The 132,480-nt window shown below is 38.2% G+C and overlaps 7 protein-coding genes and 1 long non-coding RNA gene across 9 annotated transcripts; 4 read left to right on the top strand and 4 right to left on the bottom strand.

Moving 5' to 3' along the window:
• The first annotated feature begins 11,000 nt into the window (after nt 1-11,000).
• LOC131536377 (phosphomannomutase 1) lies at nt 11,001-27,470 on the top strand. The gene is made up of 8 exons (XM_058769263.1): nt 11,001-11,310; nt 12,889-13,006; nt 19,015-19,091; nt 19,241-19,332; nt 19,433-19,532; nt 20,250-20,325; nt 23,377-23,492; nt 25,418-27,470. The coding sequence occupies exons 1-8, from the start codon at nt 11,200-11,202 to the stop codon at nt 25,538-25,540; spliced, it is 813 nt and encodes a 270-aa protein (XP_058625246.1). The 5' UTR covers nt 11,001-11,199; the 3' UTR covers nt 25,541-27,470.
• A 324-nt stretch (nt 27,471-27,794) lies between these two features.
• On the bottom strand, nt 27,795-34,716 carry csdc2b (cold shock domain containing C2, RNA binding b). Its single transcript, XM_058769270.1, is given in 5 exon segments — nt 27,795-29,350; nt 29,353-29,408; nt 30,437-30,559; nt 32,420-32,680; nt 34,483-34,716. Coding segments are annotated over 4 exon segments (468 nt in total). The 5' UTR covers nt 32,605-32,680; nt 34,483-34,716; the 3' UTR covers nt 27,795-29,246.
• Nucleotides 34,717-35,230: 514 nt separating this feature from the next.
• Nucleotides 35,231-39,035, bottom strand: polr3h (polymerase (RNA) III (DNA directed) polypeptide H). Of its 2 annotated transcripts, XM_058769265.1 has the most exons (7): nt 38,833-39,035; nt 38,500-38,667; nt 37,833-37,929; nt 37,673-37,759; nt 36,744-36,807; nt 36,378-36,630; nt 35,231-35,940 (listed from the first exon to the last, which is right to left on the bottom strand). In XM_058769265.1, exons 2-7 carry the CDS (start codon nt 38,608-38,610, stop codon nt 35,890-35,892), a joined length of 663 nt encoding a protein of 220 aa, XP_058625248.1. In that variant the 5' UTR covers nt 38,611-38,667; nt 38,833-39,035; the 3' UTR covers nt 35,231-35,889. The 2 variants fall into 2 exon arrangements, with proteins under 2 accessions (XP_058625248.1, XP_058625247.1); XM_058769264.1 differs by having other exon boundaries at nt 35,233-35,940; nt 38,500-39,035.
• On the top strand, nt 36,550-38,619 carry LOC131536389 (uncharacterized). The gene is made up of 3 exons (XR_009269938.1): nt 36,550-36,687; nt 37,716-37,962; nt 38,485-38,619. It is a non-coding gene; the product is annotated as an uncharacterized LOC131536389 (long non-coding RNA).
• A 3,560-nt stretch (nt 39,036-42,595) lies between the features above and the next one.
• Nucleotides 42,596-47,995, top strand: LOC131536372 (protein Tob2). The gene is made up of 2 exons (XM_058769258.1): nt 42,596-42,846; nt 44,808-47,995. Exon 2 carries the CDS (start codon nt 45,065-45,067, stop codon nt 46,232-46,234), a length of 1,170 nt encoding a protein of 389 aa, XP_058625241.1. The 5' UTR covers nt 42,596-42,846; nt 44,808-45,064; the 3' UTR covers nt 46,235-47,995.
• Nucleotides 47,996-50,620: 2,625 nt separating this feature from the next.
• On the bottom strand, nt 50,621-58,419 carry tefb (TEF transcription factor, PAR bZIP family member b). Its single transcript, XM_058769261.1, has 4 exons — nt 58,153-58,419; nt 56,470-56,835; nt 53,171-53,391; nt 50,621-52,967 (listed from the first exon to the last, which is right to left on the bottom strand). Exons 1-4 carry the CDS (start codon nt 58,268-58,270, stop codon nt 52,752-52,754), a joined length of 921 nt encoding a protein of 306 aa, XP_058625244.1. The 5' UTR covers nt 58,271-58,419; the 3' UTR covers nt 50,621-52,751.
• A 16,641-nt stretch (nt 58,420-75,060) lies between these two features.
• Nucleotides 75,061-112,010, bottom strand: LOC131536347 (interferon-induced very large GTPase 1-like). Its single transcript, XM_058769220.1, has 2 exons — nt 111,497-112,010; nt 75,061-80,175 (listed from the first exon to the last, which is right to left on the bottom strand). The coding sequence occupies exons 1-2, from the start codon at nt 111,566-111,568 to the stop codon at nt 75,403-75,405; spliced, it is 4,845 nt and encodes a 1,614-aa protein (XP_058625203.1). The 5' UTR covers nt 111,569-112,010; the 3' UTR covers nt 75,061-75,402.
• Nucleotides 112,011-113,094: 1,084 nt separating this feature from the next.
• On the top strand, nt 113,095-119,390 carry LOC131535792 (interferon-induced very large GTPase 1-like). Its single transcript, XM_058768297.1, has 4 exons — nt 113,095-113,179; nt 113,285-113,481; nt 114,424-117,436; nt 117,503-119,390. The coding sequence occupies exons 1-4, from the start codon at nt 113,095-113,097 to the stop codon at nt 119,281-119,283; spliced, it is 5,076 nt and encodes a 1,691-aa protein (XP_058624280.1). The 3' UTR covers nt 119,284-119,390.
• The last annotated feature ends 13,090 nt before the right edge of the window (nt 119,391-132,480 follow it).

The raw sequence follows: 132,480 nt of genomic DNA, 5'->3' as shown, positions 1-132,480 counted from the left end.
CGTGCTTCTGATGAGTTTGGGCTGACCATTAGCCTGAAGAAAACAAATGTCATGGGCCAGGATGTCAGTAGCACTCCTTGCATCTCCATCGGCAATCATACCCTCGAGGTAGTGGAGGACTTTATATATCTTGGCTCCACTATCTCCAGCAACCTCTCTTTGGACAATGAGTTGAACATCAGAATCGGCAAGGCATCAATAGCAATGGCCTGCCTGACCAAGAGAGTGTGGAACAACAGTATGCTCACCATCAACACCAAGATGAAAGTGTACCAGGCCAGTGTCCTTAGCACTCTTCTTTATGGCAGCGAGACGTGGACTATGTACATCTGGCAAGAACGCAGACTTAACTCTTTCCATCTGCGCTGCCTGAGGAGGATTCTGGGCATCACCTGGCAGGACCATGTTCCAAACACTGAAGTGCTGGCCCAGGCAAAAATATTCAGCATGCACGCACTTCTTTCACAAAGACGCCTACGCTGGCTCGGCCATGTCTGCCGAATGCAGGATGGCCGGATTCCTAAGGACATCATGTATGGTGAGCTTGCCTCTGGCACCAGACCAACAGGCAGACCAGTGCTCCGGTATAAAGACGTCTGCAAGCGTGATCTGAAAGCCGGCAGCCTGAATCCCGCAGACTTGGAAGCTGCCACCGCAGATCGTGTCAGCTGGTGGCTCACCGTAAGGACCAGCATAAAACTGAGCGAGAGAAAGAGAGAGTACCAGTGGGAGGAGAAGAGGCAGCGTAGACGGCAGAGAGCAGAGGCAGTGTCCACAGAATCAGAAGCAGTCTCAGGCTTCATCTGTGGTAACTGCAACAGACTCTGCCGCTCTCGTATCGGACTGTTCAGCCACAGCAGGCACTGCAATTCAACAACAGACTGACTTGGGCGCAGATACTCCATTGTCTCCCGAGACAGAAGGATGCCAGAGATAATGTCTAATGTCCTCATATATCTTTAGTTATAATTTTAGAGAGATGTAAAAACCCTCAACAGATGTTGGTGAGACTTGATTTCTGGAAATGCTTCAAATGTCACTCACATTCTAGTTAGCCACAAATGTAAACCTGATTTTAGATTTTAGTGTTTAAATGAGATCCGTAGCTCCAGCTACTTGTAGGCCTACAGTCCTGTATATTTCACACTAAATTGTGATGCAGCCTGAATCATAATCACACCATGTTCATTTGTTGGCCAGAGGAGAACTGATCCATAAACTAAACATACTTTCTCCCAAGGGTTTTTTTCTCCATTCTGTCACCTGATGGAGTTTGGGTTCCTTGCCGCTGTTGACTTTTGGCGTGCTTATTTGGGGACTAATAATATTCAGCAATATTATTGATCTGACTCCACTGACACTATTGATGAGGACTGAACTGAGCTAGATGATGACACCGCTGCTATCTAGATGCACTGAAATTATTTTATATTTGATGATTTTTATACAGTTAATCGAAATTAACTGAGTCAACACTGATTTCAACTGAACAATGACATGTTTTACTGTTTAGAGCTGCTTCACAGCAGATGTGAATTCTGTTTGCATCATTATTTTTCTTTCGATCACTGTAAAGCAGCTTTGAAACAATCTGTATTGTATAAAGCGCTATATAAATAATGGTGACTTAAATTGGTTCAAATCTTCAAAAAAAAGTGCATGAAACAGGCAACCTGAATAAACACAAACTACAGTTTATTAATGATAACTGTATTTGCCTTTGTTTTATGTTAATTTTCTTAGGAATATCTGATAATATTTAGTGCTGGATATACGCAAAAATAGAATAAATCAAGATTTTTTTTTCACAGCACTGTACACCAGCATTTATGTGCAGTAGTGTGACATTAATGTGTAGAAATGGACATTTTATCAGTGTGTGATTGCTATTTTCAGGAAAATGCGCTGGTAACAACTAAAAAAAGACGACCAAAAATATAATTCAACAGAGGATGATGGCTGTGGTGAAACAAGCACTCAAATAATGGTGAGCAGTAATCTACTTTATTTAATTTATCTTTTATTAACTATTATCTTTATAGTTTATAATACATAATAACTGCTATTGTATTTCAGAAACTAAGACCAGTGGGAGTGCTGGAGAAATCAAGTGTATAAGTCCTCTGTCGTTGTCAGCCATGTAAGAGATCTTCAGACATGAAGAGATTGAGGAGTTAAATGAAATCAAAGAGGGAATGGAAAGGTAATGAAATCTAGTTATAACAGCAGTTATTCTCAATGTTTAACATAAGCTCTCAACATTTTTTTTGTGGACTCTTTGATTCTCTCTGATTGACTGGTGTGCATTAAAACAATGAATGCAGATATTTACAATCATTTGCTATTTTAAAACAATGCGCTGCTTGTACTGTAGCACACACATACAGTCAGAACGCTAAATCTAATGACCTGTAACCAAACAAACTCATGAAAATATACTTAGTTTTACCCTTCCAGTCAAATTGTACTCCACAAACATTAAAGGGTTAGTTCACCCAAAAATGAAAATTCTGTCATTAATTACTTACCCTCATGTCGTTCCAAACCCGTAATACCTTTGTTCATCTTCAAAACACAAATTAAGTTATTTTTGATGAAATCCGAGAGCTTTCTGACCCCTCTCTATAGGCAGCAATGCAACTTACACATTTAAGTTCCAGAACAATAGGAAAGACATTGTGAAAGTAATCCATGTGACTCCAGTGGTTTAACCTGAGTTTTGTCTTCTGTCGCATGAACACAACACTCATCTGTTGTGATGCTCTTGTGAATGCACATTACAGATCAATATTTTTGTAAATAAGTGGTATTTAGTAGGCAAGTAGTTTTTTTTTTTTTTGGACGCAAACACTCGTGTCGCTTCATAAAATTGAATTAAAACAACTGGAGTTGATGAATTACTTTAACGATGTCTTTCCTACCATCCTGGAACTTGAATGTGTGAGTTGCATTGCTGTCTATGCAGGGTCAGAAACCTCTCTGATTTCTTTATAAATATCTTTGTTTGTGTTCCAACGAGGAATGAAGGTCTTACGAGTGTGAAACCACACAAGGGTGACTAATTAATGACAGAATTTTCATTTTTGGGTTAGCTATCTCTTTAAAGGCAGCTTTAACTTTAACTTTTTTAACTAGCTGTAACAGGTGTGTATTACACAATTTTAATCGAGTTCAATGGAGGCAACACGTTTCATGTCGGGTGGTTCTTTGCCTTCACCTCATGCATTAAAATCATGTAATGCACACCTAGCCATGGATTAGCCCGTATGTGTAGAGGGTTATAGGTTACACACAGTATTAAATGAAGGGGGCACAATAACTGTGGAACACATATATTCTATATACTGTATTCTAATGATATATTTAAATTATATACTTGTATATTTGTAAATTATGTTTTTTCTATTATTATTTTTTTTTATCAGTATTTAATTAATTTATTTAAGGTTAGAATTTTGAATGAAAAACCAAAATGATAAAGAGGGCAAATAATTTGAGTATTTAAACATGATTGTGTCTATGCTTTTTTCCAGAAATGCATGTTATTGTTCAAGGGGTACTTGCATGGACTATCAGTGGAGGAACAGAAAGCTCTGAGATTTCATTATAAAAAGATCTTCAGTTGTGTTCTGAAGATGAACGAAAGACTTGCGGGTTTGGAACATCATGAGGGTGAGTTATTGATGACAGAATTTTCATTTTTGGGTGAACCAACCTTTTAACTTCTGTTACCTGGAGTGTTCAAAGACATTGTTAATGCAGACCAATATGCCATAAGAAATTAACTGGGAGTAGAATGAATACTTTACACAAACACTTGGTGACATCACAATTCAAGATATATTTTAAGCATACTAAATATGCCTGTGGTGAAAAGTGTAACTGAAACTTGAGAATTTCTGATCGTTTTTGTTTGTTTGTTTTTCCAGACTACATCCAAAATAGTGTTTCCACATCTGAGATGAAGGCAGTCATAAGAACCGTGCGGAACGATGAGGATAAGCTCTTCAGAAAATGAAACCTGTCTGAATAATGAGGGAATAAATGTGTGTGATTGGGTGATTTGTAAATAAACACTAAGTACATTTAGTGTAACTCTCAGCCTGTTATTTTAAGTTTAAAGAAAAGTAAAATAATTTATTGTTGCATTGCTGTTTGAGACATTCACTGTTGTTTTGTACCTTAATTTATTATATTGCAGTTGTGTAAAATAAAACTTGTTATTCTGAATATTCTGGTTGCATTTCAGTGTTACTGTACAGCATTTTATTAGTATTGCACTTTGGTAGTACTGAATTGTACTTCAGTTGTATTATTGCAGTACTACTGCAGATTTATTGCAGTAATACTGCGGTTCTACTGCAGTTGTATTTCAATAGTACTTCAGATGTATTGCAGTAAAATTGCAATAATGCAGTTTTTTCGTGTCCAAAAAACTGCATTTTTCTACATGTAACAAAAACTGCAGTATTACTTTAAAAAAAAAACTGCAGTAATTTTTTGTAAGGGATACAATATTTCCTTTTATAAACATCACAGTAGGCTACTTTTCCTTCAACAGGCCTATATCCTTCGATATAGAATAAAGAGAAAATATTGCACATAATTGATTTATAATGTTTGTTCGTTAAAATTGTGTTTTGCAGAAAATTAAAGAGCGTCATGTTTGTGTCATTCATTCCGTGATTGGTGGATCTGTGTAAAGACCGAGTGTCGGTCACCAGGTGGCGCTGTAACACTGACAGAACAAAACACCTCACACTCACAGATAGCCTTCCGACAGCAGCCCGAGATCTGATGCTTTCACTATTGTAGTGAGCCTCTAACCTGAAAATGTTTAGAAATATGCGTGTGCGTACAGTGAAGCGAAACCAAAACCAAATTTATTTATTTTTATTTACTTTTCGTATTCATCCTTTTAAGTCCTACGTACCTTTACTTTAACTTTTTATTTACAGCTAAGACACTAAACCTCATTCTCTGAGCCAGATTCTCAATAGCCTAAACCAATTTGTCAAATAAATCACATTTTTCCAAGACCTTAAACAGGCAGTTTGCAGATATCATGCACTCTTTTTACAGAACTCTAAACATTCTCACTCACTAAGACATAATTTGCACTGTGATAACCTTGTGATGCAAAACCCTAAGAAACAAACAGCTACAAGAAACTTAGCCTATTTGAATTTTGATTATTTTCAAAATGAGGACAGAAAAGTTCCCCTAGCTGAAAAAGTCACCTAACTGAAGAAGAAGAAAAAACTGTAAAATGAATTATTTCGTTGTTATTTAGCGGGTAGTTTTCACCTTGGACGGAACTTCCACTTAAATCCCATCAAACAGTTTAACCTCTTGTGCCAAAGAAATAGGCTATAACAATGCTTTTATGATCAACTTCTCAGTGTCTTCTGGTTATAAATAAGAGTGTGATAACCTTGTGATGCAAAACCCTAAACACAAGAAAGCAAAAGTTAAGCACAACTGCAACACAACTGTCACCATTTACACACAATAATTCAAAAATGTTCACACTTGTTTCTAAATATGTGAATATACAAAATATAAGCCAGTACAAAGTGTACAGATGGCATGGGTACACCCATGAATCTGAGAGGTGGAGGAAGAGCAAGAACAAGAACAAGAACAGTTATTTCAGATGAAATCAGAGCTTCATGTTCTTGTGCATAGAACAACAGAGGCAGCACAAAGAGGTCAACATACAGTAATTTGAGCAGATTCTCTGTGACCACCATAATCAGTTGGAAAGTTCAAAAGAAGAGTGGAAGAGAACAAATGTTTGACAACATTTTATTTTTTATTTATATATATTTTTTTTAATTTAATTTATTTTACTGATTATATATATATATATTTTGATGTTGTATTTTATACAGTATTTTGGTCATTTCAAAATATTCTTGTGTAGAATTGCGACATAGATATGGTGATGGTTTTTGCCTGTTGCCTGGCAAGGGACTATATGTGTATATATATATATATATATATATATATATATATATATATATATATATGTGTGTGTGTGGTGTGGTGGATCCAGCCTTGACAAGACACTACATCTGTGTCGCAGTTATACAGTAGGCTACATTTTTTGTGTAACTACATGCACTGGGCACTGTGTTCTCCATGAATGATCTGTAGTGCGTATATTATTGACTAATGAGCTTTGTTTGATTCTGACTACAGGTGAAATGGTTTTGAAGCGATTGTTGGATTTTGCCAGAAGAGTCAGGGGTTCTGGGTTAGTTCACCCAAAAATTCTGTCATTAATTACTCACCCTCATGTTGTTCCAAACCTGCAAGACCTCCGTTCATCTTCGGAACACAAATTAAGATATTTTTTTGAGCTCTCAGACCGTCCATAGACAGCAAGGGTCTTTACACGATCAAGGTCCAGAAACGTAGCTATTAAAGAGATTGGTAAAATAATCCATGTGACATCAGGGGTTAATTTTACGAAGCTACAAGAATACTTTTTGTATGCAAAGAAAACTAAAATAATGACATTCAACAAGCCGTCTCCTCTACGTCAGCATAGTGCCATTTTGGAGAATATCTGCTGGATGGAAACTGCATACGCACTCCTGTGTCAGCCGCACCACGTGGATACATCTTATATTTATCATATATTTACGCTTTGATTTGAACGAAAACAGCGCATCCGGCTAACACAGAAGAGTGTAAGCAGTTTCCGTCCAGCGGATATTCTCCAAAATGGCGTTAGGGTGACGCGGAGGAGATGATAAAGTCTTTTTTTTTCTTCTTTTGCGCACAAAAAGTATTCTCGTAGCTTCGTAAAATTATGGTTGAACCCCTGATGTCACATGGATTATTTTACCGATCTCCTTGCTCTGTTTCTGAATCTTGATCGTGTAAAGCCCCTTGCTGTCTATGGAAGGTCTGAGAGCTCTCAGATTCCATAAAAAAATATCTTAATTTGTGTTCCGAAGATGAACGGAGGTCTTACCGGTTTGGAACAACATGAGGGTCTGTAATTAATGACAGAAATTTTGGGTGAACTATCCCTTTAAGGTTTTGAGAAAATGAGTGATGGTTTCAAGAAATGTGTTTTAGCAATTCAGAAAAACTGTATACTATATTTTAGTTATCTATTTAGTTATTTATGAGCTCTCTCTCTCTCTCTCTCTGTGTGTGTGTGTGTGTGTGTGTGTGTGTTTGTTATGGAGCGAATTTTGTGCCAATATTCAACAAACAAATCCAGCGTTTTGCAAATAAACACAATCTGCTTTGCAAAGAAAAACTCGACTTTCAAACAAACGCAAACTGATTTGCAAATACAAAACTCTATTTGAGAGAAAATGCAGAGGTATGGACAAATATGTATTGTGTGTTACAACTGTGAGACTCATTTGCCTTTTTATGACGAAATGTGACTTGAATTTCTCACAAATGCGTGCAGGCAGATATTCTCACATTTGTTCAAACAGATTTTCTCACAAATGTGTGCAGGCAGATTTTCTCACGTGTGCAAACTGATTTTCTCACAAATGCAATCCAAAAACAGCAGATTGCGCTGTTGATCAATTTACGCTAGTCTGTCGAGACCCGAAACACCTCTTTACCTTTTCAGGGAATACAGCAGACCAACATGAGTGGGGAACAGGCGAGTTTCTGTCTTACTATATCTATAATTAACCATTTAGCCTAGATGTTTTCACAAAGCGTCCCCACTACAATGTTAGTGAAATTCACAATTAGTGCTGTAAAGTTGTTAATATGATCGATTAGTTCAAAAATCAGTAGTGACATGGCTAACCATTTAACTAGGCAGTCTTTCTCTATAAAAACTGATCCATTCTGTGTATCTCTTATCCTCTGTTGGATCGCGGGATATAGAATATATTGGCTACATATGTTGATACAATTGTTTAACATTCAAAACATTGCAGGGGTATGACAATATATTGTGTCACAATATATAGTAATTTTAAAATGCAAATGTATTATGGATAGCGACAATACTGTGTACCAAAAATGAAAGCTTAGACAATTTAATTTAGTATCAGATATAGTAATATCACCCAAAGAGGTCATGAATTATTAACAAAAAAAATTGAAAACAAATCACATTATTTAGTGCAATATCTAAAACTTTTAAAATGTTATAACACTGTGCAATCATTTGTGTCTAAAATAATTATGTAATTTTTTAGCTAAGCAAAACGATGAATATTTATCTTCTGGTGTCACTCTTGTCCTGTGAATTGGGGAGAAGGATCAAGTTCACGCTGATATAATACTAAATTCAGTGTTTTAATAAACAGTGGTTTACCGGTAATGCAGAAGGATTTTAACAATGGAATGATTAGAAAATAATCTTTGGGGTCGAAGACCATGGGTTTTGTCACGTTTTCATGATGACCACGAAAATAACTAAAAATACAGATACGAGTATTGCATAGTTTTAAACTGCAAAGGTTCTACTTTTATTTATGTATAGTCTTAATAACAACAGAACAATGTTCTTTTCTAAAATAAAGAAAACACAGGATGCGTTCTCTGCTGTCACTGGGAATTTTCTTCACTGGCACATTAATAAAACAGCCTGAATCTCAGTGAATATGTGCCTCACATGCATGATACATATATGCATAGAAAGCTTGACATGTCTACTTTTAAATAAACCAAAATAGAACAAATATTCTCTGATTAGGCCTATATAATCTGTCTGAAAGATTGGAGAGGTACAGTTTCTCCTGTAATGTGATCCCGCCTCACACTGAGCACTCTGTTCACATGTTAATGATCTGAGATCAGCCAGGTAAACATGTAGATACCCCTGAAAAATAGCATCAAAATGTCAAGCTTCATCATAGAATTCAGCCTACTTTCTTTTTCTGCGTGTTGGACGATGGCACGCTACACAGGTGAAGACACACTTTGGACAGCGAGGACTCTTCTCGGAGTGACTCGGATGACGAACGTTTGTATTTTGAAGAGTCACTAATATAATTCCTGACAGTAGACTTTTATTCTTAACTTCATGAGTTAAAATGTTGCTCGACTATATATAAAAAGCTACATATTTTCAGTTGGACTTTTCCAAACAGTATTCAGAGTAAAATATTGGTTGAAATATGAAATATCTCCTTACAGGCCATTTTTAGTTTTAAATGGTAGTATATAGACGGTAAATAGTAAAAAGTATGTATATAAACTACTGTATGCTATATATAAACATAAATATGATAATAAACTATGATATCCCTTACGAAAATTAAAGTTGGTTTTACTATAGTAAAAGTGTGGTAACCATGTTTTTTTTGTTTTGTTTTTTTTGCAGGTTACCATTTCTGTAATGGCAGCTTTTCTGCAAATACCATGGTATTTATTTAGTAATACCATGGTTAATTTTCGAAAGGGGTATCGGCATTTATATAGCTGAATCACAATAAAGCTCATCTGAACTTAAACTAGTTTGATTATAGTAGCCTATTTGTAATTAGTTTAGCCTATTCCTTTCAGTAGGTTGTCTATGTATAGTTTTATACTTGTTTAAACTTTTACTGCAGAGGTAGCCTACAACATTTCTCTTCACTGTAGGCTATGTCTCAACATATATAGCAGAATGACAATAAATCTTACTTGACCTAACGTAAAAATAAAATAATTTTTTGGTACACAGTTGTCGCTATCCAAAATATATCTGCATTTAGTATTACAATATATTGTGACAATTTATTGTTATACCCCTGCATTTTTTTGAATGTTGAACAATTGTATCAACATATGTAGCCAATATATTTTATATTCTGCGATCCAACAGAGGAAAAGAGATACAGAGAATGGATCAGTTTTTATAGAGAAAGACTGCCTAGTTAAATGTTTAGCCATGTCACTACTGATTTTTGAACTAATCAATCATGTTAACAACTTTACAGCACTAATTGTGAATTTCAATAACATTGTAGTTGGGACGCTTTGTGAAAACACCTAGGCTAAATGGTTAATTATAGATATAGTAAGACAGAAACTCACCTGTTCCCCACTCATGTTGGTCTGCTGTATTCCCTGAAAAGGTAAAGAGGTGCTTCGGGTCTCGAGAGACTAGCGTAAATTGACCAATTGCATTTGTGAGAAAATCTGTTTGCACAAATGTGAGAAAATCTCCCTGCACGCATTTGTGAGAAAATCAAGTCACATTTCGTCATAAAAAGGCAAATGAGTCTCACAGTTGTAACACATAATACATATTTGTCCATACCTCTGCATTTTCGCTCAAATAGTTTTGTATTTACAAATCAGTTTGCATTTGTTTGAAAGACCAGTTTTCTTTGCAAAGCAGATTGTGTTTATTTGCAAAACACTGGATTTGTTTGATGAATATTGGCACAAAATTCGCTCCATAGTTTGTGTGTAAATGTATAGGTTAATGTTGACAGTTTCACTCTGCCCCCTAGAGGCGAAAAGCCCAACAACTACCCCAGCCAATATATTTCCTTTGTTCTTTTGCAGAATATATATACAGTATGTAATATATATGTATGTATATATATATATATATATATATATATATATATATATATACATATATACACACACACACACACACACACACATATATATATATATATATATATATATGTGTGTGTGTGTAAATGTGTCAGATTTGGAATTTCTCTTTATTCGAGCTCAGGTTTAATGCCGTTCATTACCATTCCCAAATTACAGTTAATTGAAAATAACTTTTTAAGTATGTTCTTATTTTGTTATTTTCCGGAATGCTGCCGCAGTTGTCGTTGTCATTGTTATGCTCAGGTGTAATAAAGTAGGTGAGAGGTAACTATCTCCGAATTTGACCGTGCTTGTTAAAGGCTACGTGACGCTTCCGAATTCCATGTACTCGTCTCACAGCGCGGTAACGCCCCCTTCACGCACGTGACCAGACTACGCGCATTTGATTGGCTGAGGCCGTCCCCTCCCCGGGGCGGACAATGCTGCAGAGAGAACCACATGTGAGGATTCATTCACACTCAGCAGTGATCATGTAGCCTGCAGTATACACTGTAATCCTAGTAAATAATACTCATCAGTATTGACTTCTTTATTTTTCGGTTTCAAGAAAGACGAGAGACTTTCTGATGCATTAACTCATCTTGAGTCATTTAGGGTCTGATTTGTAAATATTTAATTGTCTATTTTTATTTTTATTTTTATTTCATGTCTTCAATTGCTGGACAAGAAGAAATGGATATAAAGTCTCTTGTAGCCGGAGGTCGAAATGTGTTGTGCTTGTTTGATGTGGACGGAACGCTGACACCCCCGAGAGAGGTAAAAATCATATGCGAGCCTGTTTATATAGGAACCTCTTTTTTTATCCACAAGATAGCTATGAGATAACATTAAATGTAATAAGCTAATGCATAACAATTAAAGGGTTATAAAAGATGCGTCCTCTAGCTCTGCTCTTATGAGATTGACATCTTAATCCTTATGTAACAATGTTTCTATTTGCAGCGCTGATCTGAGTGTGTAGGTGAAGCATGTCTCGTGAGTGTGTGTTATTGGTGAACGAGTGTGTTTTTGTGTGTTTGTATAGTATGGTACACTCATTCTGCACGTAGCCTATACATCAGCCAGTGGTTCGCATACAACGCTCTTGGAATGTTTCATATGCAATGAAAAATTAAAATAATAATAAAGCATACTAAAACGTTAGTTCCTAAACATTACCAACAGGCGCTTATAGTATTACAGGGTGAACATTATGCGTTTCTCGAACAGTTTGTTGGAGGAACGTTGTGTCCCGGCGGTTCATTCTGTTGCATGAGCATTTCACAGTACTTAAATCTGTCGCTTAACATGCCGTTCTGGCCATGTAGTGTTTATTTACGTTCAGATGAGTTGGTATCAGTGTCCTCAGATGTTGCATCAACAATCTGTCCTCAGCTGTCCGTGTCTTTTCCTCCTCCAGAAAGCAGAACTTATGTGAACGTTCTATCAATGAAAAATGAATGTAAAAGCCTTTACAGCTTAAACAGAACGTGTCAAGAAAGACGCACCGTTTTACAACGTTAAAAGCCCATTCACACCAAGATGCGAAAGCGATAAAGTTTTAAAAACCATTCTTACTTCAACAGAATAGCGGAAACGCCGAACGTTTGTATCAGCGTATAAATATTGACAACCAATCAAAAATTCCGTCTTCTTTAAAGCGCTTAATTATTTCCTCACGATGACTGCAGCGCGCGTTTAGAATAAACGGAACATCAGTTTGTGTGGACGTTAACGGTAATTCATTATTATCGTTCTTGTGAACGGGGCTTTAGGGTAGCGTTCTGTTTTAACGCTTATTTGATTAATCGTGATGGAATTAATTGCTCATCTGCCGCACCTTCATGATACTCAAACTCCTCAAAACGCCTGGAGTTTTTTCTTATACGATCATTAAAACGTACCTATAATCATAGTTAACTCTAGCATACTGTAATGAATCACAGATGAATTGAATGACTTCATGTAGTGTGATAGCCTGAGTGTACTATGACAGTCTCTGACAGAAGAACACAGCGTTCCGTTACGCAACCCGTCAGTAAAGAACCCTGCCATAACCAGCTCACTGCCATTAACGTGACTAACGTGCACTTTAAACGTCTGCTGAAAACATAAACGTAAAGTATAACGCACAGAGCTGCAAACATGATGTTTTATGAGACAAGTGTTGCTCTGTAGCAATGTATTTAGACTAGGCTATGTGTTTGCTTGTGAAGTGGACACATGCAGGTCAAAAATACTCTGAAAACCAGCTGGATGTCACTGTTCAGTGGACTCATAAATCAGTTTCAGGGGCACTGAAGCCACAGGTCACATCAGAAACCCTTCAGTGATGTACTGTTTGTGTGTCTGCAGAAGATCGACCCTGAGCTGGACGATTTTTTCCAGGCCTTGAGAAAGAATGTGAAGATCGGCGTGGTGGGCGGTTCAGATTATTCCAAAATCGCAGAACAACTCGGAGAAGGAGATGAAGGTTAGAGAATGTTATGTAGGCCTATCATACATTCCATCATGGTCAGCCAGCAGACGGTCTCGAGTCTTTAGGACCATTTCAAACATGTGTTTAATGGGTTTTGGATATTGCATCAGATGTGGAATGTGGAGGAACTGGTTTGACTGGATCACTGAGTAAACTCAAACACTAACACAACAGCTGTTATCCCATACTTCCCTCAGTCTAGAACCCAACTGATGAAATTCGTTTGTGAACACTGGAATGAACGGTTACGAAATCAATACCAGTAGACATCACTACCACTGCTGACCAAAGTATTGCTTACAGGTTCCTTTTTATTATTAAAGTTCCGAAGGCTTAGTTCTCAGTTATGCTTCTCTAAATTGCTCCTTTTGTCTCAGATTAATGTGAAATTATGAGAAAGGTTTGATTTAATGTGGAGACTTTCGATTGCAAATGTCTGAGCACAGTTTGAGACACATGAGATTACTAGGGTCTTTTTCTTGTGAGAAACATCTGAGAAGCATTTGTTGCCCAACTATTATAATGACAAGATGGCGCCGCAGATGGCAGCCATGGTTTGTCGCTGCTTGGTACTTGTTCTTTTTTTGTTTGTTTGTCCTGTCTTAAGCAACTTTTTCCCGATCAGCTTTACCAGAAACGAACTCCTGGACATCAGAAACGGCACACCAAATAACTCTCTGCCAACATTTGAGCATTCAGACCTTTTACTGGACATTTTAATCGGAGGAGCTGCGTTCCTATACAAGCGCTCCAGCCGACGCAGGCGAGGGAAGCGCGCCGGCGCTCGTGAAACTCCGACAGCGGGGTTTAGGACTCCGCTGCCGAGCATTCATCTGGCGAATCTCCGCTCCCTGGCAAATAAATCAGGCGAACTACGACTCCTCACCCGCACAAACAAGGACTTTTAAACTCCGCTGCGCTTTGCTTCACGGAAACCTGGCTGAACGGAGCCATCCCGGACAGCGCGCTTCATCTAACGGGCTTCCAGCTGTTCAGAGCAGACCGCGTCACGAGTCCTCGGGAAAACGAGAGGCGGTGGATTATGTTTTATATCAACGAAGGCTGGTGTACAGGCGTGACAGTTTTAAAGAAGATGTGCTGCCCAAATTTGGAAGCTCTCTTTATTAACTGCAAGCCTTTTATTCACCGCGGAGTTTTCCTCGTTTATTCTGGTGAGTGTGTACATTCCTCCTGACGCGCGTGAGCGCGCGCTAGAACTGCTGGCCGATCAAATCACACACAGAGCAGCGTTATCCGGACTCTTTCATCATCATTCTCGGTGATTTTAATAAAGCTAATCTCACCCGTGAACTGCCTAAATATAGACAGCACATCACATGCCCCACCAGAGACAGAAATATACTGGACCACTGCTACACTGTCTTAAAGGATGCATATCACTCTGTCCCCGTGCAGCGCTGGGACTCTCTGATCACTGTTTGGTTCATCTCCTACCAGCCTACAGGCAGAAACTCAAATCTGCTAAGCCTGTAGTAAAACTGTAAAGAGATGGACTTCTGAAGCAGAGCAGGTTTTACAGGCCTGCTTGAACTTACTGATTGGAGTGTTTTTGAGGCTGCAGCTACTGATCTGGACGAGCTCACTGACACCGTGACGTCCTACATCAGTTTCTGTGAGGACATGTGTGTACCCACCAGGACTTATTTAACATTTAACAATGACAAACCTTGGTTCAGTGCAAAACTCAAACAGCTTCGCCAGGCCAAAGAGGACGCCTACAGGAGTGGGGACAAAGCCTTGTACAAACAGGCCAAATACACACTGAATAGGGAGATAAGAGTGGCAAAATTAAACTACTCTGGAAAGCTAAAAAAACAGCTTTCAAGCAATGACTCTACATCAGTGTGGAAAGGCCTGAAAGCCATCACCAGCTACAAGACCCCATCCCCCAGCACTGAGGCCAATCAACAACTGGCTGAAGACCTGAACGAGTTTTACTGCAGGTTTGAAAAGACTGGTCTGACACCTCACACCCGCTCCGACTGTCTCACAGCACAGCCATTCACACCCTCACCCTCCCTCCCCCCTACTGTTAATCAGCCTGTACTCAAGATCTGTGAAGATGATGTATGCAAAGTCTTCAGAAAGCAGAAGATAAGGAAAGCCAAAGGCCCAGGCGGTGTCTCTCCAGCCTGCCTCAAAGCCTGTGCTGTCCAGCTATCATCCATCTTCACATTGATCTTCAACAGATCACTGGAGCTGTGTGAAGTCCCCTCCTGCTTCAAAGGTTCCACCATCATCCCTGTACCCAAGAAACCAAAAATCACAGGACTTAATGACTACAGACCTGTTGCCTTAACGTCTGTGGTCATGAAGTCATTTGAGAGACTGGTGTTGGCCCACATGAAGGACATTACTGGACCCTTGCTGGACCCCCTACAGTTTGCTTACCGAGCAAACAGATCTGTGGATGATGCAGTTAATATGGGACTGCACTACATCCTGCAACATCTGGACAAACCAGGGACTTATGCAAGGATCTTGTTTGTGGACTTCAGCTCCGCTTTCAACACCATCATCCCAGACACCCTTCAGAACAAGCTGACTCAGCTCTCTGTGCCCACCTCCATCTGTCAGTGGATTACCAGCTTCCTGACAGACAGGCAGCAGCTAGTGAGGCTGGGAAAACACACATCCAGCACCCGCACCATCAGCACTGGAGCTCCTCAGGGCTGCGTTCTCTCCCCACTGCTCTTCTCCCTCTACACCAATGACTGCACTTCAAAGGACCCCTCTGTCAAGCTTCTGAAGTTTGCAGACGACACCACAGTCATCGGCCTCATCCAGGACGGCGATGAGTCTGCTTACAGACAAGAGGTTGAGCAGCTGGCTGTCTGGTGCAGTCACAACAACCTGGAGCTGAACACGCTCAAAACTGTGGAGATGATAGTGGACTTCAGGAGAAACCCCTCCTCTCCCCACTCACCATCATGAACAGCACTGTGGCTGCAGTGGAGTCATTCAGGTTCCTGGGCACCATCATCTCTCAGGACCTGAAGTGGGACAATCACATTGACTCCATCGTGAAAAAGGCCCAGCAGAGGTTGTACTTCCTTCGTCAGCTGAAAAAGTTCAACCTGCCACAGGAGCTGCTGAAACAGTTTTATTCAGCTGTTATTGAGTCGGTTCTGTGCTCCTCCATAACTGTCTGGTTTGGGTCAGCCAGCAAATCAGATTTAAGAAGACTTCAACGGACTGTTAGGACAGCAGAAAAGATCATTGGTGTGCACCTGCCCAGCCTTCAGGACTTGTACAACTCCAGAGTGAAGAAACGGGCAGGTAACATCATCAAAGACCCCTCTCACCCCGGACACAACTTGTTTGCACTTCTCCCTTCAGGCAGACGCTACAGATCTCTGTGCACTAGAACATCTAGGCATAAAACAGTTTTTTCCCCCATGCCATCTCCAGCTTAAATAGCTAACACGTGGATCATTACCTGTGTTCTGTAATTCATTCTGGAATTCATTCTCCATCTTTAATTATTGCCTCCCTCTCAAGTATAATGTAAATACACATACATATGTTTATCTATACAGCTGTATATAGAGTAAATAATGCACAAATCTGTACATAAATCTACTGTTCCAGATTCATACTTATTATTATTATGATTATCATCCATTGTTAAGTCTTACTATTTAAATGTTTTTTTTCTGTTCTCATGTCAGATGTGTATTTATGTATGTATGTATGTATGTATGTACCAGGAGCACCTTAAAACCACAACAAATTCCTCGTGTGTTTGCGCACACCTGGCGAATAAAGCTAATTCTGATTCTGATTCTGATTCTGAGTATGGCAATGGAAACTGATAAAAATGTATGGCTTAAATGGAATTTTAGTTGCTGTCTTAACTGTGGTTGTTAATTTCAGTCTCAACTCCATGTTTGGCTTTTCTCTTATCGTTTATCTAGATCAGTTTCTAGTGTCATCAGTGTTTGATGATTATCAGAATCAGAATTAGAATCAGAAAGAGCTTTGTTTTGCAGACTTTATTGCCAAGTATGCTTGCACATACAATGAATTTGTTTTAGTGACATAAGCTTCCAGTACACAGAGACAAGAACACACAGACAATAAAAATAAGACGAAAATAAAAAATACATATGTAAATATAAATAGACAAAAATCGAAAAGTAAATAAATTGTATGTACAGTTGTGCGATAGATGATAGAATGGAATAGAATAGAATGAGATGCAGGGATGTGCTAGGAAAGAGGTGGTAACAAACAAATATAAGGTTATTGCACATTTTTATTGCATAATGTGGGGAACATTTAACTGTTCATAAGGTAGATTGCCTGGGGGAAGAAACTGTTCTTGTGCCTAGCTGTCCTGGTATTTGGGGCTCTGTAGCGCCGGCAAGATGGTAAAAGTTCAAAAAGGGGATGACTTGGCTGTGAGGGATCCAGAGTGATTTTCTGAGCCCTGGATGTATACAGTTCTTGGAGGGAGGGCAGGGAAGCACCAATAATCCTTTCAACAGTCCGAACCATTCTCTGTAGTCTTCTAATGTCTGATTTTGTAGCTGAACCAAACCAGACAGTTATTGAGGTGCACCGAACAGACTCAATGACGGCTGAGTAGAACTGTTTCAGAAGCTCCTGTGGCAGGTTAAACTTCCTCAACTGGAGAAGGAAGTACAACCTTTGTTGGGCCTTTTTTACAGTGGAGTCAATGTGAATGTCCCACTTCAGGTCCTGAGAGATGATGGATCCCAGGAACTTGAATGTCTCCACTGCAGTCACAGTGCTGTCTATGATAGTAAGTAGGGAGAGTGCAGGGGGGTTTCTCCTGAAGTCCATGATCATCTCCACTGTTTTGAGCGTGTTCAGCTCCAGGTTGTTAAGACTGCACGAGACAGCCAGCTGCGCAACCTCCTGTCCATAAGCAGACTCATTGCCATCCTGGATGAGACCGTTGACTGTCGTGTCGTCTGCTAACTTCAGGAGCTTGACAGAGCGGTCTTTAGAGGTGCAGTCGTTGGTGTACAGGGAGAAGAGCAGTGGGAAGAGAACACATCCCTGAGGGGCACCAGTGTTGGTGGATCGGCTGTTTGACATAAATCTCACCAGTCTCACTAGCTGCTGCCTATCTGTCAGAAAGCTGGTGATCCACTGACAGATAGAGCTAGGGACAGAGAGTCGGGTTAGTTTGGTCTGGAGGAATGTTGGGATGATGGTGTTGAAGGCCGAACTAAAGTCCACAAACAGGATCCTCACACAAGTCCCTAATTATCAGTGTAGCATGTGGCATTTTAATTGTGCAGATCTGATTAGATATACCAAGAAATCATGATTGAATCAGACTGAGAACAGTACACGGTCACACTTTATATTAGGTGGCCTTAACTACTATGTACTTAAATAAAAAAAATAAGTACAATGTACTTATTGTGTTCATATTGTATTGCAAAACACTTTTGCTGCTATTGAGGTGGGATACAGGTAAGGTTAGGGACAGGTTTGGTGGTTTAGGTAGGTTTAAGGGTGGGTTAAGGTGTAATATGGGTCAACAGTGTAATTATAAATGTAATTACAGAAATTAATTACAGATGTAACTACGTATAAGTACAATGTAAAAACATGTATGCACACAATAAGTGCATTGTATCAAATAATTAATTTAAATTTAAATACATAGTAGTTAAGGCCACCTAATATAAAGTGGGACCCAGTACACTTTAAAACTGCATTCTCACTCGAACTAGAGCAGAATCCGGATCTGATGTGAGTTAATGCAACAATGACAGCTGGCCTTTAATGCTGGTTGGCATTATAAAGTTATCCACTCAGCAATAAAACAGGTGTGATCTTGAATGAATCAGAAAGAGCAGTGAAGCTCTCAGAATGTAAATGAGCTTGTTTACATCATTATGTGTGTGTTGTGTAATACAGGTAAAGGTCACCATGATGATAAGATGTGTTTAGCACTTTGATTGCGTCTCATTCTGTTGTTTTGTTTTTTCTTGCTGCAGTCATACACAAGTTTGACTACGTCTTCGCCGAAAATGGAACCGTGCAATACAAAGATGGCAAACTCATCTCTAAACAGGTGAATGATTTTGTGTGTCTGTAGATCCTGAAAATATTAAAATGTCTTACATGCTTCAAATGTCATGGAAGTACTTTAATAGTGATGTTACCGAATTCTTCGATTCTTTTTAGAACTTTCTTTGAATGTTTTTGAAATCTGTTTCTCAGGCCATTCAGAATCATCTGGGTGAAGAGTTACTGCAGGACCTCATCAACTTTTGTCTCAGCTACATGGGGCTCATCAAACTACCCAAGAAACGGTAACAAACACACACACTTCAGAGCTGGTCATCTATAATGTCATTACAATACAGCAAACCAAATTTAATAACTTAAATCAAACCTCTCTATCTCTCTCAGAGGGACATTCATTGAGTTTCGTAACGGCATGATCAACATCTCACCCATCGGACGCAGCTGCACGCTAGAAGAACGAATCGAGTTCTCTGAAATCGACAAGGTATTCTCAGTTTACAAGAACTGTTATTTTTCCAGAATGGACCTTTTTCACATTTCTAGGTTTCTCAGCAGCGGAAGTCTTCATAGTTGGGTTAACTTGAAGAGTATTGAATGGGAGAGTACCACAAATATATGTTTTGCATTCCCATTTGCTCAAAAAGCAAAAGAAAAACTCCACGATACTGTTTTCACAACTTAATCAAAGGAAAAAAAAAATTAGGAGAGACTCATATTGGCAGTCAGAAGAGAGAAAGATGTCAAATTTACCGTCCCTCCCATAGACGCTGCATTAGAAACGCCTTTGCATTAGCGTTAACTAGTATTTTTGTAATTTGATGCAAAGGAGATATAATACATAGCATAGTGTTATAAATGTAGATACATTTAAAAAAAAAAAAAAACTCAAAATATAAAAATAAAAAACATCAAGGATTTACGATGCTCATGACCGTTAAATGCATCATCACAGTCTTGTGAAAAGGGTTCATTGGCTAAAAGTTGAGGATTTGTTCACACAAAACCAAAAACGGGTTTCATTAAATGGTCTATTTATATCAAGAGCTATGAAACAGAAAATCAAGCAAATTGTCATTGGACGATCTGTGTTCCTGTGTGAACGGGTCCATATGAATTGATTGTTTTCATTTAAAGCACTAATGAACCTAAACACACATTAAAAACAACTCAAAACTTCAATCCAAATTCTCCTGTCCCGCAGAGAGAGAAGATACGAGAGAAGTTTGTGGCGGCTCTGCAGAAGGAGTTTGCTGGAAAAGGCCTGCGGTTCACCAGAGGTAAGCAGGAAATGACATCACTAGCTCTCTGATGATCTGAAGCAAATGATCCGTGCTGAAACAGAGCTGTTTGTACCTGTACAGCACATAAGACACATACACGCTATCAGTGTTAAAGGTGATAAGCGAACGCTAACGGATGCACTCGTGTGTGTTGACAGACCAATGACCCGTGAGAGAAAACGTGTATTTACTCAACAACCTGTTTGAGTTTGCTGTGCATGCACACACACACACACACACACACAGCCGTGCATTAGCTTTGATGTCTGGACTCCATTTTCAGCAGTTTTGCCTCTAAAGTCAAGCTCAGTTTCACACACACTGGCTTTGTGTTTTTCTTCTTCTGTTTGACTGACAGTCAGAGGGGGAGGGGCCAGGGGTGTGAGGTGATCAAGCCCTCTGATTTGCTGTTGCTCAAGCAACTGTTGAGTCAGTGCTGGAATGTTGCTGCCGTCCAGTGGAGGGACACTAATGAGTGTCTGTGTGAGCTGAGGGTGTGTGTGGGACGATAATTAATTTTTAACGACTGATTTCATTCCTGCAGAGTTTCTCAATCTCTCTGGGGACAAGCAGTCACGCAGTTCACGTCTCTGAAGACAGACCGTCTCACACACAAAAAGGGTCATTATTGTGAGAATGAGCCTCAGGGCTCGTAAACTCGTTAAACTCTCTGTTTCGCTGCTGAGCTACGGTTTAAAACCCCTGGAAGGGTTCTTTTTGGAGGAACACACTAAATGACAGATTAACCTTATAAAACCTCCTGTATCATGTGTGATACACACATTTCCAAGACCTCTAACACAAAACTTTGCTGAAAAACTTGTTGCACATTATCTACTACATGCCTTCTGATTGATAGTGTTGACTTTTCTAGCAAGAAAATGGTCTTTTAGTATTATTGTGCAAATGTCCACCTTCAGCTTGTGGTTCCTGTGTCTTTTTGCGGTCAGATGTTTACTGAATTTTATAAGGTAAACGTAAGAATAACTAGTAATATTTCCAGATGAACATTTACTAAACTAAAGTAACTTAGATTTATTTGATTATCCAGACATCATTTTTTAGTGTCAAATATGATCATTAGGCGTTAAGGAAGGTTTATTTTTTCATCTCTCGGTCATCATTGTATTGCATTGCATTTTAAGTTTTGATCACACAACTAAGCATTTAAATATTATCTTACTACAACATATTATTGGGAGTTAAAACTGAAAACCGATATTACTCACCGGGTTCCAGACAATTATATAGGCCTTCCTAAAGACATTATTTGACAGTTTTTGCCAGACCAGTGTATCTGCAGGATATTTAAGCTCATATTTAAGACTTTGAGACCTTTTTTAAGACCTGCACAAAATAAAATTAAAATGACTGTAAAAAGCATGATGTAGAGTTCAGGCCTACAGGTTTTCACAAAAACACAGTTTTATAAAATTATTAACTTCAGAATTTAAAATATATATATATTTTTAAGAAAATAGAAGCAAAAGTGTCAATTATATTAATTTAAACAATTATTATCAATCATTTGTTATTTTAATTCAATATTATCTTCTGGTCAATCCACTAGTTCACATTTACAACTCTGCATGGTTGCTGCATAAAATCATGGGTTAATTTTCACATTGGTCTGAACAAAAACAGTAGACGGGCTTATTAAAAATGCTAATTCATTCTCTGCCTGCAGGTGGCACTTTTGGAACGGTAGAAATATAGCGATTTCCCTGGTAACGGCAGCACAAAAAGCAGCCCAGCAGCAGACTTTGAAATGTGCAGCGTTCATATTCAGTGAAATCACAGCCTTTTGAAATTTAATCGTCACATTAAGCCGTATCGCAATTGTCTTACCGTCCCCAAATTTAATACCTCCTTAAATCATAATTAAGACTTTCTTGTACCATTTAAGACTTTTTATGACCTTGATACAACTAAATTTAAGACTTTTTAAGGACCTGTCAACTTTTCTCTTTTTTGAGAATGCCATTGTTTTTCACTCACTGAAAGTTTCATCTCTGCTCTCTTCATTGCACGCATGACTGCATGTCTGACTGTAGCAACAGTTAACTGTAGTAGCAACTCTTGGCGCCATAGGACCCAAACGCTACTGAGCTGACCTTGATGTGCTTGATATAAGTTTGATTCTGTTAGAAAATAGAGTTTGTCAAAAGGCTTCGCGGTCTGGATAGACACACCTCACGGTCTGTATTCGGACTGGAGTTCTCCAGTTGGTGACCCCTGTGCTATACTGTTATAAATATCTTATTGATTTACAGTACAAGCATCAGAATTTCATCTTAATTTTTGCATTATAAATACCAGCATCTGCACCAAATCGCACACTTTTGCTCATTTTGGGCCCTGTTTCTTTCCTCTATACTCTCACTATATTATTTATATTTACATTTAGTTATTTAAGAGATGCTTTTATCCAAAGCAACTTACAAATGAGGACAATGGAAGCAATCAAAATCCAACAAAAGAGCAATGGTATGCAAGTGCTGTAACAAGTCTCAATTATATATTTATATAATTATATTATATGTCAAGATATATTATAGTATTTGAGCCATAAAAGCTTGATGGATCAAATATGATATTTAACAAAAACATATGCAAACTTATTTTTTAGATTTTGTCTAAAGGTTAAAAAATGGTTCCATTTTAAAAAAATTTTTTTTTTTTACAATAAAATACAAACAATAAAACTGTCTCAGAGAAGCAACCTGCATTTATTTATTTAACCAATCAAAAGCACTGTGTACCTGTTATCCATTTACATGTTCAGGTTTGCTGGCATCAGATGGGCCGGTATTTGTTAGGATGGTGGGGTTTTGTTCTGATTTATGGGATGAGAGCAGGTTGAAGTTTCAAAGAGCTAAAATCTTTCACTACACCTTTACTGAACATTATCTCCAAACCATTAACTTGGAAAAACACTGCAGGCATCCTAGATAAACTTCTGATGCTCAAGGTTACACCAAAGTTAAATGAATCAGACTATCTTTTATTAAATGTCCTCTTAATTGTGGGTTTTGTCATTGTCTGCAGGGGGTTTGATCAGTTTCGACATCTTCCCGGAGGGCTGGGACAAACGCCTCTGTCTGGAAGTCCTGGAGCAGGATGGACTGGAAGCCATCTACTTTTTTGGCAATGAAACTTCATTGGTATGTGATTGAATGGCTGTGTGTGTGTATATATACGTATATATATATATATATATATATATATATATATATATATATATATATATATATATACACATTCAGGTGCATCTCAATAAATTAGAATGTCGTGGAAAATTTCATTTATTTCAGTAAATTCGAAATTTTATTTGAAATAAATTCAATGCACACAGACTGAAGTAGTTTAAGTTTTGGGTTCTTTTATTAATTGTGATGATTTTGGCTCACATTTAACAAAAACCCACCAATTCACTCACACCAAATCTCAACAAATTAGAATATGGTGACATGCCAATCAGCTAATCAACTCAAAACACCTGCAAAGGTTTCCTGAGCCTTCAAAATGGTCTCTCAGTTTGGTTCACTAGGCTACACAATCATGGGAAGACTGCTGATCTGACAGTTGTCCAGAAGACAATCATTGACACCCTTCACAAGGAGGGTAAGCCACAAACATTCATTGCCAAAGAAGCTGGCTGTTCACAGAGTGCTGTATCCAAGCATGTTAACAGAAAGTTGAGTGGAAGGAAAAAGTGTGGAAGAAAAAGATGCACAACCAACCGAGAGAACTGCAGCCTTATGAGGATTGTCAAGCAAAATCGATTCAAGAATTTGGGTGAACTTCACAAGGAATGGACTGAGGCTGGGGTCAAGGCATCAAGAGCCACCACACACAGACGTGTCAAGTAATTTGTCTACAGTTGTCGTATTCCTCTTGTTAAGCCACTCCTGAACCACAGACAACGTCAGAGGCGTCTTACCTGGGCTAAGGAGAAGAACTGGACTGTTGCCCAGTGGTCCAAAGTCCTCTTTTCAGATGAGAGCAAGTTTTGTATTTCATTTGGAAACCAAGGTCCTAGAGTCTGGAGGAAGGGTGGAGAAGCTCATAGCCCAAGTTGCTTGAAGTCCAGTGTTAAGTTTCCACAGTCTGTGATGATTTGGGGTGCAATTTCATCTGCTGGTGTTGGTCCATTGTGTTTTTTGAAAACCAAAGTCACTGCACCCGTTTACCAAGAAATTTTGGAGCACTTCATGCTTCCTTCTGCTGACCAGCTTTTTAAAGATGCTGATTTCATTTTCCAGCAGGATTTGGCACCTGCCCACACTGCCAAAAGCACCAAAAGTTGGTTAAATGACCATGGTGTTGGTGTGCTTGACTGGCCAGCAAACTGGTATTGTCAAGAGGAAAATGAGAAACAAGAGACCAAAAAATGAAGATGAGCTGAAGGCCACTGTCAAAGAAACCTGGGCTTCCATACCACCTCAGCAGTGCCACAAACTGATCACCTCCATGCCACGCCGAATTGAGGCAGTAATTAAAGCAAAAGGAGCCCCTACCAAGTATTGAGTACATATACAGTAAATGAACATACTTTCCAGAAGGCCAACAAATCACTAAAAATGTTTTTTTTTATTGGTCTTATGAAGTATTCTAATTTGTTGAGATAGTGAATTGGTGGGTTTTTGTTAAATGTGAGCCAAAATCATCACAATTAAAAGAACCAAAGACTTTACTTCAGTCTGTGTGCACTGAATTTATTTAACACACGAGTTTCACAATTTGAGTTGAATTACTGAAATAAACAAACTTTTCCACGACATTCTAATTTATTGCGATGCACCTGTATATGGGTAGTTGACGTATCAGTGTGACAGCAAAAATGTGAAAAAAAAAAAACCTCTAACATTAAAGATAAACCTCTCTCATGCTATTTGTAACTCTAAGAATGAAGATACATTTTTCTTGTGTTATTTGTATGTTAAGTTTTTTTTTTTCTACATTTTTGCTATGTCACACCTTAGGACACAGTCCACTTTTTATTTGTCGACTACCCATATATATGTATATATACATATATATTAATGTGTGTTTGTTTATTTATTTTTAATATTTGTTCACGGTTTAGGGTGGAAATGACTACGAGATCTTCGAAGACCCTCGTACCATTGGCTTCACCGTCCGCTCCCCTGAAGACACAGCGCGGCTCTGCAGGGAGATGTTCTTTAAGGCTCCACCCAATGAGGCGTGAAAGCATCTGCATGCACCTGCACGTACACCAGACTGCCTGTGTGCAGCGCTACTGCGCCCACTGCTGGTCACTGTGGGTAATGCAGTCTGCTGCACTGAGCCTGAGAACCAGCTGACATGGAAGCAAAACCAAACCACTGCTGATCCACAGACTAAATGGACAGTGTGTAAATATCACTGACGGAGCCTCATCAGCGTGTTCATAGTTTTTTACATTTAAATAGTTTCAAATGTAAATTTTAAATCTAAATATTTACCCTCTTTTTATAATAAAAGCTGTTTTACTGTGCCCACGTTCACACCGCAACATTTCCGGAGTGACACCTGTATGTAAAATACAATGAATCCACTGAATGATGCACAGGACACAGGACTCACTCCAGAAGACACAGTGCAGTGTTTGACATCTCATAGCTGTGAACTTAAAACATGGAAGCCAACCATTTTAACTCAACTTTTTCAAACCAAAGTAACATTAGCTATCAGTTATTAGTAAGAGGCATTTGTGTTTGTTTACCTAGTGTGCTCCATCACGTAACGGTGCTAATTTAGTTGAATTAAATAATTAAATTTTTCAAGGAACAAGGAATTGAGGGGAATAAAAAAAAAAAGAAATGTTGTATTTACAATTTATGGTAAAATAATGCATTTTAACTGTTGTACTTTAAAGTATTCGTACATCCACTCTTAATATGCCAAAAACTGCTCCTTTAATGTTTCTTGTCTCGCCACACTGACAATTACATAGCCGCAATGATATCTTTACAGTCCAAAACTGCGAAGTGTGACAAAAAGTTGAGTAGTTTGCATACCTGGATATTTGGTCATTTAGCTTTTCTGTCGTACAACAGTTGTCGGATATTAAATTTTCTTCTATCATTAAAATTTAAGCGTAGCGCTGGACTTCCCACTCGGCTTCTTTGAACGCTAAACCCTATCAGATGTCAAATAGATGTTTATTAGATGTCTTTAAGATGTTTATTATTCAGAATGTATGTAAAACTGACATCTTACAGACGTCTGTCAGATGTTTGTAAACAGCAGATGCTTTCCAGATCAAGCGATCTTTAACAGACATCTTACAGACATCTTTCAGACGTATGTGTGCTATCTGGGTCAGATGAGCCGTCGGTGTCCAAAACAGTTAAGCGTTTCATTTCAGTGGTGTATCAGATTTAATACAAATGCTTCTGGCACTGCATTAAGTGTTCAGGAGTTAATTTGTGTAAACGGACCCAATCAAGGAGTGACATTGGATCTGCGGTGTGAACGTGACCCCTGTTTCTGACCAATCGCAACGTGACTATAGGTCTGTTTCATGTTAAATTCAAGTTTGATCTTATTTACTGTCGCAGTTGATTTGAGATGTGAGATGTTTGTGCTTAGTTGAATGTGGATTGTTCATCGCTGTTCTGTGCTCTCGGACTGGACTCTGAGATATTTACAAGATTATGACAATTGTGCATATTTAATGGTCTGGAGCTACGTGTTTGTTTAGTGAGAGGATCTGAGATTGAAACAATACAATCTCATCAGATTTGACACTAAGTTAATTAATAGTTGATTGATTTGTCACATCGCTCTCTTTTAACATGGTAAAGAATCTGTTTAAATGTGATATTTACATTCCAGACAGAATCCGCGTCGTCGCTGAAACACTCCCATTGATCCCTGAAAACTTGGTGCTGATCCCATAGATTTCCAGGGCATTGTAAGACTTTTTTTTTTTTTTTTTAAACTGGACAGCAAGTATTTCTAATTCAGAATCCATTATTGATCTCATGCTATGAATATGGCTTCATATCTGATGGCATATGCACTTTAACTTGAGTTGATTCATATCAAAAATTACACTAATGATGTAAACAGTGCCGGATTAAAGAAATTATGTGAGCTTAATATTAAACAAACTCATTTATTGAGTATCTCTATCTGTATTTTTTTTTCTTTCTTTTTTAAGTTTTATCACTTCACTCAAAAACTGAAACAGTAATGTTATTTTCGTGGTTCAGAGTCTGAAAGAAAAAAATCAGCGTAAAATGCAAATGCTAATATGCCTTGTGATGAATCATGAACATGTCTGTTTATTTTAAATACATTTTTTTTTCTTTTCATAAACTGCTATAGAGTCTGATCGGTTTATGGATGCTTAAGGTGTATTTTGTGTATGTGCAGGTGTTGTAGCTAATGCAATATTGCCATGCAAACATTCACCTACTTTTATGATTAGTGCTTTGCAGTAAGCTACAAACGTGTAAATCATGAATTAATTTTATTAGTCCTGCAAAGTTCACACGGTAATGATGTTGACCACAGTGGTCTGAGCTCTAAAAAGTGCTGAAAATAAAAATGACGTTTAAAAACAAACATCAGTTAAATCCCAAATGAGTGTTCAGAAGCGTAGAAATCTGACGATCAAATCACTAGACAAACTGAAGAACATGCTACAGATCAGGTGACCAAACAAACAACGCAACAGTTCTTCACGTGACTGGATCCCTGATCACATAATGAACGTCACATACATATATACAGTAAAAACAACACAAGATCTTTAAAGTCGCTACTGCTGTTTAAATGGTTTTGCTAGCCGACTGTTATTCTTCAGCTGTCTACAAAATGCTGCACGTTTTACCCTGAAAAGCTCCCGAGAAAGAGTTCTGGGAGATGAAGTCAGTTTGGCAGTTTATATTTGGGGTTTCAAGTTTCAAGTGCAATATTAGTCCATGATGCTTCAGTTCCAGCATATATAACAGAGCTTAATGGACGAAACCCCACAAACCTGCCAAGATCATGTCTGATTCATACTTCACCCTGAAATCAAATTGAAAATGAAAATTTAGGTTAACTTTAGGACCATTACACTTTTTGTTTATTTGTTTATTTATTTAATTTTTGCATTGTGACTTTTATGAAAATACAGCATCTACCTCCTAAATTCTCAATGCTTTAAATAAAACATTGAATATTGTACTATTGGTTATCCACATTGTTTTTATTCTCAGTAATGATTCTCAAGATTTTTAAATTAAAATCTATAAAATGCATGAATATATTCCCTCTAAATGCATAAAGTCAGTACAACTACGTTTTACAATTTAAATAAGATATTTTTCTGCAGTGTTATGAATTTGAGGGTAGCTAAATGCGTTTAATTGTCCTGAAAATCTTTGTGCAGGACATAATTGCTTAATTTTTCGCTTTTTTTGGGGGGGGGGGGTGAATATAACTGTGAATACGATATGTTCTGGACAGGTTTTTGGGAGATCCACCCTATTACCTATTACCATCAATTTAACATTAAAATTAATGCATAAATAAAGAAAAATAAATATAAGAGCCAAAAACAGCCACAAGTGTAGCGTGTGCCTCCGAATCGATGCCTTAGATTCTTTCACAGTCCAGTTTGTGGATGTTCAACCATCATTTCACAGTGTCTCACACCTACAGACGAATCATTTAACCAGAAACAAGCTCTACGCAAACTTCTGCAATGTTGTCGCGAATGCTACGTGTATTCTGAGACTTTTTCGAACCACATGGACGTGTGAAATAAATACTTGCGTAGAGTCTGTTTCAGGTCTAATGTTCCCGTGATGCAGCTTGTTCTGCTGAACTCAACATTCTCTGCACCCTTCAACTTTCTAAAAAGCCTTCCCATGATGCTTTGCTCTCACTTCCGGGAAAACCCACCCTCCGACTGGATCCTAGGAGCTGATGATCTGGCCTGACCAGGTCTCGTGTTTGGTTCCTGGTTTGAGGTGCGTGATGATCACCTCCACAGCCTGGACCTTCATGTTCTTGGGAGGATCGCACAGACCTTGTATGTGACCTCGTCTCCCTCCACAGGAACGTACTCTCCTTCAATACTGCCAGAGAGAGACGGACGAGTGATTTACACGAGCACACGACAGCAGGAAAACCCCTAAAACACTGTGAGATTTGAGATATGAAGCTATTGTATCTGACAACATTTTACAGTTATTCTTCATCAGCAAACAAACATGACAATTTCTTCTACAGTAAACAGCACAACTATTTCTAATAAATATGAGGTTAGGTATGTAGAATTTTTTTTTCTTGATTAAATGTATCATTTGTATTAAAAAGAGAAAAAAAAGACAAATGTGCCATACAAAGTTTTATTTTTATTTCAACAGATTTAACAAAAACAAAACCAGCTTTTTTTTTTTTTAAGCTTTTCTTTTATTTTAAAAATTTGTTTTCTAAAACCACAGAAAAGAATTAAAGCCTTGGACAAAAATGTATTATTATTATTATTATTACTGTTGTTATTATTACTACTACTATTGTTATAGTTATTAATAATATACTTATTAAAAATGATATTGTTTTTGTTATACTTTATACAATTATTATATTTTTAAAAAATATTGTATTGTTTTAGCTTTGTTGTTGTTATTATTATTATTACTATATTTTATAAAAATTATTATTGTTTTATTTTTAAATGATAATTATTTTGTTATATTTTATAAATGATTGTTCTTATTATACTTCATGCTACTCCTACTACTACTACTAAAATTATAATATATTTAATATTATTAGATTGCATTGTTGATTTATCATTTTTATGATTATATTTTTAATGTTTAATCATTGTTCACAAAAAAAATAAAAATAAAAAATTTTCACTCAGAAATTGCCAGTGAATTTCACAAATTTCACAAGTGACATTAAATTAAATTTAAAAATTAAATTAAAATGTTTTTTTGTATCTAAAATTTTTGAAAATCATTTTTACAGGGTTGTTGTTATACTTTATTATTATCATTTTTTCTTGTATTTGTACTCTTGGTTTTGAGCTGTGATGTGAACCTGACTCTGATGACACTAAAAGCATCTGATGGCTTCAGTCTGAACTCTGACTCACTCGGAGATGTGTACGAAGATGTCCTCTCCACCGTGAGCTGGTCTGATGTAGCCATGACCCTGCGACCGAGAGAAGTTTTTACACACGCCCTTAAACACAGGACCCGCGTTTGCACGAACAGTCCTGCAGACACAGAGACGAGATTTACACAGATTCACTTTAACTGAACGCTCATGTGACAGAGTGTGTTGCGTTCAGAATATAGCTAGTTCCTGTAAGTCCCGCTAACGGGACACGCTCTTGAACTTCGGTAAGTTTCTCTCAGTTGCGAACAAATGTTTTCCAGTAACCTTAATAGAACGTCTGTTCAGAATGATCTGGGCTTTAATAACATTATCAAAAACGTTAAAAAAAACATAATTTATACAATGTTCATCTAACGTTTTATTTGATCATTTTAGTGTTTATTTTTTTATTATTATTTTTTTAATGTTTATTGTTTCAGATGGCTCAGAGAACATTCAAGTGTCAGTCATGTTGGCAAAATGCTAAAGTTGAACATTATGTTTAATCTGACATTCACATATTAAGGGGGAAAAAAACATTGTTTAAACCTTTAAAAACTTGATGTTTTGCTCTGAGAACATTCAGAAATGATATTATAACTTAATGAGAACGGTAGCAAAAAGATTCTCAAACATAGGCTTATATTTGCTGGAAATCAACTGGAAAGTGTGGCTACTCCAAGGTGGATTCGATCCCCAGATACTTTTGAAAGCATCAAATGCATGACTGTAAATGTGCAGTCATATTAGCGAAATTTCGTAGAAATTTTGCGGGCAAAAGAAATATGTTGTCTGTTAACCCATTGCGAAATCTGCGTGGGGTAGCCTAATCTTTCACCCTCACGCGAAATTCCCTTCCTCCCAGCCAGGGGCGAGGCCAGAAATGTTTAAGTGGGTGGGCCGACATAAAACCGGGTGGGCAAGGTGCGTGTAAGAAAACTGCATAATTGCCAACAGAAAATACAGCGCAAATGCACTTCTAAAGCATTAATTAACATTAATTTTAATTTCAACATTTTCTAATAATTATTAAAATTTAAATTTATCTGTTAACATTCGTAGGCTACCTAAGCTAACAAAAAGTTGTAGCCTATTTTTATTAACTAACCTTAAAAATTAATTAATACTGTAACAAATGTATTTCTAGTCTGAGACGACGGAGCTTCGCAGATTATCTTATAATCAGTCTCAGTCAGTTCGCGTTCAAAGGAGACTAAACGAATACCGCAGAAATGTGCAAAGCTGCAAATATGCAGTTTGTTGTGGAGAAGAGTATGTATCACAACGTTTATGTGTTTGTTTCTTTCTACAAAGGACGCATCTATTTAGCGATTTAAACACGTTGCTAATATGATGCTTTAAACACACTCATAAGTTTCCAACCTAAATCCATCACCCGGTGGTCTGGTTTCATTTGTAGGCGGTCTGAGTGCTAAGACTTCATTTTCATTTGGAATAACCAATATTTTTAAAGACTGATTGAGGTTTGTTTCACTATTTTCAAATTCAACATTATTTTAAAACATTATTTATTACGTCGTAAACATAAATGTGGGTGGGACTAACTGAATCGTCACTGACGAATCATCATTTTTGACAAGGGTATGCTATGCACCTGTAGGAAGAAAACTCACGTTAAATATATTTTAAAGTAAATATATGAAGTTATAGGAAAACTATACGTTTATTATTATCGTTTAATAAATATCATTCATTTGGAAAAGTACCAACTTCTCATCGGGTGGGCCACGGCTGAAAGTGGCGCCGCTGTCGCTTCGCCACTGCTCCCAGCAAACAATTTTTGGTTCCCAGAAGGTTCTGGTAATGTTAGTTTTTGGTTCCCAGAACATTCCCAAGAACATTTTTGGTTAGCCAGGAAAGCTGTCTTGATGAAAACAGAACGTTCCCTTTAGGTACCGTTAGGGGAACGTACCGAGAACCTATTCACGTTCCTAGAAGGTTCCCAGAACTTACTTACGCCGAGTACGTGCGCGTGCGTTTGGTGGGCAGAGGACTCGGTAACTCCCCGGGCTGCAGCGCGGCTCTTTCCCAAACGCGGCTGCCTTCTCTCAGGAACGGGAATGACAGCGACAGCGACAGCGGCGCCGAGCGCGGAGACCGCAGAGACGGGTCCGCCGCGGGCGACAGCTCCGGTTCCGCCATGGTCACGGGCACGGCTTGAGATGCGGAGGTTGCGTCGGTTTGCTCTCTGAACTCCGGATGCTTGCAGAAGGTCGAGCTGTGGGAGAAACACTAAACTCACATCACATCCAACGCGTTATTTCTGCCATCTGCAGCCTTTCCCTCTGACGCACGTTGTACAGTGTGTTTATTGACAAATGCTCCGTGCGCGCACTTTGCTCTGTTTTTTATTTGCAGTGGCACAATTTGTTCTGTGAGGAGCGACGTGCAGTAAAACAGCTTCTGCACTGATATTTATTCTGTGCACACAAAACCTTTGTTTGTGTGTGTGTTTGTTTGTGTGAGTTTACATTCAAGACGGTTTGCGCCCGGTTCCTCGTGCACAAAAGCCTGCATTGTCTTCAAAGAGGCCTTAAAGAACACAAGGAGCCGTTCTGGGATCAGACTGAACTGTACGTCTCTTGTACTGACCGTCAGATGTATATTTAATTAAAAGAATAGCGCACAACCCTACAATTTAGCCTACTATTCTGTGCTGTTTATGTGTATTGTGTGCAGTATCCTGCTGAAAAAAAAAAAAAAACTAAACAAAACAAAACAGAAACTATCAACGAATTTGTACTGGTTTTACTGGTTATAATGGGACTTGTATTGGTTTTACTGGAAACTGTAATGGACCCTGTGGTCTCTACTGGTGATTGGTCACCTTCTATTGGTGGCTTGTTAAAACCAATAAATCCTAGTGGAATAGGCCTATGGCCAAAAACACAGTACAGAAAACCATTTTTAATGGTTTTAATGACTAAAAAGTTGATGGTTTGTAATGTTATTTGTAGTGGAAACCAATATAATTTCTGTGGTGGCTTCTATTTTTTATTAATTATTATTATTTATTTATTTATACATCAATTTATTTTATTTATGTATTTATTGCAGCTGTGCCTATACGATATTGTATCCCACAATGCAATGCTTACATTTCTATATAGTTGACCTTATTTCCAGCCACAAACAAACCGAAATTAAATATCAATTTTTTTAAATAATCTCTGATTTTATAAAGTTGGATTGAAGTTGCGAAGAAAATGTTCATTCTGAACAAGATCAGACCTAACAGTAGGCTACACCAGGTGTCAGATGTATAGGCTATTTATAATTTCTAGGGTTCGCGCGCAAGTGACGCGAAATTTGGCCTCGTGACGTCAGAGCCGCTGCTGTTTCTTCCATTAATGGCAATAATATCATTATGCAACGATTTCAGCATCGCGGCTTACGGAATTAAATTCCTCATGTAATGACAGCACAAAAAATATAGTAGGCTGCGATATGATCTGCATTCAGTGTACGCGAACCAAATTCGCACTGACGGACAAGAACAAGAGACAGAAAAAGTCTTTACAATTTAACGCGATGATTTTGACTCAAAAGAAAAAAAAAAAGGCAAAATTACTAGAACTGGCGCCAAACTCGTTAACGTCACTTTTTTGTTGTTGTTGAGAAACGATGCTATTCCTTTCATCTTCCGCTCAGCATCACGCGCTTCCAGAATGTTCTTGAGGAAGGGCAGGGACTGTGCCTCGAAATCTCCTCAGCTGACTTACTATAGACAGCATTTCTGCCTGCGTTATCTATGCGTTTGTTTATATGCACACAATCAACGCCTATAAAGCCTATAATAACTGCTGTCTAGGAAGGGCGCGCTAAGTTTTGAAACACGAGCGGACATCAACAAAAGGTGGGCGATGGGATGGGATCACGCCTAATAAAACAAGCACTAACTTAAATCATTTTAATTCTGTTGTTAGATTACATATACGCTTATTTTTAGTACAGACATAATACAGGCAAAAATAAAGAAAGAAAAACGCCCAAATAAATGGACCAAATGCAGAAACTTACAGCCGCTGTCTGGAGTTGACAGATGCTTGCGTCCCGTCCTGTCGAGCGCCGTTATGTAAGATGAGCTATACGGTGCAGATCCGCAGTGAGGAGCTCGTGTGATGGAGGAGATCCCCGTTAGCACGCTTTTACCGGGAGAACCGACGCGTTTGTGCATGTATCACCGAATCCCGAAGATGACGCACTGAAGCCGTTCAAATGAGTCACTCCCATCACTAGACCGTCTCGTGTCATATGAGATTATGTAAACAGCAGTCACCTGACAATACATAAAGCCTTAGTGGAATCAAAAGTAAATGTATTGTGTATATATATATATATATATAACGATTAATCGCATCCAAAATAAAAGTTTTTATTTACATAATGTGTGTAGCCTACTGTGTATATAGAAATACACACACATACAATATATATTTTGAAAATATCTACATATATTTATATTAATATAATTTAAATTATATATAAATATATTTAATATATAAACATAACATATTTTTCTTAAATATATACATGCATGTATGTGTATTTATATATACATTATAAATATGCACAGTGCACACACATATATCATGTAAACAAAAACTTGTATTTTGGATGCGATTAATCGTTTTACAGCACACACACACACACACACACACACATATATATAATATTTATGATGCTGCAAATAATACTCTACTAAAAGTCTTAGTAGCATATATATATATATATATATATACACACACACACATAGATAGATAGATAGATATGGATATACATATATTTATGATGCTTATCATAATGTGGGGACAGGAATTCTGTTCTAAAACATGACAAATTTTTGCATATTAGTACCATATTATTTGGATGTTTAGGTGCAAAGCAAGTTTCCTTATTTGTTTACTATTATTGTTTTTATTTCCAAACTTATAATGGAGGGAAAGTCCAAAAGTCAACCTAAAATAGAGAAATTCTAAATAAAAAAGGTTTAGCAATCTTATACTGTATATAATTTAAATACAAAGTAAACTAAATATAAAATACAAAATACACTAAATAGATTATAACATTTTTCATTTACTCCATTTTTAATGTTGTAAAAAGCAGGAGAAAAAAAAAAAATCCAAAAACCATATATACATGATCACGCAAAAATATTCCATTCAGTGTCAGAAAAAGATTAAATGCTAAACATTTTTATAGATTTTTTTATAGAATTTATCTATAAAGTAAACTCAGTGGGACACAGCAATACAACAAAATAATCCCATTTAAATCATTATAAATGGCTCTTTTATCAAGCGTCTCCAATTGGTCGGCACCACCTGCTCACTGATTGGTCCACAGAGCTTCAGTTCATTGTGTAAACGAGTCTTACGAGAAGTTTCAGCTGATTTCTCACAGTTCATAACACAGATGAGACTGTTAACTGTTCCACCAGGACAGAAGACCCAGACCTGGTTCACTTACTGATCCCTGCAGAAGAAAACAAGAGACGTCTGTGGTATTACTGTGAGCAAATCATCAGTGTATGATATTACAAAGACAAATGGTGGATGGAACAGGTTATATATTCATTGTAGTTTTATTTAAAATGCCCCTATTATGGGTAACGAAAGGTTCATATTTTGGTTTTGGGAGTCCCCGACAACAGGTAGACATGCATGCATGGTCAAAAAACACTTTCATTGTCTTATAATATGCATTTATTTTGACCTTATTTGCTCAACGATTTGTTTAACGATTCATTTTTCCAAACCCCTCCTTTGCTAATCCAATGCTAATCTGCGGTGCACTTTCAGATTTAAAATTTTGCAGGATGTTTTCATTCACTTAGAGCTGTGTTACGCACTGCATGAAAGGTCATTTTCAAAGATCCATAATAGGGGCACTTTAAGGTCTAATATTCTCACTATGAGTGTGTACGGAGCCTCTTTCTGCTGTACGCTGTCCTCCACTCCTGCAGGTAGCGCTGTGGCTGCGGCTGCGCCCGCGCCTGCGCCCACGCCTGGCCCTTCCTTCTCTGCGCTGGGACCCGTGGGCGATGTGTCGATGAAGACCTCGTCCACCACCCGGAAGCGGATCTCCTCGCCCTGGTCCATGTAGAGGTCGTGAGCACCCTCGTCCGTCTCGTACTCCCACATCCACACCTGCTCCGCCTCATCGCTACGCCAACCGTGAAGGAACAGAGCATGCTGGGAAGATGATGCTACAAGTACACTGGTAGCTAACTAACAGTGTCATGCTAATGTGTTGGTAGAAGCCATGATTCAGGATACAATTTAGCCGGTTGCTGTAGCGACTCCGGCGGGATTATGATGTCATCGAAGAATCCGAGGCTCACTGCGGAATCGACACACGTGAACTCATCATTCATCTCATAGTGACTGTTTACATTTTACATTTCCAATTAACTTCCATATTCTAATCAAGCCATCATTCTGTAAACAAATGCTCTTAATCTACTGGAATAAAGGCTTGACAATGAATATGAGCCATAATAATCTGCATGTAAAATATGTTATTTCAGTATCAATTAGATACATATTAAAGTTATTATTAATATTTTGAATTTGTTTTCATTATAGTATTTTCCATTTTCATTTTAATTAAGTTTTTTGAAACTTAGATTAAATTTTTTTTCAGTTTTAGTACAAGTTAAACAAAATAGCTAAAATTTAAAGTTAACTAGCTAAAATACAAATTTTTTTACATTTTATTTATTCAGTTTTTTTTAAGTTTTAGTTTATTTTTAGTTATTTTAGTACATCAAGTTAAACTAAAATATTCAAGCTGAAATAAAAATAGTTTATTTTTTTACTTTTATTGTTTTAATTTTAGTTGTTTTAGTACTTTAACTTATACTAAATGCTGCCTTTTTATATTTTTATTTTATTTCAATTAACAATTCGTTTATTCCAAGTAACGATTTATTTATATATTTAGTAGTTAATTTTGAACAATTTTATTATTTCAACTAAAACTAAACAAAAATAAGAAATGGTGCCTTGGCAACTAGCTGAAAGCGTTTTTTTTTTGTGCGTGTGCGGTTTTAATTCATTTATTTTTTGTTATTTTAACTACATGAACTGAAAGAAACTAAATGAGAAGTGTTACAATATGTATTTATTTATGGCTTTCAGTTAACTTTTATTTCAAGTAAAGACGAACACTAGAAGAGAAAAGCATCAAAAGTGTCCCCTCTTACCATGAACACCTTCAGCACTGCATCCTTTAATCTTTCCCACCAGAATCTCGTCCAGGAACGGGTGGAAAACCACATATCGAAAGTGCACTGCAGGAGGAGAGAGAGAATGAGGATGTGCTGGACACAGAGTCTCTGTGTGAACGCAGTGAGGAACAGTCACCTTTAGTGTGAGACGCTCCGTCTCCGGGAAAGATGTAGGAGTCCTCCAGTTTAGTGATGTCATAAAGACAGATACACAAACCCACATTATACACCACCTGCAGACGGGCGGAGGAGTTCAGACGACACAAGTACTCTAAAACTATATGTGACCCTGGACCACAAAACCAGTCATAAGGGTCAGTTTTGTGAAATTGAGATTTACACGTCATCTAAAAGCTGAATAAATAAGCTTTCCATTGATGCATGTATGTTAGGACAATATTTAAAAATCTGGAATCTGAGGGTGCAGAAAAATCAAAACAATGAGGAAATCGCCTTTAAAGTTCTCCAAATGAAGTTCTTAGCTATATTTCAAGTTTTGATATATTTTCAGTAGGAAATTTACAAAAATATCCTCGTGGAACATGATCTTTACTTAATATCCTAATGACTTTTGGTATAAAATGAAAATCGATCATTTAGACCCATACAGTGTATGGTTGGCTATTGCTACAAATTTATACCCCTGCGACTTAAGACTGGTTTTGTGTTCCACATATTTTAAATCATAATAATATCAAATAAATGCAGCCCTGTTGAGCAGAAGAGTATTTTGAGAATGTCACTCTGGTATTGTATTCATAATTCTTATATATGGATTTTCGTGTCAGATTTCCTCAGCTCACCTTGTTGGCGAGTTTCTTGTTGAGCTCCTCGGCGATCGCGTCGTTCAGCTGTCGGTGGAAACTCCACGGCGGAATCCGGACCGTGTCCACCATCTCCACCAGCACAAACATCCTCGACCAGAACCCGGACCCGAACCAGAACAGAAGCGAGCACGAACTCTAAACGCTCTAGACCCGAGGAAACCGGACTACGAGATCTTACAGAGAGATCTTACCGAGATCTTTCAGACTGAGCTTATTTACTGTGAGAACTATGAACTTCCATTAGTTAACGTTACTGGTTTATGAATCTGTCACTCTTAAATTTGATGTTCTGCAGCTTTGTCATATTACCTCTCAGTTCTCCGGCAGCTTTAGCAGCCTGTGATTCTGTGCCGGCAGACGGTATCCAGCAGCTCCGGTTTATACATTTACACTATTAATAATAACCCAAAATCTTTCATGATAGCATATTTTGAGCGCACAGCATGACAACAGCCACACATGCGCCGATTCACGACAGCGGCTGGCGCTTTACGGCACTGACGTCACGCGACCGCAAAATAAAAGCATATCTTCCTTTTTTTATATATGTTGATATAGATTTGAAGACTTAAAAACTAAATTGCTTGTAAGACTATTTTATAGTGTAATACTTGTAATACTAACTAAAATATAATACACTTATATTTACAGTGTATAATCACAGTTAATTTCAGAATTTCATGTATTATTTATGTAACCTTTTTATTGTTGGCTCTTGTCTTTATGCTTGTAAATGTTGTTATTAGTTTGATATAAATTAAACACTTGCAAAACATATAAACTAATATCAGCAAATATTACATTGTATTTGATTAAAAACTATATATATATATATATATATATATAGTGTATATGTACAAAAATGTATATTTTGTGTTTCATAATGTGAAGCTGTCTTTTTACTGATGTCAGACTGATAATTCATCAGTTAATTATAATTTTGTTTTGTGTCTATCAAGGTCTCAATAATGTGAGAGAATAAGGAACGTAACTCTTGCAAAACTGTTATATTAATATTTGCATAGCTATAATATTGATATTTTACATATCGCATGTTCAGTTTCAGTGTGTATTTCTCTGTTCAAAAAATAGTTACTACAAAATATGCGCTTCTACATTTTAATTTAAAACTGTTTCTAAAAATTTTTTATATAACACCTGGGACATCCAATGAAATATATATATATATATATATATCATCTTAAAAGCACTTAATTTTTAAAAGCACTTTGTTTTATTGTTGGTGGTTTTAGCTCTACGGCGAGTTTAAAAACTTAAATGAGTTCATGATATTTAATGAGATTTCCACCCTAATATCTTAGACATCAGTCTGTCAGAATCAACACTTTGTTCAATCAGAAACTCATTTAGAAGAGATTCACATGCAGCTCAGCTCTGATGAAGACTTTTTAAGACATTGTGACTGTCGATTTAAAAAGCATTGTACTAAATGCCATCCATAGGCTCGTCTTTGTCTTTTGACTAATGCTTGTTTTCATATCTGATTTTCAGTTTTCAGCTATGAATATACAGCAGAGACGGTCATACAGTGACATCTGCTGTCCATTTATGCTCCTCAAACAATCTCCTCAAAGATCTGCAGTTAATCTAGCATGTAGTATATTATGCATGAGGGAACTGCTGAGAGTATGTTTAGCATTAACTTTAACTGTCAGAAATAAATCAGAAGCTATACCATATACAGCATATCACATTTCAGCAACCAATTTAGTATATCTTTTCAAGGGACAATTCTATAGAAATGAAACTTGGATATATTTTAGAGTAGTCAATGTGCAACTTATATAGCAGTAAAGATTTACTGTTGTCTAATAATAACTCAACATACAGCCATTATTGTCAAAAAAGCTGGCAACAAAAGTGAGTACACCACACGTCGTTTAACCATGCAAAGCCACATGTCCTATTCATCATGTTCATGTTTTTTTCTGCTTGACAGGACCATACAAATTTGTGTATCTTATATTACAGCAGTTAAAATTTGGTGCTTTGAGTACAATTCTCTCATACTGACCACTGGATGTTCAACATGGCACCTCATGGCAAAGAACTCTCTGAGGATTTGAGAATTAGAATTGTTGCTCTCCACAAAGATGGTCGAGGCTATAAGAAGTTCAGTAACACCCTGGAACTGAGTTACAGTACAGTGGCATACAGAGGTTTTCCAAGACGGGTTCCACTCGGAACAGGCCTCGCAAGGGTCGATCAAAGAAGTTGAGTCCTTGAGCTGTGCTACAGGTGCAGAAGCTGGCTTCGAAAAACAGATGCATGAGTGCTGCGAGCATTGCTTTAGAGGTTGCAGAAGCGGAAGGTCAGCTTGTCAGTGCTCAGACCATACGCCACACACTGCAACAAGTCAGTTTGCATGGCCGTCGTCCCAGAAGGAAGCCTCTTTTGAAGCTGGCTTACAAAAAGCCTGCAAACAGTTTGCTGAACACAACAAAAGCATGAATTACTGGAACCATGTCCTGTGGTCTGATGAGATTAAGATAGATGAGACTGATCTGATGAGGCTCAGATGGCATGTGTGGAGATGCCCTGGTGAGGAGTGCCGAGAAAATTGTGTCTTGCCTACAGTCAAGCATGGGTTCATTGCTGAGGTTCATTGAGGGAAACATGGATTCCAACATGTATTGTGACATTCTGAAGCAGAAGATGATGCCCTCCCTTCAGAAACTGGGCCGAACGGCAGTTTTCCAACATGATAACGACCCCAAACACACCGCCAAGATGACAACTGCCTTGCTGATGAAGCTGAAGGTGAAGGTGATGGAGTGGCCAAGTATGTCTCCAGACCTGAAGCCTATGGAGCACATGTGGGGCATTCACCATGTGTCTAACATCCAACAGCTCCGTGATGTCTTTGTGGAGGAGTGGAAGAGGATCCCAGCAACAACCTGTGCAGCTCTGGTGAACTCCATGCCCAGGAGGATTAAGGCAGTGCTAGATAACAATGGTGCCCCTACAAAATATTGACACATTGTACACAGTTTTGACATGTTCACTTAGGGTGTACTCATTTTTGTTGCCAGTTATTTAGACAATAATGGCTATATGCTGAGTTATATTTAGAGGACAGTAAATTTGCACCACTATACAAGCTGCACACTGACTGCTCTAAAATATATCCAAGTTTAATTTGTGTAGTATTGTCCCTTGAGAAGATATACTAAAATTGTTGCTGAAATGGGTGTACTAACTTTTGTGAGATACTGTATATCAAATATATATATATATATATATATATATATATATATATATATATATATGCATAATAGAGAAGAAAATGTGAAAGAGAACATTTCATAAATTAAACTTTTTTTTTTTTCCTAAAAACGAAAAACAACACCAAAATCGTCATTAAAGTAGGCCTATGTCAAATTTTAATTCTTAAAATCGAATCTAATTTCTGATGGGAAAATACTCCAAAAGCCAATAAAGAGCTCTGACCAAACATTACAAGATAATTTTCTTTTGCCCCTAATTATTTGTGTTTGGGGTTTATGTCACTTTCCATTTAATCTGCTTTTCATTTCACATATCTTTTAACTTAAAACTCATTGCTTCGTTATGTTGTTTAGAAACTCCAGTTCCCATCATGCACTTTGTTACTCGCTGAACCTACGTCACCACGCCCCCTGCTGAGTGGACGCTGCGCTGCGTTCTCAGCCAATGGCTGCATTGTTGCTATGACATCTTTTATTTTTAGCCTTCCATCTCACAGCCTCACATTTGAAAACATTATTTCGCCAAATTAAATAGAGACGGATTGAAACTAACAGCTGCCTCAGGAATATCTCTGAGACCAATAAAAATGTAAAATCAGCATGATTTTAACATTATGGATTATACAGTAGTTGAAACATACTATAGTATTAAAGGTAAACACTGCTTAAAATCGAGCATAATTCTTATAAAGTTTAAATGAGTTTTAACAAACTTTTGGCCGCTTATCCATCTGGGTGGGTTGAGTTATTGCGCAAGATCTAAATCAGTAAGTAGTTCCAGCAGAAAACACGTCGTAGCGCAGGGCGGAGCGCGCGCGTGCGCTGCGATATAAATGCGCGAGGTTGTCAAACAGTGAAGTTTCCACGGGCGCGTGCGGGAGCGTGGACACGTAACGCCATGAATTAAACAAAATTAAATTAAATTAAAATAGAAGTGCGTTTCAGTCAAACGCAACACTAGACAGCGCTTCTTTGTGAAGGATTTTTTTTCAACGCCACAAGCACGAATAATCATTGATACTTGTGTGATTAATGGATATGATAAGCACAGGACAAAAACACGAGCTTTGAATCAGTAAGTACTTGATTTATTTGTTTAAATTGCCAACTGCTTTCATCAAAATGGCAACAGAATTTATTGGCGCTGGATATTATGTTGAAAGGATAGATTCATAATATTTGTTTTTCTTTTGAATGAGTGATGAGTTGTCGTCCATTTTAGATTGTCAAAAACTAACAGATTTAAAGATACAATAATATGGCGCTAATTGATAATATTTGAGGCATTCGCATGCAACACTATTGAAACCCTGGATGAATGCGTGTTTGCACAGATGTCCTTGGCTTTAGTGGTGTGCTGAGATGACTAAAACAGGCCAAAGGTTTGCAAAAGCTGATTATTTCTCTGCTGTCAGTGTGTAACAGAGCCGCTGGGCATTTATAAGCTCATATCTGAAATATCACAAATAACTTTATGGAACATGTTGTTCTAATACTGTTTTTGTGAATTGGTAAAACAGTGCAACATGAATTATAATGTTAGGATTTGTGGTTTTGAATTACACCTCTCTGGTTACTCCTGGAGTTAGGTATGTTTTCTTAAAATAAATTAAGTTTCTTTGAGGGAACCCCCAACACACACACACACACACACACACACACACACACAGCCAGCAGCCCAACATGAACAGCAACTTCCAGCATCCCATCTGCTTTAGTTGTTTCTATTGTCATGCAACACCATTATCATTATAATTGAATGTGCTGTGTTGGATAATAGTGTTTGGTCTAATTGTTTAATTCAAGTTAAACATTAAAGTCAAGAGTGAGATGTTTGATTGGTGTTTTGATGAAGCTGATGTGGTTTAGTTTAGGGAGATAATGTGAATCTGCTGGATGTTTTGCAACAGATGGGGAGTGTAAACAATCAGGCTTGTGGATAATTGTTTAGCAACACAATAAACAATTTCTGTCTGTATCCTAAATATTTCATGTTATGGCATTTGATCAAACTCTGACATTGAGTGACATTGAATGCATGATATGACTTTAAGATGGGCTATACGACGCGTTTAGTTTCTTGTCTTTTTTTATCAATTAGCAATATCAACATTAAATTATCATGCAGGCTAATCATCATATAATCTCGAATAGAGATTATATTTAGATTTATTTGCAAAAATTACAATTGACATTATTCACGCGTTGAGAAGATAACCGCACAAGGAAAAAGTCAGATCACTTAACACGTGTCCGTGTATCTAAACCGCGTTTTAAATTTGTAAATTGCTGCATGATTAAATATCAGTGCCTGTATTAATGATTTATTGGCCCGTCTGCGTAGGAGCGCGCTATTTAATGCGTCTTTTTTTCTGAATAATCATAATCCGTTTTGTGACATTTACCGGCAGTGACCGTCTTCATATGTGCTGCAACTCACCACGGATCCGCCTCTATTAGAAATATAACAAGGGCGATGCATTTATAAAACGGGTTTTAACGGAGCTTATCAGTGTTTTGAAAATGCGGAGGCGTCACATCAACATTCACACGCGTGATGATGACGTCAAAGGCGGCGGCGTGGTGCATGCTGGGAGGTGTAGTTTTTAACCCCTGCCTTCAACAGCACCATTTTATCAGCAGTTTATAGGGTTTCCCCTCAGATGGTTTAAACTCGAAATGCACAAATATGATCCTTAGCTAATCTATGTAGAATATTACAGTAAGTGTACATGCCATTACATGGGTGACTTAAAGATGTTATTCACTGGGTTTAAAGTATAAATATGTCCTTGAGTATTCCCTTTTATTGTTGAGCTAGTGTGAGTGGACCGGGCGCATATGGTGGTAAATTTCCCTCTCTTAGCACGTGTAATCCTAAGTGCTTTAGCCAGAGGGACAGAAGAGGGATTTCATGAAGATAATCATGGATTGGTACCTTGGCCTCAGCATCTGCTGAAACAAACAAACATGCACACTGAGTCAATGTATTGAGTATTAGTATTCCGTTTAACTGGTCTGTCTTTGTCTTTCTAGAGGCTTTGAAGAAACTGGATCTTGGAGAGCTGCTGTCTTCATACATCAGTGCTTCGGGGTGAAGATTTTTAAAAATCAGCTGGTCTCTGACAATCACTTTTAAGCAATTTCTGAGCAACAATCCGAAATCAGAGGCCCTTGCTTTTAAATTGATGCTTAAAGCTAAGACTAAAGACTTTCACCTTGATGTTTGCAAGAGATGTTAGGACTGTTGTAAGTCTAACCGAAGGCGCTTTCAAGACCTAGTCAAATTCATCATGCATCTGGAGGTGAAGGTTGCGTTAAACTTCATCGTGTCCTACTTGTACAACAAGCTCCCGCGCCGTAGGGCGGATCTGTTTGGCGAGGAGTTGGAGCGTATCCTGGTTTCCCGCTTCGAAGGGCACTGGTACCCTGAGGCTCCTTTACGTGGTTCTGCCTTCCGCTGCCTCCATCTGGGAGCTCCCAGGGACCCTCTGGTGGAGCTGGCAGCCAGGAGGAGCGGTCTGGACACCGAAGAGGTCCGTGCCAACGTTCCCCCCGAGCTCAGCATTTGGATCGACCCTTATGAAGTGTCCTACCAGATTGGGGAGAAGGGTGCTGTGAAAGTCCTGTACACAGAGGATCCGCCAGGTTTAGGGGCTGATGCCGAAAGGTCCGATGTCGCTCTCAAAGGAGACGTGGAGTTCGAGGACGTCAAGAGTTTGGGCTTTAACCCAGAGGCTCAGGTCTTCATACCCATCGGTGGCCAGGTGTCGCCGGTCATGCTACCCTCACTCTCCAGTTCACCAACTCCTCTTTCTACCTCATCTTGCCCGGGACTCTTCGGTTACGCCACTCCCAGCACTCCCACCAATCCCACCAATCCCAGTGCTCATTCCTCCAATACATCCACCCCGTCGCCACCAACCACCGGTCTTTTGTACTCTACTCCCAACCCCAGGTCCGCACCTCAGCCAATCACCTTCACCACAGCCAGCTTTGCCGCCACCAAATTTGGCTCCACCAAGATGAAGAAGTGCGGGAACCCTGGAGTTGCTTCTGGTTCTGGCGTTGCCACGGCCCCGCAACAGAGGATGATCACGCGCTCCCCCAGCACCATCTCCCCACCGGGGCTGGTCAAGCACAAACCCCTTTCCCTCTCGATGCACTCTCTAGCTGGACCCATCCCAAGCCAACTGTCTCCTAATGCCAAAGAGTTTGTGTTTCCTGCTTCCCAGAGGCCCCTCTACTTTGACGGCGAAGGTCCGCCAATGACGCCATTCCAGGCTCCACACCCACACGCCTCCTTCGATCCGTTCTCTAGTCCACAACCAGGTCAGGCTGTGGGAATCATTGGAGGCAACACTGGAATTTCCTTCATGGATAAACCTCCATTCGCGGAAGGACTCGGATACAACCTGCAGTATTCCAGCCAGGCCTTCCAACCTGTGGTGTTGGCCAACTAAAGTCTCAGAGTTGAAGAGATCCCAATGCTGAAACACTTTCCTTGAGGACAATTTTTTTTTTTTTTTTTTTCCTCCTCGAATCACTGTTACTACCACCATGATAAATCAAGAGTATTATGACTACTAATTGAGTATTACTTGTGATTGTTATTTTTCCGTTCATTTGTTTCTCGTTTAATGATGTTGTTTATTTTTTAATGAATTGACTATCTCTTGGAGTAACCAGCCTCCTGTTGCACAGGTGTTTTTGTGTTTGTTGTTTTCAGTAATGAGTCACTTTATCGCCCAAATGTTTGTCTCTATGATCTTGGTTAATGCTACTTTTTAAAATTGATTCTGGGAAAAAAAGCTAATATTCTTAGAGAAGATTCTAGATGCCTAAAAGGGATTTTTGGGATGTTGTTTATGTTCAGAAACATGACTCTCTGGAGATTACAGCCACATTAACAGTTCGGTCATGCCTCAGCTGTTATAATTGAGGATTTATGGTAATTTTATGACATGTCCTCTGAACCTATGTGGGTCTGGTACTCTTGAGCTGATGATTAAGAGGCAGGTCATGTCTTGCATGTTGGGTTAGCTTTAGGATTCTCCTTTTCAGTTTGAACACATTGAGCCAAATCCTGATGAAACCAGCCAGAGTTTATACCTGTTTCTAGTGAGTCAGATTGGGAACTGATGTTGTATATTTTCATTCTGGCAGATCTGGTAAGTTCAGCCACTGAAGATGAACAGACTGAATGATTGATTGCTGGATTGTTGCGAGTCTGATTGGTTTCGCACTTTGGTTCCTGGTCAGAAGTGCGTGAAGGTACTGGTTTGAGGTTGATAAACTGCTGAGTGTCTTTGAAGGGATGGGACATGAGATTAAAGGTCATTGGTGCAGAGATGCACAGATTAGCTTTCCGTCGCAGAGACGCGTGTTGAATTTAATGCTTTATTTTTACGTTCCAGAGGTTATAAATGGTGATTTGCAAGAGATGCTACAGTGAAAAATTGCACTTTGTTTTTTCCGCTCCAGGACTCTGAATGTTACCTCATATATTCTGACTGCAGTGGCTGTGTTTTGTGAAGCGTTTTATTGTGCTAGGATGGAGGCTGGCGTTCTAGAATCTTCTTGAAGGTAGGAGCCAATGCTGGCTTCCTTTATGACATCACTTCCCCCTCAGCGTACCGCCCATCCAGCTGCGCTGCACTTTACGCACAGGGCCTATGGAAACTCCTGTAATGCCTCACAATAAACACTATATGCTAGATGCTAAAGGTCCTTTACTTGCCCTTTAATGGCCAATTATGACTGAACTATTGCTTGGTAATGTAGTTTAAAGATTGTATTAAAAAAAAATTAATAACTTTCTAAGATGTTTGGGTGAGACTGTACTTCTTGTGATGTCCTTCCACGACATTTGAAATGTGAACGTCAGCTTCATGAATATTCAATCGTTTCCATTGGTTTCATTTGGGGTGGGCGGGGTTTAGATTTCTCTATAAATGCTACGACTGGGTGTATTTTTACATTTGTTTGTAATTTATTTACAATTTTTCTATATTTTTTCGTGTGTTTTTTCAAAAGAATTCTCTACGGCATTTATAAAGCAAATTAAGAGATATATACGACGATGACACGAATATGTATATATTTCTTATGTTCAAGATCTTTTGTTTAGTTTCTTACGTGCTGAAGTTATTTTTTCAGAAATAACTATGAATATAAATATATATATGCAAGATGAAATGACTAATAAAATGTGTTTAACAAAGTGCTGAATGTGTATTGTACCTTCTACTGGAGTCATTTCAATTAGTAGTTTTTGGTTTGATGCTCTTGAAGTCCTTGATTTCCTAATATAGTTTATGACATGAAAACCTTATTCCAAAGCATGATGGTATATAAACCTCATATCATCCTTAATGTTCAAACTCAACATTTTTAGCTCCTTGGGCATAGCGGGTTTCTCCCATATTCACAGTATTATTGACCCTTAAATCCACAAAATGCAAAGATCCTTTAATCCTTGCCAATATATATCCTGAGAAATGGTCTAAAATTCTCATTTTGGAAATTGTGATGGTATTGCAATGTAATGCAAAACAAAAGAACCTAGTTTACAATAAGGTTAATAAAAGTCTTTCAGGTTTGTAACAACTCTAGCTCTGTTCCTTTGTATCGAATGTGATTTGAATTTGAATTGAAGCTATTAGATACAGGACAGATTTTTGATTATTAATAATATCCAAAAATAGTTTAAAAGAATCATGAAGACCTTGGTCAGTGTTTGTTGACACTACACTACAACTGCCAAAATAAAACATTTCAGCATGTCAAACTGCTTAGACGTGTTGTTGAGAACCTCACTGTTCTCATGCAGCTGAATAAACACCTGTGGCTGGGAATGAAGCTCTGGGTCACGACCTCTGATCACAGACTTCAGCCAATCAGAACACAGAACAGTCTATATGGGCCATTTCGTATTCCAGTCATGTAATAAACACATTGACTGTTTATTATATTGCTGTTGGAAACGAAGCCAGTTTAAATAGTACATAAGCTCCATTTATATTATCTTATTTGCACATTTTTTTTAAGGATGTTTAAAATGTCTATATTGGCTTTAATCGTCAGAACGCACCTGTCATGTCTACATGAGATTTATGTGGATAGGATCAAATTTCTTTCCCTTTAAACATGCCATTTGCATTATTAGTGCACACTTAGACCAGAATCAATTCTGTAGAGGAAATGCAAGTCTAATGTGATTGTGTATGTGATAAATATTTGAAGTGAATCTCAAGAACATGTCCATTTCTTTTTTTTTTTTTCAGGTATAATCTTGCTATATACATAATTTCTCTTCTGAGGTTTGTTTTCTGTTTATTCTGTGCAAAACACAATGACAGCTGATATTACTGGAGCATTTTTTTTTTTTTTTTTTTCAAAGCGGGTATGAGGAAGGAGCCAACACTTGTCATTTAATGTTGTTGTTTTTTTTAATATAAAGAGTGTGTTTGAGATGTAAATGTCTTGCAGCTCTTATAACATCAAACCTATAGAGCAGGGGTCACCAAACTTGATCCTGGAGGGCCGGTGTCCTGCAGAGTTTAGCTCCAACTTGCCTCAACACACCTCCCTGGAAGTTTCAAGTATACCTAGTAAGACATTGATTAGCTGCTTCAGGTGTGTTTGATTAGGGTTGGAGCTAAACTCTGCAGGACACCGGCCCTCCAGGACCATGTCTGGTGACCCCTGCTATAGAGTCTCGGCAGAAAAATATCAATGCCAGATTGCCAGCAAGTTAAATCAGATCATGCATCAATTATATGATGTCAAACACACTGGAGGTAATGATAATAATAATAATAATAATACTAGCACTAATGAAAAAGTTAAATCACTTGTCACAGTGAAACAATCCCAAAAAAACTGCAACACTTAAGACGTTTAGATGCCTCTCAGCATCACATGAACTAAACCTGATGATCATTGTTTTCCAGCATGATCTGAGATTTTGAAACAGGGTTATGATTATCTACAAAATAAATAAGTAAATTAAAATATACAAAAACTTGATTTTATTTTAGCTTGTTGCCAATATTTCAAATTTTAATATAACTAACAAAAATTGATATAACAATTAATAAATGGACATACAAATAAGCTTTATTTTTCTTTAAATATTTAGCATTTGGGGAAAAATACGACCCAGACACAATGATAAAATACACTTAAACCTCTCTCTGTAAAATATTTAGAAAATGAATGACATAGAAAAATAAACTGAATGATTTTATATTCACTTCATTTTTAAAAATTAATAAAAATGTTATTCAGTGTATATATGTAATAATATAAAATGTGTATGTAATAATAGACATTACACAAAAACGTATAAAAACAAAACTATATTAAAACACATTAAACTAAAAAGAGCAACTTGGAAAAAATCTTGTTTTCTAAAAGATACTGGCTATTTTCAGGTTTAAAAGAGAAAAAAAATAATGATGTTTGTGTCTCAAGCATACGAAGGTGACTTGATTTTCTCTTCAGACACATTCAGATCAGTGTGTGTCTCTGAAGCAGATGTTATGTAACGACACTCGAGTGTGAGGATGATTGTTACGTAACATCAGACTGAGAAAAATAACAATGATCCAACACAATGGAGGAAAACACACACACGCACCGAGAGGACGCTGTACAGACAAAAGTGCATTAAAAGCATGAGCAGATGTATTTATACAGTATTATTTGTGTGTTTCTGCACAGATGCTCATAAGGTCACTGATCATCTCTGAAGCGAGAGCCGTTGTACTGCAGATGCGTCTCACACGCGTGATGTCATCAGCAGCAGCAAATCACAGCGCAGATCCATCACAACCTCAGCAAGGTCAAATCACTGATATCCGACTTTATTAATATGCATGATACAGGATACAGTCATAACATACTGCATTACACCAGAGGAAAATGACTTTATAAAAACAACAAGACTCTTTAAAAAAGTTATTTTTTTTTAAAGTGTGTCCATATATTGAAAGTTACATGTTTTATTAAAAAATAAAAAAAAAAGGTCAAAATGCTACATTTCAGTTTCACAGAGTCCAACGTAGAACTCAATGTCTGGAGTTTATATGACAGATTAATAACAAAAACCAAAGGCCATCATCACAATTTAGATTAAAAATTAAAAACAAACACAAACAAACTTCATTCTTGTACATTTGAAACACAGTGATTGACGTGAAAGTTTTGTTTGGTTTGTAGAATGAAATCAAACAGGAGTAGAAAGAGTTTAAACAACAAATCTATCAAAAAAATTTTATATGGAAGAGGACACGCCCACTGCACAACGTCACCATGACAACAGCATGCACTAACGACTCGTCAATTTACAATAGATTCGCCTGTAAGTGCTAGAAACCCGTTTGGAAGAAACAATCCTGATTGACTTATGACATTTGTTTTTAAAATACAAAAAATAAAACCGTGTGTGTGTATATATATATATATATACATATATATATATATATACATACACACACACACACACACTCTGGTCCAATTTTTTTCCCTAGAGCATTTTTATTATATATATATATATACCTGTATATGTGTGTGTGTGTATATATATATTATATATTTCTTATTTTTGTATAAAAAAACTATAGAGAGAGAAAATGAGAAAAGTAAAATAAATGTAAAAAATGATCTGTTAAAAATACATTTAAAAACGTAAAACGTTGATCTGTTAAAAATTAAAATTGTAAGCACAGCATTAAAAACAAACCATGATTAGTGTAATCTATCCAAATCCATAAACACTGGAAGCACATTATTATTTTCCAGTATTTAAAAAAACAATAACTTCTTGGAAAAACAGCAATAAACGTGAAACTCTAGCGATGCTAATGTCACTGACTAAAACAAATCATGCTTACGCCACAATGGTTTTACCAATGCAAAGATTTTGCTAAAAATGCATTATTATTATTATTTTAATAATTCATTAAAAATACAATAATGAATGCGTCATTGGTAAGAATAAAAAAAAAAAACATTTTACATAGAAATCCGTTACGCTTGTGTTTTAACTGATGCTGAGCTGCCCGACTAAAAAATTCATTTTAAATAAATAAAAAAAAAATACACTCGTTAGAAATATCTAATCTGAGGTAAAGATGAATCGTACATTATTGCCCTGGATTAAACCCTGAAAACAAACCAGATCCAGTCGCTCACAGTTAAACTCCTGCGCATACGCTCGCATTAAAATAATCGTCCAGTTAACTGCCATGAATATGTGTTTGAACAAAGCACAGTCACTATAGTTTTAAAAATCTGCACGATAGAAATGTCGCTTTTTACATGGTAAGATCATTCTGGAAGAACAACGACACTAGTGGATGGATACAAGCGTATATTTACAGACTCTTTTTTTTTCTTTCAAATCTTCGCCTTCGCAAAATGCAATTCTCCAATCCGCACTTACCCTTGAAGTGCACTCGTTTTCGTAGAATAAAGAAAATAATTGCTTCATATCGAGGATCATGCGCTTGTTTTCTGCAAAAAAACCTCTTGTACACAAACATAGACGACGTGTCAAGTACAAAAAAAAGGAAGAAACAGGTTAAAAACTAGCCAAAAACAGTCGTAAAGTCACGTTTTCCATGACAAAACACTCTCAGGCTGAACGCCAACTTGTCGTCCGCCCTGTGCGACTTTTCCAGTCGGCCGCATTATCTCATCTTCATACCAAATAAACCTCTAAAAACTCACTGCTCGGGTCAGATGGGGGTCGTGGAGAGGGCAGAATGAGGTATGAGGAGGTCAGAGGTCAAAGGTTATGCTGTGTTATGTGTTTTGTGTCTTCAAGACCCTTAAAACGTCCTCTTAAAAACACGCGCTCGCGTCATTCTCATCCACTTCCCGCGCGGAGCCGCATTACCCACAATCCCCGGCTGTGTAACTGCGGTGTGAATTATAAGGGAGACTGATGCGTGTCGGGGTGAAGCGCGTCCCTCACAGCGAGCCGTATTTGGCTTCGTACAGCGACATGATCTTCTTGCAGCGGCCGCAGTCTTTGCGCAGCTCGGCCATTTCCTGTCGCAGCACGGCGTTTTCTCGCTCCAGGAAGGAGGCGCGGACGGCGATCTGGTTCTCTTTCAGACGCCGGGCGTCACGAGAGCGCTTCGCCGCCACGTTGTTCTTCTTCCTCCGTGACCAGTATTTATCATCCTGCGGAAAAACGCAAACATCTCACTACTGAGGAAGGTAAAAATTTTAGTTGTAACTATATGTTTTATGTTCTAACATTAACAAAAACATACTGTAAATGATTATTGTCATAGTCTGTATTGTATGTATGATGAGAAAACATACCATATCACGGTTTCCTGATTTTTCTGTTCATAAAAACATTTAATCGGGTTCAGTCTCACCTTCGCATCTTCAGGAACGAACACTTTCTTGGCTTTCTTGATCATGGGCTGTGGTTTGAGCTCGTCCTCGGAGAAGCGGTGTTTCCGTGGATTGAAGAGCTCTCCTCCGGGAACGCTGGACAGGACCAGATCCGTGGGGTCCGGCTGGAAGGTCACGCTCACCTCGATCTCCTCCGGGTCGATCGGAGTGGGCGTCACGCGGTCGGGGTTGCCTTTGGGTTCTGGCAGGTAAAAACAGAGCGATGTACAGCCGTTATAATAAAATCAACAGAATAAACCCATGACCAGAGAAAATTATGAACCTGATGAAGATTCATTCACCAGCAGAAAGCATCAGTCAGCCAACAGGTCAAACTAACTAGCAGCAGCTAGTTGAGTTTATATATGTAAGGAATAATTGACGACGGGCCGTTGTATTATTAGAAAAATAATCGCGTCGTGACCACATCACCACCTCGGGTGTGCATTATTTTTCTAATAATTCAACGGACCAAAGTCAATTATTCCGCTTATACTACGGTTGCCACACCTCAAGACATCGATCAGATGATATATTTCAAGGCATTCGTCTGGTATTTCTACTTAAATCGCTATTGTGAGTAGGATTATTTCTTCCGCATCTCATCCAAGGCCTCTGTTGCTAATTCCAAAACATTATTTTAAACCTAGTAACGGAGGCTTGAGCCGTTGATAACAGACTAATGCAGTTAATACAGTTAATAACTAAGTTATGAGAGAGAGAGAGATTACCTCTGTGCGTCTCTCAATAGTGTTCGGCAGCAATGTCTCTAGTTTTAGTGAAACTTAGTTCCTTTTGTTCACGAACAGCGCCGTTGTTGTTACCTCGCTTGTGAGAAATCATGTAGTTTTTAAGTCGTTTACTGATAAAATCGTCAGAGTAGAGCTAACAACATTAGCGCGATGTATGTTAGTGTGTGTGCAAACTGTAACTGTTATGTGTGTGCGGTCTGTGAGAGAGAGAGAGCGGGAGAGACAGAGTATGTGCTTTCCGTACATAATAAAGAGTAATTTTGTGGCAAAAACATGGACATGATCTGTCGTTTTTATCCTTTTGTTTACTATATTTATTTGTTTGGCCAGTGTCGTTGTGGCTTTTGGTTTGAAAGACCTTTGAAATAACAGAAATCATTTGGTGAAGTGATCTGGTCATGTAATGCGGTCAAGAGCTGCCTGGAACTACGTTCGCCGTGCGTTTCCCTGAAAATAATTGCACACCTTAGAACGTTCGTCAGCCAATCAGATTCAAGCATTCAACGGCCCATAGTATAAATTGACTATAACGAATTGACTCAAAGACATTTACCGCCACCTGCTGGTAGTTTTAGTTTCTTCTAGAGTATCATTTAATTTATTAAAAAAATAAGTAAATAAATAAAAAAACATTAAAGGGATAGTTCACCAAAAATAAATAAATAAATAATAATTCTGTCATCATTTATTCACCTTAATGTTTCATACCTGATTGATTGACTTTCTTTTGCACAACATAAAAGAAGGTATTTTGAAGACTGTTGGTATCAAAGCTGTTTTGGTTACCAGTGATTTTCATTGCATGAACAAAAAAATACTGAGATGTTTCTCAAATTTTCTTCTTGTTCCATATTTTATGTTTCATTGTAGCCTAAACATTTAACACAATAATAGATTTAAATTATCTTTTGGGGGTATTTTCACAGCCAAATTAGTTTGCGATTAATTAGATTATTTAATTGCAGCACCCTGTAATTGATCAGATTAAAATATTTTAATCAACTGGCAGCCCTAATATATATATATATATATATATATCAAAACCCTCAGAACTGCCAGTTTAAATCTTAAGTTTTTATCTCGATGTCTCATGTATTCAAACTTTTTTTTAATTCTGATTTTAATATCCTGCAATTCTGAGTTTTATTCTTTAAATTAAAAGTATGTAATCTTACAATTCTAACGTTTTTCTCTGAATTCTGAGTTAGCATCTTACAATGCAGTTTTTTTTGCACAACACAGAATTAATAAAAATATGGCAATCGCAACTTTTTATCTCACAATTCTCACTTCTGACAGAATTCAGATATAAGCTTCCATAGAAATATATTGATAAACTGGGTGACACTGGTTCAAACCTACGACACTCATCAGATGAGATCTATAATAGATTAATACAGTTGTTACATTTAAACAATTTGACATTACACAAACTCTACCTCATCTTGATCTGAGACGCATCCCTTTCTGTTCTTTTCCATTACTGCATTTTTGTTTCACATGTATTAAAAAAATGGTCATGCTTACGAAAAGCTCCACAATTATATTACCGTATTGACCCAAATATAAGACAGTGTTTTTTTCTTGGAAATACATCTGAAAAAACGCGATTGTCTTATATTCGGGGTCTAGACTTTGACATGTCAATAATACACCCACAACAATAGGTTGCGCCAAAAACGCATAAAACGAGTGTGCCATGAAATATGTAATGTAATGTGTGTTGTAAAGATCGCGAGTGAAAACAAAAGAAAAAGAAAATGCTTACAGCGGCATGAGCCGTGACAGTCATGTTAACCTGATGGGAACAAACTTTCTCTGTAAGTGATTTAAAAACATAAGACAGTACCCAGATTTGAAGACTACAATAAGATTTCACTTCTACTGTTAATAAAATTTTGGTAGGGTAAATGTTTTATAATTCAGATGGGTTTCCTGTTACATTTATGGTATCAAAAAGTGTATATTTTTAAATGTCATTGTTGGTACATTTTTACCAGCATTTACCATACTTTCAAAACAAAAATTAAAATAGGAAAAATATGCAATATGAAAATATTTTAAGAAAAAATGTGTTTTACAGAGAAAAACAAAACAAACAAGATTTGGTTTTCAAAAAGCCTTTTTCCAAAAGGTACATCTGGAAAAGGAGGGTCGTCTTATATTCGCGTCAATACGGTACTATAAGCCAGGACGTAGTGCATGTTATTGGCCTCCTAATGCGAACTAACCTGATTTTTATGATATTACATTTCTAACCTCGAGGTTGATTTCTACCATGTCTACAGTCTCACAATTTAAACCATCAGACCATCCATTCCAAACATGCTATCGAAAGGGAACCAGGATTTGTGAAGCTACTTTGAAAACCTAGTTAGTTAAGCTACTCTAAAGTCGTTCAACTACAGTCAAGCTACACTTCTGATACATTACATTATTGAAGCTATTTGGGGGGGGGCCAGTATGTTTCTGTCATATATAATATCAGTGGAACAAAAACAATGAAACGCGCTTGTTTGTCATCTCACCTGCTTTCGTCTCAATGCTCACAGCGAGCGAGTCGTCCTCAGACTCTTCCTCGTCCTTGTTCTCCTCCTCAGGCATCTGTGGGACGGCCGCCGGCTCATCAGAGGAATCCTGCGTGTCGCCGTCTTGCCACTCCGCCTCGGGACACTTGCTCAGCTCCTCCTCCTCTAGTGTGATGGGAATCTCGTTCTCCAGCAGGAACTCGTCCAGGTCCATGTACTCCAGGTGGAAGGTCTCGCCGTCGTACGGGATAGTTTTGTCCCAGATGGCGGGGGTGAGAGAGGCGGAGACGTTCCCCGTGCCTCCTGAACCGCCGCTGCCGCCGGACGTCCCATCGCCGATCGAACCCTGTTTCTCCTTCTCGATGTCTGTGCGAGAGAAACTACAGTTTAGTCAAATATCAAAGAAGCAGTAGAAATTTCAATGGCAGTTCATGGAAGTTTTATAAATACAATAAAATAAATCCAAACAAAATAAAACAGATCTATAGATTCTAAAATACAATAGAATAAAATCAAAACAAGATGCTTTAAATGTACATATTTACATAGTTTCTGGAAAGTAGCAATTAAAATTGATTTATAAAGCACGTTTAAACAGCTGATCAAAGTAAATTACAGCACAATAAAATGAATAGCATAAAAAAACAAAGGAATATAATACATTTAATTGAAAATGCTGTCACAATACAACAACAACAATGAAAATAGTTAATGGTCAAAAATTAAATATAATTTCTTGATTTCTTCTCTTGATTTTGATGTGAACATGTCCTTGGCAGGTTTTGTGAAATTCGGACCTTCGGACATCCAACTTCACTTTAGACACTTACTGTATATAACATCGACATGTATAACATCGACACGCCTAGATGCCCTAATATGGTTCTTTATCAAGCGAGATGATAAGAATAATTATTAATAACGTTCATAAAGGGCAGATCAGTCTTTACCACGGTAAAACCACAAGATAGACATATTATATCCACAAAACATGACCAATAACTTAAATACTCTCTTAAACGCCAGCATGCAGGAATACAACTGTCAAATCTACAGATCCTGAATGAGTTTCACATTAAAGAAAAGGAGAAAACATAACCATGTTTTTCCATGAGAGTGGAAACACTGATGGTGAAGTATCATATTGATGGTATGAATACACCATAATGGTGCTAAAATTCTTGTACTGGTGTTTTTAGGATATACAAAGGTTCTTCAAAGAATACCATGGTACTACTTTACAGTACATGCCCAAGTATCCAAATACACCACGGAAGAAACGACGACATGTAGTACCATGGTACTTTTGCATCATTTTATACACATTTTCACCATTGTTTTTAGCATGTTAGCTATTCAACATGTGTGTCATCACTAAACACAATTTATTAAATGTATAACGGTGTATAAATAAGGGTTTTCTGGACGTGTACCATTATATTTTTGAAGTAACTTGCAAAAACTACCATTTCAAAGCGAAACTATATTAAAAATACCGCGGTATTTCAGTCTGATGTGATGGATAAAGCAGCACTCTTCTGAGGGAACTTTCTGTTCTTTTGAGCGACCAATCAGCGCGCGGCTGTGGAGGTGAAGCCAAGTGCACGACTAACGTTACAAACACGCGTTCAACGGAACGGTTTGTATATGTGATTTGCATTTTGGCAGGTTTATGGTTCTCACCATCGTCTTGATCCTCCAGTATGTTTGGAGGAGGAATATTCATGATCTTCTTCAAAACAAAACCGGACGATTTCTGCGAACCGATGGCCACCGTCACTGACGCCTGTCCGGGCATCATTAGCGCGATATTATCCGACAAAATACACAAACGTCGATTGTATCCGTTAATCCTCCTGTTTCTGTTTGAGGAAATACAGCCAAAACAACACCGTAGCGATCCACTCCAGCGTACTGGGCTACACACTCACATATTCATGATGAACTCGAAGCGCTGATTGGTTATCTCGCCAAACAGCTCATGAATATTTAAACAGAAGGGCGTGTAGATACAGTTCTTAAAGAGCCCAAGGCGGATTCTCGCTCTATGATTGGTCAGCTGTTAATCCGCTTCATCCAGCTCTACAACAATGAGCGGAACGAGGCGAGCGACTCTCTTTGTTCTGAAAACAAACGAATGGAGTCCATATAAATACTGGAACACGGGAAATAAATACACTTAACATTTGGCTTAATTAACTGTGAATGCATCCGAAAATGGCAAATCATACTAAATTGTTTTCTATATTTACATACATTAACGGCGCCAATTCAGTATCCATATAGCACTTTTAAGTCAGCTTCTTATTGGCACTTTAAAACATCTTCATTAAAGACAAGACGAGACGTTTGTTAATTTACTAGTGCAGTTGTATTTTTCCACCCTAGTTGTGAGCTCATACCTTCACACGTGCCGCCAGCACGCGCGTACACTGAGTGGGCGGGGCTTCTGCACGTGCCGAATACAGCTGCCGGAGTGCGTGCACGGGAGCGCGCCCTCGCCTGGCAAGACATTGCACATATTTACCTATCATCACTGCAAAGGGGTTTACTGTCTGTCGCATTTGTTCTCAGGGATGTTCCCTGGATTAACCAGATGCTTAAAATAACAAAGACTGACTTTTTTATATTCCAAGTCCTTTGAATCCTTGGGAACATGAGTCAAATGGACAACTTTTGTGATACCCTTTTGTCATTTTGGAGCTACCCAGTCCCATTATCTGTAAGATATATCTATTTTTGTGTGTGTTTTGCAGAAGCAATAGTTTGGAAAGACATGAAGAAATGATGTAAATAATGACAGAATTTTCAGTTTTAGTGAACAAATAAAAAAAAAGACATGTTTATAATTAACATGACAATGTGCACAAAACGGTAACTAATCGCTCAAAAGTCGGAAATTCCTGTTTATTTTTACATATCTATCAGTCTGAGGCTTTGCTATGGGTTTCGTGCGTTCTGCTTGACCGACTGATATTCCACAGTCTGTTCGGAAACTGAGGCTCTCGAGGGTGAATTCGGGTAATCTGGGACATGTTTTGCAGTTTTGACTTCTGCGATTTATTTCGATACATTAGACTTTTCTGAAATCCCTAAGATGTTTTCTAACCACAACAGAAGAAATAATGTAGATATTATGCCCAGAGGAGACATGCCACACCTATTAAGTGTTTTTGTGTCAAAAATAAATAAATAAATTCTACCGGAATTTGATAATCTGGGACAGGTCACTTTGTAATCTGGGACATATGTATTAGGCCTAAAAAAGCCTATATTCACCATACTTTATGCATGCCAAACACAATATCACCTGTAGCTCCCTTCATTCTACTCTCATTCCATTGGTTTAGCTTCTTCGTATTTCTCTTATTTCCCTCTCTCTCTCTCTCTCTCTCTCTCTCTCTATCCCTCTCTCTCTCTTCCTCGCTCTTTCTATTGCCATCTCTTTTCCTGACGCTGTGGTGCCATTGCATTTTGTAATACATTTCATTGAGTTAATTAAAGGCCATGGATATTTTTGTATTTTATCTGACGAATGACTGTGTGTGTGTGTGTGTGTGTGTGTGTGGGGGGGTGATTACCCAAAGCATGCTGTCCCACATTCTCAATCATATTTGATAATGTGGGACAACAAAAAAACATTTGAAAGAAAAAAAAAATAAAACACATTTTCAACACTTTAATACATATTGTGTTGCTTGAATAGATCACAAACATAATTTGACAACAATTAGAAACATTGTCTTATTTATGACAGATTTATGTCCTTAACATGAATCTAGTCAGAATCCTATGTCACTAACCTTGTCATGCAATTCCCAGGGGAGCTTCTTGATTGACAAGTGCGCCGCCCCTTTCTGTGGAATCACCCCATGATTTCAGTCACATGACATCCATGCTAAAATTATAGTAAAAGTCCTGTTGACTAAATTTTATTAGAACAGGAAATAAACACACTGGAGTTTAGGTGTCCCAGATTACCTGAATTTATCCTTTCAGAGATCGACAGAAGGAAAACAATAAACCAAACAATATTTTAAACTTTTTTTCATCAATAATCAAAGTTAGTGTGTCGATTTAATTAAAAATCCATATAGAATATTACATAATTCATCAATGCCCGTTTGTCATGTATAGCCTAATACACCAACCAATCATGATCTGGCACATTTCATTGGACAATAATGTGAAGTGGAGCAATCATTTTCCGTTCTTATTCATAAATCGGTTGAAAATTACATGGGACAGACAAGCTTATTTGTGGAGCGATCTGGATCTGCAGCAGGGACGCACTGGCCCTGGATTTTCTCCCAAATAGGCCCACCACAACTACAAACAGCCACTACTACCTCACAATATTACAGCAATCAATGTATTGCATTTATGGCAAATAACTTTTTTTTTTTTTTAAACCCATGGTGACCCTGCTGAAAAAAACAATAGAAACCATCACAGAAATTCTAATGGTTTCCACTACAAATGCCATTACAAACATTACAAACCGTCAACTTTTAATCATTAAAACCATTAAATAATGGTTTCCTGTAGTGTGTTTTGGGACATGTTCCATGTGTTGCTTCATGTTATAAGAATAAATTATGATATACAATTTCATAATTAGTAATGCAGTGCTCATCCGAACACAGAGACTTCAATACTTGGTACACAATTCTTGGTAACATTCTGTGGTTAATTTTTGAGTATGAATGTATCATTTTGAGTAGAAAATGAACTCCAGATGTAACAAAATCGCAAATTACTAAACCTTACAACAAAAGCAATGATAAAAAATACAGGTGGAAAAGGAAAAAATCTACCTTAATAATTATGCCCCAGTGCATAACCACCACCAGAGTGCAGCATCGACCTGGATGATGCAACGGCAGCCACAGGACACCAGTGCGCTCACCACACACCAGCTACAGGTGGAGAGGAGAGAGAAATAGAGCCAATTCAATGAATGGGATTATTAGGAGGCCATGATTGATAAGGGCCAGTGGAGGGAATTTGGCCAGGACACCGGGTTACACCCCTACACTTTACAAAAAGTGCCATAGGATTTTTAATGACCACAGAGAGTCAGGACCTCGGTTTAACATCTCATCCAAAGGACGTGCTTGTTAACAGTATAGTGTCCCCGTCACTATACTGGGGCGTTAGGACCCACACAGACCACAGGGTGAACACCCCCTGCTGGCCTCACTAACACCTCTTCCAACAGCAACCTAGCTTTCCCAGGAGGTCTCCCATCCAGGTACTGACCAGGCTCAGCCCTGCTTAGTTTCAGCAGGCAACCAGGCTTGGGCTGCAGGGTGATATGGCTGTGGATATGATCTGTTTACAGGTTTTATACTAACCGGATATCTTTAAGCACAATACTGCTGCTTTTAATCAGTTATTAAACTGTGCTATTATTTCCCAGACTTTGTGGATCAGGAGGAAGAAGTGTCCCTATGAATTTAGATTACAGTGCAAATCATTATCTTTATACTAGTTAGACAAGTGGGAATCTCCAGGAAAGGTTTGAAAACTTGCTGGATGTCATTCAGTATGGAAATCACTCACATTAGACATATTAATGTCCAGCAATGAAGTCCAGTTTTTATTAGTTTTTGTCAATAAAAGCCCATTAACTGTGGGCTTTTAGAGCGTCAAAATTCGCCCTGGCCGCCCTGCCAGCAGTGCTGTAGAAAGATTAATGGACGCTCTGACGTAGATCGAATGCTCGTCTTGTATTTAAAGGGGCTGCAAAGCAAACAAGCTTGTTGATCTTGTGCAGACTGACTACAAGTAGGGTATAAGTTAACCTCATGAAATATTTTAAATGTGAAAGTGAGAAATTGATCGATGGAAAGAACTTAACAATTATAGTCACATGTTTGTTAACGAAATAAACCAATTAAAAGCCATGTGTGTGCTGTGGCTTTTGTGTTCATGGTTAATTTCAACATGCAGTTTATAGGAGACGTTTACTAGCCTTGGTCTTTAATTAACATTAATGTTCATTTGTGCGCAGCCTACATTACAAACTGTCCTGGTTGAAGTGTAGCCTTAATGTAATTGGTCAAATCGATGTTGTTTTGAGAAAATTAATTGCATTCCGGCTGAAAAACAAAGCGTTCAAAGCGTGAACGCACAGTAATACTCTGCATTTGAGTCTTCACAAACCCCAGACAATATCAGTTATAAATTAATTGTTCTTTGATAATTTACATTATATTACATTAATTACACTTAAAATGATGCTACAACAAGAAAGACAATCAGATTCATGTTTATTCATTTCATACAAATATGTTGAAAGGGTAATTCTTGTTTCAAGTAATCTAATTATTTCTGCATCTTTTTAAAACATTTAATTGCGTAGCAGTTCAAGGAAGTATTTCTGTGAAAGGCTGACTTAATAATAGCAAATGAGAAATATGATGTTGTGATAGTAGAAAACAAACTACTGCAATATGATTTTTTTCTTTAAAAATTGGGTTTAATATCTCTTAAATGCATTTATTATAAGGCATGTGGCCTCATTGTCTATGTTTTTAGTGAGTTTTTTTTCTTTTCTTATAATTTCTTTTACATAACACCAATGATCATGACATGCTATAATTTTACTGCTATCGTTTGCAATTGTTTTGCTCAGTTTCCATATGTTACAACAGCATGCCTGAAAAGTAAATAGAAGTTAAAAATGAAAGTAAATAGAAGTTTCATGATTATTTGTACAGCTGCTTTGAAACAATCTCTATCGTTCTAAACTTTCATTGTATAAAACATTCATTTAATTTATCTTAATCGCACATGAAAAACTGGTTTAAGATGTTTAGAGACTGCTCCCAGTTAAAATGTCAGTCCACCCACTCTTAATAAAGGCTGATGAGACTGTGAGAGTTTCAGTTCAGCATCACTGTATTCAGCTGCTGAAGAGAGAGAGAGAGAATCTGCAGCAGCATCTGACCTCAGGTACACTGTAAAAAAAATTCTGTAGTTTTTACAAAATAATTTTGGCAGCTGTGGTTGCCAGAATAATTTTGTAAAAAATACAGAAAAACTGTAAACACATTTACGGCCAAAAACTGTAAATTTTACAGTATAAAACTGTAATTTACAAACAAGAAAATTTGAATTTAAACCAGTAAATTCAACAAAACACACTGCTATTAAAATCTGTTTTGTACCTTTAACATACTGACAACCACCATAATAATGCAGGTGGTAAAAGAGAAAGTGCACATGAAGAATCAAAGCTCATCGCAGGTAGCTTCACCACAAGCAGAAGTATATACTAATATATAGAAGGTGCACAGAGTCATTCATGCAAACACAAAACACCATCACGGTAACACACATGATACTTAAATAATGCAATAAACTTTCATTAAACAACAGAAGATGTAACATAAAGCACAAACGTACATAACTGATAACAAAAACTATTAAAAAACATGATTATTTAAACAAAATACTTTCAAATGTGGAGTGTCACTGCCTATTAACAGTTTTTTTTCCATAGCGTTTTTACAAAATTTTACAGTTAAAATTACAATTATTTATTTGCATATGAGCAACTTTTCAGACATACAAATGTGTATGAATCCATATTTATGAATACTGAAATAATGGCATTAATATTTTGATTCAAATAAATTGTCATATCAATGACAAAAAAAAAAGAGAAGAAAATCACATACAGACCATATCCTATCGTAATCGTGTGTTTATTATCTTATATAATCTATAGTGGCTGTTGTCATGTTTATTTCTGCTGTGTAAAAGCCTTAACATGTATGCTCTGACTGAAACTCACATTGTTTGTGATGTTACACCCGCCTCTCCGTTCTTAAGTTGCCAGGGATACATTACAAGTATAATACACATTAGTAAAAGGATCTATTTTAATTTTTATTTGTCTATATACACTTTGGGCGGCCTCGGTACTTTAAAATGTAGCCCAAAAAAACGCAACCCACGGCTCTGTAATTTTTCCCGCGACTGTATTTTCAAAATAGCCCACTTGTGCTGTTACCCTGCATCACTGCATGGTGCTGTACCCTCATCACACAATAATAGATAACTTTCCACGCTGCGATGACGGGAAGAAGTTGGGGTCAAACCTTATCAAACGATTAATCTGCGTTAAAAAAATATTAACACGCTAAAAAATGTTGATTAATCGCATGCGTTAATGTTGACATTATAATTTATTTCAATTGATTTAAATCTTAACTAAAATGCAACTTTTTTTTTTACATTTATCCAATGACAATTCTGAAAGAAAACTATAGAAAACTTATTTAACTGCTCAGGTAATTTCATTGGTATGCTTCGATGCATATCCATGTATTAAACTCTGCTTAATTCGCACACTGATAGCGTGCAAATATTTCTGGCAGTTTTGCCAACCTCTGCTTTTCTGCAAAAGACTGAAGCCTCCGCTTAAGTGTAGCAGCCTTTGATTTCAGCTAATAAAAGAAAAAAAATTGCAGTTTGGTGTTATTTTGTGATTGTTGGGGCAGTCTCCAGCTTTTCTTAAACATCTCAAAATCCTCATCAGACTGCATTTAATAAATGCACAAAAAGATTAACACAAGCTGTCCACAATGTTCACATCGCCTCATTTTTGGATACAAATAAAATGTCAGGTCATGCGTAGACTATTTTTTCTCTTAGAATTTAAATCTAGATTTATTTACACTGGTCTTTAAAAACCTCTGTGATTACACTTCCCCGAAAAAGTGCGGGGGCCGAATTTACACTTTATTCAAAGTGTGCACACTCCACACAAACACTTGGATATGTGCCTAATAACGCATTTATCTAGGTTAACCTTAGACCAGAATGTTTTATGAAGTTGTATGAAGCTGTATGAAGTTTCTACTACTTACTGTACATGTTTCAAGGCATATTTGAGGTCGATTAATGATGGTGAACATTGGGATTTTCTGCCCAGTATACGGTAATACCAACCCGTCGTTAACGATCTGTTCACCACAGACACAGACATTTTTTCTTTTCTTTTTCTGCGACTAACCAGCTAATAAAACCTTAGCAGACTAAGCTTCTTTTAATTGATTGGTATTTACTCGACTATTAAGGGGCAACACTAGAAATAAATAACACCACAAAGTAAAAGTAGGTCTGTTTTGTTTGGGAAACTAAGAATGAAATGAAACTAATCAGGTGACATCACTATAATCTTTAAAAAGTCGTAGTTAATAGTGAATAAGTGTTCCCTATTCTAAAGTGTTACCTTGTTTTCTTAGTAATTTTCTCACATAATGCCTTATTCTGACAGAAACTGTAGCTTGAAGTTTTACCTGCCACAAATGTTGTCAGACGAGACAGACAGAAACAGCTTTATACCTTTGTAATGTGACGTTGGCTGCATCCAAAACCGCCTACTTCTCTACTATATGTGACCCTGGAGCACAAAACCAGTCTTAAGTCGCTGGGGTATATTGTAGCAATAGCTAACAATACATTTTATGGGTCAAAATTATCAATTTTTCTTTTATGTCAAAAATCATTAGGATATTAAGTAAAGATCATGTTCCATGTGGATATTTTTAAATTTCTTACCGTAAATGTATCAAAACTTCATTTTTGATTAGTAATATGCATTGCTAAGAACTTCATTTGGACAACTTTAAAGGTGTTTTCTCAATATTTTGATTTTTTTTGCACCCTCCGATTCCAGATTTTCAAATAGTTGTATCTCAGCCAAATATTGTCCTATTCTAATAAACCATACATCAATGAAAAGCCTATTTATGCTTTCAGATGATGTATAAATCTCAATTTTGAAAAAATGAAACTTAAGATGGTTTTGTCATCCAGGGTCACATATAGTAGGGGCAAAGCAGTAGGCGAGCGAATAAGTATGTCCGAAAACTCTGTATTCATAGAAGAGTAGTCGAGAAGTTCCCGGATGTGCTTCAGCCCAGATTCTTGAGTGCTCATCCGATGGATACTTTTCAATCCCAGAAGCCCACGAGGAGATCAATACGTCATCATCGAACGTGATGGAGAACAGCGACGAGGCTGTTTACAAATGTGAGTATTATAAAGCAAAAACACGATTACATGTGTTAAAATCTTATTTGTTGAGCTACTGTAAACGGTTCATTTGCTTAAGGTGTAAAGACGCTACACAGTAACGTTACAGTATATTTATGATTTTGCTGTAAAAACACGTTTTATTATGTAGCCTATAGCGAACAGGGCAGCTCCAGTAAACACGCACGTCTCCAAAGTGCATTTACATAAATCATATACATCTTAAAGACGATTACTAAATGTTTATTTATGAGACAGGAAATTTTTCTAAAAGAATTACAGATGAGCACATCACAACATGAACACACATCTGAGTGAATGATGTATGTGTTATTATGTTGAATTCACTGTCAACACTGCTTTAGATGAATGTAAGTAATGTAAATAAACAATTCTACATGCAGTAACTAAACATAAGTTATATATTTAATTAGTTTGTTAGTATTGTTGATAAATTGAGGAACATTTGTGTTGGATAAAAAGCGAGTTAACACAGGAGCAGCTACCTCAACATGTAAATAAATATAGTATCGAGCAGATAAATCACAGAGGTGACTGAATCTTGTCTGGATGTTACAGGGACAGATGAGACACACGTGTGTTTATCGGCGGCATTTGTGAAAAAAAAAAAAAAAAACTTAAAACAAAAATATAAAGTAAGAAAAAGTATGAATTGAGTTTGTTACTTCTAATACAGAAATCAAATGACAGCGTGCTGTTAAAATGACTGTTTTTGTATTGTGTTTGTGCATTTTTGCAGGATCTGAAATGTCTGCAGACTGGTGTGAGCAGTGAGGATGGAAAAATCCACAGCAGCATCCTGAAAATGGTCCAGAGCTATGAATGAGACACTCCTTCACTCCATCTGCCCTCATCTGGACCGGATGTTGCAGTGGTCTCTTCTTGTCCTGCTGGTTTCTGTTCATACAACATCAGTCAATGAAACCCGAGTTTCAGAAGCTTCAAAAGCATCGTCAAATAAGGTCATGAATCTTCTGAAAGTCAGGCTCGATTGACTGATATCGTATGAAAAGAAACCAGCAGGACAAACTTGACCAAAATCACCTTTTGTGTTGCTGAAGGACACACTGATGGTGACGACTGCAGAGCTCGAACCAGCAACCGTCTGCATACCAGTTCACTACACCACAAAAGTAAAGAAGCTACCGTATATCATATATTGGCATGTAATTGTAAACATGTGAAATAAAATTTGGCAAGAAATGGAATGCTGACAACATGAGATGTAAAATGTTTTACTCTGTGTAAATCTGTCACAGATAGTTGTTCTCATGGAGAGCAGGCACACAGATGTTTGGAGCAGACACAGCAGGAGCCAGATTGTCCCGCACGCGTTCTCCTGCTCTTGTTCAAGATTGAGTGATACGGGGAGCCTCATCCTCTCTGTGCACTCAGACAATGATATCCTCGATGTCCCTTTCTCATCCATGATCAGATTCAGTCTGACTGCAGCAGTGAGGGATGGACAGCAGAGACAGGTGAAGGTGGACGCAGTGGTCAGCTGCTTCATCAGAATAAAGCTGCAGAACTGGCTCAGCTGTGTTGAGATGGCAGTAGGATGTGGGCTCACCATCTGTAAATACATGATTGTCAGAACAATAAGTTTGAATAAAGCTTTGTTTCATGTGTCCTTGACTTGTATTTATTTATTGTCATGATTACTTTTATTTGTTCTTTTACTCATTTATTCATGTTTCCTGTTGTTGTCAGTAAATAAAATATAATTGTTTCATTAACATGCATTAATCATCACTCGACTGAAAACTGAGATGTATTCACCTTGGCTGAATTTGTCTAGTAGTGTGTAGTCATGCATAGCTATGGCATATGACAAAACAAAATACATTTAGCTTATTTTACTAAAAAATGGAATTAATTATTGTTCAGCATTTATCTTTATTATTGTTCATAATTTTTGGTGTGGGCTAGCACTGCATTCTGAGGTAAACTTAATTTCTAAGTAGTAATACTTACATTTTTCGAGTGTAAAATCAACAGTTTTCTCCAAAGATGAGGTCTTTGAGCAGCTGATCGACGTCTCCTTTGTGCAGTTATTACAAACATGGAGGAAAACTGTACTAGGTAGGGTTGTTGATGTATTGATGCTATGAGTGTTTGTGCACCTGTCGCTCTTATTTTCTTTTTATTATTATTACTGCAGAACTTATAATTACATACAAGCTTCTTTAACAATGAACAATCATAATGACAAAAAAAACAAAACAACTATAATGGGTTTGCGTACATCATAGTATGAATTTATATGCACAGGAAAAAAATATCTGAATAATAAAATTCATATAATCATAATGCATTAAAAATTGCATTTGTTGTTTTTATTTATACTGTAAACCTCAGGGATTAAACGTGAGAGACATTCAACAAGAAAAAGAGGAAAACAAAGGAGATTTAAGCCAGTTTTGCGTGTGGATGAACAATTTTGCACATAAAATTAAGAGATTAATAACATATTCAAGAGAAACTATTTTGGTTTTTCATAATAATAAAAAAAAAAAAAACTTTAAGGATTAAACTGTGGGTTTTATTAGTAGATTTAAAATTATATATATATAAAAAAAAAAAAAAAACTTAACCCAAAATTTATTGGTTATACTACAATCACAAGGGCAGTCATTTCTTCTACAAGACCAAAAATGAGCAAATTTCATCAACATCAAAATATTTACAGAACCTGCCGCTCGTATCTTTTAAATTGTTGCGCTTGTTATAACGTCATAAATAACATGATAACGTCAACATGGCGGATCACATTCATACTCAACGAGATTTGGCCGTAGAGTACATAGGCTGTGTTCGAAATGGCATACTTGCTTACTGCTTACTGCCCAGTACACAGTGCATACTGCCTACTGTTTTTTTAAAGAATAGTGTGTGAAACAGTATATAATAAGCAACATATGTTTCAGAGTAGTATGCTTAATTGTCACATGACAAACACAAACATTAATTCAGCACAGCTGTCAAGGTTGTTACCTTACAAACAAATGTGCTAACCATTCTTTTTACAAAGGCTTGTTATAAGGCTTCATATTAGTAAACAATGCTATATTGCCCAATTTAACTCACTCATAATTGAAGAACTTTACATAAGCTATTGGACAGAACTGAATCAACACTGAGCTGTCTTTAACTGAACATTGATATTTTTGGCAGTTACACTAATTGGAAAAAGTTATATATTCTAGTTACACTAAGTGCAACTAATGATAAATTCTGTTTACACTAAAATAGCAGCATTTTCTTTAGCAACAAGTGTGTAAATAGTAGTTAGGTGGCAGATATTTATACTTCAGCACTGTAGTACATTATAAAACAGTGTGCAATAACTTATTGAGCGTAAATTATCATACATTTTATTTGATGAACGCCACTTTATTGGGACAAAAACCTACCTACAGCTAAACAGTGGTATTATTAATGAGGCATTTAATTTCCACTTTTCAAATATTTACTTAATTTTTTATTTAAAATAAATGCCTTTCTGATCTGGTATGTGATGGGAAAATGAGTTGCACGAGATTGACAAAAGGCAGACTCGAACTCGGATCGCTCGCATCAACAGCACACACTTCACGTCTTTTACTCACTGCGCCACTGATACGGCCAGTCCGCACTGTTTATCGCAGTCAGGCTTTGGTGGGCGGAGTTAATGTAAAAAGCCTCGGCTAACAAATTGGTCTGTTTGTCCTTAGAGTAAATACATTCCATTTCTTTTTAGAGCTGCTTGACAGCAGAATTTGCTGGGGGTGTTGTATGGGTTTGGTCCCCCTCAGCTAGGGGTGAGCGATATGGCAAAAATAGCACGATTTTTTTTTTTTTAGAAATATCACGATTCACAATATTATCACAATTCTTTGTCATGTTGGATTTTCTATTTTGCAAGCTGTTTGAGCAGTACAGCCAAACTAATTTCCCTATTATAAAGACAAGGCCTTTCAAGGTAACAAAATATTAAAAAGTATGGCGGATATTTAGGCCAAAGTGGGTGAAGATAAAAATCGTTGTTATTATTTTATCTTTGTTATAAAAAAATGAGAGCAAAGATACACATTACAAATACACATAATATACAAATAAAATAAACCGTGTTTTATTTTCAGGTAGTCTACAATAGGTGTATTTAGCAGGAGCATTCAAGAAATTGAATGAACAAATATAAAAATAAAACACTATATAGATTGATTCCTATTAAAGCAACTGTATTAAAGTTTTTCAGTCAAGAGTAGTGAGTGATTTTTCTCTTTGTGTTTGGTGTTTTATTAACATTAAAGGAATAATTCACCCCCAAATTAAAATAGGCTAGTGTTTGATTTTTATACCTTCATTTACTCACTCAAAAGTTGTTTTAAACCTGAGTTTCTTCTGCTGAAAATAAATGCTATTTTGAAGAATGTGGAAAACCAAACAGTTGCTGGTCTACAGTGATTTCCATAGTATTTTTTTTTTCCTACTGTTAAAGTCAATGTGAACCAGCAACTGTTTGGTTACCCACATTCTTCAAAATATCTTCTTTTGTGTTCAGCACAAGAAAGAAATTAATACAGGTTTGGGACAACATGTGAGTAAATAATGACAGAATTACAATTTTAGATTGAACTATGCCTTTAATTACAGTCGGCAGCATGTTTAGTACTGTCCCTTTAAGACCTGCACGCATCTAATATACAGGCACGCATGCGTTTCTCTCAGCTATTTACCTTCATTTTAGACATAACCAACTGAGTCTATACATAAACCTGGTGTGTTTTGACAGTATTAGCACAAAACACAACTTAGTTCAGTAATCAGGCGCTGTTTGACGAGCTTTTTAGAGCACGCGCTTTGGGTGTATGTGCTCAGAAAAGGCGCTCTTCAGAACAGAACACTGAGTGAAACGTTTAACCAGTAAGTCTTTGAAGCAGATGCAAATAATGTACTTTTGTGACTGCGAATAAGTGCAGTGTCCCGTGAGAGTAACTCTACCGCTGAGTTAACACTGATGCAGGGCTCTCAAGTTATAGCGAAAGTTTGGAGTGAGATTAGGGGAGGGGCCACGCAAAGGGAGGAGTCACTCAAAGGGGAGGGGCAAGTCAAAGGGGAGGAGCAACTCAAATATTTGCAGCACCCAAGTTTTTGTTAGCGGTTCTGTTTTACCTATTGTTCATAGTTATAACATTTGGTAAATCTGATGAAAGACAAATTCATTCTAATAAAATAAAAAGATTTATGTATTTAAAAATACAAATGTATCAAAAATAAAAAATTTTTTTGCCTCAAACGAGCCAACTGAACAGCAGTACTCAATGTACATACATGCATATACATTACAGTACTTACCCTGAGCATGTATGTCAAACTGTGTGTGTGTGTGTGTGTGTGTGTGTGTGTGTGTGTGTGTGTGTGTGAGAGAGAGAGAGAGAGAGAGAGAGAGACAGAGAGAACACATTTCAGCTTATGTTTCTTTTTTTCTATTGTAAATGTTTGTTGCACATTTTGATGCCTGATGACAGGGGTAGAGGACTCCCACATAAAGCACTGTCATGATAATAGCGTTCCATCCAGAGCCAAACTGTTTCTAGTTTTGGTTTTGTTCAAACCCACCATGGAAAACACACTGCATCTGAATTTGAATTTGGGGAAGCCTCAGTGCTTTATATGGGAGCCCCCTACCCCTGTCATCAAGGCATCAAGATGTGCAACAAACACAACAGAAAAAAAAAATTCATAAGCTGAAATGTGTTCTCTCTCTCTCTTTCTCTCTCTCTCACACACACACACACACACACACACACACACACACACAGAGCTTGACATACAGGTTTAGGACAAGTTCTGTAATCCTACTGTGTGTGTACATTATGTACACTGAGCACTGCTGTTCAGTTGGCATGTTTGGGGCCAAATTTCTTTGTATTTTTGATCCTTTTTTAAATATGTAAAACAATTTATTTTATTTGGATGGATTTGTCTGTGTTTTATCAGATTCACCAACTGTTATAATATCTCTAGTACTTTCCTTTCAGGAAGCCAAAGCTAAGTTAAAGCTTCTGGTTGCAAAGCAGTTGGAGAGGTTTTTTTATTTTATTTATTTTTTATTTTATTTTATTTTTTTGATTGCATCAATAATACTTCAGCACGAATTTGGCTAAATTACCCAACATCAGCTCTCCTCTCACTAGCTTTTCACAGGCAAGTGATTTTAAGGAATCTTAAAATCAAAAAAATAAATGAAGGGGTTACCTACAGCATCCATCGGATCTTTCTCTTCCAATTTACACTCCATGTGCGCTGCACATCCAAGTTGCTTAGTAACGAGCCCGCTTGTGGCAGAATCGCGTAATTTAATCGGAAACAACAACATCCTAATTTCTGATTGGCTGGTAGGTGGCATTTAACTCTATAACTCGAGAGTCGAGAGAGCTATGAACTCAGCAGAAAACTTACCTCCGTATTCCGTCATCTATTAATTGTATATTAATTGCATAGTAATTGACAAGTTATCCCTTCTCAGAAGGGCTTCTGGTCTCCTTTCCGTTAGCAACAGCCGTTACGCTCTTTTGGCTGTTGGTTGCAGGCTTGCCTTCTAGTGGCTTTGATAAAGTCAGCAGCAACTTCTGGTTCACGCGGACTTGAAGGAGCTGCAGGATTGTCCCAGGCGATTCAAAGTTTACTTCAGGATGTCAGTAAACTTTGATGCTTTGCTAGCGTTACTGGAGCCAATATTAAAAAGAAGACCACCAACTTGTGAACTCAGTGTGAAAGACCTTCTACAGTGCTTTGTTCTGCGAGACTAAGTGGATGAACTTTTCAGATGCAATTCTGTATTTTTGGCTTGTATGGTGGTTCTGAACTGTCAAAATACCTCTCAAAATGATTGTTACAAATGCGAAAAATGCAGAAAATCGAACCCGATCTGAATTTATTTATGATGGATGAAAGTTTCGGAGGCACTGTGTAAACGTGATTGACCCAACATGAGGTCGTAATTATTTTTTAACACGCAAAAATTTCGGGTGTAAATTTTGGACTTAATGTGCATTGACCTTTACCCAGAACAAAAGGTGTGTTTGACTTGAAATGGCACTGCACAGATTTATTGGTGCATGACATCAAAGCACTATGAGAGCAATTCAAAATAATTTGGAGCTGTCTGCTCTAAGTTCATTTGTCCACCAAAGCGTTTTATCCCAAGTCTAATGTATTTTTTCTAGTTGTTTACAATAGGAGCACTTTGGTTTTTTACACCAGGAGCATGACGAGGCACTGAGCGTTTTTTGCTCAACACTGAGAATTGAAGAATGTTCAACTGTGGGAAAAATGCAGTGTTCATCACTGTCACTTTTTAGTCAGCTAACCAATGACAGTGGAGGAGGGGCGGGACTAATACCACACCGACCAACCATCATGCCCTACTTGTATTACAAATGAGCAACAATATTGCTTGTTTCTGACTATTCGTGTCTTCACCACTCTATTCCCAGAGTACTACAATATTGTTATGAAAAACAATGCTTGTAGAAATTTTTCATTGACAATGTGTCTGCCAGTTAACTTAAGTAAACATAAATAAATGCACATGAATACAATAAGTTTCTTTCTTTATTTTTGTTTCTGTCTTGTACATAATCACAAACATGCACTCATACTATAGGTCTACAACTTGCACATATTTAAACCCCATGGGAAGTTTGATGGGCAGACACAAAGATACACATTTGCAGAAATTTACTGGATCATACTGAAAGCACTATTGGGTATCATATTTCTGTTTTTAGAAAGTAACTTCAAACTAAAGTAATTAGTGAAAGATTTTAATCACTCCAAAGCAAATAAAAATGACAACATATAATTGAATGTTTGAATTGAAGAGAGGGTAAATTTGGCTTGCTGGCTGTGGTGGAGGGCTCAAGCTCGAGACTTGATCTGAGCTGAACCTGAAGTACCCCCTGGACTTCCTTGGTTGGTTTAGTAGTAACCACCAAAGAAGGTGGCATTGGGGTGGCGGAGGGATGCCGGAAAACTTTCATATGACAGAGGTAAGCATTGGTTTTATAGAGTATACGCTTATTCTGGCACTGATTGCTTGGATTAAATTAAAATATTCCTCCTGAACTTTTGTTAAGAACAATTAACTTTGGCACCCGTAAAATACTAAATCTAAAATAAAACTAAATATAACAAAAAACAGAAGATAATGCTAAAACTGATTTGAACACATAAAACTAAATTGAAATCATATTGTTGTTTTCTCACAATTTGATATTTTCTTCCAACAGCTATTGTCTTCTACAGTGTTCCTGATTAAATTGAGTGAGATATTTGACTTGAAATTTCCCACATCTAAAGTCAGTGATCCTTTCAGTCACACATCACAGTCAAATGTATGCTGCCATGACTCAGCAAGAACATTTTGTGTTCTTAAGCTAATTAAATCAAAAGTAATAAACACAAAATGCTTTTTAGGGTTAAAAACAGCCAACAAAAAAAAACAACAAAAAAACAAATGTAATGCTGAACATAAACGTAAAAAGTATGCTAATTAGTTGACTTTGAGATGACATCAAATGGCATTTCTCACTGAAGTCTGAGTTGACTGAGCAACATTTCACTCATTATTTTAAAAAAGGAAGTGGGGAAATTATGAGTTCAGAGCTGTACATCTGGAACGGAGCGTTTATTCGGGGACTATAAGGTATACACTTTTAAAACAATAAACTTTAAATCATTAACTCCTCTCTCTGATGTATTCTGTGAACTGAGGTTTAGATGATTTCAGACTCACTTAAGTGACAAACATTTACTCATTTTAAACTTTTTTATGAATGAAAAACCAAAAGAACCTAATTTTTGCTTGTTCAATTAAACGTAATTATACAAACTCTCAATAGCTTCCAGTTTTGAGTATTTTTTCCATTCATCTGGTATCTTACCCTCTCCCTCAAATATTTTATTATAGTATTTTTCCAAATCTTCCTGGAATCGACATACAAACCACTTCCAATACGGCAGTTCAGACAGATCAGGGATGATACTCCAGTCTGCATAAACTCCTCCTGCTCTTCTGTATTCTCTCCAGGGGACTTCAAATGAGTCATTGGGATGAAAATATAGTTTACTGCTTGCTACTGCTGATGTGCAGATATGAGTGGACAAGTTGGATGTATTATTGTAATATATTCCATTCAGACCAATACTACGATGGAAATTAGTACTGTGATCTCCATCATGGTTTTCTATGGTGTTGGTGCAGGTGGCTTTACAGAACGGACACTGAATCCAACAGCACTGACAGAAGTGATCAGCCAGAACATTATTTGGCCTGAATTTATAGTCCAGCTTAACTGGAAATGTCTCTGTGTTGAATCCCTTGCTGATCTCAGACATTATAGCAGTAAGTTCTTTTCTCATCACATCTTCTAGGAGTTTGAAATCATCAACGTCATCAAGTTTAACTCCACTGAGGTCGTTTTCAGAGAAGATCAGCACATCTGAGAGCTGCTGTGTGAAACTCTTCAACCATAAACCAACATCTCCTTTGTTCACTTTTACATGTTCAGTAGATTCATGAGCTGCTTTCATGATCTTCTGCTGTAAGAGTTTAATGTTCTCCTTCATCTTGGGTAAAACACTGACACTGAACTTATCTGTGATGTACCGACTGACTTCATCTCTGATGAAACTCTTGAAGTGATGCCTGGGATAATTCATGTAATCAGTGTATTTGACAAAATCTTCCTCTTCTGCCAGTGTCTGCAGGATGTGTCTCTCCAAATTTGATCGGTTTCCATTCAGTGGTTCACATTTTGATCTCATTTCATTTGCCACATCTCTGGCAGTCTTCTTGTAGACACTCTGCTCAATGGGCTCTTTCAGTTTCTGGCAGATTATGTTACCAAAAATGGCAGCTGATGGTGCTTCATAACAGCATTTCTGGAAGATACTGTAGTGGTCTTCTCTCTTCTTCTCAACATATATCACAGGATCACTGGCATCTCTGAACAGTCTGTGTTGGTCAGTGATGATCTTGTTTGCTTTCTTACAAATGGAAAGAACCAAATCAATAAAGAATTCTTTCTTGAACTCATATTTCACTGATCCTTTCTCATGTTCTTTTACTCTCTTGTTTATGTAATCTATGAGTTGTTGGATGTAACTGATGTTGTAGCCCATCTTTGAAATGTTAAATGACTGAATCATTTTTTCTGTCTGCTGGTCAACATCTCTGACTAATGATCTTATTTGAGCTTCATTCTCTGGAGACAGAGTTCGAATATATCCAAATGCTCCTTTTACTGTTCTGTAAGTATCCTGCAGAACCCATTTAACCCCCTTTTTTGTGGACGTTTTGAAAACAACATAATCAAAAAAACTCCAAACTGAGAAAATATTGATGTATTCACTGTCCTCTTTAATGTACTCTGCAAGGAGAAGCCCCTTACAGACGTCACTGAGGATTTCTCTCACATCTCTCATTATATCAATGTCATTAATTGGAGGCGTGTCTGTGATGATCTTCTTCACACTCTGTTCCCAAAACAAATCAAACTCTTTCTTCAGTATTTCTTCATCATTTTCTTTGTATTTGCGCTTTAAGGGAAAGTCTTTGCTCTTTTCATAGAGAGTATTTTCATGATGTGTCCTCTGAGCATCAATGTTTTTCTTCTGGTTTTGCTGCTGAAGAATCTCATTTAATTTTCTCTTTGTTTCTCTCACAATGTTTTCCTGAAGCTCTTTGATTTTGATTTCAAATGATGTTTTCCACTGAATCAGTATATCTTTATCTTTGTCTTTCTCAAAGAATTCAGACATTGATTTTTCCACTTCTTCACTTGTCTTCTTCAGTTCTCTTTTAAGATCAGTTTCCTCAACCTCATGCATTGCTTCATTTTCTATTTTGTTTTGTAGTGTGTTCTCAGTTTCCAGCATAGCACTGAGAAGACTCCAGGACCAGTTGCTGTATTTTGTCTCCAGTTTCCTGTAGGCTGAAATCTCCAGAGAATTTCTGAAGCTGAACACGAATCGTTCATTCAGTAAAGCCTCCCAGAGATCTTTAATACGGTCTTTAAAGTCTAACAGCACCATTCCATGTGATTTTGAGGCTTGAGTCATAATAGTTTCCTTTAATTCTTGAATATTCTCACAGTACTTTGGGTTTGGTGGAGCCATGGGTGGGTTTCCCTCCCAGAGATGAGCAAAATACTTCACATCATTCTGAATATCAAATCTAATGACATCACTGAAACATTCTGCATCACAATCTTCCTCTTCAGCAGCAAGTTGTGTCATCTCATCCAGTTTCTCCTGCAGTCGTCTCCTTCCCTCCATGTTTTTCTCCCCAGCTGTGACGTCTGAAACGTTCTGATGCACAAACACACAGCTGGGATTCAGTCGGACCTTCCTCATCCTCATGAAGGCCTGAACAACAATCTGAAGAATGTCCTGCAGCTCAGATGGATTTTCACCTAAAATGTTGATCAAGGTCAGATTTGCAAGACCAACAACAAATGTGGCCAATTCATTGTCATGATATCTTGTTGATCTTCCAGCCAGTTCTGGAGCACAAAGACCCTCAGTATCAACAACCAGAATATAGTCAAAGTTCATCTGTGTTTTCATCTCATCTGACACTTTGACCAGCTGCATGAAAGCTCCTCTGGTGCACCTGCCAGCACTGACGGCAAACTGGAGTCCAAACATGGCATTCAGCATGGTGGATTTCCCAGAGCTCTGAATCCCTAAAACTGACAGCACAAAGACTCGCTGGTCTCCCAGTTTCTGGAAGAGTTCATCTAGAACAGCAGAGACCCAGATCACAGGAACATGAGCAGCATCTCCATCCATCAGCTCCAGAGGAAATCCAGAGATCATCATCTCTGCTGCAAGACTCGGGAGAGAAGAGAAGTCAATCTGCAGGTCTTTCTTGTTCTTCTTCACAGATGAACATGATTCATAGATCTGACCGATCTCCCTCAAGATGTGCTCCAAACCAAAGGTTGCAGCTCGAAGTTCCTCAGATATTCTCTCCAGTTCTTCTTGTTCAGCTTTATCATTATGCTCTTTCAGTTTTAAGACTGTTGACCATTTTTCATCATACTTGTGATGTAGAGCAGCAAAGTCAGCTGAGATATATTCATCCAGGAGGATTATGAGCCATTTAATGAAAAACAGCTCATGTCCAATATCTAAGTTCATTTCTTTAATGAAGAACTTAATAAACTCACTGATGTCAGATTCATGCTGTTTCTCAAGGATTTTCTTCATTTCTGTTTGTTTTCTACTGATGTCCATTTCTGTCTCATCTGCTCGAGGTCGATGTAGTTCTTTGTTCTTCTGACTCCACTGATGCCACAGTTTCCCCTGATGAGGCAGAAATGATTCTTTGATTTCTGTCAGATCTTTCTTCTCCAGTAAACTTATCATCTGCTGTGCTGCTTCTCTTCCTCTCCTGCAGTCACCATCACCATCCTCATCTACTCTGATGTCTGAGTGTTTGGACACATCTTCAAGTCTGAAAGTGGAAGATGATTCTGAGAGACAATCATTTATAGCTCTTGTGAGTTCTTCAGATACCCTTGACGGATTTCTGTCTTTCAGACCAATCCGATATTTTTTATTTAACACAGTTACATTTTTAAACTCCGTAAAAAGACAAATGAGTGGTTTTGAGTCCATGAAGAGTTCCTCAAGTTTTATCATGCTTCTGTCATTTGTCTGAAATCGTGGTAGAAGAACAACATTGACTGAGGCCATTTCGGTGAGGATCTGCAGCTGTTTCTCATGGTCTCCTGCATCACCGTGTAGATTACAGAATGCAACACACTCAGTGAATTTATCATCATTTGATCCAGAGGGGCAGAACCAGGCGATCTCCACCACTCCATCCATCAGGACTCTGGTTCTGCTGCTGCCTGGGCAGTTCCTGTGGAAGAACGTGTTGTGTTTCTCATTGATCAGACTGTTCATCAGCTGAGACTTGGATGAAGACACAGAGCCAAACCTGAAGAAAAACACCATTGGAGTTTCTGCCTTGTAGATTGGCTGGGTTTGACTAGTGTTGGTGTTTTTCTTCCAGCTCTTGTTGATTTGTCTGAGTGTCCAGAGAGGAAACTCAATATGTTGTGTGAATGGATCAGGAACAAGCAGAGGCAGAGCGTACTGACACTGGGACAGTTTAGTCACCATCAGCTGCTTCAGAAAACCATCAGCACAATGAAACACAGCCATCTGAACATCCATCGGGTGAATTATCTCAGATTGTCTTTTTCCTTCATTAGACACTGACCCTGAATTGAAGAAAAAATAATCAAAATCAGTCTCGTGTTTAAATGAATCATAACTGCCCTGATCACTGTGACCTTCCACATTGTTCTCCAAAGTTTTGAGGTATCTTGCTCTGTAATTCATCATCAGTAGATTTTGTATGAATGTCTGAACCAGCTTGTTTTCAGTACATGACTTATGGGACTGTAAATGTGCAGATGTTAACTGAAGAACATCTGCAACTCTCAGTTTATTGTGATGTCTGCCTTCAAGATGAAGTCTGTGAAATAGATTTTTTTTTTTATTCAACACTTCCTGTTGTCTGTGTTGATCTGTACTGATTTCAGATGTTCCATTGTGCCTATTCTCTGCCTGTTGAAGAAATAAACATTTCATTAAGTTTTATTATTTAATTTGGTTTCAAACATTTAGCATTTAGATGATTTAGATGTCTGATAGGATTTAGTGTCAGTGCCACTTTCTGAGCATTGACCTGAGAATAATATATCCAACTCAAATGGTTGTAAATCATGAATTCCTTGAAGTAGAGAACTAATTTTGGTCTCTTTTGAGGTAAAACACTTGGCAGATTATTATTATTCATTGTTTACTTGAAAAAAGTTCTAAAAGTGGAACAGGAAAATGTTACAGAAATGATAGAAGTATAAAAGAGAATCTGGAGTAAGACTTTGAGTACCAAACTTTTCCACAAATGACACCCACCTCCCACATAATTTGAGTGATCCGAACCATATATTTCCATTAAAAAAAAAAAAAAAAAAAAAAAAATCACACATTTTCTGAAGTAGACATTGTTTTCAAAAATAGTATGGTAGTGTATTTGAATTCAGTCTCTAACAAACAGGTTGGACCGCTAGTTTCAGTTATGGTTTATGTACAGCAAAATCACCTGTGTTAAACATACACCAATACACTCCTAATAAAATTAATGAGACATTTCACTTTGGCTTCCAGGCAAACCACAGCACATGAACTGCCCTGATTGAAGCTTTAAACGATCTGCAAGCTGTTCAGGATTCAGGTAAAGGCTAGCCCACACTAAAAAGCCTTATCTGATTTTCAAAAATAAGACAGACAACAAACATGACGATTAAAAATAAATAGATTTAACAGTTTTGTTTCTATAGTGTGTGGAATACCATGATGTGTCCAAGACAGCACACCACACAATAACAGATTCCATTCATAAACAAACAGTCCCAACTGTGAAATCTCGCTAAAATCTCGTGGTCAAATGCTACTTTAGAGTAAACAATCATGGTGGAAAATGGGCAAGAATGAATGGCGATAATAATGTTTGGACTACTTCTTACTGAATATTTGTGGAAAAAAAGGTTTGAATGAAGTTGTACAGATGGCTGTAACATATATGGCCGGACACAGAGGTAAGTAATAGCATGTTGGCGTTTATTGAACAGGATGAGGTATAATGAGAGATGAGCTGACGACTGGAGGTGAGTACAAGAGTTCTAGGGTGATCACTGAAGAGGGGTGAGACAGATAATGATGACTCTCTCTTCCACAGAGTTGCGGAGAAGACGAGACGAGGGAATCCACTGGAACACACTGAATCCAAAGACAGACGATCTAGGAGGAGAGGAGGACACTTGAGGCCGATACTCAAGATGGCGGCGCGAGTACATCACGAGGCTCTGGGTCTCTCCAGATTTTGCAATTTTGCGGTATTTTTCTTACTCATCTCGGGCCTGTTCGTGCAGAACAGTTGTGCCTTTACATCGTACACCCGTTGTGAGCTTTTGGATATCGGTTTGCGAATTTCCGACATTTTTATGGACAATCTTCGACTCCTTCCTGAGATCGCTAGGACACCCGAGGCTATGCACCCTACCCGGCCGGGCGGAAGTGCTCGCAGGCGGCGTCGAGATCGTAAACAAAGGCGGGGGAAGCGCGGAGGACTAAGAGCTAAGCTAAGGCTAACACCACACCGCTCTCTTTACCCAGCATTTTCCTTGCCAATGTATGGTCGCTAGTGAACAAAATGGAGGAGATTCGACTCAGCATCACACACAGCAAGAAACTTTTGAACTGTAACGTCCTAATCTTCACGGAAACCTGGTTAAACAGCGGAATACCGGACACCGCTATTGAGCTAGCGGACGCCACACACCGGGCGGATAGAACATTATATGGCTCGGTAAGACCAGAGGTGGTGGATTGTGCATTTACATTAACAAAGCTTGGTGCACAAACTCTGCTATTGTTGGGAGTCATTGTTCAGCTAACCTTGAGTTTCTCATGGTTAAATGTAGACCGCTTTATCTACCGCGGAGTTCACTTCCACCATTATAACTGCAGCCTATATTCCCTGGATGCTGATGCCAAGCTTGCTATGAAAGAACTTCACGCAGCCATCAGTAAACAACAGACTGATCACCCGAAGCGGCTTTTATTGTTGCAGGTGACTTTAATCACTCAAACTTAAAGTCAGTGCTACCCAAGTTTCACCAGCATGTTTCCTGTCACACCAGAGGAAACAAAACCTTAGACCATGTTTACACAAACATGGCTGGAGCTTACGTTGCGACACCCCTCCCCCACCTGGGACAGTCAGATCACCTTTCTTTGTTCCTCACCCCCAAATATGCACCCCTCATCAACCGTGTGAAGCCATCAGTGAAGACCATCAAGGTGTGGCCTGCGGGGGCAGATTCCACACTCCAGGAAAGGTTTCTACACACAGACTGGAGTATGTTTGCTTCTCAAGCCACCAGTGGCACTCACACAGACATTGACTCTTACACCTCCTCTGTATTGGATCATATCAATATCACCATTGACAGTGTTACAACCCAGAAACAGATCACCACATATCCAAATCAGAAGCCTTGATGAACAAGGAAGTGCGACTCCTGTTGAAGTCACGCAACACTGCCTTCAGATCAGGAGATGCACAAGCCTACAGCACATCCAGAGCAAGCCTGAAGAGGGGCATCAAAAAGGCCAAGCACTGCTACAAGCTAAAGATAGAGGGACACTTTTCCAACTCTGACCCTCGACGCATGTGGCAGGGCATTCAGGCCATCAGTGACTACAAACCCACCCACTCCACCCCCGCAGCCACTGATGTCAACTTCCTGAACGAGCTAAATTACTTTTATGCTCGCTTTGAAAGAGACAACAGAGAAACTGCCACCAAGCTCAATCCCTCAGCTGACCACCCACCAATCATACTCTCCTCCACAGATGTCTGCAAGGCACTGAGCCGGATCAGCGCACAAGGCTGCTGGACCAGACAACATCCCTGGTCGTGTTCTCAGGGCATGTGCGGAGCAGCTCGCTGGGGTTTTACAGACATTTTCAATCTGTCTCTTGCCCAAGCAGCCGTACCAACATGCTTTAAATGCACTTCCATTGTGCCAGTGCCAAAACACTCTAGTCCGAGGTGCCCTAATGACTACCGCCCTGTAGCACTCACACCCATCGTTATGAAGTGCTTTGAGCGGCTGGTCCTGGAACACCTAAAAGACTCTCTACCATCCACATTGGACTCACACCAGTTTGCCTACCGTAGCAATAGGAGCACAGAGGATGCAGTTTCCATGGCACTGCACTCTGTGCTCACTCACCTGGACAATAAGAACACTTATGCACGTATGCTGTTTGTTGACTTCAGCTCAGCATTCAACACTGTCATCCCAACCAAGTTAATAGCCAAACTTGGAGACCTGGGCATCAATACCTCAATGTGCAACTGGATTTTGGACTTCCTGAGCAACAGACCCCAGAATGTTCGATCAGGATTCACCTGCTCCACATCCATCACACTTAACACTGGTGTACCACAGGGCTGTGTGCTAAGCCCGTTTCTCTACTCCCTCTTCACCTCCGACTGCAAGCCTGTGTATGGATCTAATTCCATTGTCAAGTTTGCAGACGACACCACGGTGATTGGCCTCATCAGTAACAACGATGAGACTGCCTATAGGGAGGAGATCCAGCACCTGGCCACATGGTGCACTGAAAATAACCTGCTCCTCAACACCACCAAAACGAAGGAGCTCATCGTGGACTTCAGGAAGGAGTCAAGAGGCACACGACACCATCCACATCAATGGAATGGCTGTTGAGCGTGTCTCCAGTTTCAAGTTCCTGGGGATCCACATCTCGGCGGACATGTTGTGGAAAACCAACACCTCCAGCCTGGTCAAGAAGGCTCACCAGCGCCTCTTCTTTCCGAGGACACTAAGGAAGAATCAGCTCTCCTCGCCTATCCTGGTGAACTTCTATCGCTGCGCAATAGAAAGCATCCTGACCAACTGTGTCACAGTATGGTATGGGAGCTGCTCTGTTGCGGAGCGCAAGGCACTGCAGCGGGTGGTGAAAACTGCCCAGTGCATCACAGGGACTCCACTACCTGCCATCGAACACATCCAGAGGAAACGCTGTCTGCATCGAGCTCGCAGCATCCTTAAGGACTCCTCTCACCCAGCCCACAGACTGTTTTCTCTCCTGCCCTCCGGCAGGCGTTTCAGGTGCCTCCGGACCAGGACCAGCAGATTAAAGAACAGTTTCTTCCCCAGAGCTGTCTCTTTACTGAACTCTAACCCCCGTTGATCCACTTCCTCATATATTGTTAACTCTTCTCTCCTACCTCACATCGGCCTTATTTGCACTACTGAATGTAAATTTTTATTACAGTAACAACTGTTTACTTTTGTATCTTGCACTACCATACCTAAATTGGATTATGCTCATTTGCACTGCCGACTGTTGTTTACATTATCAATGTTTACATTAGCATTTTGCACCGTATGTCTAATTGTAATATGCAATCACTTCCACTGCACTTTTACACCTTGTTTATAATAATAGCCATCTGTATATATATTATATTGATAGTACATATCACCTGTAAATTCTGTTTATAGTAATAGCCATCTGTATATTTATTCACTATACATATTCACCTGTAAATTCTGTTTATAGTAATAACCATCTTTCTATATATATTTATACATATATTCAGTACATATCCTTGTCCTGCACTTATTCAACCATTGTATATCCTGCACTTGCTGCTATTGCACTTCTGGTTAGACCTAAACTGCATTTCGTTGCCCTGTACCTGTACTTGTGTAATGATGTGGATCGTTGTGATTGGTGGAGAGCAGGGCCTGGCCGATCCGTGACAGTACCCCCTTCTCCACGGCCCGCTCCTGAGGGCCGCCCTCGGCGTCGTGGTGGTCTACCCCGGCCTCGGGGTGCTGGGCGATCGGGGTGTGCCGAGTGGAATTCTTCGAGGAGTGTCGGGTCCAGAATGTCATCTCTAGGCACCCATGAGCATTCTTCAGGACCGTAACCCTCCCAGTCCACGAGGTATTCTAGTTTACCACCACGGCGCCGGGATTCCAGTATCTCCTTAACTCGATATACGGCTCCTTCGTCCAAGATGAGAGGGAGAGGGGGTTCTTCAGTCTGGTCAGGCCCTGGGGAAACAGGAGGAGAGAAGGGTTTGAGTAGGGACACATGGAAGGTGGGGTGAATCTTGTAGAGTGGAGGTAACTGTAGTTTGTATGTGACAGGGTTGATTCGTTCCAGAATAGTGAAGGGGCCAATGAATCTGGGACTGAGTTTCCGGCTAGGCAGGCGCAGCTTGATGTCCCTTGTGGACAGCCAGACCTTTTGTCCTGGTTGGTATTCGGGATTGGCGGATCTTCGGACGTCTGCTGCCATCCGTTGTCTGCGCACTGCCTGCTGGAGTTGGTGGTGTGCTGCGTCCCAGACTCTCTCGCTCTCTCGGAACCAGTAGTCGATAGTGGGGACGTCTGATGGCTCTCCTGACCAAGGAAATAGGGGAAGCTGGAAACCGAGTACGCACTGGAAGGGAGTGAGTCCAGTAGAGCTCTGGCATAGGGAATTCTGGGCGTACTCGGCCCAGCCTAGGAACTGGTTCCAAGAGTTCTGGCGACCATGGCAGAAGGTTCTCAGGAAGCGTCCCACTTCCTGGATCTTACGTTCGGGTCTGCCTGTTCGACTGCGGATGGTAACCAGAAGAGAGACTAACGGTCACACCTAGGAGGGAGAAGAATGCCTTCCAGACTCGAGAGATGAATTGTGGTCCTCTGTCAGATACAATATCTTCAGGGATACCATAATAACGGAATATGATTGAACAGGAGTTCTGCTGTTTGAAGTGCCGTGGGCAGGCCTACGAGGGGTATGAGATGACAGAACTTGGAAAATTGGTCTATGATGATGAAGATACATGTATTACCATCAGAGGCTGGTAAATCCGCCGGGCTGAGTTTCCGGGAGAAGTAGGCGCATGGATGGAGTTTGGGAGGCGTCCCCTGCTGCTGAGAAAGAATGGCGTTTGAGTAGGTCAGTGAGTGGGCTGGTGATGGTGCTGTAGTTGGATATGAACCGTCGATAGAAATTGGAGAATCCTAAGAATCTTTGGAGCTCCTTGATACTTGCAGGAAGGGGCCAGGATGTGATTGCCTCCACCTTCCCTTTGTCCATGTGGATGCCACCACTGTTGATGATGCCACCATGCTTTGAGATGTTGTGAAAAGTGAAGTTTTTTTTTTTTTTTTTTTTTTGCAACCATAAAATAACGTTCCCAGAACGTTGCAGGGTGGTTATTTTAAAAATAACCTAAAAATAGGCCCAGACGGTGTCTCTCCAGCCTGCCTCAAAGCCTGTGCTGTCCAGCTATCATCCATCTTCACATTGATCTTCAACAGATCACTAGAGCTGTGTGAAGTCCCCTCCTGCTTCAAATGTTCCACCATCATCCCTGTACCCAAGAAACCAAAAATCACAGGACTTAATGACTACAGACCTGTTGCCTTAACGTCTGTGGTCATGAAGTCATTTGAGAGACTGGTGTTGGCCCACCTGAAGGACATTACTGGACCCTTGCTGGACCCCCTACAGTTTGCTTACCGAGCAAACAGATCTGTGGATGATGCAGTTAATATGGGACTGCACTACATCCTGCAACATCTGGACAAACCAGGGACTTATGCAAGGATCTTGTTTGTGGACTTCAGCTACGCTTTCAACACCATCATCCCAGACACCCTTCAGAACAAACTGACTCAGCTCTCTGTACCCACCTCCATCTGTCAGTGGATTACCAGCTTCCTGACAGACAGGCAGCAGCTAGTGAGGCTGGGAAAACACACATCCAGCACCCGCACCATCAGCACTGGAGCTCCTCAGGGCTGCGTTCTCTCCCCACTACTCTTCTCCCTCTACACAAATGACTGCACCTCTAAAGACCCCTCTGTCAAACTCCTGAAGTTTGCAGACGACACCACAGTCATCGGCCTCATCCACGACGGCGACGAGTCTGCTTACTGACAAGAGGTTGAGCAGCTGGCTGTCTGGTGCAGTCACAACAACCTGGAGCTGAACACGCTCAAAACTGTGGAGATGATAGTGGACTTCAGGAGAAACCTCCCTCCTCTCCCCCCACTCACCATCATGAACAGCACTGTGGCTGCAGTGGAGTCATTCAGGTTCCTGGGCACCACCATCTCTCAGGACCTGAAGTGGGACAATCACATTGACTCCATCGTGAAAAGGCCCAGCAGAGGTTGTACTTCCTTCGTCAGCTGAAAAGTTCAACCTGCCACAGGAGCTGCTGAAACTGTTTTATTCAGCTGTTATTGAGTCGGATCTGTGCTCCTCCATAACTGTCTGGTTTGGGTCAGCCAGCAAATCAGATTTAAGAAGACTTCAACGGACTGTTAGGACAGCAGAAAAGATCATTGGTGTGCACCTGCCTAGCCTTCAGGACTTGTACAACTCCAGAGTGAAGAAACGGGCAGGTAACATCATCAAAGACCCTCTCACCCCGGACACAACTTGTTTGCACTTCTCCTTCAGGCAGACGCTACAGATCTCTGTGCACTAGAACATCTAGGCATAAAAACAGTTTTTTTATTGCCTCCCTCTCAAGTATTATGTAAATACACATACATATGTTTATCTATACAGCTGTATATAGAGTAAATAATGCACAAATCTGTACATAAATCTACTGTTCCAGATTCATACTTATTATTATTAGGATTATTATACATTGTTAAGTCTTACTATTTAAATGTTTTTTTTCTGTTCTCATGTCACATGTGTATTTATGTATGTATGTATGTACCAGGAGCACCTTAAAACCACAACAAATTCCTTGTATGTTTGCGCACACCTGGCGAATAAAGCTAATTCTGATTCTGATTCTGATTCTGAAAAATAACCTATACAGAACGTTCCCTCATGGTTATTTTTAGGTTGTTTTTTTGCAACCATAAAATAACGTTCCCAGAACGTTGCAGGGTGGTTATTTTAAAAATAACCTAAAAATAACCTATACAGAATGTTCCCTCATAGTTATTTTTTGCAACCATCCCAGCTAACAAAAATACGTAACTGTTACGTAACCGCAACGTAATCTGGTGACCAAAGTTACGTCGTGGCGAAATAACTACTTACGTCGTGGCAACCGGAAAAGTGAAAGGTGCGTATACGCCACAACGTAACTTTGTGACGTTGCCAGTTCGTAACTGCGACGTCGTGGCAACGTTGAGGATCAATAGTTGTGTGCTGGTAATCAGCTGGTAATTTGTTAATAATTATTTATTTTCTATGGGCGGACATGCAGTAGTTTAACCTAATTCATGTCCTCATATGCCCAAACTAATTTAAAGGCTTTTTCAACAGCTGTGAATGATGAATAGACTCAAAATGAATTCAGTTAATTTATTTTGAAAAACACACAAATATGAACAGTAAAATACACCCAAATTATAATATATTAATAAAAACATAGGATATATAGCAAAATATGAATGAAAGCATTCAGGACGTTCCGTGCTCAGCATCATTATAAACAGATATGCTAGCATAATATTTGCTAGCAGACATTTCAGATAATTAAGGAAAGATACCATAATCACAGAGGTATTGATATTAACAAAAGGGTAACACTTTACAACAAGGTTCATTAGTTAACATTAGTTAACAACATTAGTAAACATGAACTAAGAATGAACATTACTTCTACAGCATTTATTAATCTTAGTTAATGTTAATTTCAGCATTTACTAATGCATTATTAAAATCACAAGTTGTGTTTGTTTACATTAATGCACTGTGAACTAACATGAATAAACAATGAACAACTGTATTTTCATTAACTAACATTATCAAAGATGAATAAATAGTGTAATAAATGCATTGTTCATTGTTTGTTAATGTTAGTTAATACATTAACTAATGTTAACAAATGACACCTTATTGTAAAGTGTTACCAACAAAAGTACTTCAAAAATATAAAGAGATGGCTCAACACAGGTCTAATGAATATCCTATTTATATGAGAATATAGAATAAGAATGTTTTGACTACGAATGTCACGTCAATAACGCTGGAATTGCTCTAATGTGATGCTGGTCTTTGAAATACAGGTACTTGCTTTTTTTGTCCAAAGTTGTGATGCAAGTTTTTGAAACACTGCCAAAAAAAAAAAAAGAAGCACAATTTCAATTTCATAAAATATTGTGCTTCACATTTTCATTCATTTACTGTTTATTTATTTTTTGTTATTTATTTATTTATTTATTATAAAGAATAGTTAGGTGTATTAATCTGGCCCTCTTAACTGCCCATTCTCTTGGACCCTTAGGGAAATTAATTGCCCACCCCTGGTCTACATGCAAGCAGGCTTTCTAATAAAATAAGGTAGTTGAGTGTTCATTAAAAAATAAATATATATAAAAGTGCTGCTTTATCCGACAATAACGTGCAGGGTGTCATAGAACTACATTTAAATAAATTAAATGTATAGATTTAAGTTATTTATTTATTTATGTAATGTTCTAATTTTATATGATTATTTATGTAAATTCTGCGTGACTGTGACGTGTTTTAATGCGTGCGTGCTGAACGTTCGAACCGCGTTCAACACTAGAGCGGAGGGAGTCGCTGCTGTTTTTACTGTTTTCGCTAAGTTTAGTCCCTAAAATCTCACACATATTAAATACAGCTATTCCTGACACCTCTCTTGCTTGTATTTGACTCGTTTCTGGTGAAATTAGTTCATAGAAATGTAACGTTCTATAAACCAGAAACTAACGTTCTATTTCCGTGAAGAAAACTACTGGCTAACCAAAAACTAACCTTAAAAAAAAAACGTTCTGGGAACCAAAAACTAACGTTCCCAGAACGTTCTGGGAACCAAAAACTAACGTTCCCGGAACGTTCTGGGAACCAAAAATTGTTAGCTGGGTTGTTGGGTTAATTGTGCTGGGTCATAATTCTGGGTTGTTTACGGCACTGTAAACACATAGTTGGGTTGTTAGTGCTGGGTCAAATGACTGCAAGGGGTTCTTTCACCACTGAACACCGGGGTTGGGTTATTTTGACCCAACCGGTTTGTTTATTTTTCCTCTTCATCGAATTTTCTGGGTTCTTCACTCGTCGTCAGACGGTCAAGCAACTCGCAGCAAGCAGGATTATAAGGTAAATTAATATGATAATATGATTATTTACCCCTGATAGCACACATACATCTCTGAGACGTCTATTTGACGTCTGCATTTACATCTGCAAGACGTATTTTTTAGGCTGTTTGCTCATCTGCAATACGTCTATAGGACGTCTCCTTTTAGATGTCAAATAGACGTCTATTAGATGTCTTAAAGATGTTTATGATTTAGAGTGTATGTAAAACTGACATCTTACTGACGTCTGTCAGACGTTTATAGACAGCAGATGCTTTCCAGATCAACAGATCTTTAACAGACATCTTGCAGACGTACGTGTGCTATCTGGGACCTCTATTTTTATAAGCTGTGGTGAAAGCACACTGATTTCACGGTTAATGTGGTATTTGATCTGTCGCTGTGCGGGTTAAAGTTAGCGTTATTCTGTGAATGAAGTAGCCGCCTACATTTTTTGACAAAAAAGGCCTCAGCAATCTCTTTATCATTATATAAAAGTTATAAATATAGGCTATGTATTAGTTGTGTGCGTGCGTGCGCGCAAAGTTTTATATTTTAAGGCCTCATGGAAAAGGTATGAACTATCGTTAGGTCAGAATGCAGGGGTAAGTTCAGTTAACTTACTGTCTGTGTAACGTTTCTGTGTGGCTTTGCAATGTTTTGTCATAATTAGATCTTTTCGTACTAAAATTGATCTTTTAAGGTCTTTTTTTTCCCCAAGTAAATGTCTGCGACGTGCCGAATCCAACAATAACTTATTTTCGCGCTCTTTTTCCCTCAGGTAACGTTAGCTGCATTAGCTATACCCTTAACGTTAAACCACAATATTGCAGGTATGTAATATTATTCTTAAATGGTATGTAATATTCTTAAATATTTTACTTAAAATGTTGTCTAAAGTTAGACTTAATCTCTCATGGTGTTTGAGGCTATGGGTGCGTCCCAATGTGCATACTATCCATCCTAAATGTGATAGTAGTAATTTTCAATACTATTTAGGGCAGATAGGGTGGATAGTATGCACATTGGGACGCAGGGCATGTAATGTGTTCTTTATATGTTACTGTTAGAAATAACAATTTGTATTTGAGATTGATGAATAATATCATAGCGTCCGTATCATCTTACTGGGATGTTAATTTTAAGGACTCGCGGAAACCGCTTAATATCAAGAATATGATATTTATTAACAGACTGAACAGGAACAACTGTTTATCCTAACATCAGCTCACACACTCAATCGACATTCCTTTGGGGGGCGCTGTAGGTCTCTTATTTAACCCTTTTTTAATACACTACAAATATATGTGGGATTATTAGCAGAAATCATACCATGTGTCATGCTCGCGGGGACAGTATGCTTGGAAATAATATTTCATGTCTTCCATTGCATTCATTATTTGTAGTGCGCCAGCCACCCATGCTTTGTGCTTTTAGTGCTTTTAATATAAAACAAAGTCTCAGCTTTCAAAATCAGTTTTATAACGAAACACAAATTATAAATGTGTTTTGCTCTTTATTTCAAGTTTATAGCAAGATATAAATTGAAGGAACATCATAAGGCATAACAAAAAAAGTTTAGAAAATGTCTCGTTGTTCGTTATTGTAATCGGAAAGATGATTGACTCGCGTGCCGCTTAACAAACACATTATTGCAATATAGCCTACATATTGTTTGTATTTCGCTATAAAACTGACAGGTTTTGAAAACTGATATTTGGAATATCCCTGTGCTCCAAATCCGGGCTATTTGCATGAGCAAAAGGCTAGAATAGCCATCTCAAAATATTATAACTATAATCTTTATTCTCAAAACATTTAGACTTTATTCACGTAGTGTTTCGGCTTTATTCTCGAAATATTACGACTTTAATCTCGTAATTTTAGATTATATTTATATAAAAATATATTTTAAAATACAGAAATAAAGTCATTTTAATAAGTAAAGATTCTGAAAGTATTGAAGGAGATTCAATAATAATTGAAAATATATTTACAGTAGTAGGCTAACAACAAATGATATTTTATTATATGATATATCATGTTTTTAAATATGATGGTTTAATTTTAAACATTGTGATTATCTTTAATATGGACACATACATAATATATATGATATTTATAACAACATAATATATGATATTTACCATCTGAATCTAACCATGTCATGTGAACAAATGGAAAAGTCAGCCATCTTTTAATTATCATGTTAATTACTGTGCGCCTTTAGCCCCAACAGCAGGGGCGCTTTTTACCCCAAATACATACTTTTACATATTCTTTCTTTATTTAAAAACTGTTGCTTTAATTATCTTAAGCAAAACTGAAAATCTTAAAGAAGGCCTTTGTCTCAAAATATATGCATTATTTTTAGCGATTCTCATTTGCTACTTAAATCTACAACATTTAAAAAAACATAAAATATAAGATCAAGTAAGCACAGAATCAACTTTGCACTGCTGCGCACGATCGTGTCAAAGATCAGACAAATAAAATCGTGCATGTTGAAAAGCGAATGTTTTGCAAAGTGCTACGTCGCGTTTTTGTGCCATCTAGTGGTTTAGATGAAAATAATATCAAAGGTGCCTTTTACCCCGGGGCGCCTTTAGCCCCGTTGTACCCTGTTGTGCAAAAGGTTTGCTGTAGTGTGTCAGTAGGAAATATCAGTTTACATTTCCAATCATTCATTTTGTCATTAATTTTAATAATCCAGTGGATGTCTGACAACAGCCAGTGCTACACACAGATCGGATCTGATCATCACCGAGTATGTCTGGAGTGACATGAAGAAACTGAGACAAACTAAATCCAAAAGAACTGTGGCAACATCTCCAAGACGCTTCAAGAACCTACCTGCAAACCTACAGTACTGTTAAAAGTTTTAGACACTTGTGAAAAAATGCTGTAAAATGAGAATGCTGTCAAAAATAATGTCATAAATAGATTTTCTTTATCAATTAACTTCTATTAACTAAATTAAATCGACATTTGGTGTGATCATCCTTTAAATTTAAAGCAGCTTTTGCCCTCGGTGCACTTGAGCAAAGTTTCTCATGAGCTTTGCAGGAGGTTTCTTGAAGCATTTTGGAGATGTTGCCACAGTTGTTCTGGATTTAGTCTGTCTCAGTTTATTCTGTTTCTTCATGTCATTCCAATCCAGACAGACTGGATGATGATCAGATCAAACAAAAATGTCACTGGATTATTACAATTAATTGCAAAATGAATGTTTGGAAACGTAAACTGATATTTCCTACAGACACATTACAGCAAAAGATAGAAATAACTGACTTAAAACCATTTTTTTATTTAGCTGGCTAAAATACTAGTGGCCTAAAACTTTTGCACAGCACTATATATATATATATATATATATATATATATATATATATATATATATATATATATATATATATATATATATATATATATATATATATATATATATATATATATATATATATATACTGGGGGCTTTAAATACCCCATAATTTATGCCATGTTGGTTGGATGAAATTTAGGTAGACAACCAAGAAGTGCCAGTAAGCAGAAAGAAACCTAAATCAGTAACACAATAAATATTTAGTTTGAGCAAACTTTACCAGACCCAGTTCACAGAAAACTCAGATGGTTTGGACGATTTCCATAAAATACACTTAAATGTTATTTAAGTCAACTTAAATGTTACAACTTGTAAAAATGTAAGTTATGTTGCAAGACTAAGTGTTGTGTAATTAACAGGTGGGGACCAACATGGTGATGCATTCCTGTATATTTTGTGCCTTGGCGACGAGACAACGACATCCCACACCTTTGCCATTGTTTCGGGCCGTGCCATTGAAACGGACTTGTTGCTTGAGGCTGTTTATCTTTTTCAAGTCCTTTTTTGTGCTTGATGTTAGCTACACTAACATCTTCCTTCCTGGGAATTTCTCCAGCATGCAGTATATCATATTGATGGACATGAGCCTTCATGTGTGAAGTATTTGAGGTCAACAGTTTTTTCTGGCCAGTTGTAACATTTTAATTGTCATGTATTGTCTGTTGTAGGTCTCTTTGTTTGGCTTAGGTTTAATGGCACAATGTTTGGACTGATTCTCATGTGGCAATAATCAATTTCATAGTGTTATGATGCTGCAATGTTGACAAAGAATAGGAATCTACAGTACCTAGTTTACAAAGTTTTGTTTTTTAAAGAAACTGATCTACAAAAAACATTTTATTTGTGTCTGTAGGGATTGGGTGTAATGTGTAACAGTATAGCACCCATTCAAATTTTTTTTTTTAAAGAAATGTGAAAACTCATTAAATTGATATTTACAGTTGCATTTTTTTGTGTTGTTTAATTGTATTACAGAAAAATAATAATTTTACATTTCTTTGTGATTGTTATTTATTATTATTAGTAGTAATATTGGTAAATATAAAAGTAGCAAGGCAATGAGATAACAAATAACCCAATGTTTGGGTAATGTTTAACCCAGAAACACAGTTAACCTGACCCACTGGTTGAGTTAAATAAACAACCCAGCGCGTGTTCTGTCCCATAGTTACCCTGCGGCTGGGTTAAGGTTGGGTTATTTTTTAACCCAGCCTTTTTAGAGTGCAGTATCATATAAACTTCTCTATGAAAACAAATAATAATCAAAACGATATAGCTTTATATTCACACTAAAATCGATACTGGTCTGCACTTCACTATAATGTAAATGTCACGCAGCTTTGCCACACAGATTTTGATAACTGGACAGCTAAATAAAATGTGTGGTGCGCCAAAGAAATAGACTAAAATGGTAACGTGGCTGCAGATCTGAGGTACATATTTCTGCAATAAGCACCTAATATTTGCCATAGAGAATCTATGCCTACACAGAAGTAAACCCTGTCTAGGCGCTGCCCCAGTATGTTTGTGTCAAGTCATTTGTTAGTCTGGTTGTTTGATGAGAGGGAGATGAACCCAGGAGTCCAAATGAACACTTTTATTCTGTTGCACAAAACTGAAGACAACATGATGACGGCACCATTTGATCCTTGCTTCACCAATCAGTGGAAAGGGGCGTTTCATTTCCGCCCACACATGGAAATCAAACATTCAAGCTGTTTATCCATTTTCTACCCCTGAATGTAAAAACTGCAAATCAAGGCAATTTCTTCAATCAAAAAACGAATGAACGCAACGTACACAGACCTAACATGCTACTGAAGTTGGAAAGCGCCGCTTTTCTATCGCGAAACGCAAATGTGACGAATCTGCGTGTCTCTGTTCGAAAAAAAAAAAAACCAATCAGCATCGAGCGTTCACTTTCAGCGCTGAGGAGTGTTGAGAAAAGAAACCTTGGTATGTCAACCAATCAAATACTCAACCAAACTCAAATAGCGTTATAAAAAGCTTATTTTTCAGGCTAGATCAGCCTAAGTAGAGGTCTTCACGGGTCCAAAAATTCGTTCGGACCCGAACCTGTGCAGACCCGAGAAATGCCTTAAATGTACCCGGACCCGACGCGGACCCGACCATTATTCGAAAGTTGAACCCGAACCTGGCTGGGAATACACAGACCCAACTGCACCCGATCGGCACATATTGCACAGTAAACTGCTATTAAGTCAATAACAAGTTGCGAGAAAAAAAAAATAAAAAAATTCCCTTACTACTGTTAGTAGCCTTCTCCCTGACTGCGATGCATACAATACTCCTAGTCAATAAATTTCCATCCATGTTGGCTGTTCGTTTCTCTCTATTGCTGACTGAAAGAGCCTTCTTAATCCACTGATTATTGCTTTAAAAGTCTACATGCTGTCACGGTCAGTGACGGATGACTAATGCAACTTTGCAGTTTTTTTTTTTTTTTTTTCTCCATCTCGAGTCAACTTCGACTGTTGCGTTTCCGCAACAATAAGGATACTTTTTGTTGGTTGTAATAAAGACTCGGAGCAATTATTTTTTAGCAAAAAACGTGTAGAACAAGAAGTGCCTTACACTTTACTATGTGCATGTTCAATAACAGGTGCGTCTCCTAGTCAGTTTTGTTTCCGAACCCATACGGGTCCCGGGTCCTCGGGTCTCGGGTCCTCCGTGAAGACCTCTAGTCCTAAGCGCACGTCTCAGAACGCTGACTGTTTCTATAGCAACCGGAACTTCTAACTGCAGCTGCAGTGACGCGCTGACTTTACCGATTAGTGATTGGTTCTTTCATTCAGAAGGCGGGGCTTCCTGCAACTGAGCGGCCATATTGAGCGTTGCATTTTTCCCCATTCAAAACTATAGGAATGACACGTCTTGGGTATTCTATAGTCTTTGGCTGAGCTTATAATGTACAGTTACTTATGATGAGTACCGATATTGAATATTTGATCACCAACAGATTTACCAAGCTGTCATTCAAACAGTGTATATACAAATTAAAAATAAAGGGAGAACACGCCTAAGCTGGATATAGGCTACAGCAGTAGGCTTAATTAAATGGCACAGGTATTAAACAGGCAGCTTAACACAGATTTTTAAGAGGGGATGGATGTTTGCTTCAAGTGATAAGCCAGGTAAGTGATATTATATTATCTTGCTGTGTAATATTAAGTCTCTTAATATGTACTTCTTGTTTATTGAACTGCTGTATAAAATCAATATCTCATTTGTAATCATGCTGACTTTTAGAGAGAAAAAAAACGTCATTCTTTGTGATATTAACTATATGAAATGATATAAATACCTGTATATAAATTTTCCATACCCAAATTTAAGACCTCTTGAAATCATAATTAAGACTTTCTTGTACAATTTAAGACCCCTCGGAAACCCTGCTCTGTCACTAATCAGGTCAAGAATTTACAATCAAATTTGAAAGTGACCTCAGCTTTAAAAAAACAAAAAACAAACATTTATCCCATCCAAAGTGCACACACACAGCAGTGAACACACACACACACCATGAACACTCAGAGCAGTGGGCAGCCATTTATGCTGCGGCGCCCGGGGAGCAGTTGGGGGTTCGGTGCCTTGCTCAAGGGCACCTCAGTCATGTTATTGAGGGTGGAGAGAGAGTGCTTGTTATTCACTCCCCCCACCGACAATCCCTGCTGGACCTGAGACTCGAACCTGCAAACTTTGGGTTACGAGTCCGACTCTCCACGACTTCCCCATCTGCATGCCCAAATCTGATTTTTTGACTATCCAATTTTTTAAGAACATGCTTACACCCAAGGCCGCATTAACAATAGGGCTAGGCGGGGCTGAAGCCCCAGGGCCTGAGCGAGAAGGGGGCCCGTTATTGGCTGTTGAGCAAATTGACAGATCATTGGTAGTGCCGATAGCCAACGCCCTACCACGCCCCTGACTTATTAGCACTGTTATTTAGTGGAGCTGAACCGTAAATACCATGCATCACGTTTGAATTTGGTTTACCAATCAAATACGTTTAACTTTTGAACCACCTGCACTTGGGCCTATCAGGTGATCGCTGCATCCACCAATCACTTTTCACTTCGTTCTAGTCTAATCTGGAAATGGTCATGCTAAGAAGTCTTTGATAGGTAAAAATGTCATCTACTTTTAAAAAAATTGAAAGTGGGGCTCAAAAACGAAAAAATTTAAAAGAAAAACAGCAGAGGAAACATCAGTTACTCAGTAAAATACCAAAGTTATCAGATTATTTTACTAAAGCTGGTGATGAAGTTGACGAACAGCAAGTGGACCAGAGTTTGGCACATTATGGAGTGGATGAACAAACAGCATCTTTGATTTTAGGTTAGTTTGATTATTAACTTGATGCATGAATTATGTATATTGCTTTTTGTGTTTGAACAAACAATATGTTCGTTTAAGGGGTGGGCTGTGGCCTGTGAGCGATAACCCGTTTTAAATATCGTGTTGCGTCATTATGATGCGAGTTTATCATTTAAACACATTTGAAGCATTGTGGTTTACATACAGATGATTTTGAACTGTTCCGGCACATTAAGCATCGGGGAAGAATTCATTTTGTTAAATGTGCAGGTTGAGACCGAAACATGCACATAAAGCAGCTGCTAGCAGCACAGCGCCTCGAGTTCTTTTTCGCGTCTTTCCCAAATTTCAAATACACATAGTTATGTGTAAAAATCCCTGTCTTTACGAGTATCTGCTTAAATACAGTCGTTTGTCTTGAAGGAGCGTTAGTATTTAAAGATAAAATGTGTATTAGTATATGAGATCATGAGGTTTTAAAGTGACAGCAGCCCTTTACTGTTGCCCTGTGCCAATAATGTCCTTGACTGAATAATGTTTGTAAAATAAATAAGAATGGATTTATACAGTGAAGACTATGCAGTGTATTTGTAAATTTGATTACTTTATACAATATAATAGTTCTATTTTTCAATGCTTTAAAAGTTTTTCAAAGTAGGTTGATTTCTTGTGTCTTTGTTCTATTGTAATTGTTTTGACTGTCTACTTGTCTTCAGTAAGCTTGAGTTTTCTTTTCCTCTTAGGCTAGTATTATTTTTTTGTGATATTGAAATTGGTGACAAAATTATGACATTTCAGGGGCATCAAAAATTTTGATAGGATTTTATTTAAAGCTAAAAGAACTATACTGTGATATATCATTATAGAGAAATAACATTAATTGTATCATGAAATAACATTTTGGTCATCACCCACCGATTTATTTGCTATTAGCAAGTAATGTTGACTGGTTATTGTTAATCTAACAGCTAATGTGTCAAATTTTTGCATGCTTTTCCTCACTAGATCACCAGGAAGATGAAACACTGAATTCAACTGCTGCTGAGACTAAGCAAGGAGATAACGTTTCAGTCACAGTTGATGCTAATAATAATAATGAACTTGGACAGCCTTCTGCAGATCAGCCCGAGACCAGCGGCCTTGCATCGGCTTCCTCACCTGCCCTGCACAGCACTGATATCCCAGCGTACACAAGCACTGATCCTGGAACTTGGGGAGAGATCAATGACAAGGTTCGAGAGTACTGGGCAGAGAGAGGACCAGTTTTGTCAAAACATGACAGCTGATTTCTCTGGATCAGAGCAACTTTATAAAAATCAAAAGAGAAGATTTTCAAAAAGTCTTTTTAATCGCAGACTAGTAAATGGTGAAAATGTGCAACGAGATTGGCTGCTCTATTCCCCATCTAAGGGAGCCGTGTATTGTTTTGTATGCCGTCTATTTGGTGGAAATGACAACAGCGCCCGTTCAAAATTTGGAAGTACTGATGGCTTTAACGATTGGAAGCATGCAAATGATCGGATTGTAGAGCATGAGGGATCGGAGTCGCATCGCAAAAGCATGCTTGTGTGGATTACAAGAACTGCAGGGGAGGGTAAAATTGACAATGAGTTGAAACGGCAGTATGAAACAGAGAGCCAGTACTGGTCAGAGGTTCTTAAAAGAGTAGTTGCCGTTATTAAATTTATATCTGAGCGAGGACTTGGTTTCAGAGGAGACAGCCAACAATTTGGGTCCCCCCAGAATGGAAACTACTTGGGGTGCCTTGAGCTAATCAGTCAATTCGATCCATTTCATAGAGAGCATATTGTACGATTTGGCAATGCAGGCAAGGGGACTCCTTCATATCTTTCATCTACTACATGTGAGGAGTTAATTGATTTGATGGGTGACAAGCTGCTCTCTGTAATCCTGGATAAAATCAGGATGGCCAAATATTTTTCGCTAATTGTTGATTCCAGCCCAGACATTTCACATTCAGACCAGCTCACTTTTGTTGTACGATATGTATCTGAAGAAGGAAGCACAGAAGAGCGTTGGAGAGAGTGCTGTTCATTCACAATTCCCACCTTCAATTCCTGCCGGCGTGAGAATCGAACCAGCAACTTTCAGGTTACAAGCCAGACTCCCTAACCATTAGGCCACAACTACCCCTGTGAAGTCAACCCATTAGCTGAATGGGTTCCCTGTGCAGCACATACTCTGAACTTAGTTGGAGTAAATGCTGTAAACTGTTGTCTTGAGACTGATGAGTTTTTCACATTTGTACAGTCTCTTTTTAACTTCTGCTCAAAATCCACCCGGAGGTGGCAGATTGTTACATCCAACCTAGAAGAAATTGAGAAGGGGCGTATTCAAACTCTGAAATCCTTGTCAAACACAAGGTGGAGCGCGCATGCATAAGCAACCAGCACCCTTTGTCTGAATTATGACAACATTTTCAAGTCCCTTCAAACAATAGCAGATGACGATCATCAAAACCTGACCACATCTCTATCTAGGCAGATGGAAAAGCTTGAAATTGCCATTCTGTGCTGTGTGTGGAACACAGTGCTGCAACGTGTTCAAAAAACAAGCACACAGCTTCAAATGGTTGGCCTTGACTTGTCTAACGCTGTTACTTTGGTGGGCTCGTTGAGAGATTTTATTGCAGATCTCCGTGATCAGTTTGAGAGGTTTGAGTCAACAGCCAAAAACGTGTCATGTGTATCACAGGCATACAAAACTGACATACAAAGGGAGAGACAGCGTAAAAAGCAACCAGATGATTCATCTGTCCCAGATTCACAGAGTACAATGTCAGGAAGACAAAAGTTTCAAGTTTGTCTGTTTAATGTCATAATTGACAAACTTGTGGCTGAGCTTGATCGTCGCAACAAATCATATAAAGATCTTGAGCAAAGTTTTGGATTTCTGAGCAACATGCATACAATCACCTCTGAAGAACTACGTTCTAATGCTGTCTGTCTTCAGAAAAACTACCACACAGATTTGCAAGATGACTTCCCTGATGAAATTGCCCAATTCAAGGACTTTACAAAAAATGAGAAAAACAAAAGTGTCGTTGCCTTGCTTCAGCTCCTGAGAAGGAAAAACCTGCAGACTGTGTTCCCTAATGTGGACATAGCTCTTCATATTTTCTTGACTTTGCCTGTTACTAATGCCAGTGGAGAGCGTTCCTTTTCCAAACTTTCACACGACACTGCTCCACTGATCATGTACTGGTTACTCCACTGCACACCTCGGATCACTTCCTCCTCACTTTTAACCTCAACTTGATTCCTGACACAACACATACCCCTCCACATGTCATCTTTCGACGCAACCTATGCTCACTCTCACCCTCCCGGCTATCTGTTATGGTTTCAACTTCGCTTCCTCCCCCTAAACAGTTAGCATCTCTTGATGCTAACAGCGCTACTGATACTTCCCGCCCCACTCAGGGTTGCAAAAAGGGTATGGCGCAAATTGCTAAATCTTTGAGTTATTTGATTGACAAGTTGAATAAACGGCATCGTCCCCCCAATGGGAAATGCCAAAAAGGACACATGTAGAAACCCCCTCCCCCACAACCAACCGAAACTTAAAAGAAAACAAAGATAAGAAAAAAGAAACACACTCTCTGTATGTTTCAGAAATAAAGAAAAAGTAGAAAAACAACAATATATAGCTAACAGTTAGAAACGCTCTCACACACATCCACTCATGTAAACCCACTCTGAGAGAGAGATAAACACAAAATACAACACTACTATTTTTAGTTGTGAAATAATAAAGTCAAACCTGAGTATTGAAGTCCTCCATCTCTGTATTATCAGTCCGGTAATGGGCTGCATCTGTAAACTTCTCTGTAAGCTGATGTCTATTTATACGATGTGATGCGGAAACTGTTGTGCATTCTTAAAATCCCTTGTTGTGGCAGTAAGAAAGTGAAAGTTTTTGTGTTATTTATTTTGGTGGAGATGTCTTTGAGCTGAGATCAACCTTTTTTATTTTTGTGTGTATGTTTAATTTCCGCTATTTTTGTCTTTATTATTTTTATGATTTTAATCATTCACAGACTGTATGTAATGATTGTTTTAATTATTGGTATGAACGGAATGCTAGAGAGGATATGAAAAAGTCGAAATTGAAAAAGTCTAACTAGAATGAGATGAAGAGAAACTAGTTTTGACAAACTAGTTTCTTCAGAAAAGTATTTCCTCATTTCCTCATTTCCCCTATTTGTTCCATAATAATTTTTTATTTTTTATTTTGTATTTTGAGAGAATTTCATGGTACTAATTAATATTTATGCAATAATTATGATCAATATTTTCCCATTGAAAATAGTACAAAAAACATTAAAAGTAAGTAAGATTAGTGCCACCTGGTCAGAGTAAAAAAAGAAAAACATCTGCAATTCCATGGCTTCGCCACTAGATTCCTATATAGCTCTATATAAAAGGCTTATAAACTCTCTAGCGGTTTTTAGGCATGGAATGCTTTATCAAAGATTAATCAATCTGATTTCAACCTCTTATTTGAGTCTTCTGGCTCAATTTTGCCATATTGTTACAGCCACACCAATTCATTTGTGTATAATAGTGTGTTGTGAGTGTGTGTAAGTGTGTGTTTGTCTGTTTTGTACTCTTGATGTTTTAGTGTGTAACCCCTTCCTTGGTGTCTGTGTTTTGACTGCATTTTTGGCCAAATTATTGATTTTATTTCATGCATTTGCAGAAGCATGCTTTGTGTTACAGTAACACTAGTTCATATATGTATGTCTGTGGGGGGTGGGCGGAGTGTGTCTATTTTGCACTCTTGATATTTTACAGTGTTACCCCTTTATTGCCGTGCACTCTTTTTCTACATCGTGAATGATTTGTAGATTGTACACACAAAAAATTCTCAGTATTTTCATATTTTTGACCGCGAACAACACAAGTGTGGCTATTTTTTTTTTACAGCCATTTAGCTTTTTTGAATCAAGTCCATAATTTCTTTCATTTTTTTTTTGCGGTCACATAGCGACTGCCATAAAAGTCACCAAGTTTCGTACCATTCCAATGAAGTAGCGATTTTTAAAAATTCAAAACATTTTTTTTTTCCGGTCTAAAATGACCAAACAGCACCAGAGGCTTAATGTAAGTAATAATAATAATAATTCCTTACATTTATATAGCGCTTTTCTAGGCACTCAAAGCGCTTTACATTGTGAGGGAGGGGGGGGGGGGGGTCTCCTCATCCATCACCAGTGTGTAGCATCCACCTGGATGATGCGACAGCAGCCATAGTGCGCCAGAACGCCCACCACACACCAGCTTACTGGTGGAGAGGAGACAGAGTGATGAAGCCAATCAGCAGATATGGGGATTGTTAGGAGGCCATGATGGTCAGAGGCCAATAGGCGAATTTGGCCAGGATGCCGAGGTCACACCTCTACTCTTTTCGAAAGACATACTGGGATTTTTAATGACCACAGAGAGTCAGGACCTCGGTTTAATATCTCATCCGAAGGACGGTGCTTTTTACAGTATAGTGTCCCCGTCACTATACTGGGGCACTAGGACCCACACGGACCACAGGGGGGGCACGGGGTGGCACCAACGTTTCTTCCTGTTGTTTCAAAGATTAAAGGCAAAATCACTTTCCCAAATAGTCTGCAGTAAAGTTGTAAACGCTAAAATGTGGGGTTTTAATAATGTTAATGCTCTGACACTTGGGATTTTAAGATGTAGAATAGTAAACACCTGTTAATTGAATAAACAAACGTTTTTGCGTGGTAGTCTTGTATTTTTTATTTTCATTTGCAATGTCCAAGAACAGCTTCACATTTTAATGATTTTATCTTTAATCAGATGAGAATATGGCTATTAAATATACTATTTGTGTAATATTGATGATTAAGTTAGTTTAATTTTTTTTATTTTTAGACAGAATTTTATGTAAAAAATCAAAAGGGGACAACAGCAGCAATACATTCAAGGTTTCTTCAAGAAGAAACCATGTCAAAGACAGGTAGATACAGTGCAGTGCAGGTCAGAGCCAATCCACCCGGCAGGGCCAAGTTGGCCAGTAAATTAGCAGGTCAGAGCCAGCCACCTTGCTGAAAAAAACAATAGAACCCTGCCCAAAACATGATAGAAAATGTAATGGTTTTAATGGTTATAATGGGAATTGTATTGGTTTTAATGGAACCTATAATGGTGTCTACTGGTATGTGATGGATTCTATTGGTGGGATGTTAAATCCTATTGGAAAAATGCCCAAAACACACTACAAATAGAATTTTGTAATGGTTTTACTGGAAAAAGCTAATATTTCATAATAGTATTTTAATGGAAACCACTGGAATTTCTGTGATGGTTTCTATTGGGCTTCTATTTTTTTTTTTTTTTTTAGCAGAGAAGGCCAGTGAGGACTACACCAGCAGCCATCTATCTGCAGCAATGGGTGAAAGTCAGAAGTGCCACTTCTGTAGTGCCACTTTTATGTCATCCCACTTGTGTTGGGGCACATAACTTTTCCTATGGGCCCCCTGGCTGGTTCTTGGTCCCCCCTGTGCCACCCCATTAAAAAAAATCCTAGAATCGCCCCTGGACAGTGTTAAACATGGTGTCACGTGGATGGGAATATGCATGGAAATCATATGCAGATGAGGTTACGCATCGTAAAACTAGGCGTCGTAAGCTCCATACATGGTTATTTCGGGGAGGAGACGGGGTGGAGATGCACATACACACAATCTTCCCCTGACTGGAATTTATAAAGGGATTTTAGCACAGGTTCTGGCACACACATGGTTTTATAAATCTGTAAACTTGTGTGTACATACACTTTCGAGATGAAATCTACAGAAAGTTTTGCATGCCACACTCTTAAAAATAAAGGTTCTTTATTGGCATCAATGGTTCTATGAAGAACCGTGAACATCCATGGAACGTTTCAAATGCAGGAAAGGGTCTTTATAGTGGAAAAAGTTTATTTTGATTTTTTTAAATGTTCTTCAAAATGGTTCGTTTAGTAATTGTTCACTGAAAGGTTCTTTGGGGAACCAAAAATGGTTCTTTTATGGCATCACTGCAAAAAAACACCCTTTTGGAACCTTTATTTTAAGTGCATGCCACAACAAAATTCTCCATTGCATTAATTAGTAACTTCTTGTGTTAAATAGAAATTAAATTGAAAGAATGTTTCAGGAATGTCACACTTTTTGTGCCTTTGGCAGTCAGTGAACATTGAGAAAACTGGACATTTTTGTGTTCTTGTGAAATGTTACAAATCAGCATTCCTAGAATGTTAAGTTGTTAATTAAAATGGTCCCACTTTATATTAGGTGGCCTTAACTACTATGTACTTGCATCAGAAAATAAGTACAATGTACTTATTGTGTTCATACTGTATTGCAAAACACTTTTGCTGATATTGAGGTGGGATACAGGTAAGGTTAGGGACAGGTTTGGTGGTATGGGTAGATTTAAGAGTGGGTTAAGGTGTAAGGGATGGGTCAACAGTGTTTAAATGTAATTACATACTGGTATTTTTTAAATATAAGTACATTGTAAGAACATGTATTGTACACAGTAAGTGCATTGTACCAAATGATTCATTTAAATGTAAGTACATAGTAGTTAAGGCCACCTAATATAAAGTGGGACCATTAAAATTAAGATGAAAGAACTAAAACACAAATAAGGAAATACTTTTCTAAAGAACAGTTTGTCAAAACTAGTTCCTCTACATTTCATCCTAGTTAAACTTTTTCAAGATTTATATATCCTCGCTAACATTCTGTTCATTTCAATAATTAAAACAATCATTACATATAGTCTGTGAATTCTTTAAATCATAAAAATAATAAATACAGAAATAGCAGAAATTAAATGAAAAAAAAAAAAGGTTGATCTCAGCTCAAAGACATCTCCACAAAAATAAATAACACAAAAACTTTCACTTTCTTGCTGCCATGACGGGATTTTAAGAATGCACAACAGTTTCCGCATCACATCGTATAAATAGACATCAGCTTACAGAGAAGTTTACAGATGCAGCCCATGACCGGACTGATAATACAGAGATGGAGGACTTCAATACTCAGGTTTGACTTCATTATTTCACAGCTAAAATATTAGAGATTAGTGTCTTATTGTGTGTGTCTCTGTGAGTGTGCACACATAAGCCACCAACCAATTATATTACTCTAGCAAACAATTACAATTCGACTTTAAACAAAGCAATGCATCCCTTTTCAGTAGAGAAAAATAAAACAATCAAACAGCACTAACTTCAAATATGTGTGAACTTGTAGAAAGGATGATAACATTCGATTAAATTCTAAGCTTGTCACCGCTGAATGATCTTGGGCGGGTTACTTCAGGAAATTACGCTTGTTATGCACAGTTGAATAACTCCAAACTTACAATACATGCTTCATAAGGACAGCTATTCCATCACACTATAGCATACCTTGGAGATGATTTTTTTTGCCCCAGCTATTGCTCTTTTAAGTCCAGACAAAGAGAATATACTTTCGAAAGAGCTTTCAGTTGCTAATTAATTTTTTTCCCTCCTCCTACTTTCTCTCCACATTTCCAAATTTCTCCTGTTAAAATACAGTATGCACCTTATCAATGACTTTATATAACATCTCTGTGGTTCTAGAAAAAGCAATATCCTTCTTCAGTTTTTAGAACAGGCATATATTTGTCTTTCTTCCCCAACTCCTGCATCGTCCTTACATCCCAGATATTAAAAATCGGAGTCCTCCGCTTCCTCCCCACCAGAATTGCAAAAATATTTATTTTTTTTGTTTTTTTGTGACATTTATTTGTAGGATTGAGCATTGAAACAGATTTCACAATTTGACTGCAATTCACAAGCTCAATTCGCAAATTACCAACAAAATATAGTGCTACTGCTTACAAATTACTCGACTATTAGATTAATCCAATTATATGCTTTTAAATTATTCACTATTCCAAAATATTAAAACTAACATTCAGTCTTCCACATAAGCTATTCTACGGCTTACAGAATCAAAAGCATTTAAAACATAACTGGACACCACAAGGCTTAAACTGCACCATATCTCTATGCACACACTTGATTATTTTATTTATTTCTAAAGAACTCTGCAGGATGTCTTGGTGTGCCTTAAGCAGTCTGTCATGTAACTGCTCCCAGACACGAAAGTTGAGGATCCAAACCAGTATTTATTGAAAGGGCAATCCACAATCGAAGTCCAAAAACAGGCAAAGAACATACAAAACCAAACAATGACTGAGTTCAGGGCTGTGATGTGACATTTGAAAAGAGGCATGGCAGCTTGTGTCTACAATAAATGGGCACGCCAGATGAAGCCTCAATTCGAGGATTGTGTTGTTAACGTAGAATTCATGTTTCATATACGTGTACATTATTCTTCTATTGCATCATATTGATATTCATACTGCCATTTAATGTCACAGTTTAATGGGTAAATAATTTTACCAGAGAGAGAAATTCAACAAAAAACAACCTTTTTTGTGCATATAATATGAAACTATCTGTGGAATGCGTGGTACTTATGTGACAAATCTTCTTTGAGGCTTTTGGCTGCTTTATTTTTTACTAACCACTAGATGACACGGTTTTCAACATTCTCAAAACTTTGAATCTTTTCCCGGAACAGTCCAGGTAGTGATATGACATTGGGCACCAAGGCTTTGAAACCTGTATCAGAAAATCTCACAGTGAAACACTGTCAGATCTCGATTCGTTTTGGCATAACCACTTGATCTGTGACATCTAAAGCTTCGTTTTTGCACACAACCACGTGACTGCTTCATATTCTGGTTCAAATAACACAAACCCCTTGCACAGTTTCAAGTGTCATTCACTTCTTTGTGAAGAATAAATCATATGAATAAATATTTACATGTGTAATTTTGTGAATGTTCAGTTTGTATTAATCCCCGCTTTACAAGCACTTCAAATTAATAATAAACTTAACAATTTTCTTAATTTATTTTGATCATATGCCTACATGAACCATGCTCATTCTTTCATAAATTTATTCGCAGTTCAGTTTATTCATACTTTGTGTAAGTACAGTGACATTTTTATTTTTTAATTGTTTATATGGTTTCCAAGCACAGACTGATTTATTATATGGAATGTTTAAAAAATGGCTGGGACATCTGGGACGCAAAGGCACCTTTTTTCACCTTTGACCACAAGATGTCATTAAAGCCTAGGTGCTTTGCAAAGCTTCTTTTCACCTTCACTACTTGGAGGAGAACCTCAGTGCTTCATGAGACTTTATTTGCCCCTCACTAGCTGAGGATAACTTTGAAATCCAGAACAGGCAGAAAATCAAAAACCAAGACATGAGAGAAGCATAATTCAAAAACGCAGAACTGCAGTACTGACATGTACAAGACGTAGTGATGAATGACTGACTTAACCAGGCTTATATAGGGTGAACTAACAGGATTAATGAGACACAGCTGTAAACAATGAGTGCTTATGAGTCTGGGCAAAGGATTATGGGGAATGAAGACCATGACAGAGTGGCAATAGTATGGGATGGAGTGCCCATTGGTGGCTATCATGGGCACTCTAGCTGGTGATTGTGACAGTTATTCTGACCCCAGTAATTCCTTTTTTTTTTGACAATTCTGGAGCTGTTACCAGGGGCATGTTCTTCGTAAGTCGCTTAATATATCTGAGATGATTTGAAAGATGCCAGATCTTCTAATCCTGATAACTGATCTCTGGCTAATTTGGTTCTTCAAACGAATTTGCGTAATTGATTAAAAGGGCAGATGTATCGATACTCGAAACCACGATCCGCAATGCAGCGATTGGCTGGCGGCAAGACAGCAACGTAATGACATCATATAATTAAAAAAGACACCTGACGAAAAAGTTGACAAATTCCTGGACCTTTATAAGGACACGGCAAAGCGAACAAAACTACATAAATGTTATAATAGATAAATTAAATGTGCACTGTTTTTAATTTATTTGTAATTTTTTACATGATTCCCAATTATTTATATTCACTATTTCTAGAGGCTTTACATTTTTATTTCAATGTTGTAATTAGCAAATCATTCAATTTTATCTTTGAAGCAGATTTGTTATGTGATGGTATTGATTAAAGTTTATTAGGAGTCAAGATCAAGTTATCTGCATCTCCTGCGCTCCATCAAGCCACTCCCATAATAGCTGTCACCACTCAAATTAATGCATGGCTCAGATTAACTGTATAGCATGTGGGTAAGACTCCAATACAATTATAAAGTAATTATGTCATCACTAATAAATATTTCAATAAGTAAAACTGGCTGTGTCTATATTATAGACTACACAACATTATTATATTTTAAAATTAATTTTAAAATTATTATTATTTTAAATTATTGTCCCTGGACCAGTAGGGTACTCTTGTAATAAAGTAGCGGTGGCTGGGACAGATTTTAAGTATCAGTTCTGCTTAAAAAGGATGCAATCTAATCCTGTTTACATGAAATAATCCTGCTCCCGACCTGTTCCTATGACAGCAACTCTGGGATGAGCTTTGAAGAACCAAATGATCCAAGATCAAGTGAAATCAACAATCAAATCCAGCTAACTGAGTTAGCGACGTACGAAGAATGGACCCCTGGATTTGGTCTTTTAATCCCCTCACACAAGCACCAAGCACTCGCCAACGTGTAAAAATGGACAAAAGTGTTTTTGAATGGAGGATAGGCTTTAGAACGCTGAATAAAATTATAAATGTGTGTTATAGGCTACATTTACATTCATTCATTTGGCAGATGGTTTTATCCAAAGTGACTTACACCTGAGGAATACAACAAGTGATTTATTATAAGATGGCAATAAACATGAGAAGTGCCTCTTATACAAGGTTTCAGTCATCATTCAAAATAGTAAAAACTAGGACAGGAAGGGATAAAGGATAATAAGAGAACAGAAAAAGTGAATGCAAAACGCCACTCATTTACCAACCACAGGCATCTGGAGGGGATGTATACGCTTAGGAGACAGTGGAGGTAGGAGGGTACGGAGCCCATGGCTGTTTAAACACCAGTGTCTTGAACTTGATGCGAATCGTGGCTGAAAGCCAGAGCAGAGAGATGAGAAGTGGTGTAACATGGGCTCTCTTTGGGCTAATTGAAATCAAGACATCCTGCTGCACTCCAGCCAGAAGAACATTGCAATAGTCCAGCCTAGAAATGACAAGAGCCTGGACGAGAAACTGTGTTGCATGCTTTGTTAAGAAGGGTCTGATCTTCATGATGTTGTATAGTGAGAACCTGCATGATCGTGCTGTTTTTGATGAGAAGCTCTGATGTTCTTTCATCCATGCCGAGATGTCCGTCAGGCAGTCTGAGATCCGAGCAGGTACCATTGAATCAACTGGTTGAAATGAGAGTGTCATCAGCATAGCAATGGTAGGAAAAAAACATGTTCCTGAATGAGGGGTCCCAGTGATATAGTGTATATAGAGAAGAGGAGGGGTCAAAGAAATGATCCCGGAGGAACCCCAGTGACCAGTTGATATGATTTGGTTAGCTCTCCTCCCCAAGCAACTCTTGCACTCCGTAGCACTTCAGTGACTGACAGCAAGGCGGTTTCAGTTGAATCGCCACTTTTAAATCCTTTTGGCTATTGTCCAGCTAGTTGTTCTGTGAGAAGGAAGACATTTGGACGGACACGGACACACACACACACACACACACACACGAGCAGTGGGCAGCCTTACTCTAGCGCCCGGGGTTCGGTGCCTTGCTCAAGGGCACCTTAGTCATGGTATCGAAGGTGGAGAGAGTGCTGTTCATTCACAATCCCCACCTTCAATTCCTGCAGGTGCGGGAATCGAACCAGCAACCTTCAGGTTACAAGCCTGACTCCCTAACCATTAGGCCACGACCATTAGAAATATTATATAAATAATAGAAATATTAAAGAAAAAATTCTTGAACTAAATATATAGGTTATTGGTTTGCATATAGGCTACATCTTCATTTGTATGTTAATCTATAAGAGTTTGGGCTGTTTATAGGATTTTGCCAAAAATCCCCCACCGTGGCCCCACCATGCCACATCAAGCCCCGCCCCCCAGCACCCCCCAGATAAAATATGTTCCCGCGGCTATGGTTGTGATTACATATCATTTTTTGAAGTTTGTACACGTTTGTCTTATACACACTAAATAGCATCGAACTAACTGGCTACTAAAACCAAACAAGTGTTGGCTTGTGTTTACGTTTTTGATCAAATCAAAAAATTACGTCATAAAGTATACATGGAAAATACATTTACAAAATTAGTACATTACAAATTCGGGTCCAAAATGTTTGTACGCGTTTGTCAAAGACACACGAAATAGCATTTAACTAACTGGCTACTAAAGCCAGCGTTGACATTTGTTTACGTCCTTGATAAAACTAAAACATTACGTCTGAAATTATACATGCAAATACATTTAAAATTATGAAATCTTACTTACTGTTACGGGGCTGACGAGACGAGAGGCGTGCGGATCCATGTGCAGGCTTTTATTAGGCAGAGACGTGGTCATAACAGGCAGGGTCAAACATTGGCAAACAGGTATGGCAGGGACAAGACAAAGAGTAAAACTTAGGGCAAGCGTGGGTCGACGATCAGCGAACAGTATCCAGAGGGGCGAGACAGGAGAGGTAATCCAACAACGTAAGCGATAGTCCAGGCAGGGGAAAACACAATCCGACAAAGGCGAGGCGAGGCGAGGCGAGGCGAGGAAAACTAATAGGGCTCTGTAGGGCAGCAATAATGCGTACAATACTCGGCAACGAGGGAGAGAATGTCCAGGGTTGAAATAGTGTGTGTGATTAGTGATGCCGTGTGATCAGGTGTGCGTGTGATTGGTGCAATGAGTGATTGGTGACAGCTGTGATCAGTGTTGGATGATGGGAATTGGAGTCCATGTGATGTGTGGTGTGAAAGTCCATGTGGTGAGCGGGTGACCTCTAGTGGTAAATGAACGGGAGTGCAGACCAGATTCGTGACACTTACAGGTTGTGGCCCAACAACTGCTGCCTCTGTTTTTAAAGTTGGAACTGGTCCATGTTTTAGTAATAGTTTCTGTGTGAATCCGGCATTGAACTTAGATTCTGTAGATTCTGGAAGCTGTCTTCCGTAAAATGCGCAGCACAGAGAGCTAAATTAAGATTGTAATTGTCAGGAACATAATCAAACATAAATTTTAACCATTGTTGACGAACTACAGTGTCCGAACACAGAAGACCTGACAGCTGGGTGAAAATAACACCGTTTCGAGGGCATGGCTACAACTCTCCACTATAACTCTTCCTCTTCGACAAAGCAGCAGAACATGGCCTTGCCCCCTTTTTTGCATGTTCCGGAGGGAGGGGTTGATGGGTTTATTACGTATGCAACCCGGGAAGTATCTCGTTGTAGTCCCATATGAGTCGTTTTTGTAGGCATTGAACTTCCTGATTTTTAAAAGAAAACATTGAACTTTCAGTGCAGCAACTTTGCAGATACTGTTCATGCACCAACAGCAACATTACACACTATTTAAAATGAAAAAAGTAAAATCGCAGTAAACCACCCCTTTAATGTAAGTACATATTCGTTAAGGCCACTTAATATAAAGTGGGACTGAATCACTCATTTTGTGGTTATTTATCGCCACCTAGGTCAGCTAGGTAACTTCTTGGAGGAGCAGGATGTCTTACTCCAAAACTTATCAAGCAGCAATTGTGCGCGCTCAGAACAAACAAAAAGTTCTCAGGTGCGTAGAACAAAAAAAAGAAAGTTTTTAGTTCAATAGATAGCTAAATTTGTCCGCACACTGAAAAATTCAAACAGACCAAAAACGGTCCACCAAAATTTTTGTTTTTTATTTTTCATATGCAAAAGTGACAAAAGTGCAAAGTGTATTAAAACTTGCAAAATTGCGACAAGACGTCATACTTAATAAAATAGACTGTAGTTCCTAATATGGTGTACTATCTCATTTGTATTCCCTACCACAAGATGGCAGTAGTACTTCCAATTATAAACACTACTAATAGTACTTCGATTCTAGACCAAAATTACGTCATGTTCCTATTCAAAGTGTTTGAGGAAATAGCAGAGCAAGTGAGCTATCGTGTCATTGATGCGGAAGCAGTTCAGTTCATTGCATGTGAGTAAATTGTGAGATTTGTGAGAGAAAATCGCCAAATGGCTAATAAAAAGTTGTACCGTGAGGATGTGTTGCAAATGTTATTTGCCGATTCTGACTCTGAAGGGGAATATTTGCCTTTTGGAAATGACGATTGGTCGTCTAATGATCGTGCTTCTCCTGGTACATCCTTGCAGCGCAATGGTGCCGCTGTAAAAGGCGAGAGTGTTCACGAAGCACAAACATGTGATCATTTCGACCCTTTGCCCAACGGGGATGGGGGTGGCAGGGGTGAACGTGGTCGTAGTGTCCAGAGGAGAGCTGTTGCTAGAAGTATATTACTGATGAACTGATCAAAAAGTAGGCTACTGTTCACATGCATTTTACTACTATATAGTATAGTAATATAGTAATAATTTAGTACTTTCTCCTGTTTTATTGTTGGTTTCCTCTTTTCTGATTATTTGGAATGAGGATAAAAAGACAAAAAAAAAAATGGCAATAACAATTTCCTGAATATTATGAAATTCAAGATGGCCGCCCCCGATGACGTCATAACATGCTAATTAGATGAGTATATTTACACCCCACATAAACTTTCGGTCATGCCCAACATTTTTATAATTTACAGTAGATCTCTATCTTTAAGCCCTTAAAAGCCACAAGCTTTTGAAATCTTGATATCAAAATCCAGCATTCTTCCAAAAAAACCCTGGTACCTAAAGGTACACTTATTGCACTTACAAATTGTTGCTGTTTTTGGGTCTCATTGCTGCCATTGTTCTTCTCATTTTTAAGTCTCTTTAGATAAAAGTGTCTGCTAAATAAAAAATTTAAATGTACACAAACCGTAACATCTGAACAGATCATCACAAAAGCATATTTCCATTAGTTTTTGAAGCGGAGTACACAACCAATTGAGAAAACAAAAACTAACTTTATACTAATGCAGTCAGGTTTGGTATGCATGTGTGGAATACAGTGTAAATATAAAATGACCTGAAATGTTTGCATTTATTTGTCCTTTTGCTTTTCAGTACTCGTAGAGTGAAATAAGATTTTGCTCATATCGCCTGCCTCTAAGGCTGATAACAGACAAATGGGTTGTACCGACACTTATAAACCATACTGTAAATGAATCTAGTGATTGACTCACTGGACAGCATCACTCAGTGTAATAGAGAGATTTAAGATAAGTCCAATAAATGCTATGGATTGTAAAATGTAAAGTTTAAACTAGAGTTTAATGTTTATTTCTTCAACAGGCAGAAAACAAGCAATGCGGAACATCAGAAGTCAGTACAGATCAACACCTACAGCAGGAAGTGTTCACTAAACAAAGGAATCTATTCCATAGACTTCATCTTGAAGGCAGACATCACAATAAACTGAGAGCTGCAGATGTTTTTCAGTTAACATCTGCACATGCATTACAGTCCCATGAGTCTTGTGATGAAGAGGAGCTGATTCAGACTTTCATACAAAATCTACTGATGATGAATTACAGAGCAAGATACCTCAAAACTTTGGAGAACAATGTGGAAGGTCACAGTGATCAGGACAGTTATGATTCATTTAAACAAGAGACTGATTTTTATAATTTTTTCTTCAATTCAGGGTCAGTGTCTAATGAAGAAGCAAGCCAATCTGAGCGAATTCACCCGATGGATGTTCAGATGGCCATGTTTCATTGTGCTGATGGCTTCCTAAAGCAGCTGATGGTGACTAAACTGTCCCAGTGTCAGTACGCTCTGCCTCTGCTTGTTCCTGATCCATTCACACAACAGATTGAATTTCCTCTCTGGACATTTAGACAAATCAAAAAGAGCTGGAAGATCAGAAACACCAATAATGAAATCGTCAGCCAAACCCAGTCAATCTACAAGGCAGAAACTCCAATGGTATTTTTCTTCAGGTTTGGCTCTGTATCTTCATCCAAGTCTCAGGTGATGAACAGTCTGATCAATGAGAAACACAACACGTTCTTCCACAGGAACTGCACAGGCAGCAGTAGAACCAGAGTCCTGATGGATGGAGTGGTGGAGATCACCTGGTTCTACCCATCTGGGTCATATGATGATAAATTCACTGAGTGTGTTGCGTTCTGTAATCTACACGGTGATGCAGGAGACCATGAGAAACAGCTGCAGATCCTCACTGAAATGGCCTCAGTCAATGTTGTTCTTCTACCACAACTTAAGAGGAATGACAGAAGCATGACAAAACTTGAAGAACTCTATAAGGGCTCAAAGCCACTCATTTGCCTTTTTACTGAGGATGAATCTGCTGCAGTTGCGTTAAAGAAAAAATATCATATTGGTCTGAAAGACAGAAATCAGTCGGAAGTATCTGAAGAACTCACAAGAGCTATAAATGATTGTCTCTCAGAATCATCTTCCACTTTCAGACTTGAAGATGTGTCCAAACACTCAGATATCAGAGTAGATGAGGATGGTGATGGTGACTGCAGGAGAGGAAGAGAAGCAGCACAGCAGATGATGAGTTTACTGGAGAAGAAAGATCTGACAGAAATCAAAGAATCATTTCTGCCTCATCAGGGGAAACTGTGGCATCAGTGGAGTCAGAAGAACAAAGAACTACATCAAGTTCAAGGAAATGAACTAGAAATGGACATCAGCAGAAAACAAAAAGAGATGAGGAATATCCGTGAGCTGCAGCATAAAACTGACATCAGTGAGTTCATAAAGTTCTTCATTAAAGAAATTAACTCAGATACTGGATATAAGATGTTTTTCATTAAATGGCTTGGCATACTCCTGGATGAATATACATCAGCTGACTTGTTTGTTTTTTATCACAAATATGAAGAAACATGGTCAACAGTTTTAAAACTGAAAGAGAAACATGAACTAGAAAAATTGACAGTTAAACGAGCAGAACTTGAGAGAATATCTGAGGAAATTAAAGCTGGAGCCTTTGGTTTGGAGCACATCTTGAGGGAGATCGGTCAGATCTATGAATCATGTTCATGTGTGGAGAAGAACAAGAAAGACCTGCAGGTTCACTTCTCTTCTCTCCCGAGTCTTGCAGCAGAGATGATGATCTCTGGATTTCCTCTGGAGCTGATGGATGGAGATGCTGCTCATGTTCCTGTGATCTGGGTCTCTGCTGTTCTAGATCAACTCATCCAGAAACTGGGAGACCAGAGAGTCTTTGTGCTGTCAGTTTTAGGACTTCAGAGCTCTGGGAAATCCACCATGCTGAATGCCATGTTTGGACTCCAGTTTGCCGTCAGTGCTGGCAGGTGCACCAGAGGAGCTTTCATGCAGCTGATCAGAGTGTCAGACGAGATGAAAACACAGATGAACTTTGACTATATTCTGGTTGTTGATACTGAGGGTCTAAATGCTCCAGAACTGGCTGGAAAATCAACAATACATCATGACAATGAATTGGCCACATTTGTTGTTGGTCTTGCAAATTTGACATTAATCAACAACTTTGGAGAAAATGCATCTGAGATGCAGGAGATCCTTCAAATTGTTGTTCAGGCCTTCGTGAGGATGAAGAAGGTCCGACTGAATCCCAGCTGTGTGTTTGTGCATCAGAACATCTCAGATGTCTCAGCTGGAGAGAAAAACATGGAGGGAAGGAGACGACTGCAGGAGAAATTGGATGAGATGACGAAAATTGTTGCTAAAGGTGATGACTGTGATGCAAAATGTTTCAGTGATGTCATTAGATTTGATATTCAGAAAGATGTGAAGTATTTTGCTCAACTCTGGGAAGGCAGCCCACCCATGGCACCACCAAACCCAAAGTACTGTGAGAATATTCAAGAACTCAAGAAAATTATTGTGTCTCATGCCTCAAAATCACACGGAATGATGGTGAGACACCTTAAAGGCCGTATAAAAGATCTGTGGGAGGCTATAAAAAATGAACGCTTCATCTTCAGCTTTCAAAATTCTCTGGAGATTTCAGCCTACAGGAAACTGGAGAAAAAATACAGCAAATGGTCCTGGAGTCTCCGCAGTGCCATGATGGAAACTGAGAACAAACTACACAACCAAATAGAAAATGAAGTAATTCATGAAGTAGAGGAAATCAATCTTCAAAGAGAACTGAAGAAGACAAGCAAAGAAGTGGAAAAGTCAATGTCTGAATTCTTTGAGAAAGACAAAGATAAAGATATACTGATTCAGTGGAAAACATCATTTGAAATCAAAATCAAAGACCTTCAGGAAAATATTATGAGGGAAACAAAAAGGAAATTAAATGGGACTCTTGATGCTCAGAGGACACATCATGAAAACACTCTCCATGATAAGAACAAAATACTTGCCTTAAAACTCAGAGGCAAAGCTAATTTTGTAGAAACACTGAAGAAAACGACTGAAGCTCAGAGAACAGATCAAGAAAACACTCTCTATGAAATGAGCAAAGAACTCACCTTAAAACTCAAAGACAAAACAAACAACGAAGAAACACTGACAAAAGAGTTTGATTTGTTTTGGGAGCAGAGTGTAGATAGGATTATCTCAGACACTCCTAAAATCAATGATATGGATATAATGAAAGATGTGAGAGAAATCCTCAGTAACATCTATGAGGGGCGTCTCCCTTTAAAAAACAATACAGGCGACAGTGAGTACACTGACATTTTCACTGTGTCAAGTTTTTCTGAATATGTTTTCAAAAAGCCCACAAAAAATTGGTTGAAAAGGATTGTAATAAGAGCTTTCAGAAGAGTTAAAAAATTGTTGGGATGTGATCGAACTCTGTCTCCAGAGAATGAAGCTGAAATAAGATCATTAGTCACAGATATTGACAAGCAAACAGACAAAATGATTCAGTCATTTAACATTTCAAAGATGGGCTACAACATCAGCTACATTCAGCAACTCACAGATTATATTAAGACAAGTGTAACAGAACATCAGGAGAGACGAGTAAAATATGTGTTCAAGGATGAATTCTGCATGGATCTGGTTCTTTCCATCTGTAATAGATTAAACAAGATAATCACTGACCAACACAGAAATTACAGGGAGGCTATATATGTTGAGAAGAAGAGAGAGTGCTATAGTATTTTCCAGAAATACTGTCACAGAGCAACATCAACTGTTATTTTTGGCGAAATCATCTGTCAGAAAGTTAAAGAGCCTATTGAGCAGAGTGTCTACAAGAAGACTGCTAGAAATCTGACAGATGAAATGAGATCAAACTGTGAATCATTGAATGGAAGCAGATCGAATCTGGAGAAACATATTCTGAAGACACTGGCAGAAGAGGAGGATTTTAATAAATACATGAACTACATTCATAATCCCAGAGATCACTTCAACAGTTTCATCAGAGATGAAGTCAGTCGGTACATCACTGATAAGTTCAGTGTCAGTGTTTTACCCAAGATGAAGGAGAACATTAAACTCCTGCAGCAGAAGATCTTGAAAGCAGCACATGAATCTACTGAACATGTTCAAGTGAACAGTGGAGATGTCGGTTTGTGGTTGAAGAGTTTCACACAGCAGCTCTCAGATGAGCTGATCTTCTCTGAAAAAGACCTCAGTGGAGTAAAACATGATGATGTTGATGATTTCAACCTCCTAGAAGATGTGATAATAAACAAACTTCCTGCTATAATGTCAGACATCAGCAGTAGATTTAGTACAAATACTTTTCCAGTAAATCTGGACAATAAAGACAGGCCAGATGAGCTTCTGATTGATCACTTCTGTCAGTGCTGTTGGGTTCAGTGTCCATTCTGTGGAGCCACTTGCACCAACAGCATAGAAAACCATGATGGAGATCACAGTGTTCCTTTACATCGTAGTATTGGTCTGAATGGAATATATTACAATAATACATCCAACTTGTCCATCTGCACATCAGCAGTAGCAAGCAGCAATCTATATTTTCATCCCAATGACTCAGATGATAAAGTTCTCTGGAGTGAATACAGAAGAGCAGGAGGAGTTTATGCAGACTGGAGCATCACCTCTGATCTCTCTGAACTGCCGTACTGGAAGTGGTTTGTGTGCAAATTCCAGAATGATCTGGAAAAATACTACAAAAGAATTGAGGGTTATGTTGAGATACCAGATGAATGGAGAAAATACACAAAACAAGAAGCTATTGTGTGTTTGAATAAATACCTCTAAAGGAAAAGATAAATATGAGACTCAGATTCTCCTTAGACCACAGATATAAATCAGTGAGTCTGTGGAGTCATTTGTACCTTAACCCTCTGGGGTCTGAGGTCATTTTGGGGCCCTTGAGATGTTTTGACATGCCCTGATATTTGTGCTTATTTCAGCTACTTAAAACATACTATTGACCAACATGTAATTTTTTTGTATTCAGCACAAACTGTGCTACAATAATATGTGACCAAGATGGATGTACATGTTCGCATTTTTTAGAAAAAAAAATATTATGCGTGGTTAGTAAGTTTTGGGGGAAAAAATGTAGTTGAAATAAGGCCTTAAAACCCACACTAAATAGTTATAAATAAGACTTTTGAGTAATCAGTCTTGTAGGCTAGAATATTTACTTCAAAATTATGTGAAAATCATTCTGCTTACTCATTCACAGAAAACAATATATTGATTTAAATTTTTCAAGACTATATGCGAGGCAGTGGCAATGGCCTTGAATATTAAAGGGTTAATGTATATATTTCCTGTTTGATGTATATCACAATTTATTACTATTTGAAACTGCTTAATCTTTATGATGAACCAAATATTGTTTGTATTCATGAAGTTGGAAGTGTGAGAAATAAATAATTGTGAAAAGTGTTTTAAAATTGAATGTCTCAGACCTGTCAGTCTGATGTATCTGAAAATCACTCCAGTGTACATGCTAAACAGTTCAGGTTGTTCATCATGTCTCAGGTAAAGGGTCATTTACTCAGATTACTAAAAGACATCAAAATATTTTCAAAATAATGTTTATTACATGTTAATACTGTGATCTATATGGGTCATTCCACGAAATCAGTGCCTTTTCCACTTGGAAAAATTGAAAAATAAAATAAGTTTAATCAACATTTTTTTTTTAAATATCCTTGAAATGTGCTACACGTATTGTGTTAGGCTAACTGAGACTTGTCATAGCACTTACATATTGCTCTTTTGTTGATTGTGATTGCTTCCATAGTCCTCATTTGTAAGTCGCTTTGGATAAAAGTGTCTGCTTAATAACTAAATGTAAATGTAAATTAAGACACCTTAAAATAACAGGAAATTGTATTGTGCCATCTCAGGCTATGCAATTTATTATTTTATGACTATTTTATGACTTTCTACCTCGTGTTTTGGTATTTTTGTCAACCCTGTTACCAACACAAGCAAGATACTATGGTTTAATTAGAACTATGTAATAATTGTCAGATAATATTAGCAGCATATAGTCCCTCGTTTCACTGGGATTGTTTCAAATTTTGGATTTTTTTATATATTATATATATATATAATTTTATATTTGTCATTCAGATGACCACACTGTAAAAAATAAATAAATAAATAATAAGAATAACAATAAAAAATAAATCTGTGAAAAAAACGGATAATGTACTGGCAGAATATTACCAGGACATTTTCTGTTAAATTTACAGGCATTTCCTTCAACATTAAAACGGAAAATTCTGTAGATTTACATTTTCTACCATACCATATCATAAATGGACAATCCGTCATGTAGAAATTTCTAAAAAATTATAGCATGGGCCTATCTTTAGTAGCAAATAAATCCAGCACAATATATACAAATTGAACATGGTTTATTTTTACCTCATGTAAACATTCTTAAGTGCGTTCAGTAGCTTTTATTTGCCTTAAACAGGTGAAGACAAAAATATTATGACATCAGTTAATTTAACAATGTGTAAAGCATCATTGAAAATGCTTGTATTATGGAACACTTTTTAGTTTTAAACAGCAACAGGCAGAAAAAAAGAAAACATGAGCAGGTACTTGTATATATTGGTGTTGCACCAAATAGTGGTCACAAACATAAACTTTACTGTGAAACAGTCAAGATTCAAAACATTTTCAAATACATGGGAAAAAATGTATACAAAGACATGGCTGTCATTAATAAAAATTTCTATAGACTTATAGACAATAGTCAAGTGAAATGTTCCGGTGTTGACACCATTTTCCTATAGGAGAACACAACATTATTTAAAAGGACAGTTCACCCAAAAATGTGAATTCTATCATCAGTTACTAACCCTCATACCGTTCCAAATCCATATGATTTTCATTCATCTTTGGAACACAAATGAAGAGTATTTTTAATGAAATGGTCTCAGGTTATGCATGTAACCATGGTTCCGTGAAGGGAACAAGATGCTGCGTCGGAAAATGCTATGGGAACACCTTCGGCGTAACCACGCTCTGAATCACATATGTAATCAGTCCAATGGAAGGGCGAGATGTCATGGGCGGGGTGACGTAGGGACCAGGAAGCTTAAAAGCACGTATTCTAGGAATGAAGCAAGCGCTGGCAGGGATGCCGGAAATGTGGCATAGAGACGCAGCTTCTCGTTCCCTTCGGGGAACCATGGTTACATGCGTAACCTGAGACATTCCCCTTCAGGAACTCGAGCTGCATCGGAAAACGCTCTGGGAATTAGATGCCCACGTCGCCAGACTGACAAATCCCTGCCTAGTGTGTACTAGGACGAGAGAACAGAAGAGCCGGAGTAGCTTGCATGGCGAGGCCATAGAACCTCACGAACGTTAGGGGCGTGGACCATCCCGCTGTAGCGAATTAGCTTAAAAAGGGAATTATTTATAATTAATTATAACTGGTTATAATTAATAATAAATATTTAGATTAGATCTTAGAATTAACTGTAGCAGAATCGATATTACAATTACTTGATCTGTCTGTCCACCGAGCAGACAATATTAATTATTTATCAATTCTAGGAAGATTAGTTTCCTGGCCAAGGAACAATAGCCTTCCTACTTATACAGTGCTAGCAGTAGTTTGGCATGTAGCAAGGAGCAATCATTCAGTGACTTTGAAATGTGAGCGGAACACAGAGACAATCAATTGTGAATATAAGGGATTTAATAAATGAAACTATAACTAACATACAAACAAACTAAGCAAAACATACATATATAGAATAAAGGAAAGTAAGGAAAAGAGAGAGAAGAGCAAAGAATGGCAGTATTTCACGTCAATTAACCACAACCTAAATGAGAATCATCAGAGCCACAATTCACCTTAAAAGGGGTTCAAACTTAAACACGCATCTAATTTGTTGTAAATGGTTACTTGCATTGGTTTGTTGCTGAATAAGAGTCGTGATGCGGTAGACGAGGTTCTCGATGATTTCTTTAGGAGGGAGTTGAAGAAGTCCGCAGCAAGTCCACAAAGTTACTTGAAGGTAAACACTGCCAGAAGGTTAAACTCAAGAGGAGAGTTTTGGAGTGTGTTTGTCTCAAGAAGAAGAGTTTTGAGCGATGATTAGTCTACGTTCGGAACTTTTAATAGTTCATTGCCGCACCCATTTGGTGGGTGGAGTGGCCAATCAGAGGCATGCATTTTGAGCGGGAGAGACATCCTTTGTCTCTGTTTATGGCCCATTCGCATTTTATTGCTGATCTGGACCACTAGTGCAGCTTTTAATTCAAAACATAGTGAGAATTGTTCGATGCATTTCACGATCACATAGTGTACATTATTGTGTGAGAAATAAAGAGAAGATCATTTTGATACACTCATACACTTGAATATAGGCATTTAATGTCTAACTAATACAAGTAAAGGGTTTTAACTAAGTTAATATAATAGGGGAATATACATACAACACATGCATATAGCAGATACATTTATAACTGCTTACTATGGCCTAAATAGAGAAAATGTCTTTAGGTGAGTGTGTGACGTGTATTGGAAATTGTGGAGACAGACAACTGGTCTATTGCCTGGCACGGGGGGTCATCCCCCCTTCTGTGGAATGTGTTTGAAGCTTGATAAAGACACCTAGAGTCGATCGGTTTAGCATCCTTTTGATAGTGATAAAGACCATCTGCAATTTAGTACCCATATAAAATGTAAACTCTGAGGCAATCAGTAATTTATATGCAAATGTAAAAAGGCTAAAAGGGTCTTCTTTAAAACAAAGTGTAATCAGCCATCACTGATCCTAAACAGACGTTACACCGCAGCATTGCAGATGTCCTGCATGGACTGTCATGACAGAAGCGCGGAAACAGTCTGCAAGTAAACTCAGTTTTATTGTACACTAGAAATGATGATAAGCACAGTCCAAACAGATACAGGGTAGTGGCGCAGGGACTTCGATGGTCAGTGATGAGTCCGTGAAGAGATGTGCTGATGTGACGTGACGAATCCAGAGTGACATCCACAGAAACACGAACAGGAACGGAGACGGCAAGACTGGAACGAAGACGGGATCAAACACAACGATCTGACAAAGGAGATGAGAAACTGGTGAGTATTTATAGGTGGTGTGATGAGCTGCAGCTGGTGATGGTGATTGAATCAGCTGGAGCGTGATCAGCGCCGATGAGTCGGCACGCCCACACACTCTCACACACACATAAACAACAAGCACGAGACAAGGAGGAAGCATAGGATTTATGAACCGTGACATGGACACACCTGCCAAGAAGGCCTTGGAGGCCGCCACACTTCAAGTCGAGTGAGCCTTGATCCCCAGAGGCGAGGGGAGACCAGAGGACTCATAAGCCAAAAAGATTGCATCGATTATCCACCGACTGAGGGTCTGCTTCATAGCAGGAAGACCCCTCTTAGGGGGACCATAGCACACAAGCAGTTGGTCCGCCTTTCTCCACAGGGCAGCTCTGTGGACGTACGTGCACAATTAAGCTTCTGCTGGTCTGACTCCCCAAAAGGAAGAGGACAGAAGGCCTGTAGTACGATGGGCTGTGGTGTAACAGAGGGAAATTTAGGCACATACACCGCTTGAGGGTAGAGAAACGCTTTGGCCATGGGCGCAAAGTCGAGATAAGCAGGGGCCACTGAGAGGGCCTGTAGATCACCTGTAGATCTTGAGAGAGGAAATAGCCAGAAGGAAGGTAGTCTTAATAGTGAGATGTCGATCAGAGATCTCCTTGATGGGCTCGAAGGGAGCCTTGCAAAGAGACTCTAACACCACAGCCAAGTCCCACGTGGGGACACGGGACCATACTGGGGGCCTCAGCCTCTGCGCACCGCAAAGGAAACGTGTAACGAGGGGGTGTCTACCCACTGACTGACGACAGAGAGGAGCGTGGTAGGCCGCAATGGCCGCCACATAAACTTTAATGGTCGAGTGGGTTAACCCTGCGGAGAAACAGGCCTGCAGGAACTCCAGAACTGTACCAATCGGGCAGTTGACTGGGTTGAGCTGGCGGTCTCCGCACCATGAAGTAAAGAGTCTCCACTTCAGGGCGTGCAGTTTCCTCGTAGAGAGAGCTCTGGATTGGAGGATGGTCTCAACAACCTCGGTTGAGAGACCGGAAGCTATGAGCTGTGCCACCTCAGGGGCCACACCCACAACTTCCACAACTCCGGGTGAGGGTGGACGGTAGTGCCCCCCGCCTGTGAGAGGAGGTCCCTCCTGACGGGAGGGAAAATTGAGTGTTTAATCTTGTCATTTTACATTATTGACACACTATTTTGATATTGGAAAGTTGCTTTTGTGGCGAGACAGTAAGGCAGAAGAATAGATCAAGAGAAAAGAGACCGCAATCTTGACTTAAAATTTGCAATAGTTGCCAACTACGCCACCCAGGGACTTCCACCCCAGGATATGAACAAACACTCGACCATACAGGTTCGGTCTACCCAGAGAGGATAGACGTTTCTGCCAGTTAAGACCAATGTTTTGTTAAATGTAGATAAAAAAAAAAGAAAAAAAAAAGAATTCTCACTCAATAGTCATAATTCACTAAAAAACATTGGTCACACTTTATATTAGGTGGCCTTAACTACTATGTACTTACATAAAAAAATAAGTACAATGTACTTATTGTATTGCAAAACAGTTTTGCTGCTATTGAGGTGGGATACGGGAAGGTTAGGGGCAGGTTTGGTGGTATGGGTAGGTTTAAGGGTGGGTTAAGGTGTAAGGGATGGGTCAACAGTGTAATTCTAAATTTAATTACAGAAATTACAGATGTAATTACATATAGGTATTTTTAAAAATATAAGTACAATGTAAAAACATGTATGTACACAATAAGTGCATTGTACCAAATTATTAATTTAAATGCAAGTACACAGTAGTTAAGGCCACCTAATATAAAGTGGGACCAAAACATTTGTTAGAGTTACCTTTTAAGTACCCAGAAACAAACAATATAACATTCTGAAAGTATGTTGGATTAAAGACAGAACAAACAAAAACACAAGAAAATGAGAATTACAATGAAAAAAGGAAAACAAGGAAAACAACCAAAAAACTGAAAGCCACACCTGGGTCACTGAGAGCACTTACATGGAGAAAATCCTAAACCACCCCAACACACAAACCCCCACACTCTAGTGCTCTCCATTGCAACCACAAAAATCGAGAAAAAAAGAACAAACAAAAAAAACACATGCTCCACACTGCACCCCAAGAATTCGATGGTATATCTCTCTAGGTCTCCAAGGGAAACTCTCAGCCTTGGCAAATAAATACAGTACAAAACAGACCTAAGATTGCAAAAAAGAGAAAAGAAACATACAAGGTATGCAAAATATTGGGGTACTTAACTGACCGCCCTGTAAATCACTGGCAATATATTACATCAGCCGTTTAGTTACTATTACCCGGACACGTAAAAAACGGTCAAAAAAACTCTTCAATATTCACAAAATCATCGAGCGAACAAACAAACAACTGTACAGATAAACAGAACCCCCAAAAAACACAAATCAAAGACAATAGAAACAGTGGAGACAAAACAGCAGCGCAGTCTGGGACTGTACGTCTTGCCAAATATTGACCCACTCCACAGCTCTACACTAGACATAAGCTGGTAGGCACATCCCCTCAACCTGCACACAGACACACTAACATCCATGAAACTTAAACATTTAAAATATAAAACCAACCCCCCTTAACAAGATCATACTCACTGGGTCAGTCCGACTGATATGAAAAAGCTCCCGCTTTGGTATATCTCGCTGCACCCGAACTGCAGGATACGGACTTAAGTTACAGACCCACATTACACCTTACACATTACACATTACACATTACACATTACACACTCCACCAGACAAGAGCAACACGAACGAAAATGTGAAGTATAGAAGATCAGCTCAGTGTTCGCTTCACCACTGCATGCTCTACTTTCAACATGAAGCAATCAAGTTAATCATTAACCAGCCGGTGATGGCCACAGCTAAACCTGTAGTGTGCTCTACCTATTCTCCAGCAGAGGGGGTTATAATTATAATAACAACATCCATCCCATCACACTTTGACAGAATTTTTATGGTTAAAAGCACTATATAAATAAAGGTGACTTGACTTGACATTTTGGAGAATATCCGCTGGACGCAAGCAGCGTACGCTCTGCTGTGTCAGCCGCAACACAAGGATACGTTTGTTTATGCTTTGATTTGAATGAAAACAGCGTATCTGGTACGGCTAACACAGAAGAGTGTACGCTGCTTGGACCACTCTGACAATGCTTTTCATACTTTTCTGGGCATTGACAGTGATAATTACTTGGCAGTCAATGGGACAGCCACAAACCTCCCTGTTTTCATCCAAAATATCTTAAATTGTGTTCCGAAGACGAACAAAGCTTTTACGGGTTTGGAATGACACTGGGGTAAGTGATCAATGACACAATTTTCATTTTGGGGTGGAGTAACCCTTTAACCTTACAGTTTGTTACATTTAACAATAAATAATTTACCACAAAAGTGTAAGAACGGTTCCCCAAACCCGAAATCCAATTTGAAATTAACATGAAACATAAAATTTTGACCGAGACTATCTCCGTAAATAATGGCATCTTCTAAAGCACGGTTTTCACACCAATAATCGACTGAGCTTCTTGTTCCCACAATGCAAAGCGTAATTAAAAAATAGGGAAAAACACCTGTAAAAACCAAATACGGAAAATTACTTCAAATTATTACAGTTGTATATTATAGTTGTATGACAATAGTAAATAGTCAATTTATCAGTTAAAGCACCCGCTTCGGATGTTATCACTCTATTGAATAAGCGTTATCAGTGGATATCTGGTCATAGATATGGGCCAGAAGAGGTCTGCTGCGCCTACTGGTAGGCTCAGAAGGCTGTTATCATTGATCCACATGGTTAAACCCCACACGCATGTATGAAGGTGAAGTTACCACTGGAGTACCAGCAGGGGCGATTGTTTCCCCAATGCCAACAACTGCATACGGTCCAAAGACCAGCGAAATAGCGCATTAAAAGATGGATTTAGATGACTTCAGGACACATATACAGGTACCGTCTCATAAAATACTCCATGTTCCGTGTTTATGAATGAAGTTATTAATTTAAAATTTGCCTATGGTGGGAAAGGGATCATGTAAAAAGTCCACACATTTACCATATTTTTACCATAGTAACTGTCAATCGACCATGTCATGTGTAGTCGATGCACAGTAACCACAAAATATACCATGCTTCTCCCACCGTATCCGTAGTTTTACTGTGGTATTTGTAGTTAAAGCACAACAACTTACATATTTACTATGAGTTGACCTCAGTAACCGTAGTTTTACTGTGGTATTTGTAGTTAAAGCACAATAACCTCGATATGTACTATGAAAATGTATAAAAGGTTTGAACGTAGGATGTTCTAGGTTAATTCCGACTCCGCTGAACCCAAGGTACTACATGTGCTTTGTCACTGCTATGCTGCAATAATCATCTTCATCGAGATCTTCAACGTCCTCATCACTTTTTCTTACAACCCAATATACAGGCGCATCTCAATAAATTAGAATGTCGTGGAAAAGTTCATTTATTTCAGTAATTCAACTCAAATTGTGAAACTCGTATATTAAATAAATTCAGTGCACACAGACTGAAGTAGTTTAAGTCTTTGGTTCTTTTAATTGTGATGATTTTGGCTCACATTTAACAAAAACCCACCAATTCACTATCTCAACAAATTAGAATACTTCATAAGACCAATAAAAAAAAACATTTTTAGTGAATTGTTGGCCTTCTGGAAAGTATGTTCATTTACTGTATATGTACTCAATACTTGGTATGGGCTCCTTTTGCTTTAATTACTCCTCAATCTCAACAAATTAGAATATGGTGACATGCCAATCAACTCAAAACACCTGCAAAGGTTTCCTGAGCCTTCAAAATGGTCTCTCAGTTTGGTTCACTAGGCTACACAATCATGGAGAAGACTGCTGATCTGACAGTTGTCCAGAAGACAATCACTGACACCCTTCACAAGGAGGGTAAGCCACAAACATTCATTGCCAAAGAAGCTGGCTGTTCACAGAGTGCTGTATCCAAGCATGTTAACAGAAAGTTGAGTGGAAGGAAAAAGTGTGGAAGAAAAAGCTGCAAAACCAACCGAGAGAACCGCAGCCTTATGAGGATTGTCAAGCAAAATCCATTCAAGAATTTGGGTGAACTTCACAAGGAATGGACTGAGGCTGGGGCTGGACAGTCGTCGAATTCCTCTTGTTAAGCCACTCCTGAACCACAGACAACGTCAGAGCCGTCTTTACCTGGGCTAAGGAGAAGAAGAACTGGACTGTTGCCCAGTGGTCCAAAGTCCTCTTTTCAGATGAGAGCAAGTTTTGTATTTCATTTGGAAACCAAGGTCCTAGAGTCTGGAGGAAGGGTGGAGAAGCTCATAGCCCAAGTTGCTTGAAGTCCAGTGTTAAGTTTCCACAGTCTGTGATGATTTGAGGTGCAATGTCATCTGCTGGTGTTGGTCCATTGTGTTTTTTGAAAACCAAAGTCACTACACCCGTTTACCAATAAATTTTGGAGCACTTCATGCTTTCTTCTGCTGACCAGCTTTTTAAAGATGCTGATTTCATTTTCCAGTAGGATTTGGCACCTGCCCACACTGCCAAAAGCACCAAAAGTTGGTTAAATGACCATGGTGTTGGTGTGCTTGATTGGCCAGCAAACTCACCAGACCTGAACCCCGTAGAGAATCTATGGGGTATTGTCAAGAGGAAAATGACAACCAAGAGACCAAAAAATGCAGATGAGCTGAAGGCCACTGTCAAAGAAACCTGGGCTTCCATACCACCTCAGCAGTGCCACAAACTGATCACCTCCATGCCACGCCGAATTGAGGCAGTAATTAAAGCAAAAGGAGCCCCTACCAAGTATTGAGTACATATACAGTAAATGAACATACTTTCCAGAAGGCCAACAATTCACTAAAAATGTTTTTTTTTTTTATTATTGGTCTTATGAAGTATTCTAATTTGTTAAGATAGTGAATTGGTGGGTTTTTGTTAAATGTGAGCCAGAATCATCACAATTAAAAGAACAAAGGACTTAAACTACTTCAGTCTGTGTGCACTGAATTTATTTAATAGACAAGTTTCACAATTTGAGTTGAATTACTGAAATAAATGAACTTTTCCACGACATTCTAATTTATTGAGATGCACCTGTATATGATATACAGTCATTTTAAAACTATTTCATGTCCATATGAACAAAAGGCACAGATGCCTCAACAGGCCTTATATGCTGCTAAATCAAATTTTCTAGAGACATATTTTTTCAGAAGTTGAACTTCTTTTAGCTTGAGCACCACGTGTTTATAACACTGTGTCATGCACGAGATGCTGCAAAAGACGCGAGTGCAACAACTCTAGTCTGACTAGAGCATATTTACATAGAAAAACAATGGAAAAACAGTGTGGTGAATACATTCTGGATGTACTGCGCCATTGAGTACACTTTGACTTATTCATCCAAACTGTCTGTAGTTGTTAGGAAATGCCCCCTTAAGAACAATGTCTATTTACTTTTAAAATCTCAAAATTAATCCTGTGAAAACCATTTTGTATTACGGTATTTTACAATCAAAACGTTTTATAATCTTGACAAAATACATTATTGTTGGAAACAAAATACATTATTGTACATTATTGTCTGAGTCTCAATATTGATAGAGAAATGTATACATTTGTGACAGAAAAATGCATCATCATCAACAACAACAAACAAACAAACAAATAAATTCAAAGGCAATTGGGTGTCACCTGGTGGCCTTTTTTGGTATAACACCTAAACAAATTTTATTCTTATCTTCTTCTTTTTTTCAACTTCAAATTTTGAATATAACTTATTCAGACATAAAGATTTAATTTTATAGCAATTTTGAATTAAAACATATTTTGTAAAATATTTATTTTATATGAAATAAAAAAAAAAATAGTACAGTACATTTTCTTTATATTAAGTTCAAACTTCTATAACTTTTGCGTACTTTCATTTTTTATTCCACTTCTGAAATAATCTGCTGATTGTCTTCTTTAAAAAGAGACCAACCTTGGTCTGTATTCCAAAGGATTCATGAATTATAACAATTTAAGTTTGGATTTTGAACACTTTAACACCTATGTTCAAAAATGGAGGGTGACAGTTAAGGGGTTAAATTATTACATATTTACGTATAAGTTTAGCATGTGCAGGATGATGCACCAGTCGATGTGTTATTATAGGAAATAAACAGAATCATTTGCTAATTTAGTTGTACAGTTGTTATTTACATTGGTAATAAAAAAAGTGAAAAATACATTACAATTCTTAAATATAGCCCCTTTAACCTGAGATTTCCATTAAAAAATATATTTTTACAGAGAGAATTCAGTAAAATTTAACAATGACTTTTGTTTTTATAGCTGCTATAAAAATTTCCTAAAGACACAGATATTCAGACTACTGAAGACTACTAGTTATATGTATATTTGGACACTGACACAATTTTCATAATTTCGGCACTGTATGCCACCAGAGTAGAATTAAAATGAAACAATCAAGATAAAATTGAAGTGCAGACCTTAAGCTTTAATTTAACAAAAATATAACATAAAATGCATACACAGTCCCCCCATTTTCAGGGGCTCAAATGCAATTGTACAAATATAATTGTAAATAAAATGTCAATTTTTAATATTTTGTTTCCAATCCTTTGCAGGCAATGACTGCCTTAAGTCTGGAACTCATGAACGTCACCAGAGACTGGGTTTCCTTCTTTGTGATGCTTTGCCAGGCCTTTTACTGCAGCTGACTTCAGTTGTTGTTTGTTTGTGGGTATTTCTGCCTTTAGTTTTGTCTTTAACAAGTGAAATGCAGCTCAATCGTGTTGAGATCAGGAGATTAACTTGGTCATTGCAGAATATTCCACTTTTTTACCTTCAAAAACTCCTGGGTTGCTTTTTCTGCATGTTTTGGGTCATTGTCCATTTGTACTATGAAGCGACGTCCAATCAACTTTGCTCCGTTTGGCTGAATCTGGGCAGAGAGTATATCCCTATACACTTCAGAATTCATCCGGCTGCTTCTGTCTCATCATCACTAAACGCCAGTAACCCAGTACCACTGGAAGCCATGCATATTAATGCCATCACACTGCTCCACCATGTTTCACAGATGATGTTGTATGCTTTGAATCCTGAGCTGTTCCAAGCCTTCTCCATACGTTTTTCTTCCAGTCATTCTGGTACAGGTTGATCTTAATTTCAGCCGTCCAAAGAATGCTTTTCCAGAAGCGGTCTGGCTTTTTTTTTTTTTGATGTTTTTGTCTGGCCTTGTTTGCACCTTGTGGTGAAGCCTCTGTATTTGCTCTGGTGAAGTCTTCTCTTGATTGTAGACTTTCACAGTGACACGTCTACCTCCTGGAGAGTGTTCTTTCACTTGGCTGGATGTTGTTAAACATTTTTTTCTTTGCCATGGAGAGGATTCTCCGATCATCCACCACTGTTGTCCTCTGTGGACATCTAGGCCTTTTTATATTGCTGAGCTCACCAGGGTGTTCTTTTTTTTCTCAGAATGTACCAAAATGTTGATTTGACCGCTCGTATGTTCCTTCTATCTCTCTGATGGATTTTTTTTGTTTTAGAAGCCTAACAATTGTCTGTTTCTCTTGTATGGAGAGCTTCTTTGACCGCATGATGTGGGTTCACAGCAAAAAGCTTCCAAATACAAATGGCACACTTAGAATCAGCTCCAGACCTTTTACCTGCTTAATTGATGTAGAAATGATGAATGAATAGCCCACATCTGTCCATGAAACAGCTTTTGAGTCAATTGTCCAATTATTTATGGTCCCTTGAAAAAGGGGGAGGTACATATTAAAGAGCTGTAATTGCTTAACCTTTCCTCCAATTTT

The sequence above is a fragment of the Onychostoma macrolepis genome, chromosome 03 (assembly GCF_012432095.1).
Source record: "Onychostoma macrolepis isolate SWU-2019 chromosome 03, ASM1243209v1, whole genome shotgun sequence".
In the NCBI taxonomy this organism is placed as follows: domain Eukaryota; kingdom Metazoa; phylum Chordata; class Actinopteri; order Cypriniformes; family Cyprinidae; genus Onychostoma; species Onychostoma macrolepis.
Note: the sequence above shows the minus strand (reverse complement) of the source record. Positions and strands in the feature narration are given on the sequence as shown.

Bases quoted from the DNA above. Each gene is read 5' to 3' on its own strand.
- LOC131536372 (XM_058769258.1), top strand. From the start codon at position 45,065: ATGCATCTGGAGGTGAAGGTTGCGTTAAACTTCATCGTGTCCTACTTG.
- LOC131536377 (XM_058769263.1), top strand. From the start codon at position 11,200: ATGTCTTCAATTGCTGGACAAGAAGAAATGGATATAAAGTCTCTTGTA. The intron at 11,311-12,888 runs GTAAAAATCATA...GTGTGTCTGCAG, and splicing joins CGCTGACACCCCCGAGAGAG to AAGATCGACCCTGAGCTGGA. The intron at 20,326-23,376 runs GTAAGCAGGAAA...CATTGTCTGCAG, and splicing joins AGGCCTGCGGTTCACCAGAG to GGGGTTTGATCAGTTTCGAC.
- LOC131535792 (XM_058768297.1), top strand. From the start codon at position 113,095: ATGTTCCTATTCAAAGTGTTTGAGGAAATAGCAGAGCAAGTGAGCTAT. The intron at 113,180-113,284 runs GTGAGTAAATTG...CTGACTCTGAAG, and splicing joins AGCAGTTCAGTTCATTGCAT to GGGAATATTTGCCTTTTGGA. The intron at 113,482-114,423 runs GTTGCTAGAAGT...TTTCTTCAACAG, and splicing joins GTAGTGTCCAGAGGAGAGCT to GCAGAAAACAAGCAATGCGG.
- LOC131536347 (XM_058769220.1), bottom strand. From the start codon at position 111,568: ATGACCACGTCTCTGCCTAATAAAAGCCTGCACATGGATCCGCACGCC. The intron at 80,176-111,496 runs GTAAGTAAGATT...TTTCTTCAACAG, and splicing joins GTCTCGTCAGCCCCGTAACA to GCAGAGAATAGGCACAATGG.
- polr3h (XM_058769265.1), bottom strand. From the start codon at position 38,610: ATGTTTGTGCTGGTGGAGATGGTGGACACGGTCCGGATTCCGCCGTGG. The intron at 36,808-37,672 runs GTAAGAGGGGAC...TCGATTCCGCAG, and splicing joins CAGTGCTGAAGGTGTTCATG to TGAGCCTCGGATTCTTCGAT. The intron at 35,941-36,377 runs GTGAGAATATTA...TTTCTTCTGCAG, and splicing joins AGGCTCCGTACACACTCATA to GGATCAGTAAGTGAACCAGG.
- tefb (XM_058769261.1), bottom strand. From the start codon at position 58,270: ATGATGCCCGGACAGGCGTCAGTGACGGTGGCCATCGGTTCGCAGAAA. The intron at 53,392-56,469 runs GTGAGATGACAA...TTTACCTGCCAG, and splicing joins GAGCATTGAGACGAAAGCAG to AACCCAAAGGCAACCCCGAC. The intron at 52,968-53,170 runs GTGAGACTGAAC...GTTTTTCCGCAG, and splicing joins TCGTTCCTGAAGATGCGAAG to GATGATAAATACTGGTCACG.